This window comes from Oncorhynchus tshawytscha, unplaced genomic scaffold (genome assembly GCF_018296145.1).
Source record: "Oncorhynchus tshawytscha isolate Ot180627B unplaced genomic scaffold, Otsh_v2.0 Un_contig_2559_pilon_pilon, whole genome shotgun sequence".
Lineage (NCBI taxonomy): Eukaryota > Metazoa > Chordata > Actinopteri > Salmoniformes > Salmonidae > Oncorhynchus > Oncorhynchus tshawytscha.
In genome coordinates, this window is record NW_024609677.1 from 108,102 (window position 1) to 252,280 (window position 144,179).

General features: G+C 44.6%; 3 protein-coding genes across 6 annotated transcripts in view; 1 reads left to right on the forward strand and 2 right to left on the reverse strand.

The window, feature by feature from the left end:
- LOC112251476 (sex comb on midleg-like protein 2) overlaps positions 1-4,691 on the reverse strand; it is a 55,897-nt gene extending 51,206 nt beyond the window's left edge. For 2 of the 4 annotated variants that reach the window (XM_042316882.1, XM_042316883.1), the window contains exons 1-2: positions 4,541-4,691; positions 41-156 (exon numbers count right to left, since the gene is read on the reverse strand). In XM_042316882.1, coding sequence (XP_042172816.1) covers positions 41-62 — 22 coding nt within the window. In that variant the 5' untranslated portion in view covers positions 63-156; positions 4,541-4,691. The remainder of the gene's footprint in view (positions 1-40; positions 157-4,540) is intronic. The other 2 variants (XM_042316887.1, XM_042316884.1) reach the window with 1 other exon arrangement.
- A 21,022-nt stretch (positions 4,692-25,713) lies between these two features.
- LOC112251679 (retinoschisin-like) lies at positions 25,714-97,725 on the reverse strand. The gene is made up of 6 exons (XM_042316880.1): positions 97,585-97,725; positions 93,467-93,492; positions 84,450-84,678; positions 45,047-45,188; positions 27,371-27,566; positions 25,714-26,620 (listed from the first exon to the last, which is right to left on the reverse strand). The coding sequence occupies exons 1-6, from the start codon at positions 97,637-97,639 to the stop codon at positions 26,468-26,470; spliced, it is 801 nt and encodes a 266-aa protein (XP_042172814.1). The 5' UTR covers positions 97,640-97,725; the 3' UTR covers positions 25,714-26,467.
- A 16,541-nt stretch (positions 97,726-114,266) lies between these two features.
- The window catches only part of LOC121845457 (AP-1 complex subunit sigma-2-like), a 34,323-nt gene continuing 4,410 nt past the window's right edge, over positions 114,267-144,179 (forward strand). The window contains exons 1-4 of the mRNA XM_042316881.1: positions 114,267-114,481; positions 119,954-120,132; positions 134,746-134,854; positions 136,842-136,979. Coding sequence (XP_042172815.1) covers positions 119,954-120,132; positions 134,746-134,854; positions 136,842-136,979 — 426 coding nt within the window. The 5' untranslated portion in view covers positions 114,267-114,481. The remainder of the gene's footprint in view (positions 114,482-119,953; positions 120,133-134,745; positions 134,855-136,841; positions 136,980-144,179) is intronic.

Below are 144,179 nucleotides of genomic sequence, written 5' to 3' on the forward strand. Positions count from 1 at the left end.
AAATAAATAGGCTGCAGTGTACTTGCTCATGTTTCCTTACCTTTGACTGATGTCCTGCCCATGATGGCTCCTGGGTAATGTGGTTATTCTACAAGGCAATGGGAATGACAGGCAGGTGGTCCACCCAGTGTGCAACTATGGCCCTGTAGTACTGACCTGGAACAGAAAAGACTGATCGTATAAGGTTATAAAATATAAAGGATGTATCCCTCTGTTGCAGCAGGTATCATCTGTAGCAGCAGGTATCCAATAAGGTAGAAGTAGGTGGTGGTGAGAGCCCTGGCGGAGAGTTGCCAGGAAAATAACCTCTCCCTCAACGTCAACAAAAAGAAAGAGCTGATTGTGGATTTCAGGAGACAGCCGAGGGAGCACACACCATCCACGGGACCACAGTGGAGAAGGTGAAAAGCTTCAAGTTCCTCATCGATCACATCACTATGAAGGAGGCTCAAGTATTCAGCTTGGCCCCTAAAACCCTCATTAACTTCTACAGATGCACCATTGAGAGCATCCTGTCGGGCTGTATCACCACCTGGTACGGCAACTGCACCGCCCTCAACCGCAGGGCTCTCCTGAGGGTGGTGCAGTCTGCCCAACACATCACTGGAGGCACACTGCCTACCCTCCAGGACACAAACAGCACCCGATGTCACAGGTAGGCAAAAAATATCATCAAGGACAACAACCACCTGAGCCACGGCCTGTTCACCCCATGACCATCCAGAAGGCGAGGTCAGTACAGGTGCATCAAAGCTGGGACCGAGACACTGAAAAACAGCTTCAATCTCAAGGCCATCAGACTGTTAAATAGCCATCACTAGCCGGCCTCCACCCAGTACCCTGCCCTGAACTTAGTCACTGTCACTAGCTGGCTACAACCCGGTTACTCAACCCTGCACCTTTGACATGGAATCACTGGGCACTTTAAAGATGTTTACATGAAATTTGTAAAACTTGATATGTATATACTGCATTATAGTCAATGCCACCGACATTGCTCATCCTGATATTTATACATTTCTTAATTATTTTACTTTGAGATGTGTGTATTGTTGTGACTTGTTAGATATTACTGCACTGTTGGAGCTAGGAACAAGCATTTAGTTAGATACTACTGCACTGTTGGAGATGGGAACACAAGCGTTTCGCTACACATACAATAACATCTGCTAAATATGTGTATGTGACAAAATGTAAGGTAGCGGTTATCTTTTTAGTAGCAGGTATCCTATAAGGTCGCAGTAATCCTATAAGGAAGCAGGTATCCTATGAGGTAGGATGTATCCTACAAGGTAGCAGGTATCCTATGAGGTAGGATGTATCCTACAAGGTAGCAGGTATCTCTGTAGTAACAGGTTTCCTAAAAGGTAGCAGGAATCCCTTTAGTAGTAGGTATCATACATTTAGTAGCAGGTGTCGTAGAAGGTTATCCTACAAAGTAGGAGGTATCGTTGCAGTAGCATGTATCCTGGGCAATATTTATCGTGTGACGATAGATGTTTTACTATCGCTTCAAATTATGGCCTATAATTTATTTAGTTGTGTAGCAAACCACATTCTTTACAGCAATATTGTGTAGAAGGAAATTTGCAACAAACGCGGAGGAGAGTGAATGTGACACAGAGCACGGAGACACAGAGCTCGGACGTGGTTTGGAAATGAAACTTCTGACACGGACCAGAAAAAAAGTCCTCTGCAAAATAGGCAGCAGGCCGGTCCTGAGGCTCAAACACCACTAACCTCTTACCACCTTCGTCAAGAATCATGTGAAATAGTACAGGGAGAGTCTACGGACGAGACCCAAAAAAGTAAAGTCGAGTGCTCAAAACAAATCCGACTCAGATGTTGAAAGAGAGGTTTACTTGTGGCACACCATTTGGCAAAGAATCACGAAGATGGAAGGAGATAACAGCTGCTGTTACAACTTACATCTGCAAAGACATGGCCCCAATTTACATGCTCGAGAAACGGGGGCTTCGTGAGTTGGTGCTAACACTTGACCCAAGGTGCCAAACGCAAAATCATATGTGACACGTATTAACGCCAAAATAACATGCAACACAGCCAGGTCCCCAAAAACATACATATACACATATATATAATCACATACACACAGTTGAAGTTGGAAGTTTACATACACCTTTGCCAAATACATTTAAACTAAATTTTTCCCAATTCCTGACATTTAATCAGAGTAAAAATTCCCTGTCTTAGGTCAGTTAGGATCAACACTTTATTTTAAGAATGTGAAATGTCAGAAAAATAGTAGAGAGAATGATTTATTTCAGCTGTTGTTCCTTTCATCACATTCCCAGTGGGTCAGAAGTTTACATACACTCAATTAGTATTTGGTAGCATTGCCTTTAAATTGTTTAACTTGGGTCAAACGTGTCGGGTAGCCGTCCACAAGATTCCCACAGTAAGTTGGGTGAATTTTGGCCCATTCCTCCTGACAGAGCTGGTGTAACCGAGTCAGGTTTGTAGGCCTCCTTGCTCGCACAGGCTTTTTCAGTTCTGCCCACAAATGTTCTATAGGATTGATGTCGGGGCTTTGTGATGGCTACTCCAATACCTTGACTTTGTTGTCCTTAAGCCATTTTGCCACAACTTCGGATGTATGCTTGGGGTGACTGTACATTTGGAAGACCCATTTGAAACTAAGCTTTAACTTCCTGACCGATGTCTTGAGATGTTGCTTCAATATATCCACATAATTGTCCCTCCTCATGATGCCATCTATTTTGTGAAGTGCACCAGTCCCTCCTGCAGCAAAGCACCCACACAACATGATGCTGCCACCCCCGTGCTCTACGGTTGGGATGGTGTTCTTCAGCTTGCAAGTCTCCCCCTTTTTCCTCTAAACATAACGACGGTCATTATGGCCAAACAGTTCTATTCAGACCAGAGGACATTTCTCCAAAAAGTACAATCTTTGTCCCCATGTGCAGTTGCAAACCATAGTCTGGCTTTTTTATGGCAGTTTTGGAGCAGTGGCTTCTTCCTTGTTGAGCGGCATTTCAGGTTATGTTGATATAGGACTCGTTTTACTGTACTTGTATTTGTAGTTGTCCGTTTCCTCCAGCATCTTCACAGGGTCCTTTGTTGTTGTTCTGGGATTGATTTGCACTTTTTACACCAAAGTACGTTCATCTCTTGGATACAGAACACGTCTCCTTCCTGAGCAGTATGACAGCTGCGTGGTCCCATGGTGTTTATACTTGCGTACTATTGTTTGTGCAGGTGAATGTGGTACCTTCATGTGTTTGGAAATTGCTCCCAAGGATGAACCAGACTTGTGGAGGTCTACAATTTATTTTCTGAGGAGGTCTTGGCTGATTTCTTTTGATTTTCCCATGCTACCAAGCAAAGAGACACGGAGTTTGAAGGTAGGCGTTGAAATACATCCACAGGTACACCTCCAATTGACTCAAATTGTGTCAATTAGCCTATAAGAAGCTTCTAAAACCATGACAACATTTTCTGGAATTTTCCAAGCTGTTTAAAGGCAGTCAACTTAGTGCATGTAAACCTCTGAGCTACTGGAATTGTGATACAGTGAATTATAAGTGAAATAATATGTCTGTAAACAATTTTTGGAAAAATGACTTGTGTCATAAACAAAGTAGATGTCCTAACCGACTTGCCAAAACTATAGTTTGTTAAGGGCTTGTAAGTCAACATGTCACGGTAAAGTCAACACTTGTTGTATTCAGCGCATGTGACAAATAAAGTTTGATTTGATTCCATTTGGAGATTTAAGTCCAGGAAGCAGCGACCCAACTTCTGTTCACCAGCATTTCAATGTCAACATACGTTCATTATTCACCAAATACGGAGTTTCGATTAGCAACTGTCGTCATTTGCTGCCGTCACGGTTTTTGTACCAACAACACATGTCTAAAAATGTTTACAGGTCCCTCATTTCTACCATGCACACGTCGGAATGCATTGGATGTGCCATTTTTCCGGTTATTTAACATTTTATTATACTTTGTCAGTACACACCGGCCGTGACGGCAGCAAATGACGACAGTTGCTAATCGAAACTCCGTATTTGGTTAGTAACGAACGTATGTTGACATTGAAATGCTGGTGAATATAAGTTGAATCGCTGCTTCCTGGACTTAAAGGAGAATCGCCATACCAAAGGCTCCTGTAAAGACATAACCTGGTTCAGGTGTAGTTACCCCACTTCGGTTCTTGAGAGCTAACGTCAGTAGCTAGCAAAACAAATGAGTTAGCTAGGGCTAAAGCTAGCTTGCTACATCATCCCGGGCGTTGTCTGAAGTTAGTTATCCAGTCAGGTGTGAACTGGTGCTAGGCCAATGTAGATAGTTAGATATATAAATACATGATTAATTATACCGAGTACTGGACAAACATACCTTGTTAGCTCACTAGCTAATGTCCCTAGCAGTGTTAGCTTACTAACGAGCGACCTTTTAGTTAATCTCACTTTTTTTCGATTCGTGACTAATTTAATTAAAATGTTCAAACCGTGGTGGTTTTATGTTGTTTGGAATGAGAAGAAATTACTTACCAGGGCAGCTTTTTAACGAAATTGATCAGATCCCAACACTTTTCTCTAGCAGTCGTCAGCCGCCATATTTCGTAGTTGAGCTAGTGCGCATGAGCAGCAGACCGCAACCTGTGGTGATATTATGAGTCCAAACAGTTGCAAAACCAAACTTTCTATTGTATAAATTCAGGTAAGTCCTTCCCGTTTCGCTCTGTTTGCTTCCGCTTAACAAACGTTTTACTACAGCCCCAAAGGGTGTATTCATTTCTGTTGGACAATTTGGTCTAGGTCCTTCCCCGTTTAATTCCGGTGTCTTCGTTTGGTTCTTATTAAACGGTAAACTGTTTCCTTTGCCAGACGTAATACACCGCAGTACTGTACCAAAGAAAGTAGTATGAACATATGCACAAACTAATGATGTTAGGTTTGATACTGGAATGCCGAGGCATGTGTCGACATCGCTCCCCACTCATCCATGGACATCGAATTATGGGCGATATCAGGTCCCTCTGTTGTGGCCGCAATTTCGTCCAAAATGAGTCGTTCCAAATTGGGCTGTGTTTAGTCCGTCCGTTTTGGTTCAGCCTGACCGCGAGCTTGCTCTACTGTACTCATTGACAACATGAGATCCACGAAAATAATCATATATTGCATAGCCTATTTAGATTAAATTATGGAACTTCATGGAAATATACACAATAAAATATTAAAACAATTTTGTTTTTCGACTAATTTAGCTTGTCAAGTTGTCATCTGTTCTGACATAAGGCACAATATGACTGAACATGGGTGCCTGTAAATTTATGGGTGCACAATTTAACAATTTAATTTATAACGATTTAAATTCTATATTTTAACAACCACTTTTTTGTCATCTTTATTTAACCAGGTAGGCCAGTTGAGAACAAGTTCTCATTTAAAACTGCCACCTGGCCAAGATCAAGCAAAGCAGTGTGACACTAACAACAACACAGAGATACACATGGAATAAACAAACATACAGTCAATAACAAAATAGAAAAATATATATACTGTGTGTGCAAATGTAGTAAGATTAGGGAATAAATAGGCCATAGAGGTGACGTAATTACAATTTAGAAATTAAACACTAGAGTGATTGATGTGCAAGTATAGATACTGGGGTGCAAAGGAGAAGAAAAAAATAACAATATGGGGATGTGGTAGTTGGAGCTACTTAATGTGAGTCTGGAAGGAGAGTTTACAGTCTAACCAGTCAACTAGGTATTTGTAGTTGTCCACATATTCTAAGTCAGAACCGTACAGAGTCGTGATGCTAGATGCTAACTTTTGAGCAAGCCATTTGCAACATTTGCTCCTCTCGCGTCCACACAGCAGCACAGCAACGACTTTCAAAAAGTTGAGGACAAGCGAGAGTGAGGACTGTAAGTACACATTTTTGTCCGAATAATTTAATAAGCATTTTGTAATCTGTTTATTTTATTTAACTTTTATTTAACTGGGCATGTCAGTTAAGAACAAACTCTTATTTACAATGACGGCCTACCAAAAGGCCTCCTGCAGGGACGGGGCATGGAATTAAAAATAAAAACGTAATACAATAAAACACACATCACAACAAGAGACACAACACAACACTACATAAAGAGAGACATAAAATAACAACATAGCAAGGCAGCAACGCATGACAACACAGCATGGTAGCTGCGTTGCTTGCTGTTTGGGGTTTTAGGCTGGGTTTCTGCACAGCACTTTGAGATATCAGCTGATGTAAGAAGGGCTATATAAATAAATGTGATTTTATCAACATAACAACATGGTAGCAGCACAAAACATGGTACAAACATTATTGGTCACAGACAACAGCACAAAAGGTAAGAAGGTAGAGACAACAATACATTACACAAAGCAGCCACAACTGTCAGTAAGAGTCCATGATTGAGTCTATGAAGAGATTGAGATAAAACTGTCTAGTTTTGAGTATTTGTTGCAGCTCGTTCCAGTCGTTAACTGCAGCGAACTGAAAAGAGGAGTGACCCAGGGATGTGTGTGCATTGGGGACCTTTAACAGAATGTGACTGGCAGAATGGGTGTTGTATGTGGAGGATGAGGGCTGCAGTAGCCGTATATATTCCCCCTCTGGCCGATACCATGACGGCCCTCAAGGAACTACACTGGGCTTTATGCAAACTGGAAACCACATAGCCTGAGGCCACATTTATTGTAGCTGGGGATTTTAACAAAGCAAATTTGAGGAAAACGCTACAGATGTTCAATCAGCACATTGACTGTAGTATTCTCTTAGGAAAAACACTAGATCCCTACTCCCGCCTTTTTTTAGAAATGCGTACATGGCCATCCCCGCCGTCCTTTTGGTAAATCAGATCACGACTCCATTTTGCTCCTCCCTTCCTATAGGCAGAAACTCAAACAGGAAGTACCCGTGCTAAGGTCTATTCTATGCTGGTCTGACCTATCGGAATCCATGCTTCAAGATTGTTTTGATCACATGGACTGGAATATGTTCCGGGTAGCCTCTGAGAATAACATTGACGCTTACACGGACACTGTGACTGAGTTCATCAAGAAGTGTATGGGGGACATTGCTCCCACAGTGACTACAGTGGCAAGAAAAAGTATGTGAACCATTTGGAATTACATGGATTTCTGCCTTAAATTGGTCATAAAATTTGATCTGATCTTCATCTAAGTCATAACAATAGACCAACACAGTCTGCTTAAACTAATAAAACCCAAATAATTATACGTTTTCATGTCTTTATTGAACACACTGTGTAAACATTTGTAATGCAGGTTGGAAAAAGTATCCTTTGGCAGCAATAACCTCAACCAAACATTTTCTGTAGTTGCGGATCAGACAGGCGCAATGGTCAGGAGGAATTTTCTGTAGTTGCGGATCAGACAGGCGCACTAAATAAACTTCAGTTGGTGCTAAATACGGCTGCTAGAATCCTGACTAGAACCAAAAAATTTGATCATATTACTCCAGTGCTAGCCTCTCTACACTGGCTTCCTGTCAAAGCAAGGGCTGATTTCAAGGTTTTACTGCTAACCTACAAAGCATTACATGGGCTTGCTCCTACCTATCTCTCTGATTTGGTCCTGCCGTACATACCTACACGTACGCTACGGTCACAAGACGCAGGCCTCCTAATTGTCCCTAGAATTTCTAAGCAAACAGCTGGAGGCAGGGCTTTCTCCTATAGAGCTCCATTTTTATGGAACGGTCTGCCTACCCATGTCAGAGACGCAAACTCGGTCTCAACCTTTAAGTCTTTACTGAAGACTCATCTCTTCAGTGGGTCATATGATGTAGTCTGGCCCAGGAGTGGGAAGGTGAACGGAAAGGCTCTGGAGCAACGAACCGCCCTTGCTGTCTCTGCCTGGCCGGTTCCCCTCTTTCCACTGGGATTCTCTGCCTCTAACCCTATTACAGGGGCTGAGTCACTGACTTACTGGGGCTCTCTCATGCCGTCCCTGGAGGGGGTGCGTCACCTGAGTGGGTTGATTCACTGTTGTGGTCATCCTGTCTGGGTTGGCGCCCCCCCTTGGGTTGTGCCATGGCGGAGATCTTTGTGGGCTATACTCGGCCTTGTCTCAGGATGGTAAGTTGGTGGTTGAAGATATCCCTCTAGTGGTGTGGGGGCTGTGCTTTGGCAGAGTGGGTGGGGTTATATCCTTCCTGTTTGGCCCTGTCTGGGGTGTCCTCGGATGGGGCCACAGTGTCTCCTGACCCCTCCTGTCTCAGCCTCCAGTATTTATGCTGCAGTAGTTTATGTGTCGGGGGGCTAGTGTCAGTTTGTTATATCTGGAGTACCTCCCCTGTCCTATTCGGTGTCCTGTGTGAATCTAAGTGTGCGTTCTCTAATTCTCTCTTTCTCTCTCTCTCTCGGAGGACCTGAGCCCTAGGACCATGCCCCAGGACTACCTGACATGATGACTCCTTGCTGTCCCCAGTCCACCTGGCCGTGCTGCTGCTCCAGTTTCAACTGACCTGAGCCCTAGGACCATGCCCCAGGACTACCTGACATGATGACTCCTTGCTGTCCCCAGTCCACCTGGCCGTGCTGCTGCTCCAGTTTAGACTGTTCTGCCTTATTATTATTTGACCATGCTGGTCATTTATGAACATTTGAACATCTTGGCCATGCTCTGTTATAATCTCCACCCGGCACAGCCAGAAGAGGACTGGCCACCCCACATATGCTCTCTCTAATTCTCTCTTTCTTTCTCTCTCTCGGAGGACCTGAGCCCTAGGACCATGCCCCAGGACTACCTGACATGATGACTCCTTGCTGTCCCCAGTCCACCTGACCGTGCTGCTGCTCCAGTTTCAACTGTTCTGCCTTATTATTATATGACCATGCTGGTCATTTATGAACATTTGAACATCTTGGTCATGTTCTGTTATAATCTCCACCCGGCACAGCCAGAAGAGGACTGGCCACCCCACATAGCCTGGTTCCTCTCTAGGTTTCTTCCTAGGTTTTGGCCTTTCTAGGGAGTTTTTCCTAGCCACCGTGCTTCTACACCTGCATTGCTTGCTGTTTGGGGTTTTAGGCTGGGTTTCTGTACAGCACTTTGAGATATCAGCTGATGTACGAAGGGCTATATAAATACATTTGATTTGATTTTGATTTTATTTTATTTGAATTTTGGACCATTCATCTTTACAAAACTGTTTCAGTTCAGCAATATTCTTAGAATGTCTGGTGTGAACCACTCTCGTGGTCATGCCACAGCATTTTATATCAGGTTGAGGTCAGGACTCAGACTGGGCCTCTCCAGAAGGTGTATTTTCTTCTGTTGAAGCTATTCTGTTGTGGATTTACGAATGTGTTTTGGTTTGTTGTCCTGTCGCATCACCCAACTTCTGTTGGTGGACAGATAGCCTAACATTCTTCTGCAAAATGTCTTGATAAACTTGGGAGATCATTTTTCCGTCAATGACAGCAAGCTGTCCATGCCCTGAGGCCTCCAAACCATGATGCTCCATCCACCATACTTTATTGTTGGGATGAGGTTTTGATGTTGGTGTGCTGTGCCTTTTTTCTCTCCACACATAGTGTTGTGTGTTCCTTCCAAACAACTAAAATGTAGATTAATCTGTCCACAGAATATTTTGCCAGAAGCGCTGTAGAACATCCAGGTGCTCTTTTGTGAACTTGAGAGTTTTTTTATAGGGCAGGGCAGCTCTAACCAATATCTCCAATCTCGTTTCATTGATTGGATTCCAGGTTAAAATGTAACGTTGAGACTGGTGTTTTGTGGGTACTATTTAATGAAGCTGCCAGTTGAGGACTTGTGAAGCATCTGTTTCTCAAACTAGACACTCTAATGTACTTGTCCTCTTGCTCAGTTGTGCATTGGGGCCTCCCACTCCTCTTTCTATTCTGGTTAGAGCTGTTTTTTTGCGCTGTTCTGTGAAGGGAGTAGTACACAGCGTTGTACCAGATCTTCAGTTTCTTGGCAATTTCTTGCATGGAATAGCTTTCATTTCTCAGAACAAGAATAGACTGACGAGTTTCAGAAGAAAGTACTTTGTTTCTTGGCATTTTGAGCCTGTAACCGAACCCACAAATGCTGATGCTCCAGATACTCAACTAGTCTAAAGAAGGCCAGTTTTATTGCTTCTTTAATCAGAACAACAGTTTTCAGCTGTGCTAACATAATTGCAAAAGGGTTTTCTAATGATCAACTAGCCTTTTAAAATGATCAACTTGGATTAGCTAACACAACGTGCCATTGGAACATGTCGTGGAAATATTCAGTCAATCATATTTCACAAATACCGGAGCCTGTGAGTTCAAATAGACTTTATTACTTCATTACAAAATCCGAGCTGGTTCATGGATGCCACTGCCTTCCAGTCTTGGCACACACGTTTTATACATTTGTCCTCCTTACGTCACACTCATAGTAACTCCTCTTAATGGCTCATCCACTCTGGCATTTAGCCACGTTATCATATTGCCTTCATATTAGGGCATGGAACCCGTAGAGCCACAGAAATAGACAAAAATAGACCTGCACTTGCCTTAAGCCAACTTCATTCATGTAGAACCATAGTAACAGACCTTGGCACTTTACAGAAATAACCATACATGTCATCCTGCTAACTCCTCTGAAAGGGACACCCCTGTTCTGGAAAAGACCCAATAGGTGTAACCATAGCAACAGTACATAGTTGGCCATAACACAGTTACAGGAATAACCAGTCATGTCCAACCCCCAGACAGGTGCATGTCTAATGGTGTCCAATGACCCAGAGCACATATAGGGTGCACTAGTCTTGCTGGTTCCTTCTGAAATAAGTAATTGCAGCATATGTACTGAAACATTCACAACATATACAGGAGTGATGGTTGCTGATAATGGGCCTCTACGTCTATGTAGATATTCGGTAAAAAATCAGGGTTTTAGGTGACAGGCCAAATTTCTTCAGCCTCCTGAGGTTGAAGAGGCACTGTTGCACCTTCTTCACCACACTGTCTGTGTCGGTGGACCATTTCAGTGTGTCAGTGATGTGTATGCTGAGGAACTTCAAACTTTCCACCTTCACTGCTGTCCCATCGATGTGGATTGTGGGTTGCTCCCTCAGCTGTTTCCTGACGTCGACGATCATCTCCTTTGTTTTGTTGACTTTAAGTGAGAGGTTATTTTCCTGACACCACCCTCCGAAAGCCCTCACCTCCTCCCTGTAGGCCGTCTCGTCGTTGTTGGTAATCAAGCCTACTACTGTTGTGTCGCCTGCAAACTTGATGATTGAGTTGGAGCCATGCATGGCCACGCAGTCATGGGTGAACAGGGAGTACAGGAGGTGACTGAGCACGAACCCTTGTGGGGTCCCAGTGTTGAGGATCAGCGAAGTGGAGATGTTATTTCCTACTTTCACCACCTGGGGGTGGCCCGCGAGGAAGTCCAGGACCCAATTGCACAGGGCGGGGTTGAGACCGAGGGCCTCAAGATTAATGATGAGATTGGAGGGTACTTTGGTGTTGAATGCTGAGCTATAGTCAATGAACAGCATTCTTACATAGGCATTCCTCTTGTCCAGATGGGATAGGGCAGTGTGCAGTGTGATGGCGATTGCATCGTCTGTGAACCTATTGGGGCAGCCAGCAAATGGAAGTGGGTCTAGGGTGACAGGTAAGGTGGAGGTTATATGATCCTTAACTAGCCTCTCAAAGCACTTCATGATGACAGAAGTGAGTGCTTCAGGGAGATAGTCATTTAGTTCAGTTAGCTTTGCATTCTTGGGTACAGGAACAATGGTGGCCATCTTGACGCGGCTAGGGATGCCGTCTGGGCCGTTAGCCCTGCGAGGGTTAACATGTTTAAATGTCTTACTCACGTCGGCCACGAAGAAGGAGAGTAACTACAATGTTGTTGATCCATCCTCAGTTTTCTCCTATCACAACCATTAAACTATGTAACTGTTTTAAAGTCACCATTGGCCTCATGGTGAAATGCTTGAGTGGTTTTCTTCTTCTCCAGTAACTGAATTAGCAAGGCCACCTGTATCTTTGTAGTGACTGGGTGTATTGATACACCATCATTGATACACCAAAATTCAGTGGCTGTTTTTGATTTATTTTACCCATCTACCAATAGCTGCCCTTCTTTGTGAGGCATTGGGAAACATCCCTGGTCTTTTTTACTATTAAACTTGTTTAGCCTTGCCATTACAAAGGGTTTGAACACTTATTGACTCAGGGCATTTCAAGTTGAAATTGTAAACTATTTAGTAAACATTTCTAAAAACATAATTCCACATTGACATTATGGGGTATTGTGTTTAGGCCAGTGACACAAAATCTAAATTGAACCCATTTTATATGCAAGCTGTAACACAACAAAATGTGTAAAGAGTTGAGTGGTGTGAATACTTTCTGAAAGCACTGTATACAGGATGAGGTTTCTTTTTCATGGTAACATACAAGATATGTAAGGTAGCAGAGGACAAATAAGGAAACACTGAGATAGATAGACTTAAGCGAAATGTAGAGATACTGTACATATGTATGACATATTAACTAATACATATGTGACCGACCGGCTCCATTAGGTCTTATGTAGCAACATTTTAAATGGTGTTTTTTGCATTATATAAAAGTAGAGACTAGAAAATGGTATATCATACACTACAGTAGAGGAACAATGGGAAAGTAATTCTGCTTTGAAAGTTGATAAACTTGTAACCCCACTTTTGAGAGAATGGCCTTTGAATGTTTTGGTACACCCACTAGAGAGCTCTTCTTTGTCTACACCAATTCAACACCGTTTACACCTTCTTAAGCCTGAGCCCAACCCATCTCTTTAAGGATTCACATGTGAGGCCATGTGCTAAACAGAGTGAGTAAGGTAGCGTACTAAACAACCAAATATTTCAAGACTAAAGGATAGTTTATACTACATCTATTGATGTCACGACTTCCGCCGAAGTCGGTCCCTCTCTTTGTTCGGGCGGTGTTCGGCGGTCGACGTCACCAGTCTTCTAGCCATCGCCGCTCCACCTTTCATTTTCCATTTGTTTTGTCATGTTTTCCTGCACACCTGGTTTACATCTAATCATAATTACTCTGTGTATTTAGCCCTCTGTTCCCTCCATGTCTGTGTGAGGTATTGTTTATTGTCGAGGTTGGCACGCTTCTGGCTGGTTAGCGCCAGGTTTCATGTATACCTATGTTTTGTGGCAGCCGGTACTTTGTACTTTGTTTGTGGTACTTTGTGCTGCCTTACTTGTTTTGGGCATTTGGTGTTGGTGATGCTGTTGAATTCTGGTCTTACTATTTGCCTCAGTAAAGTTCTTCGTATTCCCTCATCTCTGCTCTCCTGCACCTGACTTCCATGCACCAGCTACACCCACCGTTGACAATTGAAATGTCTGTATTCAGTTGTCGCAGTGACATCATAAACATTCTGTTGTCGTCCGACATCAAACTTGTCGTTGTAGTTAAGAAAAAGTATAAACACAAAAACTACAGCCTGCATGACATCAGCAGCCTGGTGGTCCACCATAGCCTACCTGGTGTATTTTAACACCAATAAACCTATCCATTTAAAAATGAATGACATACAGTATACTAAAATCTATAAACCAGGCAACTAAAAGCAACTTTCTAAACAATGTTTTGGTTCGTTTTTAGCTTGTTAACTAGCTAGCTAACGTCAAGTTAGCTGGCTAGCCTGTTCAAATAATGACCATATCATATAGCTGACAACGTCTTAAATGTAGCTAATTTGTATTCATTACTACAGGAAAATAAACCCATTATTTTCAAGTTAATGGCAAGCTAATTACAGAAAATAGCTTACAGTTGTGTGTGACAACTTGGATAACGTTAAATCCTAACTTGACTTTGGTGCAGGTCATGTTGTTCTTCACATTACCGTCTCTGGTAAACACAAACTAAATCAAATTAAATAAAAGTTGATTTGTCACATGCACAGGATACAGAAGGTGTAAACTGTACAGTGAAATGTTTACTTGCATAGTGGATAGCGCCATTTTTATGGAATGGTCTGCCTATCCATGTGAGAGACGCAGACTCGGTCTCAACCTTTAAGTCTTTATTGAAGACTTCAGTAGGTCCTATGATTGAGTGTAGTCTGGCCCAGGAGTGTGAAGGTGAATGGAAAGGCACTGGAGCAACGATCCGCCCTTGCTGTCTCTGCCTGGCCGGTTTCCCTCTCTCCACTGGGATTCTCTGCCTCTAACCCTATTACGGGTGCTGAGTCACTGGCTTACTGGTGCTCTTCCATGCCATCCCTAGGAGGGGTGCGTCACTTGAGTGGGTTGAGTCAATGACCTGCTCTTCCTGTCCGAGTTGGCGCCCCCCCCTCAGTTTCGTGCCATGGGGGAGATCTTCGTGGGCTATACTCAGCCTTGTCTCAGGATGGTAAGTTGGTGGTTTGAAGATATCCCTCTAGTGGTGTGGGGGCTTTGGCAAAGTGGGTGGGGTAATATCCTGCATGTTTGGCCCCGTCTGGGGGTATCATCAGACAGGGCCACAGTGTCTCCTGACCCCCCCTGTCTCAGCCTCCAGTATTTATGCTGCGATAGTGTATGTGTCGGGGGGCTAGGGTCAGTTTGTTATATCTGGAGTATTTATCCTGTCTTATTCGGTGTCCTGTGTGAATTTAAGTGTGTGAATTTAAGTGTGTAAATGTAAGTATGCTCTCTCTAATTCTCTCTCTTTCTCTCGGAGGACCTGAGCCCTAGGACCATGCCTCAGGACTACGTGGCTTGATGACTCCTTGGTGTCCCCAGTCCACCTGGTAGTGCTGCTGCTCCAGTTTCAACTGTTCTGCCTGTGGCTATGGAGCCCTGACCTGTTCGCCAGATGTGCTACCTTGTCCCAGACCTCCCAGACCTGTTTTTAACTCTCTAGAGACAGCAGGTGCAGTAGAGATACTCTGAATGATCGGCTATGAAAAGCCAACAGACATCTACTCCTGAGGTGCTGACCTGTTGCACCCTCGACAACCACTGTGATTATTATTATCTGACCCTGCAGGTCATCTATGAACATTTGGCCATGTTCTGTTATAATCTCCACCCGGCCATGTTCTGTTATAATCTCCACCCGGCACAGCCAGAAGAGGACTGGCCACCACCCTCAGAGCCTGGTTCCTCTCTAGGTTTCTTCCTAGGTTCTGGCCTTTCTATGGGAGTTTTTCCTAGCCCCCGTGCTTCTAGACCTGCATTGCTTGCTGTTTGAGGTTTTAGGCTGGATTTCTGCACAGCACTTTGTGACATCAGCTGATGTAAGAAGGGCTTTGTAAATACATTTATTGATTGATTGATTTTGTTTAAACATTAGCAAATGGCTCTGAGATAGGAATAATATAATGTTAATACTACATAGAGCATACACGTAACAAAAGCTAGCGAGCCTGCTAGCTAGATAACAGTATGCTTTAACTTGCAATGAAATTACTTCCTGACAAAATCAGAAACAAATACAGTACCAGTTGGACACACCTACTCATGCAAGGGTTTTTCTTTATTTTTACTATTTTCTCCATTGTAGAATAATAGTGAAGACATCAAAACTATGAAATAACACATATGGAATCATGTAGTCACCAAAAACGTTTTTAGGGCCTTCCTCTGACACCGCCTGGCATAGGGGTCCTGGATGCCCCAATGATGTACTGGGCATCCCTCTGTAGTGCCTTACAGTTGGATGCAGAGCATACCTGGCGGTGATGCAACAGGTCAGGATGTTCTTGATGGTGCTGCTGTAGAACGTTTTGAGGACGATCATCTTCCTTGTCTTAATGATGGTGTTGGAGTCGTGCTTGGCCACGCAGTCGTGGGTGAACAGGGAGTACAGGAGGAGACTAAGCACACACCACTGAGGGGCCCCAGAGCTTTGAGGGGACTATGGTGATGAACGCTGAGCTGTGGTCAATGAACAGCATTCTCACATAGGTGTTCCTTTTTCCAGTTGGGAAAGGGCAGTGTGGAGTGCGAATGAGATTGCGTCATCTGTGGATCTGCTGGGGCAGTATGTGAATTGGACTGGGTCCAGGGTTTCTGGGATAATGGTGTTGATATGAGCCATGACCAGCCTTTCAAAGCACTTCATGGCAACTGACATGAGTGCTACAGGGCGGTAGTCATATAGGCAGGGTACCTTAACTTTCTTGGGCACAGGTGGTGTGCTTGAAACATGTAGGTATTACAGAGTCAGTCAGGGACAGGTTGAAATGTCAGTGAAGACACTTGCCAGTTGGTCCGCGTATGCTCTGAGTACACGTCCTGGTAATTCGTCTGGCACCGCGGCCTTGTGAATGTTGACGTGTTTAAAGGTCTTGCTCACATCGGCTATGGAGAGTGTGATCACACAGTCGACCGGAACAGCTGGTGCTCTCACGCATGCTTCAGTGTTGCTTGCCTCGAAGTGAGCATCAAAGCCCGTCTGGTAGTCTCGCGTCACTGGGCAGCTCACGGATGGATCTCCCTTTGTAGTCTGTAATAGTTTGCAAGCCCTGCCACATCTGACTAGCATCAGAGCCGGTGTAGTAGGATTCAATCTTAGTCCTGTATTGACGCTTTGCCTGTTTGATGTTTCGTCTGAGGGCATAAGAGGATTTCGTGTCCCGCTCCTTGAAAGCAGCAGCTCTAGCCTTTAGCTCCGTGCGGATGTTGCCTGTGATCCATGGCTTCTGGTTGGGATATGTACGTACAGTCACTGTGGGTACGTCGTCGTCTATGTACTTATTGATGTAGCCGGTGACTGAGGTGGTATACTCCTAAATACCATTCGATGAATTCTGGAACATATTCCAGTCTGTCTAGCAAAACAGACCTGTAGCATAGCATCCACGTCATCTGACCAATTCCGTATTGAGCGAGTCACTGGTACTTCATTCTTTAGTTTTTGCTTGTAAGCGGGAATCAGGAGGATAGAATTATGGTCAGATTTTCAAATAGAGGGTGAGGGAGAGCTTTGTACATGTCTCTGTGTGAAAGGTGGTCTAGTTTTTGTGACATGCTGGTAGAAATTAGGGAAAACAGATTTCAGTTTGCCTGCATTAAAGTCCCCAGCCACTAGGAGTGCCGCTTCTGGATGACCTTTTTCTTGTTTGCTTATGGTCTTATTTCACACATTGAGTGCGGTCTTAGTGCCAGCGTCGGCTTGTGAAGGTACACCCCCCCACCCCTCGTCTTACTGGACGTAGCTGTTGTATCCTGCTGATGCACGGAAAACAGCCCTGCTCCCACTCAGCCCAGTCCAAGCTCTTTTCTGTCCTGGTACCCCAATGGTGGAACCAGCTTCCCCCTGAAGCTAGGACAACCGCGTCCCTGCCCATCTTCTAAAACCCTACCTCTTCAAACAGTATCTGAGTGGTTCTCCCATAGACACCAATGCAATAGCTGCTGTGTCTGGTCTAGTTAGTTAATTGAACCAGAAAAAAACAGTGACCCCTAACCTCTGACCCCTCACCCTGCCCTAAACCCTCTCCTGAGCAATGTCAACTGCCTCATGAAATAGCCAAATACACTCATTTAAAGGGGTGTACACATCATTTTTGTATAGATGGTGTATAATGATCTGGCTTCATCACATTCAGGTTAAGATATTAGGATCTGTATAGACTAGTACAAGTAAATTATCAATTTCAATGTAAGGGTTTTGTGATGTAAACTTCGAAATGAGTAGTATATATACATACAGACGTGCTCAAATTTGTTGGTACCCCTCCACAAAAAAATGAAACAATTTTATCTGAAATAACTTGAAACTGACCAAAGTAATTGGCATCCACCATTGTTTATTCCATATTTAATATAAATCAGACTTTGCTTTAGATTTTTTTGTTCAACATAAAATTGTAAATGGCATGGACAAAAATGATGGAACCCATAACCTAATATTTTGTTGCACAACCTTTTAGAGGCAATCACTGCAATCAAACGTTTTCTGTAGCTCTCAGTGAGACTTCTGCACCTGTTAACAGGTAGTTTGGCCCACTCTTCCTGAGCAAACTGCTCCAGCTGTCTCAGGTTTGATGGGTGCCTTCTCCAGACTGCAAGTTTCAGCTCTTTCCATAGATGTCCGATAGGATTCAGATCAGGACTCATAAAGGCCACTTCAGAATAGTCCAATGTTTTGATCTTATCCATTCTTGGGTGCTTTTAACTGTATGTTTTGGGTCATTATCCTGTTGAAGGTGTTGGGGAATAATCAGAATTAGTTGGTAACATAGGTAAGATGTTTTAGATTCATCATATGTTTGTAAGTTACTTCTCATCAGAATGTTTATTTTTGTTTAATACTGTGGTGGGGTTGCAGTCATCTGTTCTCTGTCAAGACTAAGATTTGGGCCGGAGAGAGGGGAGAGGTCAAGTGTGTATCTCTTGGCTCCATAATGTCTGTGTGCCAGTCAATGTGTCTCTGTGATCTTGTCAAAATAGGGTGGATTTGATATATGCCTGTTGATATGAGGATTTGTTTAGGTTCTGAGTTTGAGAAAAGAACATAGTTTAGGAGACAACGCTGAACAATAAACTATGGCCAATGCTGTGTGGCTATGTGTGTCTTTGCTATAAAGGATCTCAGTTGCAATGTGTAAGGGACTCTCAGAGAATTCATTTATAGACACTGAATTGATCTGAGAGTCACAGGGTTGTGATGGAGCTCATATAATTAAAGATGGACTTTGTGATAAACTCTGACTTGTGTGTGGTTTGCTCTCATGATTTGGTAAATACAGGAAATTTCCACGACAAAGGACCCATGACCTGCGACTGAGACAGATCTTTCTGACACTAGGCAGCATGTTTCGCTCCAGAATGCCTTGATAGTCTTGAGATTTCATTGTGCTCTGCACAGATTTAAGGCACCCTGTGCCAGGCGCAGACCCAAAACATAACCCAGCCCCCTCCATGTTTCACTGCAGGTGTGGTGTTCTTTCCTTTGACAGCATCATTTTTTCATCTGTGAACATAGAGCTGATGTGAATTGCCAAAAAGCTCCAGTTTTGGCTCATCTGTCCACAGGACATTCTTCCAGAAGGGTTGGGGCTTGTCAATATGTAGTCTGTCTTTTTAAAATCTTTTTCTTTCAAAAGTGGAGTTCTGATGTGTCTTCTTCCATGGAGCCCATTTTAGCTCAAAAAGCGACAGATGGTGCCATCAGAAACTGACGTACCTTCACCTTGGAGTTCAGCTTATATCTCTTTGGCAGTTATCCATTGTTCTTTTTCTACCTTTCGCACTATCCTTCTGTTCAATCTGGGGTCGATGTTCCTCTTGCGGCCGCGCCAAGGGAGGTTGGCACTAGGCAGCCATAGAACTTAAACTTCTTAATATTTGCAACTGTTGTCACAGGAACATCAAGCTGCTTGGAGGTGGTCTTGTAGCCTTTACCACGCTTGTCTATTATTGTCTTTCTGATCTCCTCAGACAAATCTCTCCTCAGCTTTCTCTGGTCCATGTTCAGTGTGGTGTATACAATGATACCAAACAGCACAGTGACTACTTTTCCCCCATTTAAATAGGCTGAATGACTGATTACAAGATTGGAGATGTGTGATACTAATTAAATAAACTAATTAGTTTGAAATATCACTAATCCAATTATTTATTATATTTTATATATATGCCAACAATTGTGTACAGGCCATTTTAGAATCTCTTTAAGCAATAATTAATCTCTTTTTACAGCTTCTTTGCTTTATTCTATGACATACAAAAGGCATACATTATAAAATAGTTTTTAATTTCATCACTTTTCAGGAGGAATTAAGCATTATTTCAATGAGATGTAAGGGTACCAACACATTTGAGCATGTCTGTATATTATATGATACTAGGAGGAGAATTTAAAATCACATAATGTTGTTTGGCCAAACGCTTACAACTGGTAAAGTAGATTTACACTGCAGGTGAATAGCTATTTATACGATATAGATTTACTATGCTACAATGCTGCTGAATAGCTGTTTATACAAACAAATTTACTATGCTACAATTCTGGTGAATAGCTGTTTATACTAGAGGTTGACCGATTATGATTTTTCAACGCCAATACCGATACCGATTATTGGAGGACAAAAAAAGCCGATACCGATTAATCGGCCGATTTTACAAATGTCTTTGTAATAATGACAATTACAACAATACTGAATGAGAAGATAGTAAAAGTGCAATATGTGCCATGTAAGAAAGCTAACGTTTAAGTTCCTTGCTCAGAACATGAGAACATATGAAAGCTGGTGGTTCCTTTTAACATGAGTCTTCAATATTCCCAGGTAAGAAGTTTTAGGTTGTAGTTATTATAGGAATTACAGGACTATTTCTCTCTATACCATTTGTATTTCATATACCTTTGACTATTGGATGTTCTTATAGGCACTTTAGTATTGCCAGTGTAACAGTATAGCTTCCGTACCTCTCCTCACTCCTACCTGGGCTCGAACCAGGAACACAACGACAACAGCCACCCTCGAAGCAGCGGTACCCATGCAGAGCAAGGGGAACAACTACTCCAAGTCTCAGAGCGAGTGACGTTTGAAACGCTATTAGCGTGTCTAGCTAGCCATTTCACATCACATCGTTACACCAGCCTAATCTCGGGAGTTGATAGGCTTGAAGTCATAAACAGCAAAGCTGCTGGCAAAACGCACAAAAGTGCTGTTTGAATGAATGCTTATGAGCCTGCTGGTGCCTACCATCACTCAGTCAGACTGCTCTATCAAATCATGGACTTAATTATAATATAATAACACACAGAAATACGAGCCTTAGGTCATTAATATGGTCAAATCCAGAAACTATCATCTCGAAAACAAGACGTTTATTCTTTCAGTGAAATACGGATCCGTTCCGTATTTATCTAACGGGTGGCATCCATCAGTCTAAATACTCCTGTTACATTGCACAACCTTCAATGTTATGTCATAATTATGTAAAATCCTGGCAAATCAGTTCGCAATGAGCCAGGCAGCCCAAACTGTTGCATATACCCTGACTCTGCGTGCAATGAACGCAAGAGAAGTGACACAATTTCACCTGGTTAATATTGCCTGCTAACCTGGATTTCTTTTAGCTAAATATGCAGGTTTAAAAATATATACTTCTGTGTATTGATTTTAAGAAAGGCATTGCTGTTTATGGTTAGGTACACTTTGGAGCAACTACAGTCCTTTTTCGCAAATGCGCACTAGTGATTATGATTGATTAAGTTTAATGCTAGCTAGCAACTTACCTTGGCTTCTTACTGCATTTGCGTAACAGGTGGGCTCCTCGTGAGGCAGGTGGTTAGAGCGTTGGACTAGTTAACCGTAAGGTTGCAAGATTGAATCCCTGAGCTGACAAGGTAAAAATCTGTTGTTCTGCCCCTGAACAAGGCAGTTAACCCACCGTTCCTAGGCCGTCATTGAAAATAAGAATGTGTTCTTAACTGACTTTCCTAGTTAAATAAAGGTGTAAAATAAAAAAAATTAAATCGTCCAAATCAGCGTCCAAATATACCGATTTCCGATTGTTATGAAAACTTGAAATCAGCCCTAATTAATTGGCCATTCCGATTCATTGGTTGACCTCTAGTTTATACAAACAGATTTACTATGCTACAATTCTGTTGAATAGCTGTTTATACAAACAGATTTACTATGCTACAATGCTGGCTCAAGTGATCTCAAATTTAATTTTTTGAACATTGCACTTTAGCAGACATGGTCAGATACCAACTCGACAGTCCTCTTCTCTTTGTGTTCATAGCCACATGGTGGTCAATAAATCCCTTTCCTGCAGTGAAATTACCTAATGGCCTTATGGGTGGAATATTATTCATATTTTTTCTAATTTCAAATGAAGAAATCATTTTTTTCTATGTAAAAAGCTTGTTTTTTTTCAGTCTTCTGTGATGTATATAAAGTGTCATATTGGGATGCAAACTCAATTGAACACACTTCAATTCTATATCTGACATGGTACAGGCGTCTTCTTTTTTTAAGCCCATAATCATGTGTGTGAGGTGTATACTTTCGTTTCAAAGTAGTTTTGTTTAAGATTACCAAGAAACACTCTGTTAGCCCACTGCAGTAATAAGGTTAATGACTGTATAATACAGAGTTCATTAACCCTAAAAACACTGCTATTATTAACCTTATGGGACACAGCTATCTAGGGTTAACCTTAATGCGGGGTTTATTAAACACAAAGAACACCATCACTTCTATTGTTCTCTGCTTGTAAACAAGCAACTTCCTGTCTGGAGAATGTTTCCTAATATGTTTCCAGTATTCAGACCCCTTGACTTTTTCCACATTTTGTTACGTTACAGCCTTATTCTAAAATGTATTAAATAAAAATACACAAAATACCCCATAATGACAAAGGAAAAAAAGTTTTTTAGACATTTTGGCAAATGTATTAAAACAGAAATACCTTATTTACATAAGTATTCAGACCCTTTGCTATGAGACTCGAAATTGAGCTCAGGTGCATCCTGTTTCCATGGATAATCTTTGAGGTATTTCTACAACTTGATTGTAGTCCATCTGTGGTAAATTAAATTGATTGGACAATATTAGGAAAGGCACACACCTGTCTATATAAGGTCCCACAGTTGACAATGCATGTCATAGCAAAAACCAAGCAATGAGGTCGAATGAATTGTCCGTAGTGCTCCGAGACAGGATTGTGTCCAGGGTACAGATCTGGGGAAGGGTACCAAAATATACCTGCAGCATTGAAAATCACCAAGAACACATTGACCACCATCATTCTTAAATGGAAGAAGTTTGGAACCACCAAGACTCTTCCTAGAGCTGGCCGCCCGTCCAAACTGAGCAGTCTGGGGAGAAGGGCCTTGGTCAGGGAGGTGACCAAGAACCTGATGGTCACTCTGACAGAGCTCCAGTTTCTCTACTCAATACTGCCCCTGCTGCCATAAGAAGTTAAGGGTCTGAATACTTATACAAATGTGATAGTTTTTGAAATTTTTAATACATTTGGAAACATTTCTGTAAACCTGATTTACTTTATAATTATGGGGTATTGCGTGTAGATTGAGTAAAAAAAAAAAATATATATATATATATATATATATATATATATGTATTTTAGTATAAGGCTGTAACGTAACAAAATGTGCAAAAAGTAAATGGGTCTGAATACTTTCCAAATGTACTGTATGTCAGTAAGGATACAGTATCTGAGTACCATCTGAAATAATGTATACAACTAGTTTCCTTTGCTTTCAATGCTGTCACTTTATTGAGGGGTGTATTGGCCCTAAACCTAACCCTGAATATACAATCTAATGTGATTCAACAGAACAGGACATTGGAGACACCACTGAAATACAGCAACACTATACCTTACTGTTACACATCACAATACAAGTCACATTCAAACAGATAGACACAGACAGTACAGTACTTTAGTTTACAGGACATTCAACAACATGTCCACATCTCATCTGACTCTGGGCTTTAGATCATTAGGGACTAGTTCCCCGGACACAGATTACGCCTCGTCCTGGACTAAAAAGCATGCTCAATGGAGAATCAGGACCAGGCTTAATCTGTGTCCAGTAAACCGGCACCCAATGATCATGTTTACAGCTCCTTGTTCTCACTCACATGAAAAAAATACTATAGTATACTATGGTATAAATATTGTAGTATTCAATGTAGTGTTTATTATAGGTATGTTTGTGCTGTAGTATATTGTAGTATTTACAGCTAACTAATAGTATACATTTTGTAGTAAAATAAACTGTAGTATAAACTATAGTAATTAATGTAGTGTTTTACGGACTGTAGTATACTGTAGTATTTACTGTAATGTTTTGGAGAACATCACTGTAGTATTTATTATAGTGTTTTAGTTTTATTATCTTTGACATAGAAGTGGAGGATATCACCTTCAGGAAACCAATTGGAGAAATAGTAAAATAGCATATTTCCCATAACCTGTAGGTAGGTAGGTAGGACTGGGGTCTGACCGGCTAGTTCAGAGCTTCTGCTCTATTCTATAACCTGGTACACAATATATGGTATATACACTATATATACAAAGTATGAGGACACCCCTTCAAATTGGTGGATTCAGCTATTTCAGCCACATCCAGCTGAAATAATCAATTTAATAAGAAATATTATATAAATGTCCTAAAGCTAAAACATACAAAAATAACACATTATCTGATAAAATTGCATTAAAAAAGGGGCACAAGACAGGAATGTCCCCTCTCCAACCTCCTGTTTGCAATAGCAATTGAAACGCTTGCAGAAAGAATTATACAGAACCCAAATGTAACAGGTATCAGTATTGGTGAACATGAATATAAACTAAACTTATTTGCAAATTATCTCCTGATATGGCTGACCAATATCGAAAACTCAGAATGCTCAAAAATCTCAGGATATAATTATCGTGGGAAAAAATGATGGTAATAAGAAAAATAATAACTCACGACCTACAGCAATCCTTTATGTGGACCACAAAAAATATGAAATACTTGGGATGCTTAACAAGTGACAACAAATATATAAAGTTAACATTATTCCACTACTCAACAATATGAAAGCAGATCTAATTAAATGGAAACAATCTTCCCATACATCTCACAGGCAGAATAAACCTCTTCAGAATGGCATAGATGTTAAATGGGCAAATAAAAGGAAAGTTTTACATCTTCAAATCTGAGGGTGGTTTTAACCTTCCTGAGTCTGAGGGTGGTTTTAACCTTCCTGAGTCTGAGGGTGGTTTTAACCTTCCTGAGTCTGAGGGTGGTTTTAACCTTCCTGAGTCTGAGGGTGGTTTTAACCTTCCTGAGTCTGAGGGTGGTTTTAACCTTCCTGAGTCTGAGTGTGGTTTTAACCTTCCTGAGTCTGAGGGTGGTTTTAACCTTCCTAAGTCTGATAGTGGTTTTAACCTTCCTGAGTCTGGCGGTAGTTTTAACCTTCCTGAGTCTGAGGGGGGTTTTAACCTTGCATTGTACTGACTCGCCACCAAAGGCTTTTACTTGCGACATATAGTTAAATGCACTAAAGCGGAACAATGTGTACATATTGAAGATACACATGCTCATCCCCAGAATTTTTCCACTTGTCTATTTTCAAAGGATAAAGCTAAGAATATTAACAACTTAATAGTTAAAGGGGAATTTCACCCTGGGGGAATCTGGGTTTGGTTTCATCATGTCTGAGGCATTTCTAGGACAGTGAGATGCGTTTCACACATAATAGCCCAGGAGGAAAGCAGGGCAGGGCGTTGCGCGCTGAACGATACACCCTATGACGGCTTCAGGTGTATTGATGGGGGCGAGATCTAAAAATAAATGAAGTTCTGCTTAGTGGCATTTCACGATGGCTCTATGTTATATTGATTGCAATTCACATTTTTGTGGGTGTAGATATGGTTGTCCTTGTTCCATAGAGTCTTTCAGCGATGTTCCTATCGGCGGATTCATTGCTAAATATACAAGCAGACAAAAAAACTTCTGTCTCTGAAAGAATGCAACTTGTGTTGGGCCCAACATCAATGCCCAACATCACTAATGCTCTTGTGGCTGAATGGAAGTAAATTTTCGCAGCAATGTTCCAACATCTCATGGAAAGCCTTCCCAGAAGAGTGGAGGCTGTTAAAGCAGCAATGTTCCAACATCTAGTGGAAAGCCTTCCCAGAATTGTGGAGGCTGTTATAGCAGCAAAGGGGGGACCAACTCCATATTAATGCCCATGATTTAGTAATGAGATGTTCGACAAGCAGGTGTCCACATACTTTTGGTCATATAGTGTACTTGGCATGTCGTTTTCAACTTGTGGGTGGCACAAATTGGAATATGGGGAGGGGAATGGGCAGGGTATATGCAAATTAAATACTGTATTATTTACTATAGTTAAAAAAGGTAAACACACAATGGTCTCTGCCAATAAAACACACTGACAGCCACAGCCCCTAGAAGACAAACAGGGAAAGAGATCAAGACATCATTCTATTGCTACTAGCTCGGTACTGTGTCTTGACAGGGTTACCGGACCAGTGACAAATCAAAGTTTAGTTTGTCATATGGACGTCATACAGCCAAGTGTACAATGAAATGCTTAAATAATGTCGCCCTTTGGCAAGCGTCTGGGAGTTAAGATGGAAGGGCAAGGTGGACACTGACCTCACTGGGCAAAAACTGGGTCCATCAATGTGGTTTCCGTGTCATTTCAACACAAAAAATAAATTTGATAGGTTTGAATAAATGTGGAAAACAAATCAACTTAAGAGCATTTCCTCATATTTTCACCTAACTTTTAGCCTAAATCACATGACATGGTGAATTTGTTTCTTGATTTCACGTTGAATTTACGTTGACAACTTAACCAAATGTAAATCAAAACAAGATGTTGAACTGACATCTGTGCCCAGTAGGATAGACAGGGTTAGAGGTTAGGGGTTAGGGGTTAGGGTTATTAGGGTCATAGGTTTTAGGTACACTTGCTCATGCACATCAGCAGCTCCATGCGCAGTGCAATGCGGGTGTGCCAACCCAGAGGGAGGAGCCTAACATAGCGGGCCACAATAGGAGGACGCAGCAGGTTCTGAACGGACGACGAGCGGTCCGAGTTCCCATAGAACACCTGCGGGAACAGAGACACGACATTGGCCAGTCGATAACATGCCCATCTGACATCAACCAATCAGCTGACTAACAGCCTATAGACTATAGAGAAGGATGTACAAGCGAGATGGGCTGAATCCCAAATGGCACCCTATGTAGTGTACCACTTTTCCAGAGCCCAAAACTACTCCATTAGATAGGAAATAGAGTGCCATTTAGAACACAGAGCCTAAGAGGAACTGACAATTGTCCCCTTGTGATTTAGTAGTATTACTAGTAGCATAATCCAGAATGCCCAGCCTGCATACTGACCCTGTTGTTGGTCCTACTGCACACTGACCCTGTTGTTGGTCCTACTGCACACTGACCCTGTTATTAGTCCTACTGCATAATGACCCTGTTTGTTGGTCCTACTGCATACTGACCCTGTTGTTGGTCCTACTGTACACTGACCCTGTTGTTGGTCCTACTGTATACCTACCCTGTTGTTGGTCCCAATTTATACTGACTCTGTTGTTGGTCCTAATTTATACTGACCCTGTTGTTGGTGCTACTGTATACTGACCCTGTTGCTGGTCCTACTGCATACTGACCCTGTTGTTGGTCCTATTGTATACTGACCCTGTTGTTGGTCCTACTGTATACTGACCCTGTTGTTGGTCCTACTGTATACTGGCCCTGTTGTTGGTCCTACTCTATACTGACCCTGTTGTTGCCAGTCTGGTCCTAGTGTATACTGACCCTGTTGTTGGTCCTACTCTATACTGACCCTGTTGTTGCCAGTCTGGTCCTTGTAGTAGATCCAGTTTAGGTTCTGATCGGTGCGGTACTGGACACTGTACTTAGTCAGCCACTCATCAGCATCACAGCGACCCTGGGTCAGGATACCTGAGACCACACCCACATCCTGCAGGTCAATCTGGATCCACTGGCTGTTATCCTGGAACTTAGACAGCCATGCACACCTGGAAAGGAGGAGGAACATACATGTTAAAATTAGGGCTGTCAAAGTAAACGCTGTTAATTTATTTTGATTTTTTTTTTCACATCTCCATTTTTCACCCAAAAGTTTCAAAAGTCTGTTTCCGCACGGACCCCTTTGAGCGTAAAACACAATGCTATCTGTTTGCTCTTTGCAGCTAGCAGCTGAAGACCCAGCTGGCACAAAACGTTTTTGTTACTTTCTACAACATTGTATTAGGTTGTATGATAGAACCTTCAAACTAAACTCTGGTCCTCTTATCTAGTTCCACTGCATTTTTTCATTGTTCCCCTTTAATCAGGGACTGATTTAGACCTGGTACATCAGGTGGGTGAAATTCATTATCAGGTAGAACAGAGTACCAGCAGGCTCTGAAACCCGTAGTGTAAAAGTTGAATATCCCTGCGATAGATAAAACATTGTGTCAACAATTGTCTCAAAGATTTTCATTTAGGGAAACTCAACGTTTGAATTACTGTTTACAATATTTCTCACAAAATGTTTACTTCAACGTTCTGCAACATTGTAATTCGATTTCAGTTTCAGTTCCATGTGTCAAACTATTTTTTCAGTTATGTTAAAACCAGGTAAATCTGGAGAGTCCCTGCTGATTACGGACCCATTAGTTTAATAAATTGTGAAAACAAAATAATAACAAAGCTCATATGTAATAGAATGGCAAAATCATTAAGACTTGATACATACAGTATCATTCAAACAGGGTTTATTAAAAATAGGCACTTACAAACAAATACAATAACATATTTTAGTTTAATATCAATATGCAAAAAACAAAATATATAGATTGATCAATAATGGCTATTCATGCCGAAAAGACTTATGACCGTCATGAATGGTGTTTTCTATTTGGAAGCTTTCAACTTTCCAGCTGAAATAATATATTTAATAAAAAATATTATATACAGTTGAAGTTGGAAGTTACATACACCTTAGCCAAATACATTTAAACTCAGTTTCACAATTCCTGACATTTAGTCCTACAAAGAAAATCCTTTCTTAGGCCAGTTAGGATCACCACTTTATTTCAAGAATGTGAAATGTCAGGATAATAGTAGAGATAATTATTTATTTCAGATTTAATTTCTTTCATCATATTCCCAGTGGGTCAGAAGTTTACATGCACTCAATTAGTATTTGGTAGCATTACCTTTATATTGTTTAACTTGTGTCAAACGTATTGGGTAGCCTTCCACAATAAGTTGGGTGAATTTTGGTCCATTCCTCCTGACAGAGCTGGTGTAACTGAGTCAGGTTTGTAGGACTCCTTGCTCGCACACATTTTTTCAGTTCTGCCCACAAATGTTCTATAGGATTGAGGTCAGGGCTTTGTGATGGCCACTCCAATACCTTGACTTTGTTGTCCTTAAGCCATTTTGCCACAACTTTGGGTAATTGTTCATTTGGAAGACCCATTTGAAACCAAGCTTTAACTTCCTGACTGATGTCTTGAGATGTTGCTTCAATATATCCATATAATTTTCCTGCCACATGATGCCATCTATTTTGTGAAGTGCACCAGTTCCTCCAGCAGCAAAGCACCCCCACAACATGATGCTGCCACCCCCGTGCTCCACAGTTGGGATGGTGTCTTCGGCTTGCAAGCATCCCCCTTTTTCCTCCAAACATAACAATGGTCATTATGGCCAAACAGTTCTATTTTTGTTTCATCAGACCAGAGAACATTTCTCCAAAAAGTATGATCTTTGTCCCCATGTGCAGTTGCAAACCGTAGTCTGGCTTTGTTATGGTGGTTTTAGAGCAGTGGCTTCTTCCTTGCTGAGCGCCCTTTCAGGTTATGTCGATATAGGACTTGTTTTACTGTGCATATAGATACTTTTGTACCTGTTGCTTCCAGCATCTTCACAAGGTCCTTTGCTGTTGTTCTGGGATTGATTTGCACTTTTTGCACCAAAGTACGTTCATCTCTAGGAGACAGAACACGTCTCCTTCCTGAGCGGTATGATGGCTGCGTGGCCCGATGGTGTTTATACTTGCGTACTACTGTTTGTAAAGATGAACATGGTACCTTCAGGCATTTGGAAATTGCTCCCAATGACGAACCAGACTTGTGGAGGTCTACAATGTTTCTTCTGAGGTCTTGGCTGATTTCTTTTGATTTTCCCATGATCTCAAGCAAAGAGGCACTTAGTTTGAAGGTAGGCCTTGAAATACATCCACAGGTACACCCCCAATTGACTCAAATTATGTCAATTAACCTATTAGAAGCTTCTAAAGCCATGACATAATTTTCTGGAGTTTTCCAAGTTGTTTAAAGGCACAGTCAACTTAATGTATGTCAAATTCTGACTCACTGGAATTGTGATACAGTTAATTATAAGTGAAATAATCTGTCTGTAAACAATTGTTGGAACAATTACTTGTGTCATGAACAAAGTAGATGTCCTAACCGACTTGCCAAACCTGTAGTTTGTTAACAAGAAATTTGTGGTTGAAAAATGAGTTTTAATGACTCCAACCTAAGTGTATGTAAACTTCCAACTTCAACTGTAGAGAACAGCGTGCTTGACGTGCTTCGACTTCAACTATACATGTCCTAAAGCTAAAATATATATTAATAATAACAAATAATATATTATCTAAAAAAAGGGGCACAAGACAGGGATGTTCCCTCTCCCCCTCCTGTTTGCACTAGCAATTGAACCGCCTGCAGAAATAATTAGACAGTACCCAAACGTAACAGGTATTAGTAAACATGATGTCACATCTTCTCCTGCTCCTCCCTTCCGGCATTTGATGTCGCCGGTTAACTAACCACCGGTCCTGGCAACCATCATTATGCACACCTAGCAGCAATCATTACACGCACCTTTGCTTCATCATGAGGCACACCTGGACTCCATTACCTCACTCATTACCTCCCCTTTCTCTGGCACTCCCTTAGGTTCATTCCCCAGGCAGTATTTTTTCTGTGTTTCATGTCAAGAAGCTACTCCTATGTTGTATTAAACTTATCACCTGCACCTGCTTCTCGACTCCCAGCGTCTATGTTACAGAGTACTGCCTCAACAAATGGAAGCAACAGGAAATCAGAACATCTCCCAGACGGTCGACGAGCAGAGATACCTACTTCAGCAACACCACGACCAGCTGGTGCAACTGGGTTCGGCTATGGAAGAGGTTCTTTGCAGTGCTCAATGTCTCAAACATACCCAAGAGGCGTTGCCTTCAGCAGAGGATAGTCTACCACCAGTCGATCCAGAGAGCCAGCACACCAGCCCATTCAGCAACCCACTCAGGTCAGCGATTCCCGTTTGTCCCTCCTTGATAAAAATGACGGCCACACGCTTCCCAGCGGCTGAGTGAAGCAGAAGGGAACAGCTTGGGCTCTGTCTCTATTGTGGTCAAGGAGGGCACCAGCTCTAGCAGTGTCCGGTACGTCCCAACTCGGGATCCAGGAGAGCAAGAGGGTGTGAGTAACCCTCTTCATCACTTTCTGCCAAACCCTTTTTGGTGTCGATCACACTAGTTGACTGTCACTCATGTACTGTATCTACAGCGTTAGTGGATTCCGGTGCCACGGGGAACTTTATAGACCAGACCCTTGCCTCCTCTCTTAACATCACCTCAAAAACAAGCTCACAATAACATCCTCAACCTCCCTTGGCTTCAATGCCATAACTCCACCATCTCATGGTCAAGGATTAAAATCACGGACTGACCACCCGAATGCTGGAAGACCTGTTTTCCTGTCTGTGGTTCCACGTCGGTTGAGAGTCCTGTGGTTTCCCTTCAGTCCAACATCCCAGAGGTATACCAGGACCTGTCCGGACCTCTTCGACCATCATCGACCATCAGAACCTGGAGTGATGAGCTCTACAGCAGTCTCACAACTCAATCGCTGGTTGAAAACTGTTTTCTGCCCCTCCCAAAAGATAGAATTTGTAGATAATTGGCCTTCTTTCTGGGACTCACCCACAAACAGGACCAAGCATGACCTGCTGAGGAGTGACGGACTCCATCCTAGCTGGAGGGGTGCTCTCATCTTATCTACCAACATAGACAGGGCTCTAACTCCTCTAGCTCCACAATGAAATAGGGTGCAGGCCAGGCAGCAGGTTGTTAGCCAGCTTGCCAGCATAGTGGAGTCTGCCACTAGCAGTGTCAGTGTAGTCAGCTCAGCTATCACCATTGAGACCGTGTCTGTGCCTCGACCTAGGTTGGGCAAAACTAAACATGGCGGTGTTCGCCTTAGCAATCTCACTAGGATAAGGACCTCCTCCATTCCTGTCATTATTGAAAGAGATCATGATACCTCACATCTCAAAATAGGGCTACTTAATGTTAGATCCCTTACTTCAAAGGCAATTATAGTCAATGAACTAATCACTGATCATAACCTTGATGTGATTGGCCTGACTGAAACATGGCTTAAGCCTGATGAATTTACTGTGTTAAATGAGGCCTCACCTCCTGGCTACACTAGTGACCATATCCCCCGTGCATCCCGCAAAGGCGGAAGTGTTGCTAACATTTACGATAGCAAATTTCAATTTACCCCCCAAAAAATGACGTTTTTTGTCTTTTGAGCTTTTAGTCATGAAATCTATGCAGCCTATTCAATCACTTTTATTAGCTACTGTTTACAGGCCTCCTGGGCCATATACAGCGTTCCTCATTGAGTTCCCTGAATTCCTATCGGACCTTGTAGTCATAGCAGATAATATTCTAATCTTTAGTGACTTTAATATTCACATGGAAAAGTCCACAGACCCACTCCAAAAGGCTTTCGGAGCTATCATCGACTCAGTGGGTTTTGTCCAACATGTGTCCGGACCTACTCACTGCAACAGTCATACACTGGACCTAGTTGTGTCCCGTGGAATAAATGTTGTGGATCTTAATGTTTTTCATCATAAACCTGGACTACCGGACCACCATTTTATTACGTTTGCAATCGCAACAAATAATCTGCTCAGACCCCAACCAAGGATCATCAAAAAACTATCGGCCTATATCGAATCACCCAATCCTCTCCAAAATTGTAGAAAAAGCTGTTACGGAGCAACTCACTGCCTTCCTGAAGACAAACAATGCACACGAAACGCTTCATTCTGGTTTTAGCCCCCATCAAAGCACTGAGACTGCACTTGTAAAGGTGGTAAATTACCTTTTAATGACGTCAGACCGAGGCTCTGCATCTGTTCTCGTGCTCCTAGACCTTAGTGCTGCTTTTGATACCATCGATCACCACATTATTTTGAAGAGATTGGAAACCCAAATTGGTCTACACTGACAAGTTCTGGCCTGGTTTAGATCTTACCTGTCAGAAAGATGTCAGTTTGTCTGTCACGACTTCCGCCGAAGTTGGCTCCCCTGCCTGTTCGGGTGGTGCTCGGCGGTCGTCGTCACCGTCCTACTAGCCACTACGATCCCTTTTTCGTTTGTCTGTTGGTTTTGTCTTATTAGTTTCACCTGTGTGTATTTTAGTTTAATTAGTGTCCTTATATATAGTAGGTTGTCCCGCCCTTGTTTTGTGCAGGATTGTTTTTGGTACTCTGTTGTATGGTGTTTTTTTTGTGTGGTTATTCTCCGGACTATTTTGGTCCTGTGTTTGGGCTGGTCTATTGTATGTGCCCTGTGTGTTGGCGTGACCGTTTTTGTGCGCCGGAGAATAAATTGACAATCTACTGAACCCTGCTCTCTGCGCCTGATTCCACCCACCACTCCTAGTAAATCGTGACATTGTCTCTGTGGATGGTTTGTTCTCTGACAATTCAACTGTACATTTCGGTGTTCCTCAAGGATCCGTTTTAGGACCACTATTGTTTTCACTATATATTTTACCTCTTGGTGATGTCATTTGGAAACATAATGTTAACTTTCACTGCTATGCGGATGACACACAGCTGTACATTTCAATGAAACATGGTGAAGCCCCAAAATTGCCCTCGCTGGAAGCCTGTGTTTCAGACATAAGGAAGTGGATGGCTGCAAATGTTCTACTTTCAAACTCGGACAAAACAGAGATGCTTGTTCTAGGTCCCAAGAAACAAAGAGATCTTCTGTTGAATCTGACAATTAATCTTGATGGTTGTACAGTCATCTCAAATAAAACTGTGAAGGACCTTGGCATTACTCTGGACCCTGATCTCTCTTTTGACGAACATATCAAGACTGTTTCAAGGACAGCTTTTTTCCATCTACGTAACATTGCAAAAATCAGAAACTTTCTGTCTAAAAATGACGGAGGAAAAATGAATCCATGCTTTTGTGACCTCTAGGTTAGACTACTGCAATACTCTACTTTCCGGCTACCCAGATAAAGCATTAAATAAACTTCAGTTAGTGCTAAACACGGCTGCTAGAATATTGACTAGAACCAAAAAATTGGATCATATTACTCCAGTGCTAGTCTCTCTACACTGGCTTCCTGTTAAGGCAATGGCTGATTTCAAGGTTTTACTGCTAACCTACAAAGCATTACATTGGCTTGCTCCTACCTATCTTTCCGATTTGGTCCTGCCGTACATACCTACACCAACACTACGGTCACAAGATGCAGGCCTCCTAACTGTCCCTATAATTTCTAAGCAAACAGCTGGAGGCAGGGCTTTCTCCTATAGCGCTCCATTTTTATGGTCTGCCTATCCATGTGAGAGACGCAGACGCAGACTTTGTCTCAAACTTTAAAGTCTTTATTGAAGACTCATCTCTTCAGTAGGTCCTATGATTGAGTGTAGTTTGGCCCAGGAGTGTGAAGGTGAACGGAAAGGCACTGGAGCAACGAACCACCCTTGCTGTCTCTGCCTGGCCGGTTTCCCTCTCTCCACTGAGATTCTCTGCCTCAAACCATATTACGGGGGGCTGAGTCTCTGGCTTACAGGTGCTCTTCCATGTCGTCCCTAGGAGGGGTGCGCCACTCGAGTGGGTTGAGTCACTGACCTGAGCTTTGAGGGTAATATGGTGTTGAACGCTGAGCTGTAGTCATTGAGCAGCATTCTCACATAGGTGTTCCTTTTGTCCAGGTGGGAAAGGGCAGTGTGGAGTGTAATAGAGATTGCATCTGTGGATCTGTTTGACCGGTATGCAAATTGGAGTGGGTCTAGGTTTTCTGGGATAATGGGGTTGATGTGAGCCATTTAGCCTTTCAAAGCACTTCATGGCTACATACGTGAGTGCTACGGGTCTGTAGTCATTTAGGAAGGTTGCCTTAGTGGTCTTGGGCACAGGGACTATCGAGTCTGCTTGAAACATGTTGGTATTACAGACTCAATCATGTACATGTTGAAAATGTCAGTAAAGACACCTGCGAGTTGGTCAGCACATGCCCGGAGCACACGTCCTGGTAATCCGTCTGGCCCAGCAGCCTTGTGTATGTTGACATGTTTCAAGGTCTTACTCACGTCGGCTACGGAGAGCGTGATCGCACTGTCGTCCGGAACAGCTGATGCTCTCATTTATGCCTCAGTGTAACTTGCCTCGAAGCGAGCATAGAAGTGGCTTTGCTCATCTGGTAGGCTCGTGTCACTGGGAAGCTCGCGGCTGTGCTTCCCTTTGTAGTCTGTAATAGTTTGCAAGCCCGGCCACATAAGACGAGCCTCGGAGCCGGTGTAGTATGATTCGTCGCAGGGCATGTATGTACAGTCACTGTGGGGACGACATCCTCAATGCACTTATTGATAAAGCCAGTGACTTATGTGGAGTACTCCTTCCTCAATGCCATCGGAAGAATCCCGGAACATGTTCCAGTCTGTGCTAGCAAAACAGTCCTGTAGTTTAATATCTGTTTCATCTGACCACTTTTATATAGACCGAGTCATTGGTGCTTCCTGCTTTCATTTTTGCTTGTAAGCAGGAATCAGGAGGATAGAGTTGTGGTCAGTTTTACCAAATGGAGGGCGAGAGAGAGCTTTGTACACGTCTCTGTGTGTGGAGTACAGGTGATCTAGAATTGTTTTCCCTCTGGTTGCCCATTTAACATGTTGATAGAAATTTGGTAGAACTGATTTAAGTTTCCCTGCATTAAAGTCTCAGGCCACTAGGAGTGCCGCCTCTGGGTGAGTGGTTTCCTGTTTGCTTATTTCTTTATACAGCTGACTGAGTGTGGTCTTAGTGCCGGCATCTGTCTGTGGTGGTAAATAAACGGCCACGAAAAGTATAGCTGAAAACTCTCTAGGCAAGTAGTGTGGCCTGCAGTTTATCACAATATACTCTACTTCAGCCAAGTAAAATCTAGAGACTTCCTAGATTTCGTGCACCAGCTGTTGTTTACAAATATGCACAGACCGCCCCCCCCTCGTCTTACCGGAGTGTGCTGTACTATCTTGCCAGTGCAGCGTATATCCCGCTAGCTGAATATCCATGTTGTTATTCAGCCACGATTCCGTGAAACGTAAGATACAGTTTTTGATGTCCCGTTGGTAGGATATTCGTGATTGTACCTCGTCCAGGTTATTGTCCAATGATTGCACGTTGGCGAATAATATTGACAGTAACAGCAGATTTCCCACTCGCCTTCTGTGGGTCCTCACGAGTCATCCAGCTCTGTGTCCTCTATACCTGCGTCTCCTCCTCTTGCAAATAACGGGGATGTTTGCCATGTCGGGTGTTTGGAGAATGTCCTTGTTTTATTACTACCGAATTACTTATATTATGCAGACCAGTTATCTTGCAACTGTCATTAGCAACCACAGTGAAATCTCCAACTGAATAGTGTTACTTTGTTTCAGGGGCCTACAGTATGGATCAGAGAGAAGATCACAAATGTACAATGATTTCATCCAATACATTTTGGTGACACTTATTCACATGAGTTGTTTTTAACTCAATCATTTAATTGAAACGTGGAATGTTTTGAAGCGTTTCCAAAATGTTTTGTAGGATTCCTGCAACATTTTGGAGCACATTGGGAACGTTCCTGAAAGGCTTTGGAACATCTCAAACATTTTTGTCACGTTCTGACCTTTATTTCCTTTGTTTTGTATTTATTTAGTATGGTCAGGGCGTGAGTTGGGTGGGCAGTCTATGTTTGTTTTTCTATGATTTGGGGATTTGTATGTTTCGGCCTAGTATGGTTCTCAATAAGAGGCAGGTGTCATTAGTTGTCTCTGATTGAGAATCATACTTAGGTAGCCTGGGTTGCACTGTTTGTTGGTGGGTGATTGTCTATGTTGATTGCTTGTGTCATCACAGTTCTCATTTAGCTTCACGGTCGTCATTTGTTTATTGTTTTTGTGTTCAGTGTTCAGTACTTTCTTTAATTAAATAACAAGATGAACACAAACCACGCCGCGTTTTGGTCCGCCTTTCCTTCAACAGAAGTAAACCGTGACAATTTTGAAATGTCCCAGGAACGTTTTCCTGACTGTAACGTTTGTAGAACGTTATTGGTACACTACAAAAAACCTAAACATTGTTTTTGAGATCATTTTCGCAACCATACAGCAACATTTTCACAATGTAAAAACATTTTTTTTTCAGCTGTTAACCACGTGAAAATGTTGAGCTAGCATGCCATGACCGAAAGCCTCTACTGTAGATTCAACTCTACGTTTCCACAAGGATTTTAATCAGGACAGATTTTCCATTCCATGTACCGTAGATATTGTTTTCATTTTAGTTCTCAGGTCAAAAGATTTAGTTAAGCAAATTATCCAAATTCTAGGAGTAGTAACTTGTGACTAGTAGCTAGCCCTAATCTATGGATTTCCCATGTCTGGAAATACAGATATGCATCTGTTGGTCACAGATACCTTTTAGAAAATGTAGGTGTGTGAATCAGAAAACCAGTCCGTATCTGGTGTGACCACGATTTGCCTCATGCATCGTGCACGATTTGCCTCATCATCGTAGTCACCCTAGCCCTCTATCCTTCACATGGAGTTGATTTGGCTGTTGATTGTGGCCTGTGGAATACTGTCCCACTCCTCTTCAATGGCTGTGAAGTTGCTGGATATTGGCTGGAACTGGAACACACTGTCGTACAAGTTGATCGAAAGCAACTCAAACGTGCTCATGTCTGTATGCAGGCCATGGAAGAACTGGGACATTTTCAGCTTCCAGGAATTGTGTACAAATGCTTGCTACATGGGGCTATACATTATCATGCTGAAACATGAGGTGATGGAGGCAGAAGAATGGCACATCAAATGGCCTCAGGATCTCGTCACGGTATCTCTGTGCATTGAAATTGCCATCAATAAAAAGCAATCGGGTTCGTTGTCCATAGCTTATGCCTGCCCATACAATAACCCCACCGCCACCAAGGTGCACTCAGACACATAATGCCATACTGTCTGCCATCTGTCCGGTACATTTGAAACCGGGATTCATCAGTGAAGAGCACACTTCTCCAGCATGCCAGTGGCCATCAAAGGTGAGCATTTGCCCACTGAAGTCAGTTACGATGCCAAACTGCAGTCAGGTCAAGACCCTGGTGAGGACGATGAGCATGCAGGTGTGCTTCCCAGAGATTTTTTCTGACCGTTAGTGCAGAAATTATTTGGTTGTTAAATCCCACAGTTTCATCAACTGTCTGGGTGGCTCATCTCAGACCATCCTGCAGGTGAAGAAGCCAGATGTGGAGGTCCTGGGCTGGCATGGTTACACGTGATCCCTGTTAGACGTACTGCAAAATTCTCTAAAACGACATTGAAGTTGGCTTAAGGTAGAGAAAAGAACATTACATTCTCTGGCAACAGCTCTGGTGGACATTCACACTGTCAGCATGCCAATTGCAGTCCCTTAAAACTTGAGACATCTGTGGCTTTGTGTTGTGTGACAAAACTGCACATTTTAGTGGCCATTTATTGTCCCCAGCACAAGGTGCACTTGTATAATGATCATGCTGTTCAATCAGCTTCTTGATATTCCACACCTGTCAGGTGGATGGATTATCTTGGCAAAGGAGAAATGCTCACTAACAGGGATGTAAACAAATTTGTGCACAACATTTGAGAGAAATATATTTTTTGGAAAATTTCTGGGACATTTTATTTCAGCTCAAGATCCCCCTACCCCTATAAGCTGTATGAGATTTAACATGTTGTAGAACATGGACCAGTATCCTAGACTAGATCTAATAGCTGTATGATATTTAACATGTTGTAGAACATGGACCAGTATCCTAGATCTAATAGCTGTATGATATTTAACATGTTGTAGAACATGGACCAGTATCCTAGATCTAATAGCTATATTATATTTAACATGTTGTAGAACATGGACCAGTATCCTAGACTAGATCTAATAGCTGTATGATATTTAACATGTTGTAGAACATGGACCAGTATCCTAGACTAGATCTAATAGATGTATGATATTTAACATGTTGTAGAACATGGACCAGTATCCTAGACTAGATCTAATAGCTGTATGATATTTAACATGATGTAGAACACGGATCAGTATCCTAGACTAGATCTAATAGCTGTATGATATTTAACATGTTGTAGAACATGGACCAGTATCCTAGACTAGATCTAATAGCTGTATGATATTTAACATGTTGTAGAACATGGACCAGTATCCTAGATCTAATAGCTGTATGATATTTAACATGTTGTAGAACATGGACCAGTATCCTAGACTAGATCTAATAGCTGTATGATATTTAACATGTTGTAGAACATGGACCAGTATCCTAGACTAGATCTAATAGCTGTATGATATTTAACATGTTGTAGAACATGGACCAGTATCCTAGATCTAATAGCTGTATGATATTTAACATGATGTAGAACATGGACCAGTATCCTAGATCTAATAGCTGTATGATATTTAACATGTTGTAGAACATGGACCAGTATCCTAGACTAGATCTAATAGCTATATTATATTTAACATGATGTAGAACATGGACCAGTATCCTAGCTGTATTATATTTGACATGAATTCTGACCTGGCTGAAATGTTGTTTTTGTCTTGGAGTAGAGTTGTCTTGGAACAGGGTTTTCTTCCCGAATATAATCAAATGAATTATAACTACAACCCAATATGATGTTTTTTAAATTGAAACCTCTTAAATTAGGGTCAAATTTGAATAATTTAAAAAAATGTGATTAATCTTTATTAACTACAGAAAATCATACAATTAATCTTAAATAACGTCAGATAATCGTATGATTTTCTGAAGTTAATCAAGATTAATCGTATGATTTATCTTGATGAATTATTTAAATCTATTGACAACCCTAGTTCTAATATACAACCTGGGGTGTATACTATAAACCAGGATCAATGAGATAGCGAGCTAACTTTTTGGTTGTTTTTTGGTTTTGGTTGTTGAGTCCATTAGACCATGCCCATTTTGTCTTTCTAATACAGATATATATAATATAGATATTTAGACAAGTTAGCTGGCTACCTCATTGATCCTGCTTGTAGTTTACGCCCCTGGAGAGGAGAGAGGGTCATACACATTGATCCTGCTTGTAGTTTACCACACTGGAGAAGAGAGAGGGTCATACACATTGATCCTGCTTGTAGTTTACGCCCCTGGAGAGGAGAGAGGGTCATACACATTGATTCTGCTTGTAGTTTACCACACTGGAGAGGAGAGAGGGTCATACACATTGATCCTGCTTGTAGTTTACGCCACTGGAGAGGAGAGAGGGTCATACACATTGATCCTGCTTGTAGTTTACGTCCCTGGAGAGGAGAGAGGGTCATACACATTGATCCTGCTTGTAGTTTACGCCCCTGGAGAGGAGAGAGGGTCATACACATTGATCCTGCTTGTAGTTAGTTTACCACACTGGAGAAGAGAGAGGGTCATACACATTGATCCTGATTGTAGTTTATGCCCCTGGAGAAGAGAGAGGGTCATACACATTGATCCTGCTTGTAGTTTACCACACTGGAGAGGAGAGAGGGTCATACACATTGATCCTGCTTGTAGTTTACGCCCCTGGAGAGGAGAGAGGGTCATACACATTGATCCTGCTTGTAGTTTACGCCCCTGGAGAGGAGAGAGGGTCATACACATTGATCCTGCTTGTAGTTAGTTTACCACACTGGAGAAGAGAGAGGGTCATACACATTGATCCTGCTTGTAGTTTACGTCCCTGGAGAGGAGAGAGGGTCATACACATTGATCCTGCTTGTAGTTTACGCCCCTGGAGAGGAGAGAGGTTCATACACATTGATCCTGCTTGTAGTTAGTTTACCACACTGGAGAAGAGAGAGGGTCATACACATTGATCCTGCTTGTAGTTTATGTCCCTGGAGAGGAGAGAGGGTCATACACATTGATCCTGCTTGTAGTTAGTTTACCACACTGGAGAAGAGAGAGGGTCATACACATTGATCCTGCTTGTAGTTTACGTCCCTGGAGAGGAGAGAGGGTCATACACATTGATCCTGCTTGTAGTTTACGCCCCTGGAGAGGAGAGAGGTTCATACACATTGATCCTGCTTGTAGTTAGTTACCACACTGGAGAAGAGAGAGGGTCATACACATTGATCCTGCTTGTAGTTTATGTCCCTGGAGAGGAGAGAGGGTCATACACATTGATCCTGCTTGTAGTTTACGCCCCTGGAGAGGAGAGAGGGTCATACACATTGATCCTGCTTGTAGTTTACGCCCCTGGAGAGGAGAGAGGGTCATACACATTGATCCTGCTTGTAGTTTAAGCCCCTGGAGAGGAGAGAGGGTCATACACATTGATCCTGCTTGTAGTTAGTTTACCACACTGGAGAAGAGAGAGGGTCATACACATTGATCCTGCTTGTAGTTTACGCCCCTGGAGAGGAGAGAGGGTCATACACATTGATCCTGCTTGTAGTTTACGCCCCTGGAGAGGAGAGAGGGTCATACACATTGATCCTGCTTGTAGTTAGTTTACCACACTGGAGAAGAGAGAGGGTCATACACATTGATCCTGATTGTAGTTTATGCCCCTGGAGAAGAGAGAGGGTCATACACATTGATCCTGCTTGTAGTTTACCACACTGGAGAGGAGAGAGGGTCATACACATTGATCCTGCTTGTAGTTTACGCCCCTGGAGAGGAGAGAGGGTCATACACATTGATCCTGCTTGTAGTTTACGCCCCTGGAGAGGAGAGAGGGTCATACACATTGATCCTGCTTGTAGTTAGTTTACCACACTGGAGAAGAGAGAGGGTCATACACATTGATCCTGCTTGTAGTTTACGTCCCTGGAGAGGAGAGAGGGTCATACACATTGATCCTGCTTGTAGTTTACGCCCCTGGAGAGGAGAGAGGTTCATACACATTGATCCTGCTTGTAGTTAGTTTACCACACTGGAGAAGAGAGAGGGTCATACACATTGATCCTGCTTGTAGTTTATGTCCCTGGAGAGGAGAGAGGGTCATACACATTGATCCTGCTTGTAGTTAGTTTACCACACTGGAGAAGAGAGAGGGTCATACACATTGATCCTGCTTGTAGTTTACGTCCCTGGAGAGAGAGAGGGTCATACACATTGATCCTGCTTGTAGTTTACGCCCCTGGAGAGGAGAGAGGTTCATACACATTGATCCTGCTTGTAGTTAGTTACCACACTGGAGAAGAGAGAGGGTCATACACATTGATCCTGCTTGTAGTTTATGTCCCTGGAGAGGAGAGAGGGTCATACACATTGATCCTGCTTGTAGTTTACGCCCCTGGAGAGGAGAGAGGGTCATACACATTGATCCTGCTTGTAGTTTACGCCCCTGGAGAGGAGAGAGGGTCATACACATTGATCCTGCTTGTAGTTTAAGCCCCTGGAGAGGAGAGAGGGTCATACACATTGATCCTGCTTGTAGTTAGTTTACCACACTGGAGAAGAGAGGGTCATACACATTGATCCTGCTTGTAGTTTACGCCCCTGGAGAGGAGAGAGGGTCATACACATTGATCCTGCTTGTAGTTTACGCCCCTGGAGAGGAGAGAGGGTCATACACATTGATCCTGCTTGTAGTTAGTTTACCACACTGGAGAAGAGAGAGGGTCATACACATTGATCCTGATTGTAGTTTATGCCCCTGGAGAAGAGAGAGGGTCATACACATTGATCCTGCTTGTAGTTTACCACACTGGAGAGGAGAGAGGGTCATACACATTGATCCTGCTTGTAGTTTACCACACTGGAGAGGAGAGAGGGTCATAGACATTGATCCTGCTTGTAGTTTACGCCCCTGGAGAGGAGAGAGGGTCATACACATTGATCCTGCTTGTAGTTTATGCCCCTGGAGAGGAGAGAGGGTCATACACATTGATCCTGCTTGTAGTTTACCACACTGGAGAGGAGAGAGGGTCATACACATTGATCCTGCTTGTAGTTTACGCCCCTGGAGAGGAGAGAGGGTCATACACATTGATCCTGCTTGTAGTTTATGCCCCTGGAGAGGAGAGAGGGTCATACACATTGATCCTGCTTGTAGTTTACGCCCCTGGAGAGGAGAGAGGGTCATAGACATTGATCCTGCTTGTAGTTTACGCCCCTGGAGAGGAGAGAGGGTCATACACATTGATCCTGCTTGTAGTTTACGCCCCTGGAGAGGAGAGAGGGTCATAGACATTGATCCTGCTTGTAGTTTACGCCCCTGGAGAGGAGAGAGGGTCATACACGTTGATCCTGCTTGTAGTTTACGTCCCTGGAGAGGAGAGAGGGTCATACACATTGATCCTGCTTGTAGTTTACGCCCCTGGAGAGGAGAGTGGGTCATACACATTGATCCTGCTTGTAGTTTACACCCCTGGAGAAGAGAGAGGGTCATACACATTGATCCTGCTTGTAGTTTACGCCCCTGGAGAGGAGAGAGGGTCATACACATTGATCCTGCTTGTAGTTTACCACACTGGAGAGGAGAGAGGGTCATACACATTGATCCTGCTTGTAGTTTACGCCCCTGGAGAGGAGAGAGGGTCATACACATTGATCCTGCTTGTAGTTTATGCCCCTGGAGAGGAGAGAGGGTCATACACATTGATCCTGCTTGTAGTTTACGTCCCTGGAGTGGAAAGAGGGTCATACACATTGATCCTGCTTGTAGTTTACCACACTGGAGAGGAGAGAGGGTCATAGACATTGATCCTGCTTGTAGTTTACGCCCCTGGAGAGGAGAGAGGGTCATACACATTGATCCTGCTTGTAGTTTACGTCCCTGGAGTGGAAAGAGGGTCATACACATTGATCCTGCTTGTAGTTTACCACACTGGAGAGGAGAGAGGGTCATACACATTGATCCTGCTTGTAGTTTACGCCCCTGGAGAGGAGAGAGGGTCATACACATTGATCCTGCTTGTAGTTTATGCCCCTGGAGAGGAGAGAGGGTCATACACATTGATCCTGCTTGTAGTTTACGCCCCTGGAGAGGAGAGAGGGTCATAGACATTGATCCTGCTTGTAGTTTACGCCCCTGGAGAGGAGAGAGGGTCATACACATTGATCCTGCTTGTAGTTTACGCCCCTGGAGAGGAGAGAGGGTCATAGACATTGATCCTGCTTGTAGTTTACGCCCCTGGAGAGGAGAGAGGGTCATACACGTTGATCCTGCTTGTAGTTTACGTCCCTGGAGAGGAGAGAGGGTCATACACATTGATCCTGCTTGTAGTTTACGCCCCTGGAGAGGAGAGTGGGTCATACACATTGATCCTGCTTGTAGTTTACGCCCCTGGAGAAGAGAGAGGGTCATACACATTGATCCTGCTTGTAGTTTACGCCCCTGGAGAGGAGAGAGGGTCATACACATTGATCCTGCTTGTAGTTTACGCCCCTGGAGAAGAGAGAGGGTCATACACATTGATCCTGCTTGTAGTTTACGCCCCTGGAGAGGAGAGAGGGTCATACACATTGATCCTGCTTGTAGTTTACCACACTGGAGAGGAGAGAGGGTCATACACATTGATCCTGCTTGTAGTTTACGCCCCTGGAGAGGAGAGAGGGTCATACACATTGATCCTACTTGTAGTTTATGCCCCTGGAGAGGAGAGAGGGTCATACACATTGATCCTGCTTGTAGTTTACGCCCCTGGAGAGGAGAGAGGGTCATACACATTGATTCTGCTTGTAGTTTACGCCCCTGGAGAGGAGAGAGGGTCATACACATTGATCCTGCTTGTAGTTTATGCCCCTGGAGAGGAGAGAGGGTCATACACATTGATCCTGCTTGTAGTTTACGCCCCTGGAGAAGAGAGAGGGTCATATACATTGGTCCTGCTTGTAGTGTACGCCCCTGGAGAGGAGAGAGGGTCATACACATTGTGATGCATACACCTGATTTAGGACAGGAGACCAACATACACATTATAATACAGAAGGACAACACCAAGATTATGACACCTGAGGTACAACAGATCCTTGTTGCAAAATGTTACCACAAGCACATATTAACCACCAAGCTCTTCTGAGGATGGCTAAGAGATCTTTGACAATGTGAGTGTATGAAGTGAAACCGGGAAACTCTATGGGACGACAGTATTATGAACAGACAGACAGACAGATAGGACATGAGTATAGACAGCAGAACTGACCCGAAGCCCTGGCTGTTGAGTCGTGCCCTGTTGGAGGTCCAGGACGAATACCAGCCGCTGTACTCTTCCTGGTTAGAACAGCTAATCTGGTCCGGTGCCACAGAACCAGCCTCAAACCCCAGGGGCTTGTGATAGAGACACTCTGTGGAGCACAGGCACACTGTTTAACAACTCATCTATCAAGTCATAAAGTGCTATGGCACATTGCAGAAGAGTCTATTTTCAACATAACATTTTTCACAATCTCATTTGTATTCTCACAGTTGGAGTGGTACAAATCAGAGCACGGTATCTAAATTGTAATCTGGTTATGAAACGTTAAAATGTCAGGGCTCCTAGTGTTGCGTAACACTCCATCAAACCCCTGATGCTATCCTAGCGTGACACAGAGAGACAATCTGGGAAGTTGATCAACGGCAAATGTTTACAGAGATTTACAGATGTTTGAGATTCTGTGTAAATCTCCTGCTGGGGTTTGTCTCTGCCAGTCTGCCAGTCTGCCAGTCTGTTCCTGTTGGATGTAAAGTATTGTGGCTCACATCATGCTCTCTGTGCATGTATATGTTGGCTGGACATCAATCTGGACACATTGCCACATTGTCACCTTCACCATGTAAGGGTCCGTCATACCACTGAGCTCAGTGTAATATGAGTGATTTTGTTTTTTAGGGGGTAGATCAGGTTTAATATTGCACATAGATTGTGGCTTCTATCAATGTCTGCATCATTTCCAATCTCCCTTATATATTTTATATATACATACAGTACCAGTCAAAAGTTTGGACACACCTACTCTTGCAAGGGTTTTTCTTTATTTTTACTATTTTCTACATTGTTGAATAATAGTGAAGACATCAACACTATGAAATAACACATATGGAATCATGTAGTAACCAAAAAAGTGTTAAACGCATCAAAATATGTTATATTTGAGATTATTCAAAGTAGCCACCCTTTGCCTTGATGACATGAAGTGCTTTGAGAGACTAGTCAAGGACCATATCACCTCCACCCTACCTGACACCCTAGACCCACTCCAATTTGCTTACCGCCCAAATAGGTCCACAGACGATGCAATCTCAACCACACTGCACACTGCCCTAACCCATCTGGACAAGAGGAATACCTATGTGAGAATGCTGTTCATCGACTACAGCTCGGCATTCAACACCATAGTACCCTCCAAGCTCGTCATCAAGCTCGAGACCCTGGGTCTCGACCCCGCCCTGTGCAACTGGGTACTGGACTTCCTGACGGGCCGCCCCCAGGTGGTGAGGGTAGGCAACAACATCTCCTCCCCACTGATCCTCAACACTGGGGCCCCACAAGGGTGCGTTCTGAGCCCTCTCCTGTACTCCCTGTTCACCCATGACTGCCTGGCCACGCACGCCTCCAACTCAATCATCAAGTTTGCGGACAACACAACAGTGGAAAGCTTGATTACCAACAACGACGAGACGGCCTACAGGGAGGAGGTGAGGGCCCTCGGAGTGTGGTGTCAGGAAAATAACCTCACACTCAACGTCAACAAAACTAAGGAGATGATTGTGGACTGAAGAAATTCGGCTTGTCACCAAAAGCACTCACAAACTTCTACAGATGCACAATCGAGAGCATCCTGGCGGGCTGTATCACAGCCTGGTACGGCAACTGCACCGCCCTCAACCGTAAGGCTCTCCAGAGGGTAGTGAGGTCTGCACAACGCATCACCGGGGGCAAACTACCTGCCCTCCAGGACACCTACACCACCCGATGCTACAGGAAGGCCATAAAGACCATCAAGGACATCAACCACCCAAGCCACTGCCTGTTCACCCCGCTGTCATCCAGAAGGTGAGGTCAGTACAGGTGCATCAAAGCTGGGACCGAGAGACTGAAAAACAGCTTCTATCTCAAGGCCATCAGACTGTTAAACTGCCACCACTATCATTGAGTGGCTACTGCCAACACACTGTCAATGACACTGACTCTACTCCAGCCACTTTAATAATGGGAATTGGTGGGAAATGATGTAAATATATCACTAGCCACTTTAAACAATGCTACCTTATATAATGTTACTTACCCTACATTATTCATCTCATATGCATACGTAGATACTGTACTCTATATCATCGACCGCATCCTTATGTAATACATGTATCACTAGCCACTTTAACTATGCCACTTGGTTTACATACTCATCTCATATGTATATACTGTACTCGATATCATCTACTGTATCTTGCCTATGCTGCTCTGTACCATCACTCATTCATATATCCTTATGTACATATTCTTTATCCCCTTACACTGTGTATAAGACAGTAGTTTTTTGGAATTGTTAGTTAGATTACTTGTTCGTTATTACTGCATTGTCGGAACTAGAAGCACAAGCATTTCGCTACACTCGCATTAACATCTGCTAACCATGTGTATGTGACAAATAAAATTTGATTTGATTTGATTTGATTTGATTTGACAGCTTTGCACACTCTTGGCATTCTCTCAACCAACTTCGTGAGGTAGTCGCCTGGAATGCAATTCAATTAACAGGTGAGTCTTGTTAAAAGTACATTTGTGGAATTTCTTTCCTTCTTAATGCATTTGAGCCAATCAGTTTTGTTGCGACAAAGTAGGGTTGGTATACAGGAGATAGCCCTATTTGGTAAAACACCAAGTCCATATTATGGCAAGAACAGCTCCATTAAGCAAAGAGGGTCCATCATTGCTTTAAGACATGAAGGTCAGTCAACCCAGACATTTCAAGAACTTTAAAAGTTTCTTCAAGTGCAGTCGCAGTCACTGGCTGTCATGAGGACCGCCACAGGAAAGGAAGACCCAGAGTTCTCTGCTGCAGAGGATAATGTGGTAAACTGTGGGGTGTTGGGTTGAGCCTCCAGAGATTGACACAGAGACAGGGAGGCTTTAGTCCGAAAAACAACTTTACTAAGACAGAAAATAAATATATCAAAGAAATAACTTTTGCTCTGTCTTCCTTCTCTCTCTTGACTGGTGTCCGTCTCTCTCCCTTCTCTCTCTTAACTGGTGTCCGTCTCTCTCTCTTAACTGGTGTCCGTCTCTCTCTCTTAACTAGTGTCCGTCTCTCTCCCTTCTCTCTCTTAACTGGTGTCTGTCTCTCTCTCTTAACTAGTGTCCGTCTCTCTCTCTTGACTGGTGTCCGTCTCTCTCTCTTAACTGGTGTCCGTCTCTCTCTCTTAACTAGTGTCCGTCTCTCTCCCTTCTCTCTCTTAACTGGTGTCTGTCTCTCTCTCTTAACTAGTGTCCGTCTCTCTCTCTTGACTGGTGTCCGTCTCTTTCTCTTGACTGGTGTCCGTCTCTTTCTCTTAACTGGTGTCCGTCTCTCTCCCTTCTCTCTCTTAACTGGTGTCTGTCTCTCTCTCTTAACTAGTGTCCGTCTCTCTCTCTTGACTGGTGTCCGTCTCTTTCTCTTGACTGGTGTCCGTCTCTCTCTCTTGACTGGTGTCCGTCTCTCTCTCTTAACTGGTGTCCGTCTCTCTCTCTTAACTGGTGTCTGTCTCTCTCTCTTAACTGGTGTCCGTCTCTCTCTCTTGACTGGTGTCCGTCTCTCTCTCTTAACTGGTGTCCGTCTCTTTCTTAACTGGTGTCCGTCTCTCTCTCTTAACTGGTGTCCGTCTCTCTCTTAACTGGTGTCCGTCTCTCTCTCTTAACTGGTGTCCGTCTCTCTCTCTTAACTGGTGTCCGTCTCTCTCTCTTAACTGGTGTCCGCCTCTCTCTCTTAACTGTTGTCCGTCTCTCTCTCTTAACTGGTGTCCGTCTCTCTCCCTTCACTCACTTGACTGGTGTCCGTCTCTCTCTCTTAACTGGTGTCCGTCTCTCTCCCTTCTCTCTCTTAACTGGTGTCCGTCTCTCTCTCTTGACTGGTGTCCGTCTCTCTCCCTTCTCTCTCTTGACTGGTGTCCGTCTATCTCTCTTGACTGGTGTCAGTCTATCTCTCTTAACTGGTGTCCGTCTCTCTCCCTTCTCTCTCTTAACTGGTGTCCGTCTCTCTCTCTCAACTGGTGTCCGTCTCTCTCTCTTGACTGGTGTCCGTCTCTCTCCCTTCTCTCTCTTAACTGGTGTCCGTCTCTCTCTCTTGACTGGTGTCCGTCTCTCTCTCTTAACTGGTGTCCGTCTCTCTCCCTTCTCTCTCTTAACTGGTGTCCGTCTCTCTCTCTTAACTGGCGTCCGTCTCTCTCTCTTGACTGGTGTCCGTCTCTCTCTCTTGACTGGTGTCCGTCTCTCTCTCTTAACTGGTGTCCGTCTCTTTCTTAACTGGTGTCCGTCTCTCTCTCTTAACTGGTGTCCGTCGTCTTAACTGGTGTCTCTCTCTCTTAACTGGTGTCCGTCTCTCTCTCTTAACTGGTGTCCGTCTCTCTCTCTGACCAGGTCTCTTAACTGGTGTCCGTCTCTCTCTCTCTTAACTGGTGTCCGTCTCTCTCTCTTAACCTCCGCCTCTCTCTCTTAACTGTTGTCCGTCTCTCTCCCTTGACTGGTGTCCGTCTCTCTCTCTTAACTGGTGTCCGTCTCTCTCCCTTCACTCTCTTGACTGGTGTCCGTCTCTCTCTCTTGACTGGTGTCCGTCTCTCTCTCTTAACTGGTGTCCGTCTCTCTCCCTTCTCTCTCTTAACTGGTGTCCGTCTCTCTCTCTCTTAACTGGTGTCCGTCTCTCTCTCTTGACTGGTGTCTCGTCTCTCTCTCTTGACTGGTGTCCGTCTCTCCCTTCTCTCTCTTAACTGGTGTCCGTCTCTCTCTCTTAACTGGTGTCCGTCTCTCTCCCTTCTCTCTCTTAACTGGTGTCCGTCTCTCTCCCTTCTCTCTCTTAACTGGTGTCCGTCTCTCTCTCTTGACTGGTGTCCGTCTCTCTCTCTTGACTGGTGTCTCTCTCTCTTAACTGGTGTCCGTCTCTCTCCCTTCTCTCTCTTAACTGGTGTCCGTCTCTCTCTCTTAACTGGTGTCCGTCTCTCTCTCTTGACTGGTGTCCGTCTCTCTCCCTTCTCTCTCTTAACTGGTGTCCGTCTCTCTCCCTTCTCTCTCTTAACTGGTGTCCGTCTCTCTCTCTTAACTGGTGTCCGTCTCTCTCTCTTAACTGGTGTCCGCCTCTCTCTCTTAACTGTTGTCCGTCTCTCTCCCTTGACTGGTGTCCGTCTCTCTCTCTTAACTGGTGTCCGTCTCTCTCCCTTCACTCTCTTGACTGGTGTCCGTCTCTCTCTCTTAACTGGTGTCCGTCTCTCTCCCTTCTCTCTCTTAACTGGTGTCCGTCTCTCTCTCTTGACTGGTGTCCGTCTCTCTCCCTTCTCTCTCTTGACTGGTGTCCGTCTATCTCTCTTGACTGGTGTCCGTCTATCTCTCTTAACTGGTGTCCGTCTCTCTCCCTTCTCTCTCTTAACTGGTGTCCGTCTCTCTCTCTCAACTGGTGTCCGTCTCTATCTCTTGACTGGTGTCCGTCTCTCTCCCTTCTCTCTCTTAACTGGTGTCCGTCTCTCTCTCTTGACTGGTGTCCGTCTCTCTCTCTTAACTGGTGTCCGTCTCTCTCCCTTCTCTCTCTTAACTGGTGTCCGTCTCTCTCTCTTAACTGGTGTCCGTCTCTCTCTCTTGACTGGTGTCCGTCTCTCTCTCTTGACTGGTGTCCGTCTCTCTCTTAACTGGTGTCCGTCTCTTTTAACTGGTGTCCGTCTCTCTCTCTTAACTGGTGTCCGTCTCTCTCTCTTAACTGGTGTCCATCTCTCTCTTAACTGGTGTCCGTCTCTCTCTCTTAACTGGTGTCCGTCTCTCTCTCTTAACTGGTGTCCGTCTCTCTCTCTTGACTGGTGTCCGTCTCTCTCTCTTGACTGGTGTCCGTCTCTCTCTCTTAACTGGTGTCCGTCTCTCCCTTCTCTCTCTTAACTGGTGTCCGTCTCTCTCTCTCTTAACTGGTGTCCGTCTCTCTCTCTTGACTGGTGTCCGTCTCTCTCCCTTCTCTCTCTTAACTGGTGTCCGTCTCTCTCTCTTAACTGGTGTCCGTCTCTCTCCCTTCTCTCTCTTAACTGGTGTCCGTCTCTCTCTCTTAACTGGTGTCCGTCTCTCTCTCTTAACTGGTGTCCGTCTCTCTCTCTTAACTGGTGTCCGTCTCTCTCTCTTGACTGGTGTCCGTCTCTCTCTCTTAACTGGTGTCCGTCTCTCTCCCTTCACTCTTGACTGGTGTCCGTCTCTCTCTCTTAACTGGTGTCCGTCTCTCTCCTTCTCTCTCTTAACTGGTGTCCGTCTCTCTCTCTTGACTGGTGTCCGTCTCTCTCCCTTCTCTCTCTTGACTGGTGTCCGTCTCTCTCTCTTGACTGGTGTCCGTCTATCTCTCTTAACTGGTGTCCGTCTCTCTCCCTTCTCTCTCTTAACTGGTGTCCATCTCTCTCTCTCAACTGGTGTCCGTCTCTATCTCTTGACTGGTGTCCGTCTCTCTCCCTTCTCTCTCTTAACTGGTGTCCGTCTCTCTCTCTTAACTGGTGTCCGTCTCTCTCTCTTGACTGGTGTCCGTCTCTCTCTCTCTTGACTGGTGTCCGTCTCTCTCTCTTAACTGGTGTCCGTCTCTTTCCTAACTGGTGTCCGTCTCTCTCTTAACTGGTGTCCGTCTCTCTCTCTTAACTGGTGTCCATCTCTCTCTTAACTGGTGTCCGTCTCTCTCTCTTAACTGGTGTCCGTCTCTCTCTCTTGACTGGTGTCCGTCTCTCTCTCTTAACTGGTGTCCGTCTCTCTCTCTTGACTATTGTCCGTCTCTCTCTCTTGACTGGTGTCCGTCTCTCTCTCTTAACTGGTGTCCGTCTCTCTCTCCCTTCTCTCTCTCTTAACTGGTGTCCGTCTCTCTCTCTTAACTGGTGTCCGTCTCTCTCTCTTGACTGGTGTCCGTCTCTCTCCCTTCTCTCTCTTAACTGGTGTCCGTCTCTCTCTCTTAACTGGTGTCCCTCTCTCCCTTCTCTCTCTTAACTGGTGTCCGTCTCTCTCTCTCAACTGGTGTCCGTCTCTCTCTCTCTTGACTGGTGTCCGTCTCTCTCTCTCAACTGGTGTCCGTCTCTCTCTCTTGACTGGTGTCCGTCTCTCTCCCTTCTCTCTCTTAACTGGTGTCCGTCTCTCTCTCTTAACTGGTGTCCGTCTCTCTCCCTTTTCTCTCTTAACTGGTGTCCGTCTCTCTCCCTTCTCTCTCTTAACTGGTGTCCGTCTCTCTCTCTCAACTGGTGTCCGTCTCTCTCTCTTGACTGGTGTCCGTCTCTCTCCCTTCTCTCTCTTAACTGGTGTCCGTCTCTCTCTCTTCAACTGGTGTCCGTCTCTCTCTCTTGACTGGTGTCCGTCTCTCTCCCTTCTCTCTCTTAACTGGTGTCCGTCTCTCTCTCTTAACTGGTGTCCGTCTCTCTCTCTTAACTGGTGTCCTCTCTCTCTTAACTGGTGTCCGTCTCTCTCTCTTAACTGGTGTCCGTCTCTCTCTCTTAACTGTTGTCCGTCTCTCTCCTTGACTGGTGTCCGTCTCTCTCTCTTAACTGGTGTCCGTCTCTCTCCCTTCTCTCTCTTGACTGGTGTCCGTCTCTCTCTCTTAACTGGTGTCCGTCTCTCTCTCTTGACTGGTGTCCGTCTCTCTCTCTTGACTGGTGTCCGTCTCTCTCTCTTAACTGGTGTCCGTCTCTCCCTTCTCTCTCTTAACTGGTGTCCGTCTCTCTCTCTTGACTGGTGTCCGTCTCTCTCTTAACTGGTGTCCGTCTCTCTCTCTTGACTGGTGTCCGTCTCTCTCCCTCTCTCTCTTAACTGGTGTCCGTCTCTCTCTCTTAACTGGTGTCCCTCTCTCTCCTTCTCTCTCTTAACTGGTGTCCGTCTCTCTCTCTCAACTGGTGTCCGTCTCTCTCTCTTGACTGGTGTCCGTCTCTCTCCCTTCTCTCTCTTAACTGGTGTCCGTCTCTCTCTCTTCAACTGGTGTCCGTCTCTCTCTCTTGACTGGTGTCTGTCTCTCTCCCTTTTCTCTCTTAACTGGTGTCCGTCTCTCTCTCTTGACTGGTGTCCGTCTCTCTCTCTTAACTGGTGTCCGTCTCTCTCCCTTCTCTCTCTTAACTGGTGTCCGTCTCTCTCTCTTAACTGGTGTCCGTCTCTCTCTCTTGACTGGTGTCCGTCTCTCTCTCTTGACTGGTGTCCGTCTCTCTCTTAACTGGTGTCCGTCTCTTTCTTAACTGGTGTCCGTCTCTCTCTTGACTGGTGTCCGTCTCTCTCTCTTAACTGGTGTCCGTCTCTCTCCCTTCTCTCTCTTAACTGGTGTCCGTCTCTCTCTCTTAACTGGTGTCCGTCTCTTTCTCTTGACTGGTGTCCGTCTCTCTCTCTTGACTGGTGTCCGTCTCTCTCTCTTAACTGGTGTCCCTCTCTCTCCCTTCTCTCTCTTAACTGGTGTCCGTCTCTCTCTCTTAACTGGTGTCCGTCTCTTTCTCTTGACTGGTGTCCGTCTCTCTCTCTTGACTGGTGTCCGTCTCTCTCTCTTAACTGGTGTCCGTCTCTCTCCCTTCTCTCTCTTAACTGGTGTCCTTCTCTCTCTTAACTGGTGTCCGTCTCTCTCTCTTGACTGGTGTCCGTCTCTCTCTCTTGACTCTCTCTCTTAACTGGTGTCCGTCTCTCTCTCTTAACTGGTGTCCGTCTCTCTCTCTTAACTGGTGTCCGTCTCTCTCTCTTAACTGGTGTCCGTCTCTCTCTCTTAACTGGTGTCCGTCTCTCTCTCTTAACTGTGTGTCTCCGTCCCTCTCTCTCTCTTAACTGGTGTCCGTCTCTCTCTCTCTTAACTGGTGTCCGTCTCTCTCTCTTGACTGGTGTCCGTCTCTCTCTTGACTGGTGTCCGTCTCTCTCTCTTAACTGGTGTCCGTCTCTCTCCCTTCTCTCTCTTAACTGGTGTCCGTCTCTCTCTCTTAACTGGTGTCCGTCTCTCTCTCTTGACTGGTGTCCGTCTCTCTCCCTTCTCTCTCTTAACTGGTGTCCGTCTCTCTCTCTTAACTGGTGTCCCTCTCTCTCCCTTCTCTCTCTTAACTGGTGTCCGTCTCTCTCTCTTAACTGGTGTCCGTCTCTCTCTCTTAACTGGTGTCCGTCTCTCTCTTAACTGTTGTCCGTCTCTCTCCCTTGACTGGTGTCCGTCTCTCTCTCTTAACTGGTGTCCGTCTCTCTCCCTTCTCTCTCTTGACTGGTGTCCGTCTCTCTCTCTTAACTGGTGTCCGTCTCTCTCCCTCTCTCTCTTAACTGGTGTCCGTCTCTCTCTCTTGACTGGTGTCCGTCTCTCTCCCTTCTCTCTCTTGACTGGTGTCCGTCTCTCTCTCTTGACTGGTGTCCGTCTATCTCTCTCTTAACTGGTGTCCGTCTCTCTCCCTTCTCTCTCTTAACTGGTGTCCGTCTCTCTCTCTCAACTGGTGTCGTCTCTATCTCTTGACTGGTGTCCGTCTCTCTCCCTTCTCTCTCTTAACTGGTGTCCGTCTCTCTCTCTTAACTGGTGTCCGTCTCTCTCTCTTGACTGGTGTCCGTCTCTCTCTCTTGACTGGTGTCCGTCTCTCTCTCTTAACTGGTGTCCGTCTCTCCCTTTCTCTCTAACTGGTGTCCGTCTCTCTCTCTTAACTGGTGTCCGTCTCTCTCTCTTAACTGGTGTCCATCTCTCTCTTAACTGGTGTCCGTCTCTCTCTCTTAACTGGTGTCCGTCTCTCTCTCTTGACTGGTGTCCGTCTCTCTCTCTTAACTGGTGTCCGTCTCTCTCTCTTGACTGGTGTCTCGTCTCTCTCTTGACTGGTGTCCGTCTCTCTCTCTTAACTGGTGTCCGTCTCTCTCCCTTCTCTCTCTTAACTGGTGTCCGTCTCTCTCTCTTAACTGGTGTCCGTCTCTCTCTCTTGACTGGTGTCCGTCTCTCTCTCTCTCTTAACTGGTGTCCGTCTCTCTCTTAACTGGTGTCCCGTCTCCCTTCTCTCTCTTAACTGGTGTCCGTCTCTCTCTCTCAACTGGTGTCCGTCTCTCTCTCTTGACTGGTGTCCGTCTCTCTCTCTCAACTGGTGTCCGTCTCTCTCTCTTGACTGGTGTCCGTCTCTCTCCCTTCTCTCTCTTAACTGGTGTCCGTCTCTCTCTCTTAACTGGTGTCCGTCTCTCTCCCTTTCTCTCTCTTAACTGGTGTCCGTCTCTCTCCTTCTCTCTCTTAACTGGTGTCCGTCTCTCTCTCTCAACTGGTGTCCGTCTCTCTCTCTTGACTGGTGTCCGTCTCTCTCTCTCTCTTAACTGGTGTCCGTCTCTCTCTCTTAACTGGTGTCCGTCTCTCTCTCTTAACTGGTGTCCGTCTCTCTCCCTTCTCTCTCTTAACTGGTGTCCGTCTCTCTCTCTTAACTGGTGTCCGTCTCTCTCTCTTAACTGGTGTCCGTCTCTCTCTCTTAACTGGTGTCCGTCTCTCTCTCTTAACTGTTGTCCGTCTCTCTCTCTTGACTGGTGTCCGTCTCTCTCTCTTAACTGGTGTCCGTCTCTCTCCCTTCTCTCTCTTGACTGGTGTCCGTCTCTCTCTCTTAACTGGTGTCCGTCTCTCTCTCTTGACTGGTGTCCGTCTCTCTCTCTGACTGGTGTCCGTCTCTCTCTCTTAACTGGTGTCCGTCTCTCTCCCTTCTCTCTCTTAACTGGTGTCCGTCTCTCTCTCTTGACTGGTGTCCGTCTCTCTCTCTTAACTGGTGTCCGTCTCTCTCTCTTGACTGGTGTCCGTCTCTCTCCCTTCTCTCTCTTAACTGGTGTCCGTCTCTCTCTCTTAACTGGTGTCCTCTCTCTCCCTTCTCTCTCTTAACTGGTGTCCGTCTCTCTCTCTTCAACTGGTGTCCGTCTCTCTCTCTTGACTGGTGTCCGTCTCTCTCCCTTCTCTCTCTTAACTGGTGTCCGTCTCTCTCTCTTAACTGGTGTCCGTCTCTCTCTCTTGACTGGTGTCTGTCTCTCTCCTTTTCTCTCTTAACTGGTGTCCGTCTCTCTCTCTTGACTGGTGTCCGTCTCTCTCTCTTAACTGGTGTCCGTCTCTCTCCCTTCTCTCTCTTAACTGGTGTCCGTCTCTCTCTCTTAACTGGTGTCCGTCTCTCTCTCTTGACTGGTGTCGTCTCTCTCTCTTGACTGGTGTCCGTCTCTCTCTCTTAACTGGTGTCCGTCTCTCTCTCTTAACTGGTGTCCGTCTCTCTCTCTTGACTGGTGTCCGTCTCTCTCTCTTAACTGGTGTCCGTCTCTCTCTCTTAACTGGTGTCCGTCTCTCTCTCTTAACTGGTGTCCGTCTCTCTCTCTTGACTGGTGTCCGTCTCTCTCTCTTGACTGGTGTCCGTCTCTCTCTCTTAACTGGTGTCCTCTCTCTCCCTCTCTCTTAACTGGTGTCCGTCTCTCTCTCTTAACTGGTGTCCGTCTCTCTCTTGACTGGTGTCCGTCTCTCTCTCTTGACTGGTGTCCGTCTCTCTCTCTTAACTGGTGTCCGTCTCTCTCCTCTCTCTCTTAACTGTGTGTCCGTCTCTCTCTCTTAACTGGTGTCCGTCTCTCTCCCTTCTCTCTCTCTTAACTGGTGTCCGTCTCTCTCTCTTAACTGGTGTCCGTCTCTCTCTCTTAACTGGTGTCCGTCTCTCTCTCTTAACTGGTGTCCGTCTCTCTCTCTTAACTGGTGTCCGTCTCTCTCTCTTAACTGGTGTCCGTCTCTCTCTCTTAACTGGTGTCCGTCTCTCTCTCTTAACTGGTGTCCGTCTCTCTCTTCTCTCTTGACTGGTGTCCGTCTCTCTCTCTTAACTGGTGTCCGTCTCTCTCCCTTCTCTCTTGACTGGTGTCCGTCTCTCTCTCTTAACTGGTGTCCGTCTCTCTCCCTCTCTCTCTCTTAACTGGTGTCCGTCTCTCTCTCTCTCTTAACTGGTGTCCGTCTGGTCTCTCTTGACTGGTGTCCGTCTCTCTCCCTTCTCTCTCTTAACTGGTGTCCGTCTCTCTCTCTTGACTGGTGTCCGTCTCTCTCTCTTAACTGGTGTCCGTCTCTCTCTCTTAACTGGTGTCGTCTCTCTCTCTCTCTTAACTGGTGTCCGTCTCTCTCTCTTAACTGGTGTCCGTCTCTCTCTCTTAACTGGTGTCCGTCTCTCTCCCTTCTCTCTCTTAACTGGTGTCCGTCTCTCTCTCTTGACTGGTGTCCGTCTCTCTCTCTTGACTGGTGTCCGTCTCTCTCTCTTGACTGGTGTCCGTCTCTCTCTCTTGACTGGTGTCCGTCTCTCTCTCTTGACTGGTGTCCGTCTCTCTCTCTCTCTTGACTGGTGTCCGTCTCTCTCTCTCTCTTGACTGGTGTCCGTCTCTCTCTCTCTCTTGACTGGTGTCTGTCTCTCTCCCTTCTCTCTCTTGACTGGTGTCGTCGTCTCTCTCTCTTGACTGGTGTCCGTCTCTCTCCCTCTTCTCTCTCTTAACTGGTGTCCGTCTCTCTCTCTTAACTGGTGTCCGTCTCTCTCCCTTCTCTCTCTTGACTGGTGTCCGTCTCTCTCTCTCTCTTAACTGGTGTCCGTCTCTCTCTTCTCTCTCTTAACTGGTGTCCGTCTCTCTCTCTTGACTGGTGTCCGTCTCTCTCTCTCTTGACTGGTGTCCGTCTCTCTCTTCTGGTGTCCTCTCTCTCTCTTGACTGGTGTCCGTCTCTCTCTCTTAACTGGTGTCCGTCTCTCGTCTCTCTCTCTTAACTGGTGTCCGTCTCTCTCCTTCTCTCTCTTGACTGGTGTCCGTCTCTCTCTCTTAACTGGTGTCCGTCTCTCTCTCTTAACTGGTGTCCGTCTCTCTCTCTCTTAACTGGTGTCCGTCTCTCTCTCTTAACTGGTGTCCGTCTCTCTCTCTTAACTGGTGTCCGTCTCTCTCTCTTGACTGGTGTCTCTCTCTTAACTGGTGTCCGTCTCTCTCTCTCTCTCTTAACTGGTGTCTCTCTCTCTTGACTGGTGTCTCTCTCTCTTAACTGGTGTCCGTCTCTCTCCCTTCTCTCTCTTAACTGGTGTCCGTCTCTCTCTCTTGACTGGTGTCCGTCTCTCTCTCTTAACTGGTGTCCCTCTCTCTCCTTCTCTCTCTTAACTGGTGTCCGTCTCTCTCTCTTGACTGGTGTCCGTCTCTCTCTCTTAACTGGTGTCCGTCTCTCTCTCTCTCTTGACTGGTGTCCGTCTCTCTCTCTTAACTGGTGTGTCTCTCTCCTGGTGTCGTCTCTTAACTGGTGTCGTCTCTCTCTCTCTTAACTGGTGTCCGTCTCTCTCTCTTAACTGGTGTCCGTCTCTCTCTCTTAACTGGTGTCCGTCTCTCTCCCTTCTCTCTCTTAACTGGTGTCCGTCTCTCTCTCTTAACTGGTGTCCGTCTCTCTCTCTTAACTGGTGTCCCTCTCTCTCTTAACTGGTGTCCGTCTCTCTCTCTTGACTGGTGTCCGTCTCTCTCTCTTAACTGGTGTCCGTCTCTCTCTCTTAACTGGTGTCCGTCTCTCTCTCTCCCTCTCTCTCTTAACTGGTGTCCGTCTCTCTCTCTCTCTTGACTGGTGTCCGTCTCTCTCTCTTAACTGGTGTCCGTCTCTCTCCCTTCTCTCTCTTAACTGGTGTCCGTCTCTCTCTCTCAACTGGTGTCCGTCTCTCTCTCTTGACTGGTGTCCGTCTCTCTCCCTCTCTCTCTCTCTTAACTGGTGTCCGTCTCTCTCTCTTAACTGGTGTCCGTCTCTCTCCCTTCTCTCTCTTAACTGGTGTCCGTCTCTCTCTCTTAACTGGTGTCCGTCTCTCTCTCTTAACTGGTGTCCGTCTCTCTCCCTTCTCTCTCTTAACTGGTGTCCGTCTCTCTCTCTTGACTGGTGTCCGTCTCTCTCTCTTAACTGGTGTCCGTCTCTCTCCTTCTCTCTCTTAACTGGTGTCCGTCTCTCTCTCTTAACTGGTGTCCGTCTCTCTCTCTTAACTGGTGTCCGTCTCTCTCTCTTGACTGGTGTCCGTCTCTCTCTCTTAACTGGTGTCCGTCTCTCTCTCTTAACTGGTGTCCGTCTCTCTCTCTTAACTGGTGTCCGTCTCTCTCTCTTAACTGGTGTCCGTCTCTCTCTCTTGACTGGTGTCCGTCTCTCTCTCTTAACTGGTGTCCGTCTCTCTCTCTTAACTGGTGTCCGTCTCTCTCTCTTGACTGGTGTCCGTCTCTCTCTCTTAACTGGTCTCTCTCTTAACTGGTGTCCGTCTCTCTCTCTTAACTGGTGTCCGTCTCTCTCTCTTAACTGGTGTCCGTCTCTCTCTCTCTCTTAACTGGTGTCCGTCTCTCTCTCTTAACTGGTGTCCGTCTCTCTCTCTTAACTGGTGTCCTCTCTCTCTCTTAACTGGTGTCCGTCTCTCTCTCTTAACTGGTGTCCGTCTCTCTCCCTCTCTCTCTCTTAACTGGTGTCCGTCTCTCTCTCTCTTGACTGGTGTCCGTCTCTCTCTCTTAACTGGTGTCCGTCTCTCTCTTCTCTCTCTTGACTGGTGTCCGTCTCTCTCTCTTGACTGGTGTCCGTCTCTCTCTCTTGACTGGTGTCCGTCTCTTCTCTCTCTTAACTGGTGTCCGTCTCTCTCTCTCTCTCTTGACTGGTGTCCGTCTCTCTCTTAACTGGTGTCCGTCTCTCTCTCTTAACTGGTGTCCGTCTCTCTCCTCTCTCTCTTAACTGGTGTCCGTCTCTCTCTCTCTCTTGACTGGTGTCCGTCTCTCTCTCTTAACTGGTGTCCGTCTCTCTCTCTTAACTGGTGTCCGTCTCTCTCTCTTAACTGGTGTCCGTCTCTCTCTCTCTCTTGACTGGTGTCCGTCTCTCTCTCTTAACTGGTGTCCGTCTCTCTCTCTCTTAACTGGTGTCCGTCTCTCTCTCTTAACTGGTGTCCGTCTCTCTCTTAACTGGTGTCCGTCTCTCTCTCTTAACTGGTCTCTCTCTCTTAACTGGTGTCCGTCTCTCTCTCTCTTAACTGGTGTCCGTCTCTCTCTCTTAACTGGTGTCCGTCTCTCTCTCTTAACTGGTGTCCGTCTCTCTCTCTTGACTGGTGTCCGTCTCTCTCTCTTAACTGGTGTCCGTCTCTCTCTCTTAACTGGTGTCCGTCTCTCTCTCTTAACTCTCTCTCTTAACTGGTGTCCGTCTCTCTCTCTTAACTGGTGTCCGTCTCTCTCTCTTAACTGGTGTCCGTCTTCTCTCTCTTAACTGGTGTCCGTCTCTCTCTCTTAACTGGTGTCCGTCTCTCTCTCTTAACTGGTGTCCTCTCTCTCTCTCTTAACTGGTGTCCTCTCTCTCTCTCTTGACTGGTGTCCGTCTCTCTCTCTTAACTGGTGTCCGTCTCTCTCTCTCTCTTAACTGTGTCCGTCTCTCTCTCTCTCTTGACTGGTGTCCGTCTCTCTCTCTCTTAACTGGTGTGTCTCCGTCTCTCTCTCTTAACTGGTGTCCGTCTCTCTCTCTCTCTCTTGACTGGTGTCCGTCTCTCTCTCTTAACTGGTGTCCGTCTCTCTCTCTTAACTGGTGTCTCGTCTCTCTCTTGACTGGTGTCCGTCTCTCTCTCTTAACTGGTGTCCATCTCTCTCCCTTCTCTCTCTTAACTGGTGTCCGTCTCTCTCTCTTGACTGGTGTCCGTCTCTCTCTCTTGACTGGTGTCCGTCTCTCTCTCTTAACTGGTGTCCGTCTCTCTCCCTTCTCTCTCTTAACTGGTGTCCGTCTCTCTCTCTTAACTGGTGTCCGTCTCTCTCTCTTGACTGGTCCGTGTCTCTCTCTCTCTTAACTGGTGTCCGTCTCTCTCTCTTAACTGGTGTCCGTCTCTCTCTCTTAACTGGTGTCCGTCTCTCTCCCTTCTCTCTCTTAACTGGTGTCCGTCTCTCTCTCTTAACTGGTGTCCGTCTCTCTCTCTTAACTGGTGTCCGTCTCTCTCTCTTAACTGGTGTGTCTCTCTCTCTTAACTGGTGTCCGTCTCTCTCTCTTGACTGGTGTCCGTCTCTCTCTCTTAACTGGTGTCCGTCTCTCTCTCTTAACTGGTGTCCGTCTCTCTCTCTTAACTGGTGTCCGTCTCTCTCTCTTGACTGGTGTCCGTCTCTCTCTCTTAACTGGTGTCCGTCTCTCCCCTCTCTCTCTCTTAACTGGTGTCCGTCTCTCTCTCTTGACTGGTGTCCGTCTCTCTCTCTTAACTGGTGTCCGTCTCTCTCCCTTCTCTCTCTTAACTGGTGTCCGTCTCTCTCTTAACTGGTGTCCGTCTCTCTCTCTTAACTGGTGTCCGTCTCTCTCTCTTAACTGGTGTCCGTCTCTCTCTCTTAACTGGTGTCCGTCTCTCTCTCTTAACTGGTGTCCGTCTCTCTCCCTTCTCTCTCTTAACTGGTGTCCGTCTCTCTCTCTTGACTGGTGTCCGTCTCTCTCTCTTAACTGGTGTCCGTCTCTCTCCCTTCTCTCTCTTAACTGGTGTCCGTCTCTCTCTCTCTCTCTGACTGGTGTCCGTCTCTCTGACTGGTGTCCCTTCTCTCTCTTAACTGGTGTCCGTCTCTCTCCCTTCTCTCTCTTAACTGGTGTCCGTCTCTCTCCCTTCTCTCTCTTGACTGGTGTCCGTCTCTCTCTCTTAACTGGTGTCCGTCTCTCTCCCTTCTCTCTCTTAACTGGTGTCCGTCTCTCTCTCTTAACTGGTGTCAGTCTCTCTCTCTCTCTCTTGACTGGTGTCCGTCTCTCTCTCTTGACTGGTGTCCGTCTCTCTCTCTTGACTGGTGTCCGTCTCTCTCTCTTGACTGGTGTCCGTCTCTCTCTCTTAACTGGTGTCCGTCTCTCTCCCTTCTCTCTCTTAACTGGTGTCCGTCTCTCTCTCTTAACTGGTGTCCGTCTCTCTCCCTTCTCTCTCTTGACTGGTGTCCGTCTCTCTCTCTTAACTGGTGTCCGTCTCTCTTCTCTCTCTTAACTGGTGTCCGTCTCTCTCTCTTGACTGGTGTCCGTCTCTCTCTCTTAACTGGTGTCCGTCTCTCTCTCTTAACTGGTGTCCGTCTCTCTCTCTTAACTGGTGTCCGTCTCTCTCTCTTAACTGGTGTCCGTCTCTCTCCTCTTGACTGGTGTCCGTCTCTCTCTCTTAACTGGTGTCCGTCTCTCTCCCTTCTCTCTCTTAACTGGTGTCCGTCTCTCTCTCTTAACTGGTGTCCGTCTCTCTCTCTTAACTGGTGTCCGTCTCTCTCTCTTAACTGGTGTCCGTCTCTCTCTCTCTCTCTTAACTGGTGTCCGTCTCTCTCTCTTGACTGGTGTCCGTCTCTCTCTCTTAACTGGTGTCCGTCTCTCTCCCTTCTCTCTCTTAACTGGTGTCCGTCTCTCTGTCTTGACTGGTGTCCGCCTCTCTCTCTTAACTGGTGTCTGTCTCTCTCTCTTAACTGGTGTCCGTCTCTCTCTCTTAACTGGTGTCCGTCTCTCTCCCTTCTCTCTCTTAACTGGTGTCCGTCTCTCTCTCTTGACTGGTGTCCGTCTCTCTCTCTTAACTGGTGTCCGTCTCTCTCCCTTCTCTCTCTTAACTGGTGTCCGTCTCTCTCTCTTAACTGGTGTCCGTCTCTCTCTCTTGACTGGTGTCCGTCTCTCTCCCTTCTCTCTCTTAACTGGTGTCCGTCTCTCTCTCTTGACTGGTGTCCGTCTCTCTCTCTTAACTGGTGTCCGTCTCTCTCCCTTCTCTCTCTTAACTGGTGTCCGTCTCTCTCTCTTAACTGGTGTCCGTCTCTCTCTCTTAACTGGTGTCCGTCTCTCTCCCTTCTCTCTCTTAACTGGTGTCCGTCTCTCGTCTCTCTCTCTTAACTGGTGTCCGTCTCTCTCTCTCTCTCTTAACTGGTGTCCGTCTCTCTCTCTCTTAACTGGTGTCCGTCTCTCTCTCTTGACTGGTGTCCGTCTCTCTCTCTTGACTGGTGTCCGTCTCTCTCTCTCTTAACTGGTGTCCGTCTCTCTCTCTTAACTGGTGTCCGTCTCTCTCTCTTGACTGGTGTCCGTCTCTCTCCCTTCTCTCTCTTGACTGGTGTCCGTCTCTCTCTCTTAACTGGTGTCCGTCTCTCTCCCTTCTCTCTCTTGACTGGTGTCCATCTCTCTCTCTTAACTGGTGTCTGTCGCTCTCTCTTCTCTCTCTTAACTGGTGTCCGTCTCTCTCTCTTGACTGGTGTCCGTCTCTCTCTCTTAACTGGTGTCCGTCTCTCTCTCTTAACTGGTGTCCGTCTCTCTCTCTTAACTGGTGTCCGTCTCTCTCTCTTAACTGGTGTCCGTCTCTTCTCTCTCTTAACTGGTGTCCGTCTCTCTCTCTTAACTGGTGTCCGTCTCTCTCTCTTAACTGGTGGTGTCCTCTCTCTCTCTCTTGACTGGTGTCCGTCTCTCTCTCTTAACTGGTGTCCGTCTCTCTCTCTTAACTGGTGTCCGTCTCTCTCTCTTAACTGGTGTCCGTCTCTCTCTCTTAACTGGTGTCCGTCTCTCTCTCTTAACTGGTGTCCGTCTCTCTCTCTCTCTCTTAACTGGTGTCCGTCTCTCTCTCTTAACTGGTGTCCGTCTCTCTCTCTTAACTGGTGTCCGTCTCTCTCTCTTGACTGGTGTCCGTCTCTCTCTCTTAACTGGTGTCCGTCTCTCTCTCTCTTAACTGGTGTCCGTCTCTCTCCCTTCTCTCTCTTAACTGGTGTCCGTCTCTCTCTCTCTTGACTGGTGTCCGTCTCTCTCTCTTAACTGGTGTCCGTCTCTCTCCCTTCTCTCTCTTAACTGGTGTCCGTCTCTCTCTCTTAACTGGTGTCCGTCTCTCTCTCTTAACTGGTGTCCGTCTCTCTCTCTCTCTCTTAACTGGTGTCCGTCTCTCTCTCTTAACTGGTGTCCGTCTCTCTCTCTTAACTGGTGTGTCCTCTCTCTCTCTCTTAACTGGTGTCCGTCTCTCTCTCTCTTAACTGGTGTCCGTCTCTCTCTCTTAACTGGTGTCCGTCTCTCTCTCTCTCTTAACTGGTGTCCGTCTCTCTCTCTTAACTGGTGTCCGTCTCTCTCTCTTGACTGGTGTCCGTCTCTCTCCCTTCTCTCTCTTAACTGGTGTCCGTCTCTCTCTCTTGACTGGTGTCCGTCTCTCTCTCTTAACTGGTGTCCGTCTCTCTCCCTTCTCTCTCTTAACTGGTGTCCGTCTCTCTCTCTTAACTGGTGTCCTCTCTCTCTCTTAACTGGTGTCCGTCTCTCTCTCTTAACTGGTGTCCGTCTCTCTCTCTCTTAACTGGTGTCCGTCTCTCTCTCTTAACTGGTGTCCGTCTCTCTCTTGACTGGTGTCCGTCTCTCTCTCTTAACTGGTGTCCATCTCTCTCTCTCTCTTAACTGGTGTCCGTCTCTCTCTCTCTTAACTGGTGTCCGTCTCTCTCTCTTAACTGGTGTCCGTCTCTCTCCCTTCTCTCTCTTAACTGGTGTCCGTCTCTCTCTCTTGACTGGTGTCCGTCTCTCTCTCTTAACTGGTGTCCTCTCTCTCTCTTAACTGGTGTCTGTCTCTCTCTCTTAACTGGTGTCCGTCTCTCTCTCTTCTCTCTCTTAACTGGTGTCCGTCTCTCTCTCTTGACTGGTGTCCGTCTCTCTCTCTTAACTGGTGTCCGTCTCTCTCCCTTCTCTCTCTTGACTGGTGTCTGTCTCTCTCCCTTCTCTCTCTTGACTGGTGTCCGTCTCTCTCCCTTCTCTCTCTTGACTGGTGTCCGTCTCTCTCCCTTCTCTCTCTTTACTGATGTCCGTCTCTCTCCCTTCTCTCTCTTGACTGGTGTCCGTCTCTCTCTCTCTTAACTGGTGTCTGTCTCTCTCCCTTCTCTCTCTTAACTGGTGTCCGTCTCTCTCTCTCTTGACTGGTGTCAGTCTCTCTCTCTCTTGACTGGTGTCCGTCTCTCTCTCTTAACTGGTGTCCGTCTCTCTCTTGACTGGTGTCCGTCTCTCTCTCTTGACTGGTGTCCGCCTCTCTCTCTTAACTGGTGTCCGTCTCTCTCCCTTCTCTCTCTTGACTGGTGTCTGTCTCTCTCTCTTAACTGGTGTCCGTCTCTCTCCCTTCTCTCTCTTGACTGGTGTCCATCTCTCTCTCTTAACTGGTGTCTGTCGCTCTCTCTTCTCTCTCTTAACTGGTGTCCGTCTCTCTCTCTTGACTGGTGTCCGTCTCTCTCTCTTAACTGGTGTCCGTCTCTCTCTCTTAACTGGTGTCCGTCTCTCTCTCTTAACTGGTGTCCGTCTCTCTCTCTTAACTGGTGTCCGTCTCTCTCCCTTGACTGGTGTCCGTCTCTCTCTCTTAACTGGTGTCCGTCTCTCTCCCTTCTCTCTCTTAACTGGTGTCCGTCTCTCTCTCTTGACTGGTGTCCGTCTCTCTCTCTTAACTGGTGTCCGCCTCTCTCTCTTAACTGGTGTCTGTCTCTCTCTCTTAACTGGTGTCCGTCTCTCTCTCTTGACTGGTGTCCGTCTCTCTCTCTTAACTGGTGTCCGTCTCTCTCCCTTCTCTCTCTTAACTGGTGTCCGTCTCTCTGTCTTGACTGGTGTCCGTCTCTCTCTCTTAACTGGTGTCCGTCTCTCTCTCTTAACTGGTGTCCGTCTCTCTCTCTTAACTGGTGTCCGTCTCTCTCTCTTAACTGGTGTCCGTCTCTCTCCCTTCTCTCTCTTAACTGGTGTCCGTCTCTCTCTCTTGACTGGTGTCCGTCTCTCTCTCTTAACTGGTGTCCGTCTCTCTCCTTCTCTCTCTTAACTGGTGTCCGTCTCTCTCTCTTAACTGGTGTCCGTCTCTCTCTCTTGACTGGTGTCCGTCTCTCTCCTCTCTCTCTTAACTGGTGTCCGTCTCTCTCTTAACTGGTGTCCGTCTCTCTCTCTTAACTGGTGTCCGTCTCTCTCCCTTCTCTCTCTTAACTGGTGTCCGTCTCTCTCTCTTAACTGGTGTCCGTCTCTCTCTCTTAACTGGTGTCCGTCTCTCTCCCTTCTCTCTCTTAACTGGTGTCCGTCTCTCTCTCTTAACTGGTGTCCGTCTCTCTCCCTTCTCTCTCTTAACTGGTGTCCGTCTCTCTCTCTCAACTGGTGTCCGTCTCTCTCTCTTGACTGGTGTCCGTCTCTCTCCCTTCTCTCTCTTAACTGGTGTCCGTCTCTCTCTCTTGACTGGTGTCCGTCTCTCTCTCTTAACTGGTGTCCGTCTCTCTCCCTTCTCTCTCTTAACTGGTGTCCGTCTCTCTCTCTTAACTGGTGTCCGTCTCTCTCTCTTAACTGGTGTCCGTCTCTCTCTCTTAACTGGTGTCCGTCTCTCTCTCTTAACTGGTGTCCGTCTCTCTCTCTTAACTGGTGTCCGTCTCTCTCTCTTAACTGGTGTCCGTCTCTCTCTCTTAACTGGTGTCCGTCTCTCTCTCTTAACTGGTGTCCGTCTCTCTCTCTTAACTGGTGTCCGTCTCTCTCTCTTAACTGGTGTCCGTCTCTCTCCCTTCTCTCTCTTAACTGGTGTCCGTCTCTCTCTCTTAACTGGTGTCCGTCTCTCTCTCTTAACTGGTGTCCGTCTCTCTCTCTTAACTGGTGTGTGTCTCTCTCTCTTAACTGGTGTCCGTCTCTCTCTCTTAACTGGTGTCCGTCTCTCTCTCTCTTGACTGGTGTCCGTCTCTCTCTCTTGACTGGTGTCCGTCTCTCTCTCTTAACTGGTGTCCGTCTCTCTCCCTTCTCTCTCTTAACTGGTGTCCGTCTCTCTCTCTTGACTGGTGTCCGTCTCTCTCTCTTGACTGGTGTCCGTCTCTCTCCCTTCTCTCTCTTAACTGGTGTCCGTCTCTCTCTTCTCTCTCTTAACTGGTGTCCGTCTCTCTCTCTTAACTGGTGTCCGTCTCTCTCTCTTAACTGGTGTCCGTCTCTCTCTTAACTGGTGTCCGTCTCTCTCTCTTAACTGGTGTCCGTCTCTCTCTCTCTTAACTGGTGTCCGTCTCTCTCTCTTAACTGGTGTCCGTCTCTCTCTCTTAACTGGTGTCCGTCTCTCTCTCTCTCTCTGGTGTCCGTCTCTCTCTCTTGACTGGTGTCCGTCTCTCTCTCTTAACTGGTGTCCGTCTCTCTCTCTCTCTCTTGACTGGTGTCCGTCTCTCTCTCTCTCTCTTGACTGGTGTCCGTCTCTCTCTCTTAACTGGTGTCCGTCTCTCTCTCTTGACTGGTGTCCGTCTCTCTCTCTTGACTGGTGTCCGTCTCTCTCTCTTCTTAACTGGTGTCCGTCTCTCTCTCTTGACTGGTGTCCGTCTCTCTCCCTTCTCTCTCTTAACTGGTGTCCGTCTCTCTCTCTCTCTCTTAACTGGTGTCCGTCTCTCTCCCTTCTCTCTCTTGACTGGTGTCCGTCTCTCTCTCTTCTTAACTGGTGTCCGTCTCTCTCTCTTAACTGGTGTCCGTCTCTCTCTCTCTCTCTCTTAACTGGTGTCCGTCTCTCTCTCTTAACTGGTGTCCGTCTCTCTCTCTTAACTGGTGTCCGTCTCTCTCTCTCTCTCTTAACTGGTGTCCGTCTCTCTCTCTTAACTGGTGTCCGTCTCTCTCTCTCTCTCTTAACTGGTGTCCGTCTCTCTCTCTTGACTGGTGTCCGTCTCTCTCTCTTAACTGGTGTCCGTCTCTCTCTCTCTAACTGGTGTCCTTCTCTCTCTTAACTGGTGTCCGTCTCTCTCTCTTAACTGGTGTCCGTCTCTCTCTCTTAACTGGTGTCCGTCTCTCTCTCTCTCTCTTGACTGGTGTCCGTCTCTCTCTCTTGACTGGTGTCCGTCTCTCTCTCTTGACTGGTGTCCGTCTCTCTCTCTTGACTGGTGTCCGTCTCTCTCTCTTGACTGGTGTCCGTCTCTTCTCTCTCTTAACTGGTGTCCGTCTCTCTCTCTCTCTCTTGACTGGTGTCCGTCTCTCTCTCTTAACTGGTGTCCGTCTCTCTCCCTTCTCTCTCTTGACTGGTGTCCGTCTCTCTCTCTTGACTGGTGTCCGTCTCTCTCTCTTAACTGGTGTCCGTCTCTTAACTGGTGTCCCTCTCTCTCTCTTAACTGGTGTCCGTCTCTCTCTCTTGACTGGTGTCCGTCTCTCTCTCTTAACTGTGTGTCTCTCTCTTCTCTCTCTTAACTGGTGTCCGTCTCTCTCTCTTGACTGGTGTCCGTCTCTCTCTCTTAACTGGTGTCCGTCTCTCTCCCTCTCTCTCTTAACTGGTGTCCGTCTCTCTCTCTTAACTGGTGTCCGTCTCTCTCCCTTCTCTCTCTTAACTGGTGTCCGTCTCTCTCTCTTGACTGGTGTCCGTCTCTCTCTCTTAACTGGTGTCCATCTCCGTCTCTCTCTTGACTGGTGTCCGTCTCTCTCTTGACTGGTGTCCGTCTCTCTCCCTTCTCTTCTTAACTGGTGTCCGTCTCTCTCTCTTGACTGGTGTCCGTCTCTCTCTCTTAACTGGTGTCCGTCTCTCTCTCTCTCTCTTAACTGGTGTCCGTCTCTCTCTCTTGACTGGTGTCCGTCTCTCTCTCTTAACTGGTGTCCGTCTCTCTCTCTTAACTGGTGTCCGTCTCTCTCTCTTAACTGGTGTCCGTCTCTCTCTCTTAACTGGTGTCCGTCTCTCTCTTAACTGGTGTCCGTCTCTCTCTCTTAACTGGTGTCCGTCTCTCTCTCTTAACTGGTGTCCGTCTCTCTCTCTTAACTGGTGTCCATCTCTCTCTCTTGACTGGTGTCCGTCTCTCTCTCTCTCTCTTGACTGGTGTCCGTCTCTCTCTCTTGACTGGTGTCCTCTCTCTCTCTTGACTGGTGTCCATCTCTCTCCTTCTCTCTCTTGACTGGTGTCCTATCTCTCTCTCTCTCTTGACTGGTGTCCATCTCTCTCTCTCTTGACTGGTGTCCGTCTCTCTCTCTCTTGACTGGTGGTCTCTCTCTCTTGACTGGTGTCCGTCTCTCTCCCTTCTTGACTGGTGTCCGTCTCTCTCTCCCTTCTCTCTCTTAACTGGTGTCCGTCTCTCTCTCTTCTTCTCTCTCTTAACTGGTGTCCGTCTCTCTCCCTTCTCTCTCTTAACTGGTGTCCGTCTCTCTCTCTCTTGACTGGTGTCCGTCTCTCTCTCTTGACTGGTGTCCTTCTCTCTCTCTTCTCTCTCCCTTCTCTCTCTTGACTGGTGTCCGTCTATCTCTCCCTTCTCTCTCTTGACTGGTGTCCGTCTATCTCTCTCCCTTCTCTCTCTTGACTGGTGTCCGTCTCTCTCTCTCTTAACTGGTGTCTGTCTCTCTCTTCTCTCTCTTAACTGGTGTCCGTCTCTCTTTCTTAACTGGTGTCCGTCTCTCTCTCTCTTAACTGGTGTCCGTCTCTCTCTCTCTTGACTGGTGTCCGTCTCTCTCTCTCTTGACTGGTGTCCGTCTCTCTCTCTTGACTGGTGTCCGTCTCTCTCTCTTGACTGGTGTCCGTCTCTCTCTCTTGACTGGTGTCCGTGGTGTCTCTCTCTTGACTGGTGTCCGTCTCTCTCTCTTGACTGGTGTCCGTCTCTCTCCCTTCTCTCTCTTGACTGGTGTCCGTCTCTCTCTCTCTTGACTGGTGTCCTCTCTCTCTCTTGACTGGTGTCCGTCTCTCTCCCTTCTCTCTCTTGACTGGTGTCCGTCTCTCTCCCTTCTCTCTCTTAACTGGTGTCCGTCTCTCTCTCTTCTCTCTCTTGACTGGTGTCCGTCTCTCTCTCACTTCTCTCTCTTAACTGGTGTCCGTCTCTCTCCCTTCTCTCTCTTAACTGGTGTCCGTCTCTCTCTCTTGACTGGTGTCCGTCTCTCTCTCTTAACTGGTGTCCGTCTCTCTCCCTTCTCTCTCTTAACTGGTGTCCGTCTCTCTCTCTCTTAACTGGTGTCCGTCTCTCTCTCTTAACTGGTGTCCGCCTCTCTCTCTTAACTGGTGTCCGTCTCTCTCTCTTATCTGGTGTCCGTCTCTTTCTCTTAACTGGTGTCCGTCTCTCTCTCTTAACTGGTGTCCGTCTCTCTCTCTTAACTGGTGTCTGTCTCTCTCGCTTCACTCTCTTGACTGGTGTCCGTCTCTCTCTCTTAACTGGTGTCCGTCTCTCTCTCTTAACTGGTGTCTGTCTCTCTCCCTTCACTCTCTTGACTGGTGTCCGTCTCTCTCCCTTGACTGGTGTCCGTCTCTCTCTCTTAACTGGTGTCTGTCTCTCTCCCTTCACTCTCTTGACTGGTGTCCGTCTCTCTCTCTTAACTGGTGTCCGTCTCTCTCCCTTCTCTCTCTTAACTGGTGTCCGTCTCTCTCTCTTGACTGGTGTCCGTCTCTCTCCCTTCTCTCTCTTAACTGGTGTCCGTCTCTCTCACTTCTCTCTCTTAACTGGTGTCCGTCTCTCTCTCTCAACTGGTGTCCGTCTCTCTCTCTTGACTGGTGTCCATCTCTCTCCCTTCTCTCTCTTAACTGGTGTCCGTCTCTCTCTCTTGACTGGTGTCCGTCTCTCTCTCTTAACTGGTGTCCGTCTCTCTCCCTTCTCTCTCTTAACTGGTGTCCGTCTCTGTCTCTTAACTGGTGTCCGTCTCTCTCCCTTCTCTCTCTTAACTGGTGTCCGTCTCTCTCTTAACTGGTGTCCGTGACTGGTGTCCTCTCTCTCTTAACTGGTGTCCGTCTCTCTCTCTTGACTGGTGTCCGTCTCTCTCTCTTAACTGGTGTCTGTCTCTCTCTCTTAACTGGTGTCTGTCTCTCTGTCTTAACTGGTGTCCGTCTCTCTCTCTTAACTGGTGTCCGTCTCTCTCCCTTGACTGGTATCCGTCTCTCTCTCTTAACTGGTGTCCATCTCTCTCCCTTGACTGGTGTCCGTCTCTCTCTCTTAACTGGTGTCTGCCTCTCTCTCTTAACTGGTGTCTGTCTCTCTCTCTTAACTGGTGTCCGTCTCTCTCTCTTGACTGGTGTCCGTCTCTCTCTCTTGACTGGTGTCCGTCTCTCTCTCCTTCTCTCTCTTAACTGGTGTCCGTCTCTCTCTCTTGACTGGTGTCCGTCTCTCTCTCTTAACTGGTGTCCGTCTCTCTCCCTTCTCTCTCTTAACTGGTGTCCGTCTCTCTCTCTTGACTGGTGTCCGTCTCTCTCTCTTAACTGGTGTCCGCCTCTCTCTCTTAACTGGTGTCTGTCTCTCTCTCTTAACTGGTGTCCGTCTCTCTCTCTTAACTGGTGTCCGTCTCTCTCCCTTGACTGGTGTCCGTCTCTCTCTCTTAACTGGTGTCCGCCTCTCTCTCTTAACTGGTGTCTGTCTCTCTCTCTTAACTGGTGTCCGTCTCTCTCTCTTAACTGGTGTCCGTCTCCCTCTCAACTGGTGTCCGTCTCTCTCTCTCTTGACTGGTGTCCATCTCTCTCTCTTGACTGGTGTCCGTCTCTCTCCCTTCTCTCTCTTGACTGGTGTCCGTCTCTCTCCCTTCTCTCTCTTGACTGGTGTCCGTCTCTCTCTCTTCTCTCTCTTGACTGGTGTCCGTCTCTCTGTCTTAACTGGTGTCCGTCTCTCTCTCTTAACTGGTGTCCGTCTCTCTCCCTTGACTGGTATCCGTCTCTCTCTCTTAACTGGTGTCCATCTCACTCCCTTCTTTCTCTTGACTGGTGTCCGTCTCTCTCTCTTGACTGGTGTCCGTCTCTCTCCCTTCTCTCTCTTAACTGGTGTCCGTCTCTCTCTCTTGACTGGTGTCCGTCTCTCTCTCTTAACTGGTGTCCGTATCTCTCCCTTCTCTCTCTTAACTGGTGTCCGTCTCTCTCTCTTGACTGGTGTCCGTCTCTCTCTCTTAACTGGTGTCCGCCTCTCTCTCTTAACTGGTGTCTGTCTCTCTCTCTTAACTGGTGTCCGTCTCTCTCTCTTAACTGGTGTCCGTCTCTCTCTCTCTTGACTGGTGTCCATCTCTCTCTCTTGACTGGTATCCGTCTCTCTCTCTTAACTGGTGTCCATCTCTCTCCCTTCTCTCTCTTGACTGGTGTCCGTCTCTCTCTCTTGACTGGTGTCCGTCTCTCTCCCTTCTCTCTCTTAACTGGTGTCCGTCTCTCTCTCTTGACTGGTGTCCGTCTCTCTCTCTTAACTGGTGTCCGTCTCTCTCCCTTCTCTCTCTTAACTGGTGTCCGTCTCTCTCTCTTGACTGGTGTCCGTCTCTCTCTCTTAACTGGTGTCCGTCTCTCTCTCTTAACTGGTGTCCGTCTCTCTCTCCCTTGACTGGTGTCCGTCTCTCTCTCTTAACTGGTGTCCGCCTCTCTCTCTTAACTGGTGTCCGTCTCTCTCTCTTAACTGGTGTCCGTCTCTCTCTCTTAACTGGTGTCCGTCTCTCTCTCTCTTGACTGGTGTCCATCTCTCTCTCTTGACTGGTGTCCGTCTCTCTCCCTTCTCTCTCTTGACTGGTGTCCGTCTCTCTCCCTTCTCTCTCTTGACTGGTGTCCATCTCTCTCTCTTCTCTCTGTTGACTGGTGTCCGTCTATCTCTCACTTCTCTCTCTTAACTGGTGTCCATCTCTCTCCCTTCTCTCTCTTGACTGGTGTCCGTCTCTCTCTCTCTTGACTGGTGTCCTTCTCTCTCTCTTGACTGGTGTCCGTCTCTCTCCCTTCTCTCTCTTGACTGGTGTCCGTCTATCTCTCCCTTCTCTCTCTTAACTGGTGTCCGTCTCTCTCTCTTCTCTCTCTTGACTGGTGTCCGTCTATCTCTCACTTCTCTCTCTTAACTGGTGTCCATCTCTCTCCCTTCTCTCTCTTGACTGGTGTCCGTCTCTCTCTCTCTTGACTGGTGTCCTTCTCTCTCTCTTGACTGGTGTCCGTCTCTCTCCCTTCTCTCTCTTGACTGGTGTCCGTCTATCTCTCCCTTCTCTCTCTTGACTGGTGTCCGTCTATCTCTCCCTTCTCTCTCTTGACTGGTGTCCGTCTCTCTCTCTCTTAACTGGTGTCTGTCTCTCTCCCTTCTCTCTCTTAACTGGTGTCCGTCTCTCTTTCTTAACTGGTGTCCGTCTCTCTCTCTCTTAACTGGTGTCCGTCTCTCTCTCTCTTGACTGGTGTCAGTCTCTCACTCTCTTGACTGGTGTCCGTCTCTCTCTCCTAACTGGTGTCCGTCTCTCTCTTGACTGGTGTCCGTCTCTCTCTCTTGACTGGTGTCCGCCTCGCTCTCTTAACTGGTGTCCGTCTCTCTCTCTTGACTGGTGTCCGTCTCTCTCCCTTCTCTCTCTTGACTGGTGTCCGTCTCTCTCTCTCTTGACTGGTGTCCTTCTCTCTCTCTTGACTGGTGTCCGTCTCTCTCCCTTCTCTCTCTTGACTGGTGTCCGTCTATCTCTCCTTCTCTCTCTCTTAACTGGTGTCCGTCTCTCTCTCTTCTCTCTCTTGACTGGTGTCCGTCTATCTCTCACTTCTCTCTCTTAACTGGTGTCCATCTCTCTCCCTTCTCTCTCTTGACTGGTGTCGTCTCTCTCTCTCTTGACTGGTGTCCTTCTCTCTCTCTTGACTGGTGTCCGTCTCTCTCCCTTCTCTCTCTTGACTGGTGTCCGTCTATCTCTCCCTTCTCTCTCTTGACTGGTGTCCGTCTATCTCTCCCTTCTCTCTCTTGACTGGTGTCCGTCTCTCTCTCTCTTAACTGGTGTCTGTCTCTCTCCCTTCTCTCTCTTAACTGGTGTCCGTCTCTCTTTCTTAACTGGTGTCCGTCTCTCTCTCTCTTAACTGGTGTCCGTCTCTCTCTCTCTTGACTGGTGTCCGTCTCTCTCTCTCTTGACTGGTGTCCGTCTCTCTCTCTTGACTGGTGTCCGTCTCTCTCTCTTGACTGGTGTCCGTCTCTCTCTCTTGACTGGTGTCCGTCTCTCCCTTCTCTCTCTTGACTGGTGTCCGTCTCTCCCTTCTCTCTCTTGACTGGTGTCCGTCTCTCTCTCTTGACTGGTGTCCGTCTCTCTCTCTTGACTGGTGTCCGTCTCTCCCTTCTCTCTCTTGACTGGTGTCCGTCTCTCTCTCTTGACTGGTGTCCGTCTCTCTCTCTTGACTGGTGTCTGTCTCTCTCCTTCTCTCTCTTGACTGGTGTCCGTCTCTCTCCCTTCTCTCTCTTAACTGGTGTCCGTCTCTCTCCCTTCTCTCTCTTAACTGGTGTCCGTCTCTCCCTTCTCTCTCTCCCTTTTCTCTCTTGACTGGTGTCCGTCTATCTCCCTTCTCTCCCGTGGTGTGCCATCGTGCTCCTTTTATTTAGCCTCCATGGCTGGTTGGCACTTTCCTCTAATTACCTCCACTTAGATCTGTCTGTTTCGGGGGGTGCCCAGCTCCCGTAATCCCAGCAGAGGGAGCCAACGTCACCTCACATACCTCCCCTCTGCTTCACAGAGTTCAAGTAACAGACACATCTCAACATCAACTGTTCAGAGGAGACTGCGTGAACCAGGTCGAATTGCTGCAAAGAAACCAATACTAAAGGACACCAATAAGACAAAGAGACTTGCTTGGGACAAGAAACACGAGCAATGGACATTAGACCTCTGTGTGTGTGTGTGTGTGTGTGTGTGTGTGTGTGTGTGTGTGTGTGTGTGTGTGTGTGTGTGTGTGTGTGTGTGTGTGATTGTGTGAGTGGTGGCAGTTGCAACCTGTTCCATAATCAAAGCATCTACAAATACTCAACCCTGCCACTTCCACGCTGCCAGTTCGTAGCCCCTGTTCAGTCAGCCGTTTGTTCCCGCATAGATCTTTTTATCTTGTTGTGCCTGTTTTTCCCTAGCCCGACGCTGCTTTTCTCTCCTGTACAGTTCTGTTCGCTCTGACTGGTTCCTGTGTCCAATCCCTCGTTACGTCAATCCTGCTTCTCTGCCCTGGAACCCTGCTCTGCTGCTTCCTTGGATTCCGCTCCGGACCTGTTTAGCCTGCCCTTTCTCCACTTTTTTTTTTTTCTCCACTTTTCTCCACGCCCCAGCCTCAGCCCCAGTTCCTGGTTCCCTGCTACCCGCCCCAGCTCCCCGTGGCCTGCACCCCATCTCCCCCCGCTTTTCAATAAATACCTTAGTTACCTTATCCCTGTCTCCCCGTCTGAGTCTGCACTTGGGTTCACTTGCTTCGCCCCGCGTTACAATCAGACTGTTAAATAGCCATCACTATCAGGGTACCACCCGGTTACTCAACCCTGCAACTTAAATGCTGCTACCCTATATAGATAAACATGGAATCACTGGTCACTTTAATAATGTTTACATACTGCTTTACTCATCTCATATGTATATACTGTATTCTATTCTACTGTATTGTCATGACTGTCCTGATCAGGTCAGGTTACAGGAGACCACAACCCTACAGATTATCTCTCACCCCCAACAGAGGAGGAGAGATCTAGGGGTCTGAAGATGTGGGGTTTTTATGACCCCTCACGCCCATGGTAAATCTTAGGCCACAGACAACATTCCTTTGTCTTCTCACTATGGAGAACCAGCCTCAGAACATTAAACATGAAATAAAGGGACTTTGGAAAAATGGTTTCCGTCAGCCACAATGGTGGTCATGACGATAGATGGAATATGAAAATGTATGTCATTTTTGTTTTGTTATTAAAGGTTAATAGATGACATTATTACGAAAACAGTGTAACTTTAAGAGTTTTCCTAGCATATGCTTGATGTTTATACATTGTACGTTGTGTGGAAAATGTCCAAATCAAAGAGAATGTTTTGGTAAAGATGAAATGTGAAGTTAGTTGTCTAAAATTGGAATTGAGTAAAATCTAGACCTTGCCTCTTAACTTGGTACACCCAGTTACTCCCACTTCTGACCCGAGGGTATAAGACATGTGAGTTAAAAATTAATATATCAGACTAAGTGACCCAAGCTGCAGCCATGGTCTAAAAAGTCAACGAACCCAAAACGCAACACAAGGTTTTTTCTACCCAAGCTACAGATGAGTAGTTGTGTCTAAGCGGGTGAATTCAAGCTGGACCACCTAGCTTCCACTCTCCATCGAATCGTGGTATCTACACTGTTTCATTCCTACGCTGTGAGCTCTGAGCTACAGAGCTGTCTGTCCTCAGAAGACCCCTTGCCAGAGCAAGGGCGAGGGAACAAACCACTAAGCCAAAAGGACCCTGACATCGTGAGGACAGCCAGAGAGTTGCGCCGGAGAAGTACGTCATTGAGAAGCCTAAACGGTCCATGAGGAGCTTCCCATCTGAGACCTCCCACACGTAATTACATCATTATATTCTGACCCATAAGAGCGGCAGATTGGGGCAAGGGTTAAAATAAGTATAGCTGACAAATGCACCCAAATGTATATTTCTCTCGTGTACTTTCTCTTTTTCTCTCTCTTTTAAATCCCCATTGTGGGTAACACGCGCCTTAGTGTGTTGGCCCGTTATACTAAGTTCTAATCAATTGCCTAGACTGTTTTTGTGTATGTGTATATTTTATCATCATTTTAGCTTTCTAGTACATAAATACTCAACTAAGATTGGTGGGACCCGGGTCCGTGCAGATTCCCGGATTATGCGACGTTCAGAACAAGACTGCAGAGGAAACGGATTAATTAGCGACTGTTGTAAAATCGATATTCTGATATTCTTTGAGTTAATTTGGGAAATAGAAACTCAATAAAACTAATTTTCCCATGGTGCCCCAGGTTAATGAGTTAATAATTGCTTGATTCATTTAATCACACAATTAGAAACCTTTAATAATTCGATGAGCAACAGTCGTCACATTAACTAATACAACGTCAGTATTTTATTTTAGTCAATGCCACTCCGACATTGCTCATCCTAATATTTATATATTTCTTAATTCCATTCTTTTACTTTTAGATTTGTGTGTATTGTGGTGAATTGTTAGATACTACTGCACTGTTGGAGCTAGGAACACAAGCATTAGTTAGATATTACTGCACTGTTGGAGCTAGGAACACAAGCATTTAGTTAGATATTACTGCACTGTTGGAGCTAGGAACACAAGCATTTAGTTAGATATTACTGCACTGTTGGAGCTAGGAACACAAGAATTTAGTTAGATATTACTGTACTGTTGGAGCTAGGAACACAAGCATTTAGTTAGATATTACTGCACTGTTGGAGCTAGGAACACAAGAATTTAGTTAGATATTACTGTACTGTTGGAGCTAGGAACACAAGCATTTAGTTAAATATTACTGCACTGTTGGAGCTGGGAACACAAGCAGGCTCTGACCCCATGCTGGGTGGCTGAGAGGGAGGCTACTGGGAGCTCAACATCCAGGACAGGCTCTGAGGCTGAGAGGGAGGCTGCTGGGGGCTCAACATCCAGGACAGGCTCTGACCCCATGCTGGGAGGCTGAGAGGGAGGCTGCTGGGGGCTCTGACCCCATGCTGGGAGGCTGGGAGGCTGAGAGGGAGGCTGCTGGGACCTCAACATCCAGGACAGGCTCTGACCACATGCTGGGAGGCTGAGAGGGAGGCTGCTGGGTGCTCTGACCCCATGCTGGGAGGCTGAGAGGGAGGCTGCTAGGAGCTCAACATCCAGGACAGGCTCTGACCCCATGCTAGGGGGCTGCTGGCTGCTCTGACCCCATGCTGGGAGGCTGAGAGGGAGGCTGCCAGTTCTTCTGACCCCATGCTGGAATGCTGAGAGGGATGCTGCCGGGTCTCTGACCCCATGCTGGGAGGCTGAGTGGGAGGCTGCTGGGAGCTCAACATCCAGGACAGGCTCTGACCCCATGCAGGGAGACTGAGAGGGAGGCTACTGGGTGCACTGACCCCATGCAGGGAGACTGAGAGGGAGGCTGCTGGGAGCAGATGGTCAGTCGTCCCCTAAAGTGGTGCTTCATCCCACCAGCCGTTTATGTAAAAGGCAGCTTCTAATCCACTATGCTGGATCAACTATGGTTGCCAGCTCCAAAGTCCACAGGCTGCCCTCCATCACGTGTGCTCCTGGGCCCAGTATCAGGGAGCAGCAGGGCTTTTGAGTGACAGGCTTATTTAGGGACGTAATCTGTTCATCACATTCCCACTACAGTAATGAGATCATCTAATGGCATCCAACATATGCTATCTCTCCTTCTTTCTTCTCTTCCTAACTGACTCTCCTATGGAGCGATTTCAGTGCCAACAGAAATTGTATTTGAATTTGTATTAGGATATTGAATTTGGATGTAATATTTTGGAATTTGTGATGCACAAATTGAATCATTGAATTCATAAATTTTACTTGTATTTCATGATTTGAAACATGATTTGAAAAAGAATTAAGTTTTAAAATAAAATGTAATTTATTTGATTGTTTTTGTCATTTAGCAAACACAGTTATCCAACCCCAACCCAACAGTACTAACCAAACCCCAACAGTACTAACCCCAACACAACAGTACTAACCCAACCCAACAGTACTAACCCTAACCCAACAGTACTAACCCAACAGTACTTACCTAACCCAACAGTACTGACCCTAACCCAACAGTACTAACCACAACCCAACAGTACTAACCCCAACCCAACAGTACTAATGACAACCCAACAGTACTAACCCAACAGTACTAACTCTAACCCAACAGTACTAACCCCAACCCAACAGTACTAACCCAACAGTACTAACCCAACAGTACTAACCAAACGGTACTAACCCTAACCCAACAGTATTAAACCCAACCCAACCCAACAGTACTAACACTAACCCAACAGTACTAACCCAACAGTACAAACCCAACAGTACTAACCCAAACCCAACAGTACTAACCCGAACCCAACAGTACTAACCCAACAGTACAAACCCTAACCCAACAGTACTAACCCTACCCAAAAGTACTAACCCAACACAACTGTGATTTGATTTGATTTGTACTAACCCAACCCAACAGTACTAACCCAACAGTACTAACCCAACAGTACTAACCCAACAGTACTAACCCCAACCCAACAGTACTAACCCCAACCCAACAGTACTAACCCTAACCCAACAGTACTAACCCCAACCCAACAGTAATAACCCCAACCCAGCAGTACTAAACCTAACCCAACAGTACTAACCCTAACCCAACAGTGCTAACCCTAATCCTAACACAACAGTACTACCCCCAACCCAACAGTACTAACCCCAACCCAACAGTACTAACCCCAACCCAACAGTACTAACCCTAATCCGACAGTACTAACCCTAACCCGACAGTACTAACCCCAACCTAACAGTACTAACCCTAACCCAACAGTACTAACCCCAACCCAACAGTGCTAACCCAACAGTACTAATCCCAACCCAACAGTACTAACCCAACAGTACTAACCCTAACCCAACAGTACAAGCCCCAACCCAACGGTACTAACCCAACAGTACTAACCCTAACCCTAACCCAACAGTACTAACCCAACAGTACCTAACCCTAACCCAACAGTACTAACCCCAACCCAACAGTACTAACCCAACAGTACTAACCCTAACCTAACCCTAACCGAACAGTACTAACCCCAACCCAACAGTACTAACCCTAAACAAACAGTACCAACCCTAAAGCTAACCCAACAGTACTAACCCTAATCCTAACCAAACAGTACTAACCCTAACCCAACAGTACTAACCCTAACCCAACAGTACTAACCCAACAGTACTAACTCTAACCCAACAGTACCAACCCCAACCCAACAGTACCAACCTCAACCCAACAGTTCCAAACCTAACCCAACAGTACTAACGCCAACAGAACAGTACTAACCCAACAGTACCAACCCAAACCAAACAGTACCAACCCCAACCCAACAGTGCCAAACCTAACCCAACAGTACCAACCCCAACCCAACAGTACTAACACCAACACAACAGTACTAAACCTAACCCAACAATACTAACCCAACAGTACCAACCCCAACACAACAGTGCCAAACCTAACCCAACAGTACTAACCCCAACACAACAGTACTAACCCCAACCCAATAGTACCAAACCCAACAGTACTAACCCCAACACAACAGTACCATCCCCAACCCAACAGTACTAACCCAACAGTACTAACCCCGACCCAACAGTACCAACCCCAACCCAACAGTACTAACCCAACAGTACCAACCCCAACCCAACAGTTCCAAACCTAACCCAACAGTACTAACCCAACAGTACCAACCCTAACCCAACAGTACTAACCCCGACCCAACAGTACCAACCCCAACCCAACAGTACTAACCCAACAGTACCAACCCCAACCCAACAGTGCCAAAGCTAACCCAACAGTACCAACCCCAACCCAACAGTACCAACCTCAACCCAACAGTTCCAAACCTAACCCAACAGTACTAACCCAACAGTACCAACCCTAACCCAACAGTACCAACCCCATCCCAACAGTGCCAAACCTAACCCAGCAGTACTAACCCCAACCCAACAGTACTAACGCCAACCCAACAGTACTAACCCCAACCCAATAGTACTAACCCCAACCCAACAGTACTAATGCCAACACAACAGTACCAACCCCAACCCAACAGTACCAACCTCAACCCAACAGTTCCAAACCTAACCCAACAGTACTAACCCTAACCAGAGGGCTACCCTTCCAGAGAGACATCAGAGACTGTCACGTTCTTTGTTTTATGGAAATATGGCTCACTCGAGACATGCTATCGGAGTCGGTACAGCCAGCTGGTTTCTTCACGCATCGCGCCGACAGAAACAAGCATCTTTCTGGTAAGAAGAAGGGCGGGGGTGTATGCCTTATGATTAACGAGACATGGTGTGATCATAACAACATAAAGGAACTCAAGTCCTTCTGTTCACCTGACTCTATCTAAACTGGAAACCACATATCCTGAGGCTGTATTTATCGTAGCTGGGGATTTTATCAAGGCTAATCTGAAAACAAGGCTTCCTAAATTCTATCAGCATATCGATTGCGCAACCAGGGCCGGCAAAAACCTAGATCATTGCTATTCTAACTTCCGCAACGCATATAAGGCCCTCCCCCGCCCTCCTTTCTGAAAAGCTGACCACAACTCCATTTTGTTGCTTCCATCCTATAGACAGAAACTAAAACAGGAAGCTCCCACACTCAGGTCTGTTCAACGCTGGTCCAACCAATTGGATTCCACACTTCAAGATTACTTTGATTGGACTCGGATATGTTCCGCATTGCGGCGAACAACAACATTGACGAATACACTGAGTCGGTGAGCGGGTTTATTTGCAAGTGCATCGGCGATGTCATACCCACAGCATCTATTAAAACATTCCCAAACCAGAAACTGTGGATTGATGGCAACATTCGCGCAAAACTGAAGGTGCGAAACATTGCTTTTAATCAGGGCAAGGTGACCGGAAACAAATACAAACAGTGTAGCTATTCCCTCCAAAAGGCAATCAAACAAGCTAAGCGTCAGTATAGAAACAAAGTAGAGTCGCAATTCAACGGCTCAGAGACAACTTCTTTGCTCGCTTTGAGGACAATACAGTGCCACTGACACAGCCCGCTACCAAAACCTGCGGACTTTCCTTCACTGCAGCCGACATGAGCAAAACGTTTAAACGTGCCAACCCTCGCAAGCCTGCAGGTCCAGACAACATCCCCAGCCGCGTCCTCAGAGCATGCGCAGACCAGCTGGCTGGTGTGTTTACGGACATATTCAATCAATCCTTATCCCAGTCGGCTGTCCCCACATGCTTCAAGAGGGCCACCAATGTTCATGTTCCCAAGAAAGCTAAGGTAACTGAGCTAAATGACTACCGCCCCATAGCACTCACTTCTGTCATCATGAAGTGCTTTGAGAGACTAGTCAAGGAACATATCACCTCCACCCTACCGGACACCCTAGACCCACTCCAATTTGCTTACCGCCCCAATAGGTCCACAGACGATGCAATCTCAACCACACTGCACACTGCCCTAACCCATCTGGACAAGAGGAATACCTATGTGAGAATGCTGTTCATCGACTACAGCTCGGCATTCAACACCATAGTACCCTCCAAGCTCGTCATCAAGATTGAGACCCTGGGTCTCGACCCCGCCCTGTGCAACTGGATACTGGACTTCCTGACGGGCCGCCCCCAGGTGGTGAGGGTAGGCAACAACATCTCCACCCCGCTGATCCTCAACACTGGGGCCCCACAAGGGTGCATTCTGAGCCCTCTCCTGTACTCCCTGTTCACCCACGACTGCGTGGGCACGCACGCCTCCAACTCAATCATCAAGTTTGCGGACGACACAACAGTGGTAGGCTTGATTACCAACAACGACGAGACGGCCTACAGGGAGGAGGTGAGGGCCCTCGGAGTGTGGTGTCAGGAAAATAACCTCACACTCAACGTCAACAAAACTAAGGAGATGATTGTGGACTTCAGGAAACAGCAGAGGGAACACCCCCATCCACATCGATGGAACAGTAGTGGAGAGGGTAGCAAGTTTTAAGTTCCTCGGCATACACATCACAGACAAACTGAATTGGTCCACTCACACAGACAGCATCGTGAAGAAGGCGCAGCAGCGCCTCTTCAACCTTAGGAGGCTGAAGAAATTCGGCTTGTCACCAAAAGCACTCACAAACTTCTACAGATGCACAATCGAGAGCATCCTGGCGGGCTGTATCACCGCAGGACAGGAAGGCCATAAAGATCATCAAGGACATCAACCACCCGAGCCACTGCCTGTTCACCCCGCTATCATCCAGAAGGCGAGGTCAGTACAGGTGCATCAAAGCTGGGACCGAGAGACTGAAAAACAGCTTCTATCTCAAGGCCATCAGACTGTTAAACAGCCACCACTAACATTGAGTGGCTGCTGCCAACACACTGACACTGACTCAACTCCAGCCACTTTAATAATGGGAATTGATGGGAAATGATGTAAATATATCACTAGCCACTTTAAACAATGCTACCTTATATAATGTTACTTACCCTACATTATTCATCTCATATGCATACGTATATACTGTACTCTATATCATCGACTGCATCCTTATGTAATACATGTATCACTAGCCACTTTAACTATGCCACTTTGTTTACATACTCATCTCATATGTATATACTGTACTCGATACCATCTACTGTATCTTGCCTATGCTCCTCTGTACCATCACTCATTCATATATCCTTATGTACATATTCTTTATCCCCTTACACTGTGTATAAGACAGTAGTTTTGGAATTGTTAGTTAGATTACTTGTTGGTTATTACTGCATTGTCGGAACTAGAAGCACAAGCATTTCGCTACACTCGCATTAACATCTGCTAACCATGTGTATGTGACAAATACAATTTGATTTGATTTGATTTGATTTAGAATGCTGTTCATCGACTACAACTCAGCATTTAACACCATAGTACCCTCCAAACTCGTCATCAAGCTCGAGACCCTGGGTCTGGACCCCGCCCTGTGCAACTGGGTCCTGGATTTCCTGACGGGCCGCACCCAGGTGGTGAGGGTAGGTAACAACATCTCCACCCTGCTGATCCTCAACACTGGGGCCCCACAAGGGTGCGTTCTCAGCCCTCTCCTGTACTCCCTGTTCACCTTCAACTCAATCATCAAGTTTGCAGACGACACTACAGTGGTAGGCTTGATTACCAACAACGACGAGACGGCCTACAGTGAGGAGGTGAGGGCCCTTGGAGTGTGGTGTCAGGAAAATAACCTCACACTCAACGTCAACAAAACAAAGGAGATGATCATGGACTTCAGGAAACAGCAGAGGGAGCAGCCCCCTATCCACATTGATGGGACAGTAGCAGCAGCAGTGCCTCTTCTACCTCAGGAGGCTGAAGAAATTCAGCTTGTCACCAAAAACACTCACAAACTTTTACAGATGCACAATCGAGAGCATCCGGTCGGGCTGTATCACCGCCTGGTGCTGCTGCCAACATACTGACTCAACTACAGCCACTTTAATAATGAAAAAATGTATGTAATCAATGTATCACTAGCCACTTTAAACAATGCCACTTAATATAATGTTTACATACCCTACATTACTCATCTCATATGTATGTACTGTACTCTATACCATCTACTGTATCTTGCCTATGCCGTTCTATACCATCACTCATTCATATATTTTTATGTACATATTCTTATTCATTCCTTTACACTTGTGTGTATAATGTAGTAGTTGTGAAATTGTTAGGTTAGATTACTCGTTGGATAGTACTGCATTGTCGGAACCAGAAGCACAAGCATTTCGCTACACTCGCATTAACATCTGCTAACCATGTGTATGTGACAAATAAAATTTAATTTGATTTACAATAGCTAGGTGACCACAGGTACAGTAGGTGACTACAGCTATGTGACTATGGCTAGGTGACTATAGCTTGGTGACCACAGGTATAGTAGGAGACTACAGTTAGGTGACCACAGGTACAGTAGGTGACCATAGCTAGGTGACCACAGGTACAGTAGGTGACCATAGCTAGGTGACCACAGGTACAGTAGGTGACTATAGCTATGTGACTATAGCTAGGTGACTATAGCTTGGTGACCACAGGTACAGTAGGAGACTACAGTTAGGTGACCACAGGTACAGTAGGTGACTATAGCTAGGTGACCACAGGTACAGTAGGTGACCACTGATAGAGTCGTTCACCACCGCAAGGTCAGGTGACCTGGGCGGAATCCTATCCTCACCTGGCATGCAGTCTAGTGGGCGGCTCTGAGGAGGCGATGTGGCCAGGACAGGTGATGTCATAGTGGGGGTACCTGTCGCAGGCTCCCCCCCTTCACAGTCACATGTGCAGGCTTTCCCTGTCCCTGTCCATGTCTCTAGGACCTCTTCCTCCTGCTGCTGCTCCTCCTCCTGCACCTCCTCTTCTGGTTGCATCTCCTCCGCCTGCTCCTCCTGGACCTCGTCTTCCTCCTGGAATACAGGTCCAGAAATGGTTACAATCCTATTTTAGCCTACTATCATTCAAACCAACCAAATCAAAACACACTGTACCAGAGAAACTAAAGTTTAACCAGCCCAATCCAATCGCAATGTACTAGAGTAACTAGAGTTCTAACCAGTCCAATCCAATCGCAATGTACAAGAGTAACAAGTTTTAACCAGCACACTCTCAGCTCAATCACCAGCCCAATCCCATCTCAATGTTCTAGAGCAACTAGAGTTCTAACCAGCCCAAATCAACTCAATGTAGTAGAGTACCTAGAGTTCTAATCATCCAAATCCCATTTTAATGTGTTAGAGTAACTAGAATTCTAAGAATCCCATCTCAATGTATTAGTGTACCTAGATTATATCCAGCCCAATCCAATCTCAATAACCAGCCCAATTCCATCTCAATGTACTCGAGTAACAAGAGTTCTGACCAGCCCAGTCCTATCTCACTGTACTATAAAAACTAGATTGTAACCAGCCCAATCCCATCTCCATGTACTAGAGTACCTAGAGTTCTAACCAACCCAACCCCATTCACTGTGCTAGACTAAATTAATTCTAAATATCCCAATCCTATCTCAATGTACTAGAGTCCTAACAACCCAATCCCATCTAAATATACTAGAGTAACTAGATTCTAACCAGCCCAATCCCATCTCAATGTGTTAGTGTATCTAGAGTTCTGACCAGCACAATCTCACTGTACTAAAGTAACTACAGTTCTAACAATCCCAATCCTATCTCAATGTACTAGAGTCCTACCAGCCCAATCCCATCTCAATGTATTAGAGTAGCTAGATTCTAACCTGCCAAATCCTATAGCAATTTAAGTAACTTGAGCTCTACCCAGCCAAATTCCATCGCACTGTACTAAAGTAACTAGATTAGTAACCAGCCCAATCCAATCTCAATGTAGTAGGGTAACTAGAGTTCTAACCAGCCCAATCATATCTCCATGTACTAGAGTACCTAGAGTTTTAACCAGCCCAATCCCATCTAACTGTACTATAGTAACAATAGTTCTAACCAGCCCAATCTCATCTTAATGTACTCGAGTTCTAACCAGCCCAATCCAATCACAATGCAGTAGAGTAACTACAGTAAAAAGCACACCCATATCCATCTCACTTTACTAAAGTAACTAGAGATCTAACCAGCCCAATCCTATCTCAATGTACTAGAGTCACTAGATTATAAACAGCCAATCCCATCTCAATGTAGTAGAGTAACTAGCGTTAACCAGCCCAATCCCATCTCCAGCCAATCCAAACTCAATATACTAGAGTAACTAGAGTTCAAACCAGCCCAATCCCATCTCAATGTGCTTGTGTAACTCGAGTTCTGACCAGCGCAATCCCATCTCACTGTACTAAAGTAACTACAATTCTAACCATCACAATCCTATCTCAATGTAGTAGAGTTCTAACAGCCCAATCCCATCTAAATGTACTAGAGTAACTAGATTAAAACCAGCCCAATCCCATCTCAATGTATGAAAGTAACTAGAGTTCTAACAAGTCCAATCCCATCTCAATGTACTGAAGTAACTAGAGTTCTAACCAGCCCAATCCCATCTCAGTGTACTAAAGTAACTAGAGTTCTAACAAACCCCTTCTCAATGTATTAGAGTAACTAGATTCTAACCACCCCAAAACCATGTCAATATACTAGTGGTACTAGAGTTCTAACCAGCCTAATTCCATCTCACTGTATTAGAGAAACTATATCTTAACAAGCCCATTCCCATGTGTACTAAAGTAAAAAAACATTTTTTTTTAACCTTTATTTAACTAGGCAAGTCAGTTAAGAACAAATTCTTATTTTCAATGACAGCCTAGGAACAGTGGGTTAACTGCCTGTTCAGGGGCAGAACGACAGATTAGTACCTTGTCAGCTCAGGGGTTTGAACTTGCAACCTTCCAGTTACTAGTCCAACTCTCTAACCACTAGGCTACGCTGCCGAGTTCTAACTAGCCCAATCCCATCTCACTGTACTAAAGTACCTAGAGTTCTAACCAGCCATTAGCATCTCAATATACTAAAGTAACAAGAGTTCTAAGCAGCCCAATCCCATCTCACTGTATTACAGTAACTAGATTCTAACCACCCCAAACCCATCTCAATAAACTAGTGTTACTAGAGTTCTAACTAGCCCAATCCCTTCTCAATGTACTAGAGTACCTAGAGTTCTAAGCAGCCCAATCACATCTCACCATATTAGAGTAACTAGATTCTAACCACCCCAAACCCATCTCAATAAACTAGTGTTACTAGAGTTCTAACCAGCCCAATCCCATCTCAATGTACCTAGAGTACCTAGAGTTCTAAGCAGCCCAATCCCATCTCACTGTACCAAAGTAACTAGATTTCTAACCAGCCCAATCCCATCTCCATGTACGACAGTAACGAGAGTTCTAACAAGCCCAATCTCATCTTAATGTATTAGAGTTCTAACCAGCCCAATCCAATCTCAATGCAGTAGAGTAATTAGAGTAAAAAGCACACCCATATCCATCTCACTTTACGAAAGTAACTAGAGATCTAACCAGCCCAATCCTATCTCAATGTACTAGAGTCACTAGATTATTGTCACATTCTGACCTTTATTTCCTTTGTTTTGTCGTTATTTAGTATGGTCAGGGCATGAGTTGGGGTGGGCAGTCTATGTTTGTTTTTCTATGATTTTGGGATTTCTATGTTTCGGCCTAGTATGGTTCTCAATCAGAGGCAGGTGTCATTAGTTGTCTCTGATTGAGAATCATATTTAGGTAGCCTCGGTTTCACTTGTTTGTTGGTGGGTGTTTGTTTCCGTGTCTGTGTTTGTTCACCACACGGTACTGTTTTCGCTTTTGGTTATTCACGTTACGTTTGTTGTTTTTGTATTTTAGTGTTCAGTTTGTCTTTAAAATAAAAATCATGAACACTTACCACGCCGCATCTTGGTCCGATCCATACTACACCTCCTCTTCGGACGAAGAGGAGGAAAACCATTGCAATTATAAACATCCCAATTCCATCTCAATGTACTAGAGTAACTAGCGTTAACCAGCCCAATCCCATCTCTAAATAAAGCCAATCCAAACTCAATACTAGAGTATCTAGAGTTCTAACCAGCCCATTCCCATCTCCATGTACTAGAGTAACAAGAGTTCTAACCATCCTAATCCCATCTCATTGTACTAGAGTTCTAACCAGCCCACTCCCATCTCACAGTACTTGAGAAACTATAGTCCTAACCAGCCCAATCCCATCTTGCTGTACTACACTAAATTAGCTCTAACCAGCCCATTCCCCTTTCATTTTACTAAAGTAAATAGAGTTCTTACCAGCCCAATCCCATCTCATTGTTTTACGGTAACTAGAGTTCTAACCTGCCCAATCCAATTTCAATGTAGTCGAGAAATTAAAGTTCTAACCATCCCAATCCCATCTCAATGTACAAGAGTAACTAGATTCTAACCAGCCCTATCCCATCTAACTGTACTAAAGTAACTAGATGTCCAACCATCCATATCCAAAGTCAATGAAGTAGAGTAATTAGAATTCCACGTAGCCCAATCCCATCTCAATGTACTAGAGTAACAAGAGTTCTAACCATCCCAATTCCATTTTATTGTACTAGAGAAACTATAGTTCCAACCAAGCCCAATCCCATCTCCCTGTACTAAAATAACTATAGTTCCAACCAGCCCAATCCCATCTCCCTGTACTAAAATAAATAGAGTTCTAACCAGCCATTCCCTTCTCAATGTACACTAGAGTAACTTCAGTTCTAACCAGCCCAATCCAATTTCACTGTACTAAAGTAACTAGTAATCTATACCTGCCCGATACCATCTCTACGTACTAGAGTAAGTAGAATTTAACCAGCCCAATCCCATCTCAATAACCAGCACCATCACAATGCACTAGAGATACTAGAGTTTTGACCAGCCCAATCCCATCTCAATGTGTTAGATTAATTAGATTCTAAAAAGCCCAATCCCATCTCATTGTACTAGAGTGACTAGAGTTCTAATCAACCCAATCCCATTGTACAAGAGTAACTCGATTCTCACCAGCCCAATCCCATTTCACTGTACTAAAATAACTAGAGTTCTAACCAGCCCAATCCCATCTCATTTTACTAAAGTAACTAGAGTTCTAACCAGCCCAATCCCATCTCATTTTACTAAAGTAACTAGAGATCTAACCAACCCAATCCAATCTCACTGTACTAGAGAAACTATAGTCCTAACCAGCCCAATCCAATTTTGCTGTAATAGACTACATTAGTCCTAACTATCCTAATCCCATCTCAATGTACAATATTAACTAGTGTTAACCAGCCCAATCACATCTCAATAACCAGCCAATTCCATATCAATATACTAGAGTAACTAGAGTTCTAACCAGCTCAGTCCAATCTCAATGTAGTAGAGTAATTAGAGTTCTAACCAGCCCTATCCCATCTCACTGTGCTAGTGTAACTAGATATTTATTAAGCCCAATACCATCTAAAAAAAACAACTTGTTATAACATCCCAATCCCAACTCACAGTACTAAAGTACCTTGAGTTCTAACCGATGTAATACCCATCTCAATGTACTAGAGAAACAAGAGTTCTAACCAGCCCAATCCAATCTTGCTGTACTAGACTAAATTAATTCTTAACAACCAAATCCCATCTCAATGTACTACAGTAACTACAGTTCTAACCATCCCAATTCCATCTCAATGTAGTAAAGAAACTAGAGTTCTAACAGCCCAATCCCATCTCAATGTATTAGTGTAACTAAAGTACTGACCAGCCCAATCCAATCTCAATGTATTAGTGTAACTAAAGTACTGACCAGCCCAATCCAATCTCAATGTATTAGTGTAACTAAAGTACTGACCAGCCCAATCCCATCTCAGTGTATTAGTGTAACTAAAGTACTGACCAGCCCAATCCCATCTCAATGTATTAGTGTAACTAAAGTACTGACCAGCCCAATCCAATCTCACCGTAATAAAGTAACTAGTGTTCTGACCAGCCCAATCCCATATCAATGTACTTGAGAAACTATAGTCCTAACCAGCCCAATCCCATCTTGCTGTACTACACTAAATTAGCTCTAACCAGCCCATTCCCCTTTCATTTTACTAAAGTAAATAGAGTTCTTACCAGCCCAATCCCATCTCATTGTTTTACGGTAACTAGAGTTCTAACCTGCCCAATCCAATTTCAATGTAGTCGAGAAATTAAAGTTCTAACCATCCCAATCCCATCTCAATGTACAAGAGTAACTAGATTCTAACCAGCCCTATCCCATCTAACTGTACTAAAGTAACTAGATGTCCAACCATCCATATCCAAAGTCAATGAAGTAGAGTAATTAGAATTCCACGTAGCCCAATCCCATCTCAATGTACTAGAGTAACAAGAGTTCTAACCATCCCAATTCCATTTTATTGTACTAGAGAAACTATAGTTCCAACCAAGCCCAATCCCATCTCCCTGTACTAAAATAACTATAGTTCCAACCAGCCCAATCCCATCTCCCTGTACTAAAATAAATAGAGTTCTAACCAGCCATTCCCTTCTCAATGTACACTAGAGTAACTTCAGTTCTAACCAGCCCAATCCAATCTCACTGTACTAAAGTAACTAGTAATCTATACCTGCCCGATACCATCTCTACGTACTAGAGTAAGTAGAATTTAACCAGCCCAATCCCATCTCAATAACCAGCACCATCACAATGCACTAGAGATACTAGAGTTTTGACCAGCCCAATCCCATCTCAATGTGTTAGATTAATTAGATTCTAAAAAGCCCAATCCCATCTCATTGTACTAGAGTGACTAGAGTTCTAATCAACCCAATCCCATTGTACAAGAGTAACTCGATTCTCACCAGCCCATTCCCATTTCACTGTACTAAAATAACTAGAGTTCTAACCAGCCCAATCCCATCTCATTTTACTAAAGTAACTAGAGTTCTAACCAGCCCAATCCCATCTCATTTTACTAAAGTAACTAGAGATCTAACCAACCCAATCCAATCTCACTGTACTAGAGAAACTATAGTCCTAACCAGCCCAATCCAATTTTGCTGTAATAGACTACATTAGTCCTAACTATCCTAATCCCATCTCAATGTACAATATTAACTAGTGTTAACCAGCCCAATCACATCTCAATAACCAGCCAATTCCATATCAATATACTAGAGTAACTAGAGTTCTAACCAGCTCAGTCCAATCTCAATGTAGTAGAGTAATTAGAGTTCTAACCAGCCCTATCCCATCTCACTGTGCTAGTGTAACTAGATATTTATTAAGCCCAATACCATCTAAAAAAAACAACTTGTTATAACATCCCAATCCCAACTCACAGTACTAAAGTACCTTGAGTTCTAACCGATGTAATACCCATCTCAATGTACTAGAGAAACAAGAGTTCTAACCAGCCCAATCCAATCTTGCTGTACTAGACTAAATTAATTCTTAACAACCAAATCCCATCTCAATGTACTACAGTAACTACAGTTCTAACCATCCCAATTCCATCTCAATGTAGTAAAGAAACTAGAGTTCTAACAGCCCAATCCCATCTCAATGTATTAGTGTAACTAAAGTACTGACCAGCCCAATCCAATCTCAATGTATTAGTGTAACTAAAGTACTGACCAGCCCAATCCAATCTCAATGTATTAGTGTAACTAAAGTACTGACCAGCCCAATCCCATCTCAGTGTATTAGTGTAACTAAAGTACTGACCAGCCCAATCCCATCTCAATGTATTAGTGTAACTAAAGTACTGACCAGCCCAATCCAATCTCACCGTAATAAAGTAACTAGTGTTCTGACCAGCCCAATCCCATATCAATGTACGAGAGTTTTAACAGCCCAATCACATCTCAATGTACTAGAGTAACGACATTCTATCCTGCCCAATCCCATCTATGTGCATTAGAGTAACGAAATTCTAAAAAATCCAATCCCATATTAAATGTGTGAGAGTAACTTTATTCTAACCAGCCCAATCCCATCTCAATGCATTAGAGTAAATATATTCTAAAAAATCCAATCCAATCTCACTGTACTACAGTCACTAGAGTTCTGACAAGCCCAATCATATCTCAATGGACGAGAGTTCTAACAGCCAAATCCCATCTCCATGTACAAGAGTAATTAGATTCTAACCAGCCCAATCCTATCTCACTGTACCAAAGTAACTAGGGATCTTACCAGCCCAGGCATATCTCAATGGACTAGAGTTCTAACCAGCCCAATCCCATCCCACTGTACTAAAGTAACTAGAGTGCTAACCAGCCCAATCATATCTCAAGGGACTGGAGTAACTAGAATTCTAACCAGCCCAATCCCATCTCAATAACCAGCGCCATCTCAATGCACTAGAGTAGCAAGATTCTGACCTGCCCAATCCCATCTCAATATACCAGAGTAACTAGATTCTAACCACCCCAATCCCATCTCACTGCACTAAAGTAACTAAAGTTCTAACCAGCTCAATCCCATCTCAATAACCAGCACCATCTCAATGCACTAGAGTAACTAGATCTAACCAGCCCATTCCCATCTCAATGTACTAAAGTAACTAGATTCTAACCAGCCCAATCCCATCTCAATGTACCAGAGTAACTACATTCTAACCACCCCAATCCCATCTCACTGTACTAAAGTAACTAGAGTTCTAACTAGCCCAATCTCATCTCAATAACCAGCACCATCTCAATGTACCAGAGTAACTCAATTCTAACCAGCCCATTCCCATCTCACTGTACAAGAGTAACTACAGTTCTAATTAGCCCAATCCCATCTTAATGTTCTATTACAACTAGAGTTTTATCCAGCCCAATCTCAAAAACAAGCCCAATCACATCTCAATGTACTAGAGTAACGAGAGTTTTAAAAGGTCCAATCTCAATGTATTAAAGTATCTTGAGTTCTAACCAGCCCAAGCCCACCTCACTGTGCTAGTGTAACTAGAGATTTAACCAGCCCAATACATCTCAAAAACCAACCCATTACAACCAGTCCAATCCCATGTCAATGTACCAGAGTAACTAGAGTGCTAACAGCCCGATCCCATCTCACTTTACTAAAGTAACTATTATCTAACCAGCCCAATCCCATCTCAATTTATTAGAGTAACTATATTCTAAACAGCCCAATCCAATCTCACTGTACTAGAGTAACTTGAGTTCTAAACAGCCCAATCACATATCATTCTACGAGAGTAAATTAGTTCAACCAGCCCAATCACATATCTATGTATTAGAGTTACTAGAGTTCAAACCAGCCCAATCCCCCTTAGCTAAAATAAATAGAGTTATAACCAGCCCAATCCCATCTCAATATACTAGAGTAATTTGAGTTCTAACCAGCCCACTCCCATCTCAATGTTTTAGAGTAACTAGTTCTAACCAGCCCAATCCAACCTCACTGTACTAGAGTAACAAGAGTTCTAACCAGCCCAATCCCAATGTACTAGAGTTCTAACAGCCCAATCCCATCTCAATTTATTTGAGTAACTAGATTCAAACCACCCCAATCCCATTTCAATGTACGAAAAGAGTTCTAACCAGCCCAATCCAATCTCAATGTTCTAGAGTAACTAGAGTTTTATACAGCCCAATCCAATCTCAATAACCAGCCCAATCCCATCTCAAAGTATTAGAGTAACTAGAGTTCTAACCAGCCCAAACCCATCTCACTATACTAAAATAACTAAAGTGCTAACCAGCCCAATCCCATTTCAATGTATTAGAGTACCTACCTCCTGAGAGTGAACACCGCTTAGGACTGCAGCACCGACAGACAGGCAGCAGAGAAAGAAAGAGAAAAAAGACAGACAGAAGGAGGAAAATACAGTGAGAAAAACACAGAAATATAGAGACAAAATAAACTACTTTGTCTTATATCCCTGGTCTGATATCCCCAACATATGGTCTGATATCTCCAACATATGGTCTGATATCTCCAACATATGGTCTGATATCCCCAACATATGGTCTGATATCTCCAACATATGGTCTGATATCTCCACATATGGTCTGATATCCCCAACATATGGTCTGATATCTCCAACATATGGTCTGATATCCCCAACATATGGTCTGATATCTCCAACATATGGTCTGATATCCCCAACATATGGTCTGATATCTCCAACATATGGTCTGATATCTCCAACATATGGTCTGATATCCCCAACATATGGTCTGATATCTCCAACATATGGTCTGATATCTCCAACATATGGTCTGATATCCCCAACATATGGTCTGATATCTCCAACCAATGGTCTGATATCCCCAACATATGGTCTGATATCTCCAACATATGGTCTGATATCCCCGACATATGGTCTGATATCTCCAACATATGGTCGGATATCTCCAACATATGGTCTGATATCTCCAACATATGGTCTGATATCCCCAACATATGGTCTGATATCTCCAACATATGGTCGGATATCTCCAACATATGGTCTGATATCTCCAACATATGGTCTGATATTTCCAACATATGGTCGGATATCTCCAACATATGGTCGGATATCTCCAACATATGGTCTGATATACCCAGTCTAATGCATCTTAATGTTCTATAGCAACTAGAGTTTTATCCAGCCCAATCGCATCTCAAAAACCAGCCCAATCACATCTCAATGTACTAGAGTAACGAGAGTTTTAAAAGGTCCAATCTCAATGTATTAATGTATCTTGAGTTCTAACCAGCACAAGCCCACCTCACTGTGCTAGTGTAACTAGAGATTTAACCAGCCCAATACATCTCAAAACCAACCCATTACAACCAGTCCAATCCCCCTTAGCTAAAAGAAATAGAGTTATAACCAGCCCAAGCCCACCTCACTGTGCTAGTGTAACTAGAGATTTAACCAGCCCAATACATCTCAAAACCAACCCATTACAACCAGTCCAATCCCCTTAGCTAAAATAAATAGAGTTATAACCAGCCCAAGCCCACCTCACTGTGCTAGTGTAACTAGAGATTTAACCAGCCCAATACATCTCAAAACCAACCCATTACAACCAGTCCAATCCCCCTTAGCTAAAATAAATAGAGTTATAACCAGCCCAAGCCCACCTCACTGTGCTAGTGTAACTAGAGATTTAACCAGCCCAATACATCTCAAAACCAACCCATTACAACCAGTCCAATCCCATGTCAATGTACCAGAGTAACTAGAGTGCTAACAGCCCAATCCCATCTCACTTTACTAAAGTAACTATTATCTAACCAGCCCAATCCCATCTCAATTTATTAGAGTAACTATATTCTAAACAGCCCAATCCAATCTCACTGTACTAGAGTAACTTGAGTTCTAAACAGCCCAATCACATATCATTCTACTAGAGTAAATTAGTTCAACCAGCCCAATCACATATCGATGTATTAGAGTAACTAGAGTTCAAACCAGCCCAATCCCATCTCCCTTAGCTACGGTCTTATACCCCCAACAAATGGTCTGATACCCCACAACATATGGTCTAATATCCCCCAACATCCTGTCTGATATCCCCAACATCCTGTCTGATATCCCTAATATAGGCTATGTAAACCAGAATCCCCACAATCCAGCAGCAAAACTGAAACTCTATTTTTCATATGAGCTATTTTACACAATGCAAAAAATGTCAGGTAAATTACAGGCATTCTTGACTGACTGAGCCTATTTAACATTATTCCACCGATGACCTCACCATGAGCTGAGTTTAAAGGTCCAGTCAACTACTACAGACTATGACTCATTAGGTACTCAGAGCTGCATTTCAGAGATTTGATCTAGTATGAATCCCTTTAAGACATTTAACTGCTAAACTACTGTCCAGTTCTTCCATAACCCAGTCTGACCCAATTTAACCCAGTCTGACCCAGTTTAATCCAGTCTGGCATTCCCCACTCTAAACTAGTTTAACCCAGTCTGACATTACCCCGTCTAATGCAGTCTGGCATTACCCAGTCTAACCCATTCTGACATTACCCAGTATAACCCAGTTTAACCCAGTCTGGCATTACCCAGTCTAATGCAGTCTGACATTACCCAGTCTAACCCAGTTTAATCTAGTCAGTCATTCCCCACTCTAAACTAATTTAACCCAGTCTGACATTACCCAGTCTAACCCAGTCTGACATTACCCAGTCTAACCCACTCTGACATTACCCAGTCTAACCTAGTCTGACAATAACCAGTCTAACCCAGTCTGACATTACCCAGTCTAACCCACTCTGACATTACCCAGTCTAACCCAGTTTAACACAGTCTGACATTACCCAGTCTAAACCAGTCCGACATTACCCGGTCTAACCCAGTCTGAGACATCACCCAGTCTAACCCAGTCTGAGACATCACACAGTCTAACCCAGTCTGAGACATCACCCAGTCTAGCCCAGTCTAACAACCAGACAGCAGGAAGACAAGCAGATACCAACAGAGTTTAGCGATGTCTATTCCAGACATGGTTAGTAAACTGCTGGTTCAGTAAACTGGGCATGGGTCATGGTTAGTAAACCACTGATTCAGTAAACTGGGTCATGGTTAGTAAACTGCTGATTCAGTAAACTGGGCAATGGTCATGGTTAGTAAACTGCTGATTCAGTAAACTGGGCATGGGTCAGGGTTAGTAAACTGCTGGTTCAGTAAACTGGGTCATGGTTAGTAAACTGCTGATTCAGTAAACTGTGTCATGGTTAGTAAACTGCTGATTTAGTAAACTGGGCATGGGTCATGGTTAGTAAACTGCTGGTTCAGTAAACTGGGTCATGGTTAGTAAACTGCTGATTCAGTAAACTGGGTCATGGTTAGTAAACCACTGGTTCAGTAAACTGGGTCATGGTTAGTAAACTGCTGATTCAGTAAACTGGGCATGGGTCATGGTTAGTAAACTGCTGATTCAGTAAACTGTGTCATGGTTAGTAAACCAATGGTTCAGTAAAGTGGGTCATGGTTAGTAAACTGCTGATTCAGTAAACTAGGCATGGGTCATGGTTAGTAAACCACTGGTTCAGTAAACTGGGCATGGGTCATGGTTAGTAAACTGCTGGTTGAGTAAACTGGGTCATGGTTAGTAAACCGCTGGTTCAGTAAACTGGGTCATGGTTAGTAAACCACTGGTTCAGTAAACTGGGTCATGGTTAGTAAACTGCTGATTCAGTAAACTGGGCATGGGTCATGGTTAGTAAACCAATGGTTCAGTAAAGTGGGTCATGGTTAGTAAACCACTGGTTCAGTAAACTGGGCATGGGTCATTGTTAAGGTCCAATGCAGCAGTTTTGATCTCAATATCAAATAATTTCGGGCTAACAATTATGTACCTTACTGTGATTGTTTTCAATTAAAATGGTCAAAAATAAACAACAATTGCTTCTGAGCAAACAGCAATTTCTCAAGCAATACTTTTGCTAGGACTTTCTGGGAGGGGTCTGAATGGGGAGAGAAACTGAAACCTAGCTGTTATCGGCAGAGCTGTTTGGGAAACTCTTTCTAATTTACCGCCAGGTGATGTCACCAGGCAAGCTAAAACTCCATCCCACCAAACCAGACTGAAATTGCAGGCTGCATTTTCAAACAGCTCTTACACTAAAATGGCATTATAATAATTTTCTAAATGTCTAAGTATCATTCCAACCTCAGCATGGAAATATATATAAAACACAGGGAAATCATGCTGATTTGGGTAACTGGACATATGGGTTAGGGTGAGTTAGGGTTAGGGTGAGTTAGGGTTAGTTAGGTTGAGTTAGGGTTAGGGGGGTTAGGGTGAGTTAGGGTTAGGGCGGTTAGGGGAGTTAGGGTTAGGGGGGTTAGGGTGAGTTAGGTTAGCGACAGTGCTGACAGGGTACCTGGGTTAGGGAGATTAATCTTACCTTGAGCTAACAGCAGCAGAACCAGCAGAGCAACACAACGAGTATTGACCCCCATCTTCCTCCCGGACTGGACTGGTGTGAGTAGAGTGATATGATGTGACTGAGCAGGACACAGAGGCTAGTGGATAGGCTGCTGTAGGCTGCTGGATAGGCTTACAGTAATCCACTGGACTCTGATGGCCTCATCTAATACCCACAATCTGCCCCATGACCAAACCCCTCCCTCCCTCAGTTATCCTGGCCATCCCTCAGCCCTGGGCCATAGTGGCAACAGAGAACTACTCATTATGTTCAAATCAAATCAAATCAAATTTTATTTGTCACATACACATGGTTAGCAGATGTTAATGCGAGTGTAGCGAAATGCTTGTGCTTCTAGTTCCGACAATGCAGTAATAACGAACAAGTAATCTAACTAACAATTCCAAAAAAAAAAACTACTGTCTTATACACAGTGTAAGGGGATAAAGAATATGTACATAAGGATATATGAATGAGTGATGGTACAGAGCAGCATAGGCAAGATACGGTAGATGATATCGAGTACAGTATATACATATGAGATGAGTATGTAAACCAAGTGGCATAGTTAAAGTGGCTAGTGATACATGTATTACATAAGGATGCAGTCGATGATATAGGGTACAGTATCTACGTATGCATATGAGATGAATAATGTAGGGTAAGTAACATTATATAAGGTAGCATTGTTTAAAGTGGCTAGTGATATATTTACATCATTTCCCATCAATTCCCATTATTAAAGTGGCTGGAGTAGAGTCAGTGTCATTGACAGTGTGTTGGCAGTAGCCACTCAATGTTAGTGGTGGCTGTTTAACAGTCTGATGGCCTTGAGATAGAAGCTGTTTTTCAGTCTCTCGGTCCCAGCTTTGATGCACCTGTACTGACCTCGCCTTCTGGATGACAGCGGGGTGAACAGGCAGTGGCTCGGGTGGTTGATGTCCTTGATGATCTTTATGGCCTTCCTGTAGCATCGGGTGGTGTAGGTGTCCTGGAGGGCAGGTAGTTTGCCCCCGGTGATGCGTTGTGCAGACCTCACTACCCTCTGGAGAGCCTTACGGTTGAGGGCGGTGCAGTTGCCATACCAGGCGGTGATACAGCCCGCCAGGATGCTCTCGATTGTGCATCTGTAGAAGTTTGTGAGTGCTTTTGGTGACAAGCCGAATTTCTTCAGCCTCCTGAGGTTGAAGAGGCGCTGCTGCGCCTTCCTCACGATGCTGTCTGTGTGAGTGGACCAATTCAGTTTGTCTGTGATGTGTATGCCGAGGAACTTAAAACTTGCTACCCTCTCCACTACTGTTCCATCGATGTGGATGGGGGTGTTCCCTCTGCTGTTTCCTGAAGTCCACAATCATCTCCTTAGTTTTGTTGACGTTGAGTGTGAGGTTATTTTCCTGACACCACACTCCGAGGGCCCTCACCTCCTCCCTGTAGGCCGTCTCGTCGTTGTTGGTAATCAAGCCTACCACTGTTGTGTCGTCCGCAAACTTGATGATTGAGTTGGAGGCGTGCATGGCCACGCAGTCGTGGGTGAACAGGGAGTACAGGAGAGGGCTCAGAACGCACCCTTGTGGGGCCCCAGTGTTGAGGATCAGCGGGGAGGAGATGTTGTTGCCTACCCTCACCACCTGGGGGCGGCCCGTCAGGAAGTCCAGAACCCAGTTGCACAGGGCGGTGTCGAGACCCAGGGTCTCGAGCTTGATGACGAGCTTGGAGGGTACTATGGTGTTGAATGCCGAGCTGTAGTCGATGAACAGCATTCTCACATAGGTATTCCTCTTGTCCAGATGGGTTAGGGCAGTGTGCAGTGTGGTTGAGATTGCATCGTCTGTGGACCTATTTGGGCGGTAAGCAAATTGGAGTGGGTCTAGGGTGTCAGGTAGGGTGGAGGTGATATGGTCCTTGACTAGTCTCTCAAAGCACTTCATGATGACGGATGTGAGTGCTACGGGCGGTAGTCGTTTAGCTCAGTTACCTTAGCTTTCTTCGGAATAGGAACAATGGTGGCCCTCTTGAAGCATGTGGGAACAGCAGACTGGTATAGGGATTGATTGAATATGTCCGTAAACACACCGGCCAGCTGGTCTGCGCATGCTCTGAGGGCGCGGCTGGGGATGCCGTCTGGGCCTGCAGCCTTGTGAGGGTTAACACGTTTAAATGTCTTACTCACTTCGGCTGCAGTGAAGGAGAGACCGCATGTTTTCGTTGCAGGCCGTGTCAGTGGCACTGTATTGTCCTCAAAGCGGGCAAAAAAGTTATTTAGTCTGCCTGGGAGCAAGACATCCTGGTCCGTGACTGGGCTGGGTTTCTTCCTGTAGTCCGTGATTGACTGTAGACCCTGCCACATGCCTCTTGTGTCTGAGCCGTTGAATTGAGATGTTAAACTTTTCTACTAGAATGACACACATTCCCTCTGCTGGATTGTCAAACATTTTTGTCTCCAACCATCTTCTAAACCTTTAAATGAAATTCACCGTATGTCTCTTTTTAGTCACTATTTTTTTAATTATTTCAAATTATTTGTAATTTCAAATTAATGTAATTGTCTGCATCATTTCCAATCCCCCATATATTTTGGGGGTAAGTATATATATCTATATACACTACAGTTCAAAAGTTTGGGGTCACTTAGATATGTCCTTGTTTTTGAAATATAAGCATTTTTTTTGTCCATTAAAACAACATCAAATTTATCAGAAATACAGTGTAGACATTATTCATGTTGTAGATGACTATTGTAGCTGAAAACGGCAGATTTGTTATGGAGTGGCAGGGTAGCCTAGTGGTTAGATCATTGGACTAGTTACTGGAAGGTTGCAAGTTCAAATCCCTGAGCTGACAAGGTACAAATCTGTTGTTCTGCCTCTTAACTGACTTACCTTGTTAAATAAAGGTAAAATTAAAAAAAAAAACACCATCCATTTTGGATTTCTATTTGCCATACATTTTTCAACTGTGCTGTGATGCTTCACAAAAGTACTGAACCTTTCTATTTTCCTAGTTTCTACAGATTGTAAATTAAAGATTTTTTTTTGCTAAAGTAATTATTACATTATTGATCGATTGACTATTACTTTTTAAAATCACCCAGCATTGCTGCTGTGTTAGTTCTAGGCAAATGTTGCAATTCTTCAGCCATTCCTGGACCTGTGACCAAAAACGAGCTACATATGGACAGTACCAAAATAAATGATCTAATGACTCTGCCTCCTTACAGCAAAATCTGCAGAGCTTTTTAGTCACTCGTAACAGGCCTGTGTTGACAGTGAATATCAAACTTGCTTCTGGAATTAATCACTTTCATATTCAAAGTCAGGACTTGGATGTATGCCAAGCTAATATTCCTCACTACGTCTGTTGATATTCCAGTGTGTGAGTGAGAAAGTGCCAAAGGGAAGGAGCTTAGGGAAGGAACTAAGGGAATGAGCTAAGGGAATGAGCTAAGGGAAGGGGCTAAGAGAAGGAGCTAAGGGATAGAGCTGAAGGGACTAGGGGTCCAGTTGGTATTGGGCAGGTACTACCACAGGGATGCATGCAAAACAGTAATTGCCTAATGAGGAAACCTGGTGCACACTATTTTATTTATTGAGTGGTAGATAGATGTGGAGAAGAAGAAGGTAAAGAAGTAATGTGGACAGCAGTAGAGTCCAGGATTATTCAACCTACATCTACAGGCTTCAGAAACATTGATGATCATTCACTGATTCATCATAGTTGGATGCTGTTTCGACCTATTGACGTTCCTTCCTTGAAGTAGGCCTGATCAGATCACTGATTAGGAATGAGTGGGCAGGTGAAAGCTGTGTGGTGGAGCCCTTGAGATCACCTGTCCAATGTCGAATCACTAATTACTTGCATGGAGGAAAGATACACGGAAGGAATTCCAACAGGGCCCATGTTTGTCTCAAATGGCACCCTATTCCCTATATAGTGCACTGATTTTGACCAGGGCCCATAGGGTAGGGTGCCATTTGGAACACAGCCACGTCTGTTTGATCCTGAGCAGATTGGCCCCATCCCGCTGTGCCTCGCCCTCTACCCAGAGGGGAGAGACACTCCAGATGGGATCAGAGGCAGCATGACTCCGGGATGAACAGACACAGACACAGACACATCACCAGGCTGGGCGTTCATTCTGCCCTGAAGATCCTGGCATTGTCAGCATGCTGGGGGAGCCTGAGCTTGAACACGACAACCTGTTTTAAGATTTATATAGCCATTTTTAAATATGATCGTATTTATTATTTTTTGTGCTTCAGTGCATTTTTAGCTGCAAAAGTGGGTTAGCCTAAGCTTTTCTAGTAGGCTCCAGTAGTGTGATTATGGCCTGAAATTTTGGGCATTTCTTTACGTGGTTGATTAAACAGCATGATCATTGCAAAGGTGCACCTTGTGCTGGGGACAAAAGGCCACTCTAAAATGCGCAGTTTTTAATGCCACAGAAGTCTGAAGTTGAGGGAGCATCATATTAGCATGCTGACTGCAGGAGTGTCTACCAGAGTACACGCCAGAGAACTGAATGTTCATATCTACCATAAGCCGCCTCCAACGTCATTTTATAAACCCAGCAAAAAAAGAAACGTCCTCTCACTGTCAACTGCGTTTATTTTCAGCAAAATTAATGTGTAAATATTTGTATGAACATATGATTCAACAACTGCGACATAAACTGAACAAGTTCCACAGACATGTAACTAACAGAAATTGAATAATGTGTCCCTGAACATGGGGGGGGGGGGTCAAAATCAAAAGTAACAGTCAGTATCAGGTGTGGCCACCAGCTGCATTAAGTACTGCAGTGCATTTCCTCCTCATGGACTGCACTAGATTTGCCAGTTCTTGCTGTGAGATGTTACCCCACTCTTCCACCAAAGCAACTGCAAGTTATAGGACATTTCTGGGAGGGAATGGCCCCAGCCCTCACCCTCCGATCCAACAGGTCCCAGACGTGCTCAATGGGATTGAGATCCGGGCTCTTCGCTGGCCATGGCAGAACACTGTCTTGCAGGAAATCACGCACAGACCGAGCAGTATGGCTGGTGGCATTGTCATGCTGGAGCGTCAGCATGAGATTGCCTGCAATGACAACAAGCTCAGTCCGATGATGCCGTGACACACCGCCCCAGACCATGATGGACCCTCCACCTCCAAATCGATCCCGCTCCAGAGTACAGGCCTCGGTGTAATGCTCATTCCTTAAACGTGAATCCAACCATCACCCCTGGTAAGACAAAACCACGACTTGTCAGTGAAGAGCACTTTTTGCCAGTCCTGTCTGGTCCAGCGACGGTGGGTTTGTGCCCATAGGCGACATTGTTGCCAGAGATGTCTGGTGAGGACCTGCCTTCAGCCCTCAGTCCAGCCTCTCTCAGCCTAATGCGGACAGTATGAGCACTGATGGAGGGATTGTGCGTTCCTGGTGTAACTCGGGCAGTTGTTGTTGCCATGCTGTACCTGTCTCGCAAGTGTGATTTTTGGATGTACCGATCCTGTGCAGGTGTTGTTACACGTGGTCTGCCACTGCGAGGACAATCAGCTGTCCGTCCTGTCTCCCTGTAGCGCTGTCTTAGGCATCTCACCGTACGGACATTGCAATTTATTGCCCTGGCCACATCTGCAGTCCTAATGCCTCCTTGCAGCATGCCTAAGGCACGTTCACGCAGATGAGCAGGGACCATGGACATCTTTCTTTTGGGGTTAGGTTAACCCTAACCCGAGTCAATAGAAAGGCCTCTTTAGTGTACTAAGTTTTCATAACTGTGACCTTAATTGCCTATCGTCTGTAAGCTGTTAGTGCCTTTGCGACCGTTCCACAGGTGCATGTTCATTATTTGTTATGGTTCATTGAACAAGCATGGGAAACAGTGTTTAAACCCTTTACAATGAAGATCTGTGAAGTTATTTGGATTTTTACAAATTATGTTTGAAACACAGGGCCCTGAAAAAGGGATGTTTCTTTTTTTGCTGAGTTTAGAATTTGTCAGTACGTGCAACCAGCCTCACAACTGCAGACCACGTGTAACCACGCCAACCCAGGACCTCCACATCCGGCAAGTCAAATCTTATTGGTCGCATACACATATTTAGCAGATGCTATTGTGGGTGTGGTGAAATGGTTGTGTTCCTAGCTCCAGTAGTGCAGTAACATCTAACAATTCACAACAATAAAAATAAACATAAGGAATATATAAATATTAGGATGAGCAATGTCGGAGTGGCATAGACTAAAATACAGTAGAATAGAATACAGTATATACAGTGCCTTGCGAAAGTATTCGGCCCCCTTGAACTTTGCGACCTTTTGCCACATTTCAGGCTTCAAACATAAAGATATAAAACTGTATTTTTTTGTGAAGAATCAACAACAAGTGGGACACAATCATGAAGTGGAACGACATTTATTGGATATTTCAAATTTTTTTAACAAATCAAAAACTGAAAAATTGGGCATGCAAAATTATTCAGCCCCTTTACTTTCAGTGCAGCAAACTCTCTCCAGAAGTTCAGTGAGGATCTCTGAATGATCCAATGTTGACCTAAATGACTAATGATGATAAATACAATCCACCTGTGTGTAATCAAGTCTCCGTATAAATGCACCTGCACTGTGATAGTCTCAGAGGTCCGTTAAAAGCGCAGAGAGCATCATGAAGAACAAGGAACACACCAGGCAGGTCCGAGATACTGTTGTGAAGAAGTTTAAAGCCGGATTTGGATACAAAAAGATTTCCCAAGCTTTAAACATCCCAAGGAGCACTGTGCAAGCGATAATATTGAAATGGAAGGAGTATCAGACCACTGCAAATCTACCAAGACCTGGCCGTCCCTCTAAACTTTCAGCTCATACAAGGAGAAGACTGATCAGAGATGCAGCCAAGAGGCCCAGGATCACTCTGGATGATCTGCAGAGATCTACAGCTGAGGTGGGAGACTCTGTCCATAGGACAACAATCAGTCGTATATTGCACAAATCTGGCCTTTATGGAAGAGTGGCAAGAAGAAAGCCATTTCTTAAAGATATCCATAAAAAGTGTAGTTTAAAGTTTGCCACAAGCCACCTGGGAGACACACCAAACATGTGGGAAGGTGCTCTGGTCAGATGAAACCAAAATTGAACTTTTTGGCAACAATGCAAAACGTTATGTTTGGCGTAAAAGCAACACAGCTCATCACCTTGAACACACCATCCGCACTGTCAAACATGGTGGTGGCAGCATCATGGTTTGGGCCTGCTTTTCTTCAGCAGGGACAGGGAAGATGGTTAAAATTGATGGGAAGATGGATGGAGCCAAATACAGGACCATTCTGGAAGAAAACCTGATGGAGTCTGCAAAAGACCTGAGACTGGGATGGAGATTGGTCTTCCAACAAGACAATGATCCAAAACATAAAGCAAAATCTACAATGGAATGGTTCAAAAATAAACATATCCAGGTGTTAGAATGGCCAAGTCAAAGTCCAGACCTGAATCCAATCGAGAATCTGTGGAAAGAACTGAAAACTGCTGTTCACAAATGCTCTCCATCCAACCTCACTGAGCTCGAGCTGTTTTGCAAGGAGGAATGGGAAAAAATTTCAGTCTCTCGATGTGCAAAACTGATAGAGACATACCCCAAGCGACTTACAGCTGTAATCGCAGCAAAAGGTGGCGCTGCCTGTTCACCCCGCTATCATCCAGAAGGCGAGGTCAGTACAGGTGCATCAAAGCTGGGACCGAGAGACTGAAAAACAGCTTCTATCTCAAGGCCATCAGACTGTTAAACAGCCACCACTAACATTGAGTGGCTGCTGCCAACACACTGACACTGACACTGACTCAACTCCAGCCACTTTAATAATGGGAATTGATGGGAAATGATGTAAATATATCACTAGCCACTTTAAACAATGCTACCTTATATAATGTTACTTACCCTACATTATTCATCTCATATGCATACGTATATACTGTACTCTATCATCGACTGCATCCTTATGTAATACATGTATCACTAGCCACTTTAACTATGCCACTTTGTTTACATATTCATCTCATATGTATATACTGTACTCGATACCATCTACTGTATCTTGCCTATGCTGCTCTGTACCATCACTCATTCATATATCCTTATGTACATATTCTTTATCCCCTTACACTGTGTATAAGACAGTAGTTTTGGAATTGTTAGTTAGATTACTTGTTGGTTATTACTGCATTGTCGGAACTAGAAGCACAAGCATTTCGCTACACTCGCATTAACATCTGCTAACCATGTGTATGTGACAAATAACATTTGATTTGATTTGATTTGATTTACAAAGTATTAACTAAGGGGGCTGAATAATTTTGCACGCCCAATTTTTCAGTTTTTGATTTGTTAAAAAAGTTTGAAATATCCAATAAATGTCGTTCCACTTCATGATTGTGTCCCACTTGTTGTTGATTCTTCACAAAATATACAGTTTTATATCTTTATGTTTGAAGCCTGAAATGTGGCAAAAGGTCGCAAAGTTCAAGGGGGCCGAATACTTTCGCAAGGCACTGTACATGTGAGATGAATAAAGCAAAAATGTAAACATTATTAGAATAACTAGTGTTCCATTATTAAAGTGGCCAGTGATTGCAAGTCTATGTACAGTATATGAGGCAGCAGCCTCTAAGGTGCAGGGTTACGTAACCGAGTGGAAGCCGCCTAGTAATGGCTATTTAAAAGTCTGATGGCCTTGAGATAGAAGCTGTTTTTCAGTCTCTCGATCCCAGCTTTAATGCATCTGTACTAACCTCGCCTTTTGGATGATAGAGGGGTAAACAGGCAGTGGCTCGGGTGGTTGTTGTCCTTGATGATATTTTTGGCCTTCCTGTGACATCGGGTGCTGTAGGTGTCCTGGAGGGCAGGTAGTTTGCCCCTGGTGATGCGTTGGGCAGACCGCACCACCCTCTGGAGAGCCTTGCGGTTGCGGCCGGTGCAGTTGCCGTACCAGGCAGGGATACCCAGGCGGTGATACAGCCCGACAGGATGCTCTCAATTGTGCATCTGTAAAAGTTTGAGGGTTTTAGGTACCAAGCTGTTGCACCTTCTTCACCACACTGTCTGTGTGGACCATTTCAGATCGTCAGTGACATGTACACCGAGGAACTTGAAGCTTTCCATCTGCTCCACTGTGGCCCAGTCAATCTGGGCCCCACTGTGGCCCAGTCCCACTGCTGTTTCCTGATGTCCACGATCATCTCCTTTGTTTTGTTGACAGTGAGTGAGTATTTTCCTGGCACCACACTCCCAGAGCCGTCACCTCCTCCCTGTAGGCTGTCTCGTCATTGTTGTTAATCAGTCCTACTACTGTTGTGTCGTCTGCTAACTTGATGATTGAGTTGGAGGCGTGCATGGTCACGCAGTCATGGGTGAACAGGGAGAACAAGAGGGGGCTGAGCATGCACCCTTGTGGGACCCCTGTGTTGAGGATTAGCAAAGTTGTTTCCTAATGTCACCATCTCGGGGCGGCCCGTCAGGAAGTCCAGGACCCAATTGCACAGGGCGGGGTTCAGACACAGGGCCGCAAGTTTAATGATGAGCTTGGAGGGTACTATAATATTGAATGCTGAGCTATATACAGTAGGTATGATCCTTGACTAGCCTCTCAAAGCACTTCATGATGACAGAAGTGAGTGCTACGGGGCGATAGTAATTTAGTTCAGTTACCTTTGCTTTCTTGGGTACAAGAACAATGGTGGACATAGAGGCAAGTGGGGGCAGAAGACTGGGATAGGGAGAGATTGAATATGTCCGTAAACACTTTAGCCAGCTGGTCTGGACGCAGCTAGGGATGTCGTCTAGGCCGGCAGCCTTGCGAGGGTTAACACACTTAGATGTCTTACTCACGTTGGCCACGGAGAAGGAGAGCCCACAGTGTTGTCCTAAAAGCGGGCGAAGGTGTTTAGCTGTCTGGGAGCTGTGTCCATGACTTGACTGGCTTTCCCTTTGTAATCCATGATTGTCTGGAGTCCCTGCTACCTACGTCTCGTGTCTCAGCCATTGAATTGCAACTCTTGTCTCTGTACTGACATTTTGCCTGTTTGGTTGCCTTACAGAGGGCATAACTGCACTGTTTGTAATCACTTGCCATGGTTAAATCCGATGGTTCGCGTTCTCAGTTGCACAAATGCTGACATCTATCCACAGTTTTTGGTTTGGGTAGGTTTTAAGTCACAGTGGGAACAATATGCCCTATAACCAAGGGTTCTTAAACATTTTCAGCCTGGGACCCTAATTAGAAATTCTGTGTTTTCCTGGAACCGAAGTTTATGAAAATCTTCAACACTGCGTAAATATTGGTACATTTCATTACCCTTATGCCTAAAACCAATGCAATATAGACAAAAACAAATAACAATGAAATGAAATACCCATATAGCTAGTCATGTTTATTTTTACCCATTAAAAACACTCTTACATATCTGTCTAGGTTGGAACTGTTGCTGTTAAAATACAACAAAGCATTTTAATTCTGAACTGGAATAAACTGATTGATCACATCACAAAGATGTATTACAGAACACACACACAGGCTCAGTTTTTGATAGTGCAACTCTAAGTGACAGCACAGATGAAACATGATCAGGCCTACTGCACATCTTACTGTAGAACGTATTGTTAAATTTGGAACTGTTAGATAAGCAGATAAGGTAGATAAGGTATAGTTTTTAAAAAATCAGATTTTACTGTTTGCATGAGTTACTTGATGTGGAATATAGGTCTATGTAGTCATGTCTCTGTGTAGTACCGTGCATTTTCCAGAGTCTGTTCTGGACTTCGAGACTGTGAAGAGACCTTGTGGCATGTCTTGTGGGGTATGCATAGGTGTCTGAGCAGAGCATCGCATTATTACGGACAGACCTTTCCCCATCTTAGCTTCTATTGTATCAATACGTTTTGACCATGATAGTTTACAATCCAGGGTTACTCCAAGCTGTTTAGTCACGTCATCTTGATCAATTTCCAACTTATTAATTACAAGATTTAGTTGAGGTTTATGGTTAATCCCTAATACAATGCTTTTAGTTTTTGAAACATTTAGGTCCAGCTTAGTATTTCTTGCCACCCATTCTGAAACTGACTGCCGCTCTTTGTTAAATGTTGCAATGATCTCACTTGGTGTGGTAGCTTATGTTTTCCAAGATGTCTTTGTCTTGTTGTGTCCCATGTATATATATTTTTTTCCTTTGTATATATTTTGTGTATATTTTTTATCTTTTTAATCTCAGTTTCAACATACTCTCCTGCAACCTGCTTCCCCCAATGTGGTAAGGATCTGCTATTTTCTATACTTTAGAACAGGAACCCCCAACAGAAGCTAGCCAGCTAACTAGCTACTAGCTAGTAGTCAGTTAGCCACTGTTAGCGGTCAGCTAACCTTAGCGTGGTCAACTCCTGCCAGTCTGCACAGCGCGATTCAACCCAAAGCATACCGGACTGCTTTTTCTCCACATCTCCGGATTCCTACTGCAAGCTCTGAACCTTTTCACCTGGATCATCGCAGCTAGCTAGCTAGCTTCTATCCGAGTGGCTACCCCCTGGCTAATGTCTCTGTCCCGAAGCAAGCACCAGTGAGCCTGGAACTAGCCTCGTGCTAGGCCCATCTCCCGGCTAGCTGAAGAGGTCCATCAGCCACACCTTGGGCTACAATACCTATTTTGCCAATTGGCCTGGACCCCTTTTACTGCCGACACGGAGTCCCGCCAATTCATCATGACTGGTCTACCGACGTAATCCTCCCGAGGGGTTTCAACAGGCTCCTCCGTCGTGACGTCCCCTGAAGGCCCATCCGCTAGCCTGCTAGTTGTCTAGAGCATATCGGACTGTTTTTACACGGAGCCCTGCCGTATAAAAACACGGAGCCCTGCCGATCCAACACGACTGGTCTGCCGATGTAACCATCCGAGGGGGCTACAACTGACTCTTCCGTCACGACGTCCCCCTAAGGCCCTTTTGCTAGCCCCGGCCCGCTAGCTGTCTCAATCGCCGTGTCTCCAGCTCACCTAGCTACCCACTGGTCCCTATGATCACTTGGCTACGCATACCTCTCCCTAATGTCAATATGCCTTGTCCATTGCTGTTTTGGTTAGTGATGGTCTTATTTCACTGTAGAGCCTCCAGCCCTGCTCAATATGCCTTAGCTAGCCCTTTTGTTTCATCTCCCACACATGCGGTGACCTCACCTGGTCTAAATGATGTCTCTAGAGACAAAACCTCTCTCATTGTCATTCAATGCCTAGGTTAACCTCCACTTTATTCACATCGTACCATTCCCTTGTCTGTACATTATGACATGTATCTATTCTTCCGCGCCCAGAAACCTGCTCCTTTTACTCTCTGTTCCAAATGTACTAGATGACCGTTCTTATAGCCTTTAGCTGTACCTTTATCCTACTCCTCCTCTGCTCCTCTGCTGATGTAGGTGTTAATCCAGGCCCTGCAGCGCCTAACTCCACTCCCATTCCCCAGGTGCTCTCATTTATTGACTTCTGTAACCATAAAAGCCTTGGTTTCATGCATGTAACATTAGAAGCCTCCTCCTGTTATATTCACTGCTTTAGCACACTCTGCCAACCCGGATGTCCTAGCTGTGTCTGAATCCTGGCTTAGGAAGGCCACCAAAAATCCAGAAATTTCCATCCCTAACTATAAAATTTTCTGACATGATAGAACTGCCAAAGGTGGCGGAGCTGCAATCTACTGCAGAGATAGCCTGCAGAGTTCTGTCCTACTATCCAGGTCTGTGCCCAAACAATTCGAGCTTCTACTTATAAAAATCCACCTTCCCAGAAACAAGTCTCTCACTGTTGCTGCTTATTATAGATTACCTTCTGCCCCCAGCTGTGCCCTGGACACCATATGTGAATTGATTGCCCCCATCTATCTTCAAAGCTCGTACTGTTAGGTGACCTAAACTGGGACATGCTTAACACCCCGGCCGTCCTACAATCTAAACTTGATGCCCTCAATCACACACAAATTATCAATGGACCTACCAGGTACAACCCCAAATCCGTAAACACGGGCATCCTCATAGATATCATCCTGACCAACCAAGCCCTCTAATTACAACTCAACTCTCTCTTCAACCAGGATCTCAGTGATCACTGTCTCATTGCCTGCCTCCGTAATGGGTCTACGGTCAAACAACCACCCCTCATCACTGTCAAACACTCCCTAAAATACTTCAGCGAGCAGGCCTTTCTAATCGACCTGGCCCGGGTACCCTGGAAGGATATTGACCTCATTCCGTCAGTAGAGGATGCCTGGTCGTTCATCTTAAATAAGCATGCCATTTCTCCTTCACCCAAATCCAGATAGCTGATGTTCTGAAAGAGTTACAAAATCTGGACCCCTACAAATCAGCTGGGCTAGACAATCTGGACCCTCTCTTTCTAAAATTATTCACCGCAATTGTTGCAACCTCTATTACTAGCCTGTCCAACCTCTCTTTCATATGGTCTGAGATCCCCAAAGATTGGAAAGCTGCCGCGGTCATCCCCCTCTTCAAAGGGGGAGACACCCTAGACCCAAACTGTTACAGACCTATATCTATCCTACCCTGCCTTTCTAAGGTCTTCGAAAGCCAAGTTAGCAAACAGATCACCGACCATGTCGAATCCCACCGCACCTATGCAATCTGGTTACCGAGCTGGTCATTGGTGCACCTCAGCCATGCTCAAGGTTCTAAACGATGTCATAACCGCCATCGATAAAAGACAATACTGTGCAGCCGTATTCATCGACCTGGCCAAGGCTTTCGACTCTGTCAATCACCACATTCTTATCGGCAGACTCAACAGCCTTGGTTTCTCAAATGACTGCCTCGCCTGGTTCACCAACTACTTCTCAGACAGAGTTCAGTGTGTCAAATCAGAGGGCCTGTTGTCCGGACCTCTGGCAGTCTATGGGGATGCCACAGGATTCAATTCACTGTATACATCAATGATGTCGCTCTTGCTGCTGGTGATTCACTGATCCACCTCTACGCAGACGACACCATTCTGTATACTTCTGGCCCTTCTTTGGACACTGTGTTAACTAACCTCCAGACGAGCTTCAATGCCATACAACTCTCCTTCCGTGGCCTCTAACTGCTCTTAAATGCAAGTAAAACTAAATGCATGCTCTTGAACCAATTGCTGCCCGCACCTGCCAGCCCATCCAGCATCACTACTCTGGACGGTTCTGACTTAAAATATGCAGACAATTACAAATACCTAGGTGTCTGGTTAGACTGTAAACTCTCCTTCCAGACTCACATTAAGCATCTCCAATCCAAAATCAAATCTAGAATTGGCATCCTATTTCGCAACAAAGTGTCCCCTTCACTCATGCTGCCAAACATACCCTGTGTAAACTGACTATCCTACCCATCCTTGACTTCGGCGATGTGGTTTACAAAATAGCCTCCAACACTCAGCAAATTGGATGCAGTCTATCACAGTGCCATCCGTCACCAAAGCCCAATATACAACCCACCACTGCAACCTGTATGCTCTCGTTGGCTGGCCCTCGCTTCATATTCGTTCCAAAACCCACTGGCTCCAGGTCATCTATAAGTCTTTGCTAGGTAAAGCCCTGCCTTATCTCAGCCCACAACGGTCACCATAGCAGCACCCACCCGTAGCACGCGCTCCAGCAGGTATATTTCACTGCTCCCCCCCAAAGCCATTTCCCCCTTTGGCCGCCTTTCCTTACAGTTCTCTGCTGCCAATGACTGGAATGAATTGCAAAAATCACTGAAGCTGGAAACTCATATCTCCCTCATTACCTTTAAGCATCAGCTGTCAGAGCAGCTCACATATCATTGAACATGTACATAGTCCATCTGTAAATAGCCCATCTGTCACGACTTCCACCAAAGTCGTTTCCTCTCCTTGTTCGGGGGGCGTTCGGCGGTCGGCGTCACCGGTCTTCCAGCCATCGTCGATCCACTTTTCATTTTCCATTTGTTTTGTCTTGTTTTCCTACACCCCTGGTTTCCATTTCCATCATTATTTGTTGTGTATTTTAACCTCTGTTCCCCCCCATGTCTTTGTGTGGAATTGTTTGTTGTAAGTTTTTGTGCACATGTTACTGGTGCACGTCAGGTTTTTTGTACCCAAATGCTGTTGTATTTTTATGCCGTTGGTTTTTGGATTAAACTGCTCCGGCTACTACCTAGTTCTGTTCTCCTGTGTCTGACTTCCCTGCCAGCAGTTACATACCCCTTTACATCCAACTACCTCATCCCAATATTGTTATTTATTTCTTTGCTCTTTTGCACCCCAGTATCTCTACTTGCACATCTATCACTCCAGTGTTTAATTTCTAAATTGTAATTAATTCGCCACTACGGCCTATTTATTGCCTTACCTCCCTAATCTTACCTCATTTGCACAGACTATATAGACTTTTCTATTGTATTATTGACTGTACGTTTGTTTATTCCATGTGTAACTCTGTGTTGTTGTTTGTGTCGCACTGCTTTGCTTTATCTTGGCCAGGTCGCAGTTGTAAATGAGAACTTGTTCTCATCTGGCCTACCTGGTTAAATAAAGGCGAAATAAAATAAAAATAAAAATGTGTACAGTGTTGAGTCATCAGCATACATAGACACAGGCTTTACTCAGTGGCAAGTCCTTAGTAAAGATTGAAAAAAGTAAGTGGTCTAAACAGCTGCCCTGGAGAATGCCTGACTCTACCTGGATTAATGCTGGAGAGGCTTCCATTAAAGAACACCCTCTGCTCTCCTGGACAGGTAACTCTCCATCCACAATATAGCCGGGATGTAAAGCCATAACACATGAGTTTTTCCAACAGCAGATTATGATAGCTAATGTCAAAAGCTGCACTGAAATCTAGCAAAACATGTCCAACAATTTTTATTATGAATATCTTTCAGCCAATCATCAATCATTTTCGGAAGTACCATGCATGTTAAGTGCCCTCCCCTATAAGCATGCTGAAAGGCAGTTGATCATTTGTTTCCTGTGACGGTCCTGATGAGAGCCAGTTTCATCATAGCGCTTGATTGTTTTTTGCGACTGCACTTGAAGAAACTTGTTCCAAAGTAACTGACCTTCATGTCTTAAAGTAATGATGGACTGTTGTTTCTCTTTGCTTATTGGAGCTGTTCTTGCCATAATATGGACTTGGTGTTTTACCAAATAGGGCTATCTCCTGTATACCCATCATACCTTGTCACAACACAACTGATTGGCTTAAACACATTAAGAAGGAAAGAAATTCCACAAATTCACTTTCAACAAGGCACACCTGTTAATTGAAATCCATTCCAGGTGACTACTTCATGAAGCTGGTTGAGAGAATGCCAAGAGTGTGCAAAGCTGTCATAAAGGCAAAGGGTGGCTATTTTGAAGAATCTAAAATATATTTTGATTTGTTTAACACTTTTTTGGTTACTACATGATTCCTACATGTGTTACTACTTGTGTTATTTCATAGTTTTGATGTCTTCACTATTATTCTACAATGTAGAAAACATTAAGAAAAACCCTTGAATGAGTAGGTGTGTCCAAACTTTTACTGGTACTATATGTCCTGGATGGCAGGAAGCTTGGCCCAAGTGATGTACTAAGCCATAGGCACTACCCTCTGTAGCGCCTTACTGTCCAACCGGTCAGGGTGCTCTTGATGGTGCAGCTAACCGTTACCTTCTCTTGTGAAGGCCAGACGTAAGAGAGAGAACAAAGGCTAAACCTGGTCTTAACTTCCAATGCTCCATCCCCCTGCCCAACCCCCCTCCACGCCACTCCGCCAACCGCCAGGATGCCAGGCATCAGAACATTCCAGGCATTCCCGTGATTGGCAGATAGCAGGTTGATTGGCATGTCGGACCCCGCGAACACTGGGTACTGGTAAGCACAACACAACCACCTACTAGCCTAACACATAACACACAGCTGTCTGTGCGGGTCGCTACAATATGAATGTTATCTGTTACTAGCAAGTTATCGATTTCATTAACCTTGTTTCTTAGGCTACATTAACGTAGTCCATTTTTTGGGGCTTTTCTAGGATGATTGATTGTTTTTATTGCTTTACTGGGACGCTTATCAGATGTAGACATGACAGTGATATTAATGTTTGAGCTGATAGCGCAGGATGAGCTGCACACAGTGGACTTCCTATTAGGGCACCCAGCCTCAGTGCTAAAAGTATAACTCTGGTTCATAGGCAGATTATTACTGCTGACAATAGCCCCTGGGACAATGTCCATTTGTAGCAGTACTACGACAACTCAGCGACACAATGGTAGGGATTATCTGAGCAGGGTTTAGGTCATTGATAAAACATTGTCTCAATGCGACCTTGAAATGCGTGGAATCGGTCCAGGCACATGATATGGATGGACTCCTCATTTCTGTAGCATCTTCTGTTTCCAGAAGGTGTCAAAGTTATCTTTAGCCAGATGTGTAATGGCAGTAGCCTGCTGAATCCAAGGCAAAACTGTCAAGAATTCTACATTTTAAATTGCATCAACTGCATCATTGCCTAGCTCTCCATTCCCAAATTAATATGGTGGTTTAAGGAGCAGCGTCTCGTCATTTCTTGCATGATTTACCGACCTGCTGCAGGGTTGTCACTAGTTACCACCGCCACAAAGTCAGAAACCCCTGCCTATTTCTACAGTATCGCTTCTTCGAAAGTGATTTTAAACAACCTTAACCACACTGCGAAACTAATTCCTAACCCTAACCTTAAATTTGTACCAAAAATCAAATGTTTGTTTTCATAACTTTTTTTACGATATAGCCAATATTGACTTTGTGGCTGTGCTATCTAGTGGAAATACTGCTGCAGGTGTGTTATGATGGTCGGTCACAAGACAGCGCTGCTGCACTGAAAATGCCTTGACCACTTTGAAATGTTATACTTTTTGTATTTCACATTGCATCTGAAACAAACTGTTGACAGACATACATTTTTAGGCTACTATACTTTCATTTTATTGATTAGGAATTATGTATAGCTTTATCGATATATCTCAGATTTTAATCTTCAGACAACATTCGAGGATGACATTGGGGGCGATAAAGTGATTGACGAACATAACAGCCTTGACTGAAGATATTTTGAACCTAGACAGCCAAACTGGGCCATGATGTAGGCGGGAATAACCGAGTTTATTGACCAATGAAAAATCGTAAAAGCGCCCAGAGTCCAATGGTAAATGTAGTTGTCGTTTGACAACTGCGTGGGGTTGACAACTGGAGCAGTAGACGGGTATTCATTCACTGTGAATACCAAACTAACAGACTGTGCATTGAGTGAGAGTGCATCATTACCCTTTGAAGAATTGAACTAACAGTGAAAGGTAAGTCGTCTCCGGCATGATATTGTTTGACTTTTAATATACATATTTAGAACTCTCCGCCTGTTTCTACCGCTGACATAAAGTCCAAATATAACGTTACTCCGTTATGTTGGCCAAGGCAGCACAAATGCACCTCCTTAAACAAAGTCATAAACCCCGCCCATTTATACAATTTATCCTCTTAAAATTGGATTTGAACCTAACAGTAACCACACTGCTAACCTTAAATTAAGACCAAAAAGCACATTTCTGTAGCCAATTTGGACTTTGTGGCTGTGAGTCTGACTTTGTGGCTATGGAAGCTAGTGGAAACCAGGTAGTGGCCGGTGGGGGAGAGACTATACGGTCACGCTTGGAGTTGGGACGCACGGATTTCAATCTGTCCCCAGCGAGCTCATTCAATTATTTATGCTAATTTATGCTTGTGACTCGAAACTTAAGCGAGGGTTTCAAACGTGCAGTGACGATTTTAACATGTCAATATTGGTGGTGCAAACTCAACCATTAAAAAAAATGCATGCCACAAAGCCACTACAAAATATGTATTATTTTATTAGGCCTATGTGGTCTAAAAAGGATCCACTTTTATAGATGATATACCGACTCACAGACAGCGCATTGCGCAAAACAACCCTTGCAATATCAACTGTAATTACATGGGTCTATTACAGTAGCCTACTGAACTTTTTGTTAAAAATATTTGAATGGGAAGAGACTGTCACTGGCAAACATGATTACAGATCCAACAACATTATATAGTATCCCCTCCACGTGAAGAAAGTAAGCGAAACAATGAAATTGCTTAAAATTATGAATAAGATACTAATGAGACCTAAATAAGCAATATCACAATTGAGATGTACAAACTATGGCATAAGCAAACGAGTGGATACGAGGCAAGCCGTAATTTCGATTTATTAAGACATTCATGAGCAAGTAGTCCCTATAACTATTTGTTCAGCACTTTTTGAAATGTAGAGACAGAATTCAGAACATGGGGCATTCTAACAGTATTCTCCCTGCACAAGTCAGAACCATATGATAAATAATGCCGACATATCATGGCGGCATATCATTGTTTTGCTTGCTTACTTAAATACTGTGCAGCCGTATTCATCAACCTGGCCAAGGCTTTCGACTCTGTCAATCACCACATTCTTATCGGCAGACTCAACAGCCTTGGTTTCTTAAATGACTGCCTCGCCTGGTTCACCAACTACTTCTCAGACAGAGTTCAGTGTGTCAAATAGGAGGGTCTGTTGTCCGGACCTCTGGCAGTCTCTATGGGGGTGACACAGGGTTAAAATCTCAGACCGACTCGCTTCACTGTATACATCAATGATGTCGCTCTTGCTGCTGGTGATTCACTGATCCACCTCTACGCAGACGACACCATTCTGTATACTTCTGGCCCTTCTGGCCCTTTGGACACTGTGTTAACTAACCTCCTGACAAGCTTCAATGCCATACAACTCTCCTTCCGTGGCCTCCCAACTGCTTTTAAATGCAAGTAAAACTAAATGCACGCTCTAGAACCGATTGCTGCCCGCACCTGCCAGCCCGTCCAGCATCACTACTCTGGACGGTTCGGACTTAGAATATGTGGACAATTACAAATACCTAGGTGTCTGGTTAGACTGTAAACTCTCCTTCCAGACTCACATTAAGCATCTCCAATCCAAAATTAAATCTCCAATCGGCTTCCTATTTCACAACAAAGCATCCTCTTCACTCATGCTGCCAAACATACCCTGGGTAAAACTGACTATCCTACCAATTCTTGACTTCGGCGATGTCATTTACAATATAGATTTGATTTGATTTGATTTGATTATAGCCTCCAACACTCTACTCAGCAAATTGGATGCAGTCTATCACAGTGCCATCCGTTTTGTCACCAAAGCCCCATATACTACCCACCACTGCGACCTGTATGCTCTCATTGGCTGGCCCTCGCTTCATATTCGTTGCCCAACCCACTGGCTCCAGGTCATCTATAACTCTTTACCTAGCAAAGTCCTGCCTTATCTCAGCTCACTGGTCACCATAGCAGCACCCACCCGTTGCACGCACTCCAGCAGGTATATCTCACTGGTCACCCCCAAATCCAATTCCCCCTTTGGCCGCCTTCCAGTTCTCTGCTGCCAATGACTGGAACGAATTGCAAAAATCACTGAAGCTGGAGACTCATATCTCCCTCACTAACTTTAAGCACCAGCTGTCAGAGCCTCTCACAGATCACTGCACCTGTACATAGCCCATCTGTAAATATCCAACTACCTCATCCCCATACAGTTTTTTTTGTTGCTCCTTTGCACCCCAGTATCTCTACTAGCACATTCATCTTCTGCACATATATCACTCCAGTGTTTAATTGCTAAATTGTAATTATTTTGCCACTATGGCCTATTTATTGCCTTCCCTCCCTTATCTTACCTCATTTGCACACACAGTATATAGACTTTTTCTCTATTGTGTTATTGACTGTATGTTTGTTTATTCCATGTGTAACTCTGTGTTGTTTGTCACACTGCTTTGCTCTTTTTTGGCCAGGTCGCAGTTGTAAATGAGAATTTGTTCTCAACTAGCCTACCTGGTTAAATATAGGTGATTTAATTTTTAATAAAAAATAAGCAGACATTGAAAGCTCTTGCAATATTCAATGAGGACATTTCTCTAAAACTGTCTTTAGGTTACACGTGCACCACCAATTCAGAACCGTAGGCTAAATTATGATGGGGAGACCAAATTATTAGCAGATGAGCTACTAACAGCTTGCCACACAACATACACTTATGTTCTTAGCTACAGCATACATATCTCCCTGGCAGATTTCATAATTTAGAGTGCCTTTGGAAAGTATTCAGACCCCTTGACTTTTTCCACATTTTGTTACATTTACAGCCTTATTCAAAAATTGACTTAAAAAAATGTTTTACTCATCAATCTACACAGAATACCCCATAATGAAAAAAAAAGTTTTAATTTTTTTTTTTTGGCAAATGTAATAAAAAATAAAAAACAGATACCTTATTTACATAACTATTCAGACCCGTTTGCAATGATACTTGAAATTGAGTCTCTTCTCACACTCACGGCACCTCTCACGGCATATCTCACACACAAAAGTACTGCTTTTATTTTTCTAATTATTAGTTCATTGTATTGTCAGAGCGTCAACTTTTCAACTGTGCTCCAAATCGTTTTGAAATCGTAGCATCTGCGCCTGCAATTTAATATCACGAGCAGAACCTACAGACAGACCTTCAATATGTTGTAGCAGGGTAGCTTGGTGATTGGCATTTAGGCTGTTGCAACGAAAAGGCAGCATACAGACCTACAGTATGTTATAGCAGGTTCGGTAGCGTGACCTGATTTGTAGATAGGATTTTTAGACATATTTAGTCAAACAGATCGTGAACCCCAATGTGTACGTTTTGGTTCTAGAGGGGGGAGAATAAATATAACAATTATTTGGTTAGGGTTTAGGGGCAGATGTCTCCACTAATATCCCTCCTTCTCTCCTCTCCTCCCTGTCTCCACTAATATCTCTCCTTCTCTCCTCCCTGTCTCCACTAATATCCCTCCTTCTCTCCTCCCTGTCTCCACTAATATCCCTCCTTCTCTCCTCACTGTCTCCACTAATATCCCTCCTTCTCTCCTCACTGTCTCCACTAATATCCCTCCTTCTCTCCTCACTGTCTCCACTAATATCCCTCCTTCTCTCCTCACTGTCTCCACTAATATCCCTCCTTCTCTCCTCTCCTCCCTGTCTCCACTAATATCCCTCCTTCTCTCCTCTCCTCCCTGTCTCCACTAATATCCCTCCTTCTCTCCTCCCTGTCTCCAATAATATCCCTCCTTCTCTCCTCACTGTCTCCACTAATATCCCTCCTTCTCTCCTCACTGTCTCCACTAATATCCCTCCTTCTCTCCTCCCTGTCTCCACTAATATCCCTCCTTCTCTCCTCCCTGTCTCCACTAATATCCCTCCTTCTCTCCTCTCTTCCAGATGCAGTTCATGCTGCTGTTCAGTAGGCAGGGGAAGCTGCGTCTCCAGAAGTGGTATGTTCCTCTGTCTGATAAGGAGAAGAAGAAGATTACCAGAGAGCTGGTCCAGACGGTTCTGGCTAGGAAACCAAAGATGTGTTCATTTCTGGAGTGGAGAGACCTCAAGGTTGTTTACAAGAGGTGAGTATTGATAGAGCTCAAGCACGTTGTTCTCTACAGTTGAAGTTTACATACACTTAGGTTGGAGTCATTAAAACACATTTTTCAATCACTCAACAAATTTCTTGTTAACAAACTATAGTTTTGGCAAGTCGGTTAGGACATCTACTTTGTGCATGACACAAGTCATTTTTCCAACAATTGTTTACAGACAGATTATTTAATTTATAATTCACTGTATCACAATTCCAGTGGGTCAGAAGTTTACATACACTACGTTGACTGTGCCTTTAAACAGCTTGGAAAATTCCAGAAAATGTAATGGCTTTAGCCAATCAAAAGCTTCTAATTGACATCATTTGAGTCAATTGGTGTACCTGTGAATGTATTTCAAGGCCTACCTTCAAACTCAGTGCCTCTTTGCTTGACATCATGGGAAAATCAAAAGAAATCAGCCAAGACCTCCAAAAAATTGTAGACCTCCACAAGTCTGGTTCATCCTTGGGAGCAATTTCCAAACGCCTGAAGATACCTCGTTCATCTGTACAATCAATAGTACGCAAGTATAAACACCAAGGGACGACGTGGCTATCATACCGCTCAGGAAGGAGACACGTTCTGTCTCCTAGAGATGAACGTACTTTGGTGGGAAAAGTGCAAAACAATCCCAGAACAACCACAAAGGACCTTATAAAGATGCTGGAGGAAACAAGTACAAAAGTAGCTATATCCACAGTAAAACAAGTCCTATATCGACATAACCTGAAAGGCCGCTCAGCAAGGAAGAAGCGACTGCTCCAAAACCACCATAAAGAAGCCAAATGTCCTCTGGTCTGATGAAACAAAAATAGAACTGTTTGGCCATAATGACCATCATTATGTTTGTAGGAATGTTTGTAGGAAAATTGGGAATAATGGGGAGGATTGCAAGCCTCAGCATCATGTTGTGGGGATGCTTTGCTGCAGGAGGGACTGGTGCACTTCGCAAAATAGATGGCATCACGAGGAGGAATATTATGTGGATATATTGAAGCAACATCTCAAGACATCAATCAGGAAGTTAAAGCTTGGTCGCAAATGGGTCTTCCAAATGGACAATGACCCCAAGCATACTTCCAAAGTTGTGTCAAAATGGCTTAGTCAGGGTATTGGAGGTATTGGAGTGGCCATCACAAAGCCCTGACCTCAAGTTTGTAGAAAATGTGTGGGCTGAACTGCAAAAGCGTCTGCGAGCAAGGAGGCCTACAAACCTGACTCAGTTACACCAGTTCTGCTGGTTGTGGGAAGCTTGTGGAAGGCTACCCAGAACGTTTGACCCAAGTTAAACAATTTAAAGGCAATGCTACCAAATACTAATTGAGTGTATGTAAACTTCTGACCCACTGGGAATGTGATAATAGCTGAAAAAAATAATTCTCTACTATTATTCTGATATTTCACAATCATAAAATAAAGTGGTGATCGAACTGACGTAAGACAGGGAATACTAGGATTAAATGTCAGGAATTGTGAAAAACTGAGTTTAAATGTATATGACTAAGGTGTATGTAAACTTCCGACTTCAACTGACTATAGTGCATTACTTTTGGCTTTGGTCAAACGTAGTGCACTATATAGGGAATAGGATGGTATTTGGGAAGCAAGTCATCCCCCAACAGGTTGCCATCCTTATCACTGTCAGAAAAGTATCTTCGGATCAGGATTTATTTGGGTTTAATTTGTTGTGCCGTACATACACGCGTATTACTTCATAATGAATTAGAGCTGGGCGGTGTCCAGATTTCCATACCGTTATAGTGTTTCTGTACCACCCGAGGGTATACGGTATTACCTGCAGTGTACACAAGGGCTGTTATTTTTTTATATTTTTTTATGCTAACAAAGTACTAGCGAATTCCCATAGAGCAGTTAATCCCAGGCAATGCTGTCGAGGGTACGCCAAATAAAAATGTGATTCACATAAAAATATAATTTTTCAAACAGTACATTTATATTTTCCAATGGGGATATACATTTGGGTGAGTTTTTTTTTTTCTTTCTCGCCTGAGTAGCCTCGTTTCACTGCCAAAAATCTAATTAAACCATCTAGTGTTCAGCGAAATAACAACACAATGTCAAATACAGTTAGTCAAATAATTAACATCCAATCACATTAACCATTACTCTCTTGCGGGAAACCTTCACTCTTGTGCGGACATTGACTACACCGCTCTTGTTGCGTGCGCGAGTGTTGCAAAATAAATGTAGTAATCTATATTATACAATTATTGCACCCACAATGCTTGCGCGCGCCAACGAGCGTCTGCGTTGCCAAGGGCTAAAATAAAAGTAAGTTCTATTTCTGACGCAGATCACGCTGCAAGTCCTGACTCTCCCATCTCCTCATTGGTTTATAGAAGCAGGTACCCACGTGCCATCTCCCCATTGGTTATACCCACGTGGGTGACTGAAAGACGAATGAGGTCAGTGGCGGTAATGCACCTAATTTATGTAAGTTGCCAATCACAATATAAAGTCAAGAGAAGAAAAAGCCTAGAAGGAGGAGAGATGACTAGAAATTATTCAGTTGACTGTTTTATGTGTGGCTTAATTGTCAGAGTAGAGGACCTTGTGCACTTCAGGTAAAATAACAACTCAATGTTTATGTCCCAGGACAAATTAGCTAGCAACAGCAATCTAGCTAAATAGAACAAATTAGATAGCAAGTGCAAGCTAGCTAGCTAAATTGCCATAAAGGTTTAATGCTTTTTGACCTGTCCCCAAATAAATGTAATTGGTTCAGAGTTTGTTTTGATATTTTAACCTGCGTGTCGTGATCGCGTTTGGTGTGGGGGGACAAAATACATTTATTCATGATGGCGCACGATGGCAGCCATTTTAGGTTCCGTTTTGGAAACTAAACATGACAATTTGAAAAGTAAGCCACCAGAGTTTTTTGAGCGAGATTAAAGACGACTTTTGAGTAGTAAGACATGTATAAAAGCAACAGATACCATTAATAAGAAGGGGCTGGAAGCGTCTTATATAGTGAGCTACCGAGTGGCTAGGACAGGCAAGCCCCATACTATTGTGGAGGACTTAATTATTTCTGCTGCTGCGGATATGGCAGGGACAATGCTGGGGGAAAAGGCCCAAAAAACTATACAGACAATGCCTTCATCAAACAACACTGTTTCACAATGCATCAGTGACATGGCAGGAGATGTTTTGAAACAATTACTGCTTCGCATACAAGCCAGTGAATTCTATGCGTTACAGCTGGATGAGTCAACAGACATGGCGGGCCTGGCACAGCTCCTGGTATATGCCCGTTACGTTTATGGGGGTCAATTAAGGAAGACATCCTCTTCTGCAAACCACTGGAAACCAGGACAACAGGAGAGGATATTTTTAAAGTATTGGACAGCTTTGTGACATCAAATGGACTTTGGTGGTCAAGATGTGTTGGTATCTGTACTGATGGCACAGAAGACATGACAGGGAGACATAGTGGAGTGGTAACACGCGTGCAAGCTGTTGCTCCCAACGCCACTTGGGCACACTGCAGCATCCACCGAGAGGCTCTTGCTGCCAAGGGAATACCTGCCAGCTTGAAAGACGTTTTGGACACTACAGTGAAAATGGTTAACTTTTATTAAAGCAAGGCCCCTGAACTCTTGTGTATTTTCTGCATTATGCAATGATAAGGGCAGCAACCATGTAACGCTTTTAAAACATATAGAAAAGCGCTGGTTTTCAAGGGGCAAAGTATTGACACGTTTTTTAAAAATTGAGAGACGAGTTTTAAGTTTTCTTTACTGACCATAATTTTCTCTTGTCTGACCACTTGCACGACGACTTTCTCACATGACTGGCCTATCTGGGTGACGTTTTTTCTCGCCTGAATGATCTGAATCTAGGATTACAGGGACTCTCCGCAACTACATTCAATATGCGTGACAAAGTTGAGGCTATGATTAAGAAGTTCGAGCTATTTTCTGTCTGCATTAACAAAGACAACACAAAGGTATTTCCATCATTGTATCATTTTTTGTGTGCAAATAAACTCAAGCTTACGGACAATGTCAAATGTGATATAGCGAAGCACCTGACTGAGTTGGGTGTGCAATTACGCAGGTACTTTCCCAAAACGGACGACACAAACAACTGGATTCGTTATCCCTTTCATGTCCTGCCTCCAGTCCACTTACCGATATCTGAACAAGAGAGCCTCATTGAAATTGCAACAAGCTGTTCTGTGAAAATTGAGTTTAATCAGAAGCCACTGCCAGATTTCTGGATAGGGCTGCACTCAGAGTATCGTGCCTTGGCAAATAATGCTGTTAACATAGCTGGGATATGTGGGACGCTAGCGGAAAATGCAGAGCGCCAAATTCAAATAAATTACTATAAAAATCAAACTTTCATTAAATCACACATGCAAGATAGCAAATTAAAGCTACACTTGTTGTGAATCCAGCCAACATGTCAGATTTCAAAAAGGCTTTTCGGGGAAAGCAAACGATGCTATTATCTGAGGATAGCACCTCCGTAAACAAAGAGAGAAACCATATTTCAACCCTGCAGGCGCGACACAAAAAGCAGAAATAAAAATATAATTCATGCCTTACCTTTGACGAGCTTCTTTTGTTGGCACTCCAATATGTCCCATAAACATCACAAATGGTACTTTTGTTGGATTAATTCTGTCGATATATATCCAAAATGTAAATTTATTTGGCGCGTTTTGATCCAGAAAAACACCGGTTCCAACTTGCGCAACGTGACTACAAAATATCTCAAAAGTTACCTGTAAACTTTGCCAAAACATTTCAAACTATTTTTGTAATACAACTTTAGGTATTTTTTAACGTAAATAATCGATAAAATTGAAGACGGGATGATCTGTGTTCAATACAGGAGGAAAACAAACTGTAGCTAGCTTTCTGGTCACGCACCTCCATCTAACAGTAACACATGAAGTGACCCTCGTTTAAGATGGCCGTACTTCTTTATTACACAAAGGAATAACATCAACCAATTTCTAAAGACTGTTGCCATCCAGTGGAAGCGATAGGAACTGCAAGAAGGTCCCTTAGAAATCTGGATTCCCAATGAAACCCATTGAAAAGAGAGTGACCTAAAAAAAACTATCTGAATGGTTTGACCTCGGGGTTTCACCTGCTAAATAGGTTCTGTTATACTCACAGACATGATTCAAACAGTTTTAGAAACTTCAGAGTTTCTTCAGGTAGCCTAGTGGTTAGAGCGTTGGACTAGTAACCGGAAGGTTGTGAGTTCAAACCCCTGAGCTGACAAGGTACAAATCTGTTGTTCTGCCCGTGAACAGGCAGTTAACCCACTGTTCCCAGGCCGTCATTGAAAATAAGAATGTGTTCTTAACTGACTTGCCTGGTTAAATAAAGGTAAAATTAAAAATGAAATGAGTAGCAGGCAGTTGAATTTGGGCATGCATTTCATCCGGACGTGAAAATACTGCCCCCTGTCACCAAGAAGTTAAGACACTGATGCCCTTTGCAACCACGTAGCTATGTGGGAGTGGATTCTCGGCCCTCCCTAGCATGAAAACCAAATACAGGCACAGACTGTGTGTGGAAAAAGATTTAAGACTGAGACTCTCTCCAATACAAAGTTATACAGAGTTATGTGCATCCATTCAAGCACAACCATGTCATTAACCTGTGGTGAGTTATTCACAATTTTTGATTAACAAATAAGGTTTTATATGTAAGATGGCTAAATAAAGAGCAAAATTGTTGATTATTATTATTTGTGCCCTGGTCCTATCAGAGCTCTTTGTCACTTCCCAGGAGCCGGGTTGTGACGACAACACACACTCATTCTTATATTTAATATATGTATCATTGATAAGAGGGAGTAGTTCTGAAACATTGATAAGAGGGAGCAGGTCTACTGAAACATTGATAAGAGGGAGCAGGTCTACTGAAACATTGATAAGAGGGAGCAGGTCTACTGAAACATTGATGAAAGGGAGTAAGATGAGTTAAGATGGAGATTAAAATATTTACTAAACATTATTAAAAAATAAATAAAAAGTAACACTGAAATAACAATAACGAGGCTGTATACAGAGGGTACCGTTACCGAGTCAGTGTGTGGGGGTACAGGTTAGTCAAGGTAATTTGTACATGTTGGTAGTGGTAAAGTGACTATGCATAGATAATAAACAGAGAGTAGCAGGCAGCAGTGTAAAAACAAAGGGATGGGGGGTCAATGTAAATAGTCCGGGTGGCCATTTATTTAATTGTTCAGCAGTCTTATGGCTTGGGGATAAGCTTTTAAGCCTTTTGGACCTTGACTTGGCACTCCGGTACCACTTGCCGTGTGGTAGCAGACAGAACCGTCTGTGACCTGGGTGACTGGAGTCTTTGACAATTTTTTGGGCCTTCCTCTGACACAGCCTAGTATATAGGTCCTTGATGTCAGGAAGCTTGGTCCCAGTGATGTAATGGGCCGTACGCATTACAATCTTTAGTGCCGCCACGATCACCTCCTTTGTCTTGCTCACGTTGAAGGAGAGGTTGTTGTCCAGGCCCCACAGTGCCAGTTCTCTGACCTCCTCCCTATAGGCTGTCTCATCATTGTCGGTGATCAGGTCTACCACTGTTGTGTTGTCAGCAAACTTAATGATGGTGTTGGAGTCGTGCTTGGCCACGCAGACGTGGATGAACAGGGAGTACAGGAGGAGAATAAGCACGCACCCCTGAGGGGCCACCGTGTTGAGGATCAGCTTGGCAGATGTGTTGTTGCCTACCCTTATCCCCTGGGGGCCCGTCAGGAAGTCCAGGATCCAGTTGCAGAGGGAGGTGTTTAGTCCCAGGGTCCTTAGCTTAGTGATGAGCTTTGTGGGCGCTATGGTGTTGAACGCTAAGCTGTAGTCAATGAACAGCATTCTCACATAGGTGTTCCTTTTGTCCAGGTGGGAAAGGGAATTGTGGAGTGCTATTGAGATTGCATCATCTGTGGATCTGTTTGGGCAGTATACGGAACAGCTGGTGCTCTCATGCATGCTTCAGTGTTGCTTCCCTGGAAACAAGCATTAAAGGCATTTAGCTCGTCTGGTAGGCTCACGTCACTGGGCAGGTCACTGCTGGGTTTCCCTTTGTAGTCTGTAATAGTTTTCAAGCCCTGCCACATCCAACGAGCTTCAGAGCCGGTGTTGTAGGATTCAATCTTAGTTCTGTATTGACACTTTGCCTGTTTGATGGTTTGTCTGAGGGCATAGCATCCAGATTAGTGTCCCGCTCCTTGAAAGCGTCAGCTCTAGCCTTTAGCTTGGTGCGGATGTTGCCTGTAATCCATGGCTTCTAGTTGGGATATGTACATATGGTTGCTGTGGGGACGACGCTGTCGATACACTTATTGATTAAGCCGGTGACTGAGATGGTATACTCCTCAATGTCATTGGAGGAATCCCAGAACATATTACAGTCTGTGCTAGCAAAACAGGCCTATAGCGTAGCATCCGCTTCATCTGACCACTTACGTATTGAGCGAGTCACTGGTACTTCCTGCTTTAGTTTTAGCTTGTAAGCAGGAATCTGGAGAATAGAATTATGGTCAGATTTGCCAAATGGAGGGAGAGATGTGTATGCGTCTCTGTGTGTGGAGTAAAAGTGGTCTAGAGTTTTTTTTTTTTCCTCTGGTTGCACGTGACATGCTGGTAGAAATGAGGTAAAGCGGATTTAAGTTTGCCTGCATTAAAGTCCCCGGCCACTAGGAGCGCCGCTTCTGGATGAGCATTTTCTTGTTTGCTTATGGCCTTCTACAGCTCGCTGAGTGCGGTCTTAGTACCAGCATCGGCTTGTGGTGGTAAATAGACGGCTACGAATAATATAGATAAACTCTCTTGGTAGATAGTGTGGTCTACAGCTTATCATGAGGTACTCTACGTCAAGTGAGTAATACCCAGAGACTTCTTTAATATTAGACATTGCACACCAGCTGTTATTTACGAATAGACACAGACCTCCACCCCTTGTCTTACCAGACGTAGCTGCTCAATGCATGGAAAACCCAGCCAGCTGTATATTCCCTGTGTCTTCGTTCAGCCACGACTTGGTGAAACATAATACATTACAGTTTTTAATGTCCTGTTGGTAGGATAGTCTCGATCATATATTATCCAGTTTATTTTCCAGTGATTGCACGTTGGCCAATAGAACGGATGGTAAAGGTGGTTTACCCACTCGCTGACGAATTCTCAAAAGGCACCCCGACTCTTTATTTCTGTCTTTTCTTCATGCGGATGATGGGGATTTGGGCCTGGTCTTGGGGAAACAGTATATCCTTCGCATTAACAAAAAAAATCTTTGGCCAGTTTGAGGTGAGTAATCGCTGTTCTGATATCCAGAAGGTATTTTCGGTCAAAAGAGATGGTAGCAGCAACACTACAGTGGGGCAAAAAAGTATTTAGTCAGCCATCAATTGTGCAAGTTCTCCCACTTAAATGATGAGAGATGAGAGAGGCCTGTAATTTTCATCAAAGGTACACTTCAACTACCAAAAAAAATCCAGAAAATCACATTGTAGGATTTTTTATGAATTTATTTGCAAATGATGGTGGAACATAAGTATTTGGTCACCTACAAACAAGCAAGATTTCTGGCTCTCACAGACTTGTAACTTGTAACTTCTTTAAGAGGCTCCTCTGTCCTCCACTCGTTACCTGTATTAATGGCACCTGTTTGAACTTGTTATCAGTATAAAAGACACCTGTCCACAACCTCAAATCAAATCAAATGTATTTATATAGCCCTTCGTACATCAGCTGATATCTCAAAGTGCTGTACAGGAACCCAGCCTAAAACCCCAAACAGCAAGCAATGCAGGTGTAGAAGCACGGTGGCTAGGAAAAACTCCCTAGAAAGGCCAAAACCTAGGAAGAAACCTAGAGAGGAACCAGGCTATGTGGGGTGGCCAGTCCTCTTCTGGCTGTGCCGGGTGGAGATTATAACAGAACATGGCCAAGATGTTCAAATGTTCATAAATGACCAGCATGGTCGAATAATAATAAGGCAGAACAGTTGAAACTGGAGCAGCAGCATGGCCAGGTGGACTGGGGACAGCAAGGAGTCATCATGTCAGGTAGTCCTGGGGCATGGTCCTAGGGCTCAGGTCCTCCGAGAGAGAGAAAGAAAGAGAGAAGGAGAGAATTAGAGAACGCACACTTAGATTCACACAGGACACCGAATAGGACAGGAGAAGTACTCCAGATATAACAAGCTGACCCTAGCCCCCCGACACAAACTACTGCAGCATAAATACTGGAGGCTGAGACAGGAGGGGTCAGGAGACACTGTGGCCCCATCCGAGGACACCCCGGACAGGGCCAAACAGGAAGGATATAACCCCACCCACTTTGCCAAAGCACAGCCCCCACACCACTAGAGGGATATCTTCAACCACCAACTTACCATCCTGAGACAAGGCTGAGTATAGCCCACAAAGATCTCCGCCATGGCACAACCCAAGGGGGGGCGCCAACCCAGACAGGATGACCACATCAGTGAATCAACCCACTCAGGTGACGCACCCCTTCCAGGGACGGCATGAGAGAGCCCCAGTAAGCCAGTGACTCAGCCCCTGTAATAGGGTTAGAGGCAGAGAATCCCAGTGGAAAGAGGGGAACCGGCCAGGCAGAGACAGCAAGGGCGGTTTGTTGCTCCAGAGCCTTTCCGTTCACCTTCCCACTCCTGGGCCAGACTACACTCAATCATATGACCCACTGAAGAGATGAGTCTTCAGTAAAGACTTAAAGGTTGAGACCGAGTTTGCGTCTCTGACATGGGTAGGCAGACCGTTCCATAAAAATGGAGCTCTATAGGAGAAAGCCCTGCCTCCAGCTGTTTGCTTAGAAATTCTAGGGACAATTAGGAGGCCTGCGTCTTGTGACCGTAGCGTACGTGTAGGTATGTACGGCAGGACCAAATTAGAGAGATAGGTAGGAGCAAGCCCATGTAATGCTTTGTAGGTTAGCAGTAAAACCTTGAAATCAGCCCTTGCTTTGACAGGAAGCCAGTGTAGGGAGGCTAGCACTGGAGTAATATGATACAATTTTTTGGTTCTAGTCAGGATTCTAGCAGCCGTATTTAGCACTAACTGAAGTTTATTTAGTGCTTTATCCGGGTAGCCGGAAAGTAGAGCATTGCAGTAGCCTAACCTAGAAGTGACAAAAGCATGGATTAATTTTTGGACAGAAAGTTTCTGATTTTTGCAATGTTACGTAGATGGAAAAAAAGCTGTCCTTGAAATGGTCTTGATATGTTCTTCAAAAGAGAGATCAGGGTCCACCATCTTCAGATTAGCCTTAACGTCGGTAGCCCTGCCCCCTGGTAAATAGTATATGATTGCTGGATGATTCGTTTTAATTCTAATACTGCGGGTAATGGAGTCGCCGATGACTAGAGTTTTCAATTTGTCAGAGCTAATGGTGGGAAGCTTCGGCGTCTCAGACCCCGTAACGGGAGGAGTAGAGACCAGAGAAGACTCGGCTTCTGACTCCGACTCGCTGCTTAATGGGGAAAACCGGTTTAAAGTTTCTGTCGGCTGAATGAGCGACACCGGTTGAGCGTTCCTACAGCATTTCCTTCCAGAACCCGTGAGAAAGTTGTCCGGCTGCGGGGACTGTGCCAGGGGATGTATACTAACCTCAAACAGTCACACTCCAAACTCCACTATGGCCAAGACCAAAGAGCTGTCAAAGGACACCAGAAACAAAATTGTAGACCTGCACCAGGCTGGGAAGACTGAATCTGCAATAGGTAAGCAGCTTGGTTTGAAGAAATCAACTGTGGGAGTAATTATTAGGAAATGGAAGACATACAAGACCAAATCTCCCTCGATCTGGGGCTCCATGCAAGATCTCACCCCGTGGGGTCAAAAATCCCAGAACCACACGGGGGGATCTAGTGAATGACCTGCAGAGAGCTGGGACCAAAGTAACAAAGCCTACCATCAGTAACACACTACGCCGCCAGGGACTCAAATCCTGCAGTGCCAGACGTGTCCCCCTGCTTAAGCCAGTACATGTCCAGGCCCGTCTGAAGTTTGCTAGAGAGCATTTGGATGATCCAGAAGAAGATTGGGAGAATGTCATATGGTCAGATGAAACCAAAATATTACTTTTTGGTAAAAACTCAACTCGTCGTGTTTGGAGGACAATGAATGCTGAGTTGCATCCAAAGAACACCATACCTACTGTGAAGCATGGGGGTGGAAACATGCTTTGGGGCTGTTTTTCTGCAAAGGGACCAGGACGACTGACGAAAGGAAAGAATGAACGGGGCCATATATCGTGAGATTTTGAGTGAAAACCTCCTTCCATCAGCAAGGGCATTGAAGATGAAATGTGGCTGGGTCTTTCAGCATGACAATGATCCCAAACACACCGCCCAGGCAACGAAGGAGTGGCTTCGTAAGAAGCATTTCGAGGTCCTGGAGTGGCCTAGCCAGTCTCCAGATCTCAACCCCATAGAAAATCTTTAGAGGGAGTTGAAAGTCCGTGTTGCCCAGCAACAGCCCCAAAACATCACTGCTCTAGAGGAGATCTGTATGGAGGAATGGGCCAAAATACCAGCAACAGTGTGTGAAAACCTTGTGAAGACTTACAGAAAACGTTTGACCTCTGTCATTGCCAACAAAGGGTATATAACAAAGTATTGAGAAACTTTTGTTATTGGCCAAATACTTATTTTCCACCATAATTTGCAAATAAATTCATTAAAAATCCTACAATGTGATTTTCTGGATTTTTTTTTTCTCATTTTGTCTGCCATAGTTGAAGTGTACCTATGATGAAAATTACAGGCCTCTCTCATCTTTTTAAGTGGGAGAACTTGCACAATTTGTGACTGACTAAATACTTTTTTGCCCCACTGTATGTAAAAAATAAGTTACAAACAATGCGAGAAAACAAGCACAGTTGGTTTGGAGCCCGTAAAATGGCAGCTATCCCCTCCGGCGACATTATGTAAAATACCAGTTTAAAGTTTAAAATACTACATTAAAGTCCCATCCAAAAGACGGCACCTTACACAGGGCGATATCCCCAATCACTACCCAGAGGTATTGGAATACATTTTTTTAGACCAGAGGAAAGAGTGCCTCTTACTGGCCCTCCACTTCCAGCAGCATCTGGGACCGACCAGGACATACCCTGCTTAGCTTCAGAGGCAAGTCAGCAGTGGAATGCAGGGTGGTATGCTGCTGGTAGGCCTACGGTGCATCCGGAAAGTATTCAGACCCCTTGACTTTTTCAACATTTTGTTAGGTTACAGTGTTGTTCTAAAAATGGATTAAATACAACATTTTTCCTCATCAATCTATACACAACACCCCATAATGACTAAAGTGAAAACAGGTTGTAATTTATTTTTGCAAATGTACACTACCGGTCAAAAGTTTTACAACTCATTCAAGGGATTTTCTTTATTTTTACTATTTTCTAAATTGTAGAATAATAGTGAAGACATCAAAACTATGACATAACACATGTAGTAACCAAAAAAGTGTTAAAGTTAATTTGTGGATTTTCTTTCCTTCTTAATGCATTTGAGCCAATCAGTTGTGTTGTGTTGTGATAAGGTAAGGGGGCGGGGGGGGTATACAGAAGATAGCCCTATTTGGTAAAATACTAAGTCCATATTATGGCAAGAACAGCTCAAATAAGCAAAGAGAAACAACAGTCCATCATTACTTTAAGACATGAAGGTCAGTCAATACAGAAAGTTTCAAGAACTTTGAAAGTTTCTTCAAGTGCAGTCGCAAAAACCATCAAGCGCTATGATGAAACTAGCTCTCATGAGGACTGCCACAGGAAAGGAAGACCCAGAGTGACCTCTGCTGCAGAGGATAAGTTCATTAGAGTTAACAGCATCTGAAATTGCAGCCCAAATAAATGCTTCACAGAGTTCAAGTAACATACATCTCAACATCAACTGTTCTGAGGAGACGGAGTGAATCAGGCCTTCATGGTCGAATTGCTGCAAAGAAACCACTACTAAAGGACACCAATAAGAAGAGGAGACTCACCTGCATGAAGAAACGTGAGCAATGGACATGAATTAGATCGGTGGAAATTTGTCCTCTGGTCTGGAGTCCAAATTGGATTTTTAATTTTTTTTTGGTTTCAACTGCCGTGTCATTGTGAGACGCGGTGTGGGTGAACGGATGATCTCTGCGCGTGTATTTTTCACCGTAAAGCATGGAGGAGGAGGTGTTATGATGTATGTTATGATATGTTATGTATGTTATGATGTGATTTATTTAGAAATCAAGGCACACTTAACCAGCATGGCTACCACAGCATTCTGCAGTGATACACCATCCCATCGGGTTTGCGCTTAGTGGGACTACCATTTGTTTTTCAAAAGGACAATGACCCATCACACCTCCATGCTGTGTAAGGGATATTTTACCAAGAAGGAGCGTGATGGAGTGCTGCATCAGATGACCTGGCCTCAACAATCACCCGACCTCAACCAAATTGAGATGGTTTGGGATGAGTCGGACCACAGAGTGAAGGAAAAGCATCCAACAAGTGCTCAGCATATGTGGGAACTCATTCAAGACTGTTGGAAAAACATTCCAGGTGAAGCTGGTTAAGAGTGTGCAAAGCTGTCATCAAGGCAAAATGAGGGTATTTGAAGAATCTCAAAAATAAAATATATTTTGAGTTAATTAACTTTTTGGGTTATGATTCCCTATGTGTTATTTCATAGTTTTGATGTCTTCGTTATTATTCTACACACATTCAAAACAACGCAGGAGTGGCTTCGGGACAAGTGTCTGAATGCTGATGAGAGAGGAGAGGATAGGCAGAGGGGAGAAGAGGCAGAGTGGGGGAGAAAAAGGGGAGAAATAGAGGCAGGGGAGGGGGAGAGGGCAGATGAGAGGAGAGGGCAGGAGGGGAGGGGAGAGGCAGAGGAGAGGCAGATGAAGGGAGGGGAGAGGCAGAGGAGAGGCAGATGAAAGGAGAGTCAGATGAAAGGAGAGGCAGAGGGAGGAGAGGCAGGGAGAGGCAGAGGAGAGAGAGGAGGGGAGAGCAGAGGGAAGGAGAGAAGAGAGGAGAGGAGAACAGGGGAGTGGAGAGGGGGAGAGGCAGATGAGGAGAGGGGGAGAGGCAGATGAGGAGAAGGAGGGGAGAGGCAGATGAAGGGAGAGGGGCAGATGAAAAGAGGCAGAGGAGGGAGGAGAGGAAGGGAGAGGCAAAAGAGAGAGAGTGGAGGAGAGGAGAGAAGGGGGAGGAGAAGAGAGAGGAGAACAGGGGAGTGGAGAGGTAGAGGAGGAGGCAGAGGGGATGAGGAGAGGCAGAGGGGAGAGGGGAGGAGGACAGGGGAGTAGAGCGGGAGGTGGGGGGAGTGGCAGAGCAGAGGAGTGGAGGAGAGGGGAAGGGAGAGGCAGAGGAGAGTGGGAGGAGAGGAGAGAGTGACAGAGAGCTTTGCCAACAGTGCCATACCAACTCCATCCCTCTCTCACCTCCTCCATCTCGACAGACTCAGCTCTGTCCTGTTCCTCATGCTCCCATGTTGTTATTCTGTTTCTGCTGTGCCATTGAGGACCAGGACACCAAGCTGTGAGTGTTATTAACAGGTGTGTGTGGGGGGGTTTCAGGTATGCCAGCCTGTATTTCTGCTGTGCCATAGAGAACCAGGACAACGAGCTGATCACACTAGAGATCATCCACAGATATGTGGAACTACTGGATAAGTACTTTGGCAGTGTACGTATCCATCTATTCTCTACTCTTTATTCTCTACTCCCTATTTCCTACTCCCTACTCCCTATTTCCTATTCCCTACTCTCTATTCCCTACTCTCTATTCCCTACTCCCTACTCTCTATTCTCTATTCCCTATTCCCTACTCCCTATTTACTACGCCCTACTCCCTACTCCCTACTCCCTATACCCTACTCCCTATTCCCTACTCTCTATTCCCTACTCCCTACTCTCTATTCCCTACTCCCTACTCTCTATTCCCTACTCTCTACTCCCTATTCCCTACTCTCTATTCCCTACTCTCTATTCCCTACTCTCTACTCTCTATTCCCTACTCCCTACTCTCTATTCCCTACTCTACTCCCTATTCCCTACTCTCTACTCCCTATTCCCTACTCTCTATTCCCTACTCCCTACTTTATATTCCCTACTCTCTATTCCCTACTCCCTACGCTCTATTCCCTACTCTCTACTCCCTATTCCCTACTCTCTATTCCCTACTCTCTATTCCCTACTCTCTACTCTCTATTCCCTACTCCCTACTCTCTATTCCCTACTCCCTACTCTCTATTCCCTACTCTACTCCCTATTCCCTACTCTCTACTCCCTATTCCCTACTCTCTATTCCCTACTCCCTACTTTATATTCCCTACTCTCTATTCCCTACTCCCTACTCTCTATTCCCTACTCTCTACTCTCTATTCCCTACTCTCTATTCCCTACTCTCTATTCCCTACTCTCTACTCTCTATTCCCTACTCCCTACTCTCTATTCCCTACTCTACTCCCTATTCCCTACTCTCTACTCCCTATTCCCTACTCTCTATTCCCTACTCCCTACTTTATATTCCCTACTCTCTATTCCCTACTCCCTACTCTCTATTCCCTACTCTCTATTCCCTACTCCCTACTCTCTATTCCCTACTCTATTTCCTATTCCCTACTCCCTATTTACTACGCCCTACTCCCTACTCTCTATTCCCTACTCTCTATTCCCTACTCCCTACTCTCTATTCCCTACTCTATTCCCTATTCCCTACCCTCTATTCCCTACTCCCTACTCTCTATTCCCTACTCTCTACTCTCTATTCCCTACTCTCTACTCCCTATTCCCTACTCTCTACTCCCTATTCTCTACTCTCTACTCCCTATTCCCTACTCTCTATTCCCTACGCTCTATTCCCTACTCTCTACTCTCTATTCCCTATTCCATATTCCCTACTCCCTACTCTCTATTACTTACTCTCTATTACCTACTCTCTATTACCTACTCTCTATTCCCTATTCAATATTCCCTACTCCCTACTCTCTATTCCCTACTCCCTACTCTCTATTCCCTATTCCCTACTCTCTATTCCCTACTCTCTATTCCCTACTCTCTATTCCCTACTCCCTATGCTCTATTCCCTATTCCCTACTCTCTACTACCTACTCTCTATTACCTACTCTCTATTCCCTATTCTCTTTTCCCTACTCCCTACTCTCTAATGATTATAAAAGTGATTCTGATCCAACCATTAATGCATACATTGTTGTGCCCCTGGCCTGAGAGGATGGAAGTTTAATATGTAGCTAGATGTAGAAGGCTAATGTCAACTAGCTAACGTGGCCCATGAAAGGAAGTTAGGCTAGCGAGGACTGTATGACAGTCACAGACCGTTTTGTCAACATTGGCGTATCTAGGGTTATGTTAGTCAACATTTTTCTTCAACACACATTTATACATTTGACATTTTAGTTATTTAGTGGATGCCCAGAGCCACTTGCAGACTGAGTGCACACGTTCGTACCGGTCCCCCGTGGAAAAGTGGAGGCAGCTCCTGTTTTCTTTGCGACTTGTGGTAACTTTACGTAGTTCTAAATCAATAGTTGTTTAGTTGTCTGAAAATGTGGGAAACATTACCTTGCTTCACCATGCTGTCATTTTTTATTAAGGTATCTTTGACAAATGGGTACTTTTTCCACCACTGTGTGTGTGTGTGTGTGCTCTAGGTGTGTGAGCTGGACATCATATTTAACTTTGAGAAGGCCTACTTCATCCTGGATGAGTTCTTGCTGGGAGGAGAGGCTCAGGACACGTCTAAGAAGAATGTACTAAAGGCTATAGAACAAGCTGACCTACTGCAGGAGGTAAAATACCTCACTGACCCCAAGACCGGGACCTCTCTAATCTACGATAACCCAGACATCTCTCTCTCGCTCACTCTTTCACTACTGCCTTGTTCTCTATGCTATGATTTACAGAATGTAGACTTTCAGATCCATCTCTTCCCAGGTACAGTCCATTAACCCTGCAGGAGCCAGACCACCATAGCCTTTAGCATCAGACCCGGGGTACATAGCCTTTAGCATCAGACCCAGGGTACATAGCCTTTAGCATCAGACCCAGGGTACATGGTCTTTAGCATCAGACCCAGGGTACATAGCCTTTAGCATCAGACCCAGGGTACATGGTCTTTAGCATCAGACCCAGGGTACATAGCCTTTAGCATCAGACCAAGGGTACATAGCCTTTAGCATCAGACCCAGGCTACATGGCCTCTAGCATCAGACCCAGGGTACATAGTCTTTAGCATCAGACCCAGGGTACATAGCCTTTAGCATCAGACCCAGGCTACATGGCCTCTAGCATCAGACCCAGGGTACATAGTCTTTAGCATCAGACCCAGGGTACATAGTCTTTAGCATCAGACCCAGGGTACATGACCTTCATATTTACTGGATTGGTTCAACAGTGCAGAAGAGAACCGCCCCCGACAGTTTTTTTTTCTCTCTGCTCAGTTGACCACTGAGAAACCTCTCTGATTGGCAGGTTGTGTGTTTGTAGATCCAGAATGAGGACTGGGGAGGTTTACCTAATGAGGAGATCTTATAGCAGACTGGAGTACTTCCCCTTTACACCAGGTCCTGCTGGGTAAATACCATGGTGCAATGTGTTCCGAGTGGAGTGTTGTATGACAGATAGTCAGCCAGTCATTTAGCATGGTGTGAACCAGCCAGCCAGTTGGTCAGTCAGTCAGTCTGCATGGTGTTCAGAGTGGAGTGTTGTATGACTGATACAGTCAGCCAGTCATTTAGCATGGTGTGAACCAGCCAGCCGGTCAGTTCCTCTACATGGTGTGATCCAGCCAGTCAGTTACTCTGCATGGTGTGAACTAGCCAGCCAGCATGGTGTGAACCAGCCAGTCAGTTACTCTGCATGGTGTGAACCAGCCAGTCAGTCAGTCAGCATGGTGTGAACCAGCCAGTCAATCATCAGTCTGCATGTTATGAATCAGCCAGTCAGTCATCAGTCTGCATCGTGTGAACCAGCAAGCCAGTCAGCTTGGTGTAAGCCAGCCAATCAGTCAGTCAGTCTGCATGGAGTGAACCAACCAGTCAGTCAGTATGATGTGAACCAGCCAGTCAGTCAGCCAGCATGGTTTGAACCAGCCAGTCAGTCAGCATGATGTGAATCAGTCAGTCAGTAGTCAGTATGGTGTGAACCAGCCAGCCAGTCAGTCAGTCACCAGTCTGCATGGTGTGAACCAGTCAGCATGGTGTGAACCAAGCAGCCAGTCAGTGTCATCATTCTGCATGGTGTGAACCAGCCAGCCAGTCAGAATGTGTGAACCAGCCAGTATGGTGTAAACCAGTCAGTCAATCACTCTGCATGGTGTTCAGTGTGCTGTATTCGGTGACTGCATGTAGCATACTGTTTACCTTGTAATGCTATGGGGAAAGTAGATGGCAACAGCCAGTCAGTCATCATCGGACATGAACCCAAACTGGACGGGTTTTGGCCATGTCTGAGTATCTAAGTGTTCAGCAGGGGGCATATTTCAGAGGAGGGGAGAAAACATTCCAGTGAAATGAGAATGGGGGCTTAGGTCGCTAGGAGTAGTGTATGCCATATGGTAGCGCATGATGCACTAATTAATATGGAGGAAGGAAGGCATACCTCAGGGCTTATGATGAAACTATTTTAATGAAACTGTGGAGCAGCTCAGTGGTATTGTAGAGTAAGCGACCACAACGCTTTGTTAAAATACTGGCGTCTGAGCCGATTCTAAATACACACTCAGCACTACATGAATAAGGAAAGTTTCTCTTTGTATACTGATTGGATAAGGAAAGTTTCTCTCTGTATACTGATTGGATAAGGAACGTTTCTCTCTGTATACTGATTGGATAAGAAAAGTTTCTCTCTGTATACTGATTGGATAAGGAACGTTTCTCTTTGTATACTGATTGGATAAGGAACGTTTCTCTCTGTATACTGATTGGATAAGAAAAGTTTCTCTCTGTATACTGATTGGATAAGGAACGTTTCTCTTTGTATACTGATTGGATAAGGAACGTTTCTCTCTGTATTCTGAATGGATAAGAAAAGTTTCTCTCTGTATACTGATTGGATAAGGTTTAAGGGGCGGCAGGGTGGCCTAGTGGTTAGAGCGTCGGACGAGTAACCGAAAGGTTGCAGGTACAAACCTGTCGTTCTGCCCCTGAACAGGCAGTTAACCCACTGTTCCTAGGCCGTCATTGTAAATAAGAATTTGTTCTAACTGACTTGCCTAGTTAAATAAAGGTTTTTAAAAAAGGGAGCTCTGCTTACCATGCATACAGGTTCTTAAAGTTTGGGTTGAGTGACAAAATAAGAGGTCAACAGCAGGTTGCCAGTTTTATTTTCTCCTTTTCCACCGCTATTCAAAACCTCAGACTTCTCTTAAGACTGGTCAAAGGAGAAGAAGCACACGGGAGGACACAATGAAATATACAAACGAACAAAAACAGATTTCGGTGCAGGGTCGAGGGAAGCGCGACTAGGGCGGAAATTTTGCCAGCCGGTGATTGTCAAGAAAATAACTGCCGGTCTCAAGGTAATTGACCGTTACTGAACATAAACACATTTAGCATCATCTCCTGGCTTCCACACCTTTGGAACATTTAAAAAATACTACTAAATCCATGTGATATAGTCTACACCATCACAATAAATCCATGTAATATAGTCTACACCATCACAATAAATCCATGTAATATAATCTACCAACACCATCACAATAAATCCATGTAATATAATCTACCAACACCATCACAATAAATCCATGTAATATAGTCTACACCATCACAATAAATCCATGTGATATAGTCTACACCATCACAATAAATCCATGTGATATAGTCTACACCATCACAATAAATCCATGTGATAGTCTACACCATCACAATAAATCCATGTGATATAGTCTACACCATCACAATAAATCCATGTAATATAGTCTACACCATCACAATAAATCCATGTAATATAATCTACCAACACCATCACAATAAATCCATGTAATATAATCTACCAACACCATCACAATAAATCCATGTAATATAGTCTACACCATCACAATAAATCCATGTGATATAGTCTACACCATCACAATAAATCCATGTGATATAGTCTACACCATCACAATAAATCCATGTGATAGTCTACACCATCATAATAAATCCATGTAATATAATCTACCTACACCATCACAATAAATCCATGTGATATAGTCTACACCATCATAATAAATCCATGTGATATAGTCTACACCATCATAATAAATCCATGTAATATAGTCTACACCATCACAATAAATCCATGTGATATAGTCTACAACATCACAATAAATCCATGTGATATAGTCTACACCATCACAATAAATCCATGTGATATAGTCTACACCATCACAATAAATCCATGTGATAGTCTACACCATCATAATAAATCCATGTAATATAATCTACCTACACCATCACAATAAATCCATGTGATATAGTCTACACCATCATAATAAATCCATGTGATATAGTCTACACCATCATAATAAATCCATGTAATATAGTCTACACCATCACAATAAATCCATGTGATATAGTCTACACCATCACAATAAATCCATGTGATATAGTCTACACCATCACAATAAATCCATGTGATATAGTCTACACCATCACAATAAATCCATGTGATATAGTCTACACCATCACAATAAATCCATGTAATATAATCTACCTACACCGTCACAATAAATCCATGTGATATAGTCTACACCATCACAATAAATCCATGTAATATAATCTACCTACACCATCACAATAAATCCATGTAATATAATCTACCTACACCATCACAATAAATCCATGTGATATAGTCTACACCATCACAATAAATCCATGTAATATAATCTACCTACACCATCACAATAAATCCATGTAATATAATCTACCTACACCATCACAATAAATCCATGTAATATAATCTACCTACACCATCACAATAAATCCATGTAATATAATCTACCTACACCATCACAATAAATCCATGTAATATAATCTACCTACACCATCACAATAAATCCATGTAATATAATCTACACCATCACAATACATTTATGTAATATAGCCTACACCATCACAATAAATCCATGTAATATAGTCTACCTACACCATCACAATAAATCCATATAAGTCTACACCATCACAATAAATCCATGTGATATAGTCTACACCATCACAATAAATCCATGTGATATAGTCTACACCATCACAATAAATCCATGTAATATAGTCTACCTACACCATCACAATAAATCCATGTAATATAGCCTACACCATCACAATAAATCCATGTAATATAGTCTACCTACACCATCACAATAAATCCATGTGATATAGTCTACACCATCACAGTAAATCCATGTAATATAGTCTACCTACACCACCACAATAAATCCATGTAATATAGTCTACACCATCACAATAAATCCATGTAATATAGTCTACACCATCACAATAAATCCATGTAATATAGTCTACACCATCACAATAAATCCATGTAATATAGTCTACCTACACCACCACAATAAATCCATGTAATATAGTCTACCTACACCACCACAATAAATCCATGTGATATAGTCTACACATCACAATAAATCCATGTAATATAGTCTACACCATCACAATAAATCCATGTAATATAGTCTACCTACACCACCACAATAAATCCATGTAATATAGTCTACACCATCACAATAAATCCATGTAATATAGTCTACACCATCACAATAAATCCATGTAATATAGTCTACACCATCACAATAAAAGCATGTAATATAGTCTACACCATCACAATAAATCCATGTAATATAGTCTACACCATCACAATAAATCCATGTAATATAGTCTACACCATCACAATAAATCACAATAAATCACAATAAATGAAGAAAATGTTGTCTATTTCAGAAGAACAGAATAGCATACTCTTAATTGTCTTATGTTAGGGCCTGATGTGTCTTTAACAAAGAAACAGGTCCTCCTATATGCTTCATGTAGAGTTATTCATGTAACTTTAGTTGTTCTACAAATGTTGGGCTATAAATGTTTTGATATTTAATATATTGTAAGGCTACATGATGAGACTCTAATGATGATTTGAAAAAAGTTGCTTGAAAGGCCTGAGTTCTGCTTAGTTTTCTGCGCTGGCTGTAAACACTTCATCAGTCTCTCATTCACAATGAGACAAGAACTTGATAATGCCTCGAATTTCCCGGCAACATCCCCTTTGTGTGGCTGTAATGCCCCCCTCCCCCAAAAAACATACTTGTGAGAGATGATACATCCCAAATTAATACAACCACTAGCATCCCAAAAACTTTTTTCAGCAATGAGTTTGACGCAACAGATCAGAACGTTTAACTTAAAATGTTATTAAACTATTAGGCTATTTCTTCACATTATAATTGCAGCAATACGCACACCCCAAAAGAGCTATATGCGCTCACAGCAGTAGGCTATTATGTTCCAAAATGCAATACATTTGCTCAAACACCATTCTCAAAAGTCACCGCTAATGCGAATATGCATCTAATGCTTTTATTACAAAGGGGCATTTTTATGGTGAAAATGATCTTCCCCAAACTTGAAACTCAGGTTGTTGTCCTGGCACCACACGGCCAGGTCTCTGACCTCCTCCTGTCAAATCAAATGTATTTATAAAGCCCTTACACCAGCTGATATCTCAAAGTGCTGTACAGAAACCCAGCCTAAAACCCCAAAGAGCAAGCAATGCAGGTGTAGATGCACGGTGGCTAGGAAATACTCCCTAGAAAGGCCAGAACCTAGGAAGAAACCTAGAGGAACCAGGCTATGAGGGGTGGCCAGTCCTCTTTGGGCTGTGCCAGGTGGAGATTATAACAGAACATGGCCAAGATGTTCAAATGTTCATAGATGACCAGCAGGGTCAAATAATAATAATCACAGTGGTTGTCGAGGGTGCAACAGGTCAGCACCTCAGGAGTAAATGTCAGTTGGGTTTTCATAGACGATCATTCGGAGTATCTCTACCGCTCCTGCTGTCTCTAGAGAGTTGAAAACAGCAGGTCTGGGACAGATAGCACGTCTGGTGAACAGGTCACGACGTTGCCGGTGTCTCGACATTGTCGGTGATCAGGCCTACCACTGTGTCATCTGAAAGTGTAATGATGGTGTTGGAGTCGTGCCTGGCCGTGAAGCTATGAGTGAACAAGGAGTACAGGAGGGGAATGATCCCCAAAGATCCATCACATCTCACAAAAACATTTTCAACATACATCTGTAAAATGATAGTCTAGAAACTAAAGTTGTCTTCCTCTCAGGCTTCCATGTCTTCTCCCTGGACCTCCTCAATGTCCACCTCTTGAACAGACTCTGAGGCCTCATCTTCACTGTCCCTTTCCAACCTTCTTGAGTTTGGCTCGTTGTCAGGCTCAAAAAGCCTCAAATTTGCTCAGATGACCAGCAATGTTTCAACCCTTGTATTGGTCAGCCTGTTGCGTGCTTTGGTGTGTGTGTTCCCAAACAAGGACCAGTTGCGCTCTGAGGTGGCTGATGTTGGTGGGATTTGGAGGATGATGGAGGCAACAGGGGAAAGAGCCTCAGATCCACAAAGTCCCTTCCACCAGGTGGCCGATGAGATATGTTGGCACAACTGCCATATTGCATCTCCATCCCAAAGCCCTTGCTTGGAAGTGTACTTCGCCAGACTGCCAAGAACCTTGCCCTCATCCAGGCCAAGGTGGGGAGACACGGTAGTGATGACCCCATAGGCCTTGTTGATCTCTGCACCAGACAGGATGCTCTTGCCATCATACTTGGGATCCAACATGTACGCTGCGGTGTGTATGGGCTTTAGGCAGAAGTCTTCATGCTTTTTGATGTATTTCAGAACTGCAGTTTCCTCTGCTTGGAGCAACAGTGAAGTGGGCAGGGCAGTATGGATTTATTATCTCACATCTGCAAGCAGAGTTTGAACATCAGACAGGA

Excerpts from the sequence above, each read along its gene's own strand:
- LOC112251679 (XM_042316880.1), bottom strand. The coding sequence starts at position 97,639 with ATGGGGGTCAATACTCGTTGTGTTGCTCTGCTGGTTCTGCTGCTGTTA. Across the intron at positions 93,493-97,584 it reads TCTGCTGCTGTTAGCTCAAG|TCCTAAGCGGTGTTCACTCT; the intron begins GTAAGATTAATC and ends TCGGTGCTGCAG. Across the intron at positions 45,189-84,449 it reads CCCACTAGACTGCATGCCAG|AGTGTCTCTATCACAAGCCC; the intron begins GTGAGGATAGGA and ends TGTGCTCCACAG.